At 39.7% G+C, this 144,179-nt stretch overlaps 4 protein-coding genes across 6 annotated transcripts; 1 reads left to right on the forward strand and 3 right to left on the reverse strand.

Moving 5' to 3' along the window:
• The first annotated feature begins 3,200 nt into the window (after window positions 1–3,200).
• Window positions 3,201–58,789, forward strand: CDC20B (cell division cycle 20B). Of its 2 annotated transcripts, none has more exons than XM_046670934.1 (12): window positions 3,201–3,333; window positions 3,612–3,674; window positions 26,510–26,738; window positions 29,493–29,623; window positions 32,579–32,672; window positions 38,713–38,829; window positions 42,935–43,131; window positions 44,242–44,336; window positions 46,397–46,622; window positions 51,708–51,833; window positions 52,341–52,458; window positions 57,285–58,789. In XM_046670934.1, the coding sequence occupies exons 1-12, from the start codon at window positions 3,271–3,273 to the stop codon at window positions 57,383–57,385; spliced, it is 1,560 nt and encodes a 519-aa protein (XP_046526890.1). In that variant the 5' UTR covers window positions 3,201–3,270; the 3' UTR covers window positions 57,386–58,789. The 2 variants fall into 2 exon arrangements, with proteins under 2 accessions (XP_046526890.1, XP_046526891.1); XM_046670935.1 differs by having other exon boundaries at window positions 51,732–51,833.
• On the reverse strand, window positions 10,182–14,939 carry GPX8 (glutathione peroxidase 8 (putative)). 2 transcript variants are annotated; one of them, XM_046670937.1, is made up of 4 exons: window positions 14,853–14,939; window positions 14,700–14,766; window positions 13,870–14,131; window positions 10,182–10,785 (listed from the first exon to the last, which is right to left on the reverse strand). In XM_046670937.1, exons 2-4 carry the CDS (start codon window positions 14,727–14,729, stop codon window positions 10,622–10,624), a joined length of 456 nt encoding a protein of 151 aa, XP_046526893.1. In that variant the 5' UTR covers window positions 14,730–14,766; window positions 14,853–14,939; the 3' UTR covers window positions 10,182–10,621. The 2 variants fall into 2 exon arrangements, with proteins under 2 accessions (XP_046526893.1, XP_046526892.1); XM_046670936.1 differs by having other exon boundaries at window positions 14,700–14,909.
• A 2,795-nt stretch (window positions 58,790–61,584) lies between the features above and the next one.
• On the reverse strand, window positions 61,585–69,000 carry GZMA (granzyme A). Its single transcript, XM_046672158.1, has 5 exons — window positions 68,919–69,000; window positions 66,143–66,281; window positions 64,545–64,686; window positions 64,063–64,332; window positions 61,585–61,817 (listed from the first exon to the last, which is right to left on the reverse strand). The coding sequence occupies exons 1-5, from the start codon at window positions 68,980–68,982 to the stop codon at window positions 61,656–61,658; spliced, it is 777 nt and encodes a 258-aa protein (XP_046528114.1). The 5' UTR covers window positions 68,983–69,000; the 3' UTR covers window positions 61,585–61,655.
• A 48,690-nt stretch (window positions 69,001–117,690) lies between these two features.
• On the reverse strand, window positions 117,691–118,682 carry LOC124244835 (60S ribosomal protein L6-like). The gene has a single exon (XM_046671759.1). It carries the CDS (start codon window positions 118,658–118,660, stop codon window positions 117,752–117,754), a length of 909 nt encoding a protein of 302 aa, XP_046527715.1. The 5' UTR covers window positions 118,661–118,682; the 3' UTR covers window positions 117,691–117,751.
• Window positions 118,683–144,179: the final 25,497 nt, after the last annotated feature.

A 144,179-nucleotide genomic window follows, 5' to 3' on the forward strand; every position in this document is an offset into this window, starting at 1 on the left:
AAAAAAAATCTGCATTTGGGAAGCTTGGATGTCCTCCTACCTCCCGTCGGTGGGGACCTGCTCAGACTCTGAGAGCACCGGCAAGAGCTGAGTCAAGAAAAGCTTTTTCACAAGAAACTCGCCCTTTTCCCTTCCTCGCTGCGCCCCCTCGTCTCCCCCTCACCTTACTGGGAATCCTTCGAAGTGGCCTTTGCGGGGGGCTTCTTCCTCACAGCCTTTCTCATTATTACAAATCTACCTGCAAAGCCCACTCTCGGAGGAAACACTTTGAAGATAGTAAATTGCTCACAGGCACCCGAACCTTTGAATTAGACATTGTTCTCAAACCGTCTCTGGTAAAAATTAAGATAAAATGTTTACAGGATGTTTCTATTTTCTATAGTACAGTTGTACTATAGTGTTCCTATTAGTATGACCACATGATGTTCAATTCAATTTTGTTTTCATTTTGAAATAATTTAACTTAGGAAAAAGTTACAAAGAATTCTATTATATCCTTGACTCGGCTTCCCCAAATGCTAACATTTAGCATAACCATAGTACAACATAACGTAGTTACAATGGTCACAACTAGGAAATTAGCAATAATTAACGAATCTACAGATATTATTCAATTTTCTACTATTATCCAAAAAAAGGTCCTTTTTTTTTTTTCTGGTCTGGGATTCAATCAAGGGTCTCACAATGCATTTAATTGTCATGTCTACTTGGTTTCTTCTGATCTGTGACAGTTTCTCAGTCTTTCTTTTTTCATAACTGGCACTTCTGAAGAGTACTCTTGGCCAATTATTTTGTGAATGTCGTTCAGTTTGAATTTGTTTCATATTTTCTTGTGATTATATTTAGATTATGCATTTTTGGCAAAAATACACAGAAGTGTGCCCTTCCCAGTGCATCATATCAGGAGGCACTTGATGTCAGTGCTTCATTGATGGTGACATTAGTCGATTACTTGGTTAAGGTGTTATATGCCAGGTTTGTCCAGTGAAAAGTTGTGATTTTTCTTTTTGTATTTAATCATAGGAGGCAAATATCTTCATCATATGTGTACCGATTTTAGCATTGATGAATCTTGACTGCAAGTTAACCCTGTGGTGTTTGCCAAATGGTGATTCTTCGGTTTCCATCATTCTGCTGTCATATTTCAATCTGAATATTTAAATGCACAATAACTTTTTAAAGGAAAATATTTGCCTAATACTTTTCTACTTTACTCTAGGGGAAAAAAGGCATTTGGAGGCTGTGATATGCTGTGGAATTAATGGCTGAAATGGAATTTATGAGTGAATTACTTAACAGATAACTGAATTCTATTTTATTTTTTGGTGAGGAAGATTGGCTCAGAGCTAACATCTGGGCCAGTCTTCCTCTATTTTGTAGGTGGGACGCTGCCTCAGCATGGCTTGATGGACGATGTGTAGGTCCACCAGGGATCTGAACCCACGAACCCTGGGTTAACAAACTTAACCACTCCAGCACCAGGCCGGCCCCAAACAACTTCTGAATTTCAAATGAATAATTCACTATTCTTAGTACTTGTAAGAACTTGGATTCTAAAATCTCAATTTACATGGATTTATAAGCTCATTAATTGTATTGGTTTGTAGCCATTCTCATAAATGGGTGTGTAAAATGGTATTTAAAAGTGGAACAAAGACAGAAGTCTTTAATATTATTTCCAATGTATTGCTAATTTTAGTTGGCATTTGCAAAACTGACCCTTTAACAATACATCTGACTCTCATCCAATGATATTTCACTTTATTTAGCCTCAATGTTTGCTGAAAGGATTTACTGGCAGTTGAAATGAGTACTCGTTTGAATGCATTGCAAGGAGAGTAGAATTCTTTTGGGTGAGATCTTTTAATCTGAGGGTTATTTGACTATCAAGCATTGTGATAAATCTCATTTGAAGATTAAGTTATCCTGAGCAGCATTTCCCCTAATCTTTATCATGGTAGATGGAAAACTGGTCTAAGATTGAGTCTTAGCTTTGATGCCAGTTTTTCTTGCTTTCAATATGAAAGAAAGCAGGAGAGTGAGTTTAGGTTTTTTTTTTTTTTTAAATCACTGATCTTTTTGTGTATCTGATATCTATGAACCTTTCCCCTGGAAAATACACAAGCCCACGTGTTGCATTCGAGCAAAAGCAATCCATCGTCAAGTGGGGGTGGGGGTGGGGTGGAGGAGGTAATGGGGAGGGAAAAGTGGACTGCCAGACTGTGAGAAGTTTCCCAGACAGTTTCCCCTCCTGCCATATGGCATGTGACACAGCTCGCCTCTCTTGGCAGCTTAGGTGGGCACCTAACGCTGCACAGACCATCTGGCTTCTTGTCATTTCCCTCCAAACCCCTCCCTCAACCCCCAATATCATCCTTTATCACTTAGCCCCCAGTCTGCTCAGCTGTCTTGCTGGCTCTTCACTCCTAATCAGGTCCTCCCTGGCGCTCTCACCTCTCTCACTAGCCTATTGTTTGGGAACATAGCTCAGAAGCTCAAGTGAGAGAAACTGATCACTTCCAAAGGGCTCGAGCAGAGAATTTATTGAATAAATATGTCAATGCTTCCCCTTCTCATCAGCACAGAAATCTTGCCAGGTTTTCCTGTCTGTTCGAAGATGAAGAGCTGATGAACACGTCTAAAATCAACAGCCTACACAAACGGTGATCATTACCAATGGAGAGAAGGCCGGAGAGTCACCGTAGCCCTCTGACCCCTCAAAGGCGGGATGGGGCTGGAGAAAGAGAAGTGGGAGCCGAGGAAAAGGGATCAGGATCCGTTATAACGAAACACTTTTTGTTTCTGAAAATGGAAAGAACGCAAGCTCCCAGAACCCGCTTCTTCGCCCGCCAACCCCCTCGCCTCTTGCCTCTGTGACAGCCCTCGGCTCCCGGCCGAGCTCAGGCCCGCCACCGCCCGCGGCAAAGCTTGGCGCTCCTGCGCGCGCCTCCGCCGACCAAGAGCAGGCGGCTGCGGGGCGGGGCCGCCGGCCGGGAGGGAGAAAAGGGGAATCCCTCCCGGGCTCTGACGTCACCGAAGCGCTGGCCAATGGGAAGCCGGAGAGGGGGATTCCCGCTCTGGCTGCCGCCCCGCCGGCTTTTTAAACAGTACCCTGGGGAAAGCTCTCTGGGAGCCGTGGGAGGAATGGGAGCATTGAGGTTGGGGGTGAAATAGGACGAGACTCTAGAGGTTTGACGATTAGGCATCAAGACGGGCTTAGACTGAGGGGAAAACAGGAGGCGGCCAAGGAGAGGCCAAAGTCCTCCTGAGATGGAGTGGAAACTGGAGCGCACCGCCCCGCGGCGGGTCCGGACCGAAGAAGAGATGCTGTGGGTGAGTAACGCCCGTTGGCTTCCTTGTCTCAACTCCCTAGAGGGGCTTCTTATCGAAGGCACCGTTCGTAACACCTGTTTAGGGCCAAAAGGTAGTATAAAACTCCAAACTCTGACCTTAATTTTGAGTTGTGTAATTTAGTTATATCCTGGAGCTACCTGGTTGCTTAAAAAAAGTGAATGTGATTTGACAAGCTAATGATCTGGAAACATTCCACCCCTAACATTATGGTTTTTAAAAATAGTTTCTCTTTCCGTATGTTATTTATATTTTCAAAGGAAAATGTCATGCGGGTGCTCGCCAAAGACATGAAGCAGAAGAGAAGCCAAGGTTCTTCCAAGGTGAGTGTCTAGTGCTTGCTCTACTTCTTCGTGTTAATTCTGATCTTGATCAAACTAATTCTTTCGAAAGAAGATATTTGTTGGAAGTATAGGCTGGTCTTAAAATATGAAAATTTAAAAATCAATCTCTTATTATATCACTGCAGAATCTAATTATACACCACCAAAAAAAAAATTCTGCAAGAAACTGAAGATCCCTGACAAATAATGGTAATCATCTGCACCTGAATGGTGCTTTCTAGTTTCAACAGCAACAGATGAAGCTTGGATGTGTCAGGTAGGCAGTGCATTGCTAGCTGGCTATTTCATTTTAACAGTTGCTAGTTGCGCTCCCCTCTGTTGCATTCGAAAGCTTGCCCCCAAAAGAAATGGAAATGCTGCCATCTTGTGGACAATGAAGAGAAGTGGCCTAATCCTCGGCCCTTAGGTTAGCAATTTAAAATTTGATCCAATGTAGTAGCACTTTTTCTCCTGAACCCCAAGACCTTTAGCTTCTCTTGAAATCAGTGTAAAAATAAAATCTAAATTTTTTCTTTTCTTTTTTTTTTTTTAAAGATTGGTACCTGAGCTGACATCTGTTGCCAGTCTTCTTCTTTTTTTTCTCTTCTTCTCCCCCAAATCCCCCAGTACATAGTTGTATATTCTAGTTGTATATTCTGGTTGTGCTATGTGGGACGCCGCCTTAGCATGGCCTGATGAGTGGGGCTATGTCCACGCCCAGGATCTGAACCAGCGAAACCCTGGGCTGCCGAAGGGAAGTGCGCAAACTTAATCACTCAGCCCTGGGGTGGCCCTGATTTTTTCTTATTTTTTCCTACGTTAAACAGCCCTTGTATACTGTGAGTCTCTAATTATCACCATTACCTTGCTTCTCGCTATGCTAATTTCCTTTAATTTTTACTCATAGATTCTAGTTTCAAACTTATTATCATTTTATTTTTATATCTTCTGATAAATCAAACACAGGACTGCACTTTCAGAATGCAATGACTAATGTTATTTATAGTGGGAGAAAAAGAATAACGTTTAAGTCTTTAAATTCCTAAGTATTTTAATATTGATTTTTTCCCCAAGCATAGCTACAGTTTTTTCTTACACCCGGCTTATGTATTACCATGAGTCCTAGATATTTTACTGCCTAATATAGACAACTGGTCTTTTGGTCAGTAAATAGAAGTAATTGGAAAAGCTATAGTTAAGTATAACTTTGTTAATTCACTTGAACTACAATATCATATTTTCATATCCAAGCTTTTAATTTGTAAAAGCTAACTGTAAGTATTCTCAAGGTTTTACTTTTTTAAGTTTTTGAATGGACTAAATATTAGTTTTATTTCTTATAATAGTTTTGGAGGAACAAGTTTTGTCTATAAGTTTTCTTTAATATGACTATTAAGATTAAAGTTCTGCCACTGTGTTTCATATATAAATGTAACCTCGGGCCGTGGAAAGCAGCAGTGACCTGAGTCAGGTAGGCAGTGTGTTGTTAGCTGGCTGCTTTAGGTCAATTCAGCAGCCACAACTACCCTGCCACTTGCTTCTGGATAAATTCTTCTCATTAACAAAGTGCATTGGTTACCTGTGTGTGATGGGTTGGCAGTGTATTGTTAGCTGGTTGAATATATGAATGTCATCAGCTAACAAGCAACTGCTATCTTATTGCATATACAATAAACATCAGAGTATAATTAAATCTGGAATGTGAGTGTGTGTATGTGTGTGTGTATATTTTTTGCTATGAACCAGGGCACTATTGCACTATTTACCATTACACTTGTTATTGCTGTTCAGTTACTCAATTATAATACAATAGACAGTTTTGTAATGTGAAGAAACTACTACAATTAATTATGAAAAAATTTCCAGGTAATATTTTTGAAGTCTTGTGTAGATAGTATTAAAGTATTTATGAAATTATATATTTATTTTTTAATATAAAATTTAGAATACAATGACAATTTAGAATGGAAAGCCTAAACTATTTCCCCAAATTTTCAACTAAGTCTTTAGTTTTCTTTCTGGATGATCGGTTTCTGAATACGACATTAGAGTGGGTCTGTGTGACCATATGTGGTAACCAGCTGAAGGGAGAATTGAGGTAACTTTCCAGATGAGTCAGTCAACCAAAACGTTTTCACTTGAATATCAAGAAAACTGGAGATTTTTGGGGAGTGGGGTTGAATTTGTTTGGAAGATTTGCCTCAATTCTTCGCTTCATTTTCCTTAAAATAACAGAATCATAAAATATTTGGAAGAAAGCATGAGATTTAGTTTGAGAAAGGAAGAACTGACTGTACAATATGATTTTAAATATTTTCTCCTTCCCTTGGAGGCCATGTTGAGCCGTGGAGCAGGGTCAGGTATGTGCCGGGTCCCAGACTTACAGTCCGCACTCCTGTAGACATTTGCAGCAAGTTCGTGGACATGGCTTTGGTGGTCTGGTCAGTTAGTTACACCCTAAATGAGATGTGAGAAGTATATCACACTCTTTACTGTGTTGGAGTCTAAGTTATTGGTAAAATAACTTTTATTCTTACCTTATTTCTAGAACCATGGGTTAAATAGATATCTATAATTAGGTTCTATGCATTTTACTACTTTAAATCTCATTCTCTTTTTACTGTTGCCCAATCTCATTCCATTTTCATCATCTTTACGTTTGAGTATCTGTTCCATGTAAATATTGTTTTCCTTTTGTTTTTTTTAAAGGTTAAATTTCAACATGTTATTTTCTATAGGAAGTCACTGACCTGTTGATAAAAATAAAACCTACTAAGTTTAGAAGGCTTGGCCTTTGTGTTTTAATTTTTTTGAACTAAAGAGCAAGACATAAAATGCCAACATTTATACTCAATAAATAGAATACATATTTAAAGCTGTTGTTCAGTTCCATAGTATTGAGATGATGAGAAAGGAGGGAAAGAATGGAATTCAATAAAGATAAATTAAGGAGATCAACGGGTAAGGAGGAGAATGAATATACACATTCAAAGAGAAAATGTTTCCATAGGAGTGAGAGGGAAAGCGAGGGATCCACTCCTGGGACCTCAAAGGAAAAGAAGAGGGAAAGGGTGTTGAAAAAAGAGGAGGAGAGAGGCTCTGCTGGCTGGGAAGCATTTTCTCTCCCCGGTGTTTTCTGTTGGGGCAGCTGCTGTGCTCTTCAAGGTGCTGGGGAGTAACTGCTTCCTGTCACTACCCTCTGGAGGGCTTCCTCATTCCTGGCTGCTTCACTCTGCAAGGCATGGCTTAGCACTGCAGTGGGAGAAGGGAAAAGCAAGAGTGGGAAGGCGTGTGATGTGTTAGTTTCTAGGTGTACCAGTTATTAGAATTGCATTATCCCATGGGAGGATGAAATCAAGCTGAAGGATAAATACAGACACAGCGTCTCCATATTAGCTCCACCCAAACGTGTCTTTTTTCTTTCAAAGGAACACCGTGAATGAATGTGATATTCTGTGCAGGGACTACTCGACACTTTTTAGCTTGTGTAAGGCAGTTTTTTGAAACAGATTTAAAGAAAATACAGTTTTTTTCTTCTCAGGCTTTTTTTTTTTTTCCTTTTTTTTTTTTTTTTTTTTTTACCGGAGTGTTTTCCTACTTGAGATTACCTGCAGACAATCCAGTTAGGCCATTCAGTTTTAGTGTGATTACACAGTATACTGCTAGCAGCTTTTCATAATTCAGTAATTGCATATACTTTCATGTTTTTATATAACCTGTCAAAATAGTATATTTATAATAAAGAGTATATATGATATATTTTTGCTCTAGGTTTTTCTCTTTGGAAATCCTTATGATACTCTGATCAAGTCTGATTTTTAAGAATTTTGGTGTGCTGGAGCCAGCTCGTACTGATTTGTGAGGACCGATGGTTAGATTTTCACAAATTTTGCAAGCCAGTTATGAAACCATTGGTAGGTTGAAATTGACCATGTGGGAGCATTTACACCATGGAAATTGGCAAATACTGCAAATCGGGACTCCTTCCCCAGAGAGTTGGTTGTTAAATATTTACCAGCCACCACTGTATATGTGCTATATATACTCTAACTCTTAAGAATTATATATATGCACGTATACAGATACTATTGATACACTATAGTTATTAAGCATTTTCAAGAATGAAGTTTAACTTTCAGGGTATATTTCAGGCAAATTCGTATTTATTTCACTCTCCAATGCTATTGCTACATCTGCCGTGAGATGATCAGGAGTTAGTATGAAGTACACCTCTTCATCCCCCAAATAAAGCAAAGCACCAATTAATGCATTTTGACCAGATTTAATAATGACCACAATTAAATGCATTTTATTTTGTGCCCTTCCTTTGTCATGAGGACAATAGCTGAATACCCTTTTATGTGATGCCTGCTATTTTTTGTTATACTCCTGAGTTCAGGCGGCCCATAGTAGTCTATGTCTCAGAGTTTTTGATGCTTAGATAGGGAAGGTATTACACTCAATTCGAGAAGGATGCAATTTTTCCTCAGTGTATATTTGCCTGGGAATATTCACACGAGACATTTGAGTTATGGGTGGCAGCACGTCAACAAATGGCTCCACTCCCTCTTCCAGCACACACAGCCTAGTCATTACAGAACACTGAGTGGACACCTACATGGCACACTTTCCAATCCCCACCTGCCTTCCCTGTAACCAAAGGGTCGAGGGGAGAGAATCAAGCACTGACGATAGTAGAGATTGCAGGTTGCATAAGGCAACCAGTGTTGGAGATCTATAAGTGAAAACCCCACTTTATGTGGCTTTGGAGAGAACTGGTGACTTGGGGCAGGACGGACAGCTGAATTTCAGTCACCGGGATGGGCCTGGTCGCTCCCCAGCGCAGCCTCATTACCCTCTGTCAGCAGTGGGGAGTCTATGTAACCTGTGTAGGGCTGGCATATACGCTGCTGCTCACACCCCTTGTGTGACCAGATAAAACACCGCAGCAGTCCTGCAGTACTGTTCAGAACTTGTGGGAGTCATAAGTGGGGGTATATGGCAAGAGTGCTCTGGAAGCAACACTTGGAGGGGTTGCCCCAACAAAATTTTCTTTAGAACCTTAGAATTCAAATTGCTAAGAGGCCTTTGGGGCAAAATTGCAAAGGACACAGACTTGTTAGGTGGCTCCTATTGCTTTGACAACAGTCCAGGTTGCTACTGGTTCCTTTCCTGATCCCTTGAAACACCTTGGTAAGTTGGAAGGGGATTCTGTTCAGTTTGACCCCTTCTACCCCCAATTTACAGGAGAGGAAACTGAAAAGTAGTCACATGACTTGCCCAAAGTCATGCTGCTCGTGAGCGCTGGAAGCAGCTTTGCTGACACACCAATCTGGCATTCTCGAGGCTGTCCCTGTAAATCCTCTTGGCCTCTGATGGAAACTACACCTCCAGCCCCACCAAATATCTTACTACAGACATTCGGAATGGGGTGGTTGGACATATACTGTGAAGCAGAAAGTATTCCAGGAAATATTTTTGGTTTCTCTAAGAACTTTAGTCTAAACACTTATGCAGAACTATATACTGAGGTTGCATTACTGATTGCACCATACAAACAGAATCTTCACTTTCATTAATCAGATCAGAATTTGGGAGCCAACTCAGCTATTTGGATTGGGTCTTCCTTCTTAGGTAAATTTTACATGACTGTATTTTAACCTTTTTTTTGCCCCAGTCTTCCTATTTAATTCTTTTATGAAATGAACATACATTTTATGGGGCAATAATTAACCTTCACCAACTTGGCAATTTGCTTTGTTAGCCAATAATTACAAGTCTGACAACATGGAAAGATCTTCTCTTTGGGAGAAAAAGTGTGTTGTGACTCCATCACAAGGTTCAGAGGTTGCTGAGGTTTAGGACGTGTCATTGCAGTCACTCCCTTTTTTACCCTGAGTTTTGGCTCTTGGAGTTGATTCTTTTTGTTTCAGCCATGAGAACGCTGTAGCCCTGGATTCTTTCCAAATGACTAATCTAGTCTGAATATATTAGCAACCAAAATTAACCTGTAAGGAACCAAGCTAAACGATCATATACTCATGGCATCTTTCTTACAGTGGGATTTTCACTCAGAAATAAAGACTGACTCAACTGTTAATATTCTATTTATGGAATTTGAGTTGCTTCTGGAAAATAATAAATACTGAAAATGATGAAGGATTTTTCAAATGTTATGATAATGTCATTTATAAATGACTATTTGGCCAGATGTGGTAAAACATACTATAAACTTGTACTTAAAAAAACAAACAAAAGCAAGCCCCAGTGACCTAGCTTAAGTTCAGCGTACTCTGCTTCAGCGGCCTGGGTTTGGTTCCCAGATGCGGACCTATACCACTCTGTTAGCGGCCATGCTGTGCTGGTTGGCCCACATACTAAAAAATAGAGGAAGATTGGCATGGATGTTAGCTCAGGGCGAATCTTCCTCAGCTAAAAACAAATGAAATCCTGTACGTGAAACAAGCAAAAATATATAAGGATTTGAGTCTATATGTGTATTTTATGTTTTCAATGTTTATTTTGTGTTTTATTACATAAAAATAGCCATTTACAGTCAGTTACTCCAGAAATTTCAGTCACACAGTGTCCTGAATTCAAAACAGTGGTCTAGTGTGCTGGCATTTCCATCAAGTACCATCCTAGAAAATGTCAAGTTGAACAATAGGTTATGGAAGCACATTGGCAACTGTGTGTTCTGAATCATTTGGTGTGTTCAGATGAAGTATTTAGTATATTTCATTTTGATTCTTTGGCTACTCTTTATTTTTGCCGTGGGTAACATCTCTATCATGGGGACGTTCATTACCATTCACTAGCAAGGTAACATTAAAAAAATCCTCCTTCACTGCCACATTTAATTGTCAGAGTATTTAAAATGAGACCAAACCCTCCGTGGAGGCATTTGCGTATTCTGACTATTGCACTAGAGTGGTTCAATGCCATTTTCATAGATCCTCTTTCTTTTTTAAGATCATTTGTCTAATCAGAGCTGCTATCTCAGGCCTGATGACATCAATGGGCTCCTCTGGCCTCCAGAACTTCACAACTTGACCCTCAGGGTTGACCAGATACTTCCAAAAATTCCACCTTGGTTCCTTCTTTGAAGAATCTAAAAGATAAGAATATGTTTTCGTGAGAATAATTTTATTCTTTGTCAAGATTGTCATTTCTATTACTATCTACATAAGTGATAACTTTAGAATTAAGTTCTAGGATTGTCATGTGAAAAACAAAACAAAACAAAAAGCAAAACAACCAAACAAGGCAAAACTCAAGGTTTGAGTAACCAGCTGTCTATATATATGGCGACTTCACTGATGATTCTGCTGATGTAGAATCACGAAATAAAGTGGGTTATTTTAGATTTGTTGATCTAAACAACAAAAAGTTTACCTTGTCACTAGCTCAACACTTTCAGTTTCTTAACATTATTGAAGATAAAATGATGTTCTAAAGGTCGCTGATAATGGAAATGTATGGATTACTTTTCATATCTATGTTTTTAATTTGCATATTACATAACTGGAAGCAGTAAAGAGTTCTAAATAATCATTGGAGAAATTATGACATCCTTTTCATACATTTTAATTTATGTAGGAAATATGGATTTTTTTCCATGTATATCATCCAGGATTTATCTGTATTATTATTGGCTAACATTAGAAAAAAATATAAATAACTGTAACTAAAATTTACTAAGTGCCTACTACGTGTCTAATCATGTATCCTGAGTGCTTCAAATGGATCCTCTCATTTAATCGTCACAGCAACCCTGTGAGGTGGGTATTTTATTATCCCCGCTGTGCAGATGAGAACAGTGGAGGCCCAGACTCACGGTCACGTGGCGAGCGCGCGGTGGAGCCTGACTGATATCTAGACCTTCCTACCCCACAGCTTGTGCTCTTCATCTCTGGGGCTATATTTCCTCCACAGGGGACATGGCAAAGCATGCAGATTTTAGGAGGAAGATGACAAATTCATTTTTGTGCACAAGGGAATTCAGGTGTATGTGGGACAGCAATCAGAGGAAGCAGCTGGCTCTCTGGCTCTGGATCTTAGGAGAGAGAGCTCCCTCAGGGAAAGGGGACAGAATAAGAGCCCAAGTGGATTGTTGGCAGAATCCGGAGGATCAGTAGAGTTAAGGGTGGATGGAAAAGAGGGACCTGCAAAAGAGAAAGGGAAGAGCCAGAGTGGAAGTCAGTGGTACCACAACCTGCCAGGTTCGGGAGGGTCACAGAGTGAGAGGGCAGATACAGTGATGGAAGAAGGAAACAGAGGCAGGGATGTGGAGAAGACACGTGTAAACTATTCTTTCAAAACAGTGATGAAGCAGGTAGAAGGAACACTGCAGAGAGTTTTTGAAGGTGGGGAATACTTGCTTTATGCTGGGAAAAGAACCAATGAGGAGGCATAGGTTAAAAATAATAAAAAGTAGCCTAATATTTACCTATCTGTGCTTTACCTTGCATACTGTGTCAAGCATTTAAATTGGTTATTTCATTATTAGTATTCCTGATCAAACGTCAGTGACTCAGTATGAGCATCATATTATTACCTTAAAGCCTTCTTAAAATCATTTTAAAAAATAGCCCTTTTCTATAATGGAAAATGTTTCTAAAGACAATGCCCATCGGGGCAGGGTTCTCTCTAACTGATGTAACACCTTGTGAATTAGAAAAAGAAACCCTTCCAGGTGGAGTCCCTCAGCATATGCCTTGCTACTGGTCTGGGTTTCAGCCTCCACTTGCCTCCTTACCCAGGTGCCCTGTTTAGTGATCAACGTACACACTTGTACGGAGCGGTCCTGTTTGTGACCACATGATCAATTACCGTCCATTTTGGCCACTTTAAAAGATCTAATTTTCATTTGGCCATCATTTCATAGCCTTTGTCTCTGAAGCTTCCTCTGACTTCAGTGAAACCTTACATCACTGTGACCTGTTGATTACACACCGTCAGCAGAGTTTCAGAAGCTTTCTTAGCAATAAAGGGGAAGAACCTAGGAGCTACTGCGCCCAAGTATTTGGCTGCTATAACTGAGGGATGATCACAAGGGCACGTGCTCCGGCTTTTCTTTCCTCAGTGTGCCCTGGGAGTAAAAGGGATGAAGACCTCGCTCTAGTGGCCATTCATGGGTTAGTAACTGTATTGACTCTCCCTAGAAACTAAATATAACGTTTTTGGAAGATTCTGATTTCACACTTAAATGAAATATGTAGAACATCATTAGCTGGTCTGTTGGAAGCTTGATTGCCTGACTGAGGTCATAGTTTTATCAAGACTCAAATGGTCTACAGTGAAAATGGGACTTAGGGTATCATCTGCATGAGTTAGATGAGAGGACATTAGCTCAATGTCCTTTACAATAGCATCTGGCACAGTGGATAAGTACTTTATTTTTCTTATTAATGTACTTAATCCTCCAAACAATCTTGGGAGGTAGATGCCATAGATAATCTCCAAATGAGGAAACAGACACAGAGAAGTTAAGGTAGTGCTTGAAGCCACACAGGAAAAGCAACAGAGCAGGGGTTTGAACCCAGAAAGACTGGGGCCAAAACTTCTCTCTTACTCACTATACCACACTACCTTTATGCTAACTGACCCTGGAAAATCTTTATATGGATTTCTGTAGCTAGTCTAATTGCAGAGATAGCTTAACACTAACCTCCTCCAAAAAAATCAAGATATATTCTGTTTTGAATTTTAGCAAAAACCTGATAAACTGAGATATTATTCATCCCTGAGGATAATATCTCCGATAAGTAAGACAACATAAAGTTAACCACAAAGATATGTTTAATAATGTTCAGCAACATTCATGAGGGATGTGCAGCTTTAATACTGGGGAGGGGCATTTCCCTAAGTGCTAGTTACATGAGAGGAGAACTGAGATATTTTGTGACAATAGCTATGCCGACAATTCAAGTAAATTGTTCAGGAAAATGATCACAAGGAATAAAATACATTGGAGTAAATTTATGTTTCCATCCGAGAAGTTAAAACATTGATTTCAGGGAGGCATAACTTCTAGAAAGTTACGAAGGATGAGATTCTGGCACTTTGATAGTTTTAGAAAACTTTCCCACTAAAACATTTCAAATGAAATAGGTAAGTGTGGTCCTCGTATATTTGTTTTAAAAATGAAAAGCCATTAAAAACATTATATTGCTGAGGCAAGGTAGATATTTACCAACGAGAAATCTAAATGCAGGGTCTGCTTCAGATCCTAGAATCTTAATCTTGTGGAAGATGGGGAACGTTGCTCCGTAGTTATTTCTTGCAAAAGATACTACTTCGTTGCTTGGGCGGGGCTCCGATTCTCCAAACTGATTGCATGGAAAAGCCAGGACGCTGAAGTGGAATGGTCCAAACTCTTTGTGCAGTTCCTGCAGTCCTAAGTAATTTCTGTCTGTGAGTTGGCAGTCACTAGCCACGTTTACAACTAGTGCAACCTCCCGGAAAAAGAAAAAAGTGCAACCGGAAAGTGAAGCAAATAGAAGATTAAAAGAAAATTCCGCAAGTAGTTAAAACCCTAAACTATTTTGGGGGAATACAATCTTTGATAGATGGTTATTTCACATTTTTAGACATACTCAACTTATTGAAAATCATGACCCGGATGCATGAGTTAAGACGGAAAGATCACTACTCTTAAAAAAGCATCTGGTACTCGCAACAGTTTATTTTGAAATAAAAGTTAATTATATGATCATCGATAGAGTTTATTTTAATGTTGTTAGATTAATTAATACTTTTATTAATAAATGTCTCTGTATTCATATTACTATAAGAATTTCCTAAACAACTTAAAGTATTAGTTCAGCACATAAAGCATTTTAAAACAGTTAAGACAATCAGAGTTGATCAATTAGAAGTATATAAACTATGAGAACTCTGAAACACCAATAATATTAAAGACTATAACTTAAGACAATTTAACAGTGAAAACCAGGTTCTATTAAGAGAATAAACAGAGAACGTGGACAAACAATAGACATAAAACCAGAAGATGCAACTTACTTTGCCTTTAAACTTTTCCAGAGAAACCATTCTTCCTCTTGCATCTTTCACTTCAAAGGCATAAAAGCTGTTGATTTTAGGTTTTAGAAATTTTAGTTGTAGAAGAAATAGCATTACTGTGCACAGAACCATAGACAGCAAAACTGCAAATACCTTTGCTTTGGGCCCTGAGCATCTTAACGGGTAAGCTGTGAGAGGCTCCATTTTGGATGATTCTAGAGGGAAGTCTCAGCAGGCTGGAATTCAAGGAGGAGCTGAAACTTGAAACCGGCTCAGTTTAACGGAAAAGCAGGAAGGACAGACTAGCTCCTTTCACTGCTAAGGAATAGAAAGACCCTTCTCAGCTGGCGAATGGAGTGAAACTCTTGAAGTCAAGAGGTCTAAAGAATTTCAATATATTTATGCTGTCAATTACATTTTTTGCTAGAAAAATTAGGACATTTTTGGTAGCTCTTTAACATCTTCCCAACAAAGAAAATATTTCACCAGAAGGTGGTGCCCTTGTGGCTTGAAAGATGTGAAGGGCTCCCAGCAATTGGTGCCATGCAGAGGATTTAGGTACATAATACCCAGGAATAGTTCAGAGTGTAGATTAAATTGATCTTTAATAGGATGTATGACCTGAAGGAATTTAATATTATATGTATGGATTAAATCTGCCATATGAGTTCCAGGAATTTAGAGTGGAAAGGCCAGTGAAGTATCTGAAAAGGCTACTTACTCTAACTTCATCTAGCTAAGGCAATGCTGGGTGAACATAGTGAAAATAAATACATTAACAACAATGATGGCTTTACAAAACCCTCCTTGATCATAAAGCAAACCGTAGTCCAGTGTTTTTCAAATTTTTGATTGTGATCCACAGTAAGAAATGCACTTTACACTATAACTCAGTACACACAGACATGGACACATGTAACTGAGAAATTTCATTAAACAATGAAACTTTCCCTTTGAACTGCAGTGTACCCTGGTCTGTTGCATTTACAAAACAGCTTGGTTCTGACCCATGAAAATGATTTCATGATTCACAAATGAGCTGTGGATGGAAAAATACTGAACTCTATAATAAAGTAGGAATTTAACAATTAAATATGATAATTCTATCAAAAAAAGCAAAAACAGACATAAAAAAACCCAAACCCACCTTACTTGAGTGCATCATCTCATTGCTTCATTTTTAATCTTTATTTTTCCTGTGGCTGTTGCCTTCCTCAAGAGCCTAACTTTCCTGTTGAAAATTTTAGGGGTAGGTGTGGAGAGGAAATTGAGGGTTGCATATCCTGAAACGTGTGGTTCCTTTAGTGACCCTAGAAAATGCCTTAAGATACACAGCAAGTTTTGAATTAAGGTGCTTTGTTCCACTTGGACCTTACTGTTGGTGTCACGGTGTGTTTCCAGACAGTTCTGGGAAAGTGCATGGAATGACCCGGGAAGCTTGTGGGAGTGCCCTTCCCATCACTATTAGATCTTTGGAGCTTTGGAGGATGTTTTAAGGAGGCTGCCTGCTCTGCTTCTGGTCCCCGCTGTTGTGGTTTGTGTGTTTGCGGGTAGTTGAGCCAGCTCACAGCTTAGGTGTGTAAAACCTATCAGAGACAGATAAACCACTTTACTCCCACTCTCATGGCCTGATCAGAATGGACACAATAGAAAAGTATTCTCTTGTAAACATAATTTCTAGTAAAGAACAAAAATGTGCACAAAAAGTGTTCTATCACTTCCTGTGATCGTTTTACTTTGGTGTTCTCTGGCCAACTTATTGAAAAAGTCAAAGTCCTTGTGTTTCTATTACACCCTGACACTACTATGTAACTTCAGTTCTCTGGCCTTGCTGCTCTAAGTGGGGTCCTTGGGCCAGGAGCGCTGCCATCAACTGGGTGCTTGTTAGAGATGCGGTGTCTCAGGCCCCACCCCAGACTTCCTGAATCAGAATCTGCATTTTTACAAGATCCCCTCGTGACTCAAGTGCACACTTATGTCTGAGAAACCTTAGACCTCAATCTTTTTGTGGTTTTCAGAGCAAGAAGTTCTTTGGTTTCCCTTTGTCTTCCACAGTATCTATGTTTCATGTCTCTGTGTCTACACTAGATATTTTAACTACCTCCTCAGGCTATTCAAGCAAAGGGCTTTAAAAGTTCATTCATAGAACACCTGCTGTAATTTGAACCATGTAAACCTACCCCAGCATAACTATTTTGAGGGAGGGGACAAGTCTGGGAGGGATGTTGACTGACCATCCCCCAGGCAGGGCCTTAAAGGGTGATATTATTTTGATAAAATCATTATGATAGTTTTTAGTCTGTTGTTTTATAAATACAGAAACTCCCGTCAAGTGATCCAGAGCTGAGTGGACTTGAGAAGGCCAAAATTATATAACTTTGCAAGACATCTATGTAAGCCAGCATGCCAGCTTTTACAACCAGAAATGGAACTGTTGTGCAGGCTGATGTTCCACATTAGTTTGATCAGAAAATTCAGTCTATATGAAAAAGTACTTTGAAAGCTTAAGTAAGTCTCTTTCCTAGGATGAGATCAGAACCTGTTTGTTAATTTTATGATTCTTAAGGCTTAAGGGCATGATATATAAATGTATATATTTATGATATATAAATATCCATACTGGCCCATTAACCAAACATTCAAGACAACAGTTTGGGGAACTCCTGCCCTGCACAGTGGTGAACACAGATAGATTTTGGCCCTTAGAAATCTCTTCTTTCTTCATTGGCAGAGTCTTTCTCTGTATATATTTTGATATCGTCATCTCTCAGTTTTCTGGGCGTCTGTCATCATTGCTCCGTGTTCTGTCTATCCTAAAACCATTCTCAGGTTATAAATATGTTACGGTTGCAGATTTGTCTGCATAGGGGATGGTATGCTAGAAAAACCACTGGAACTCCTTCAGAAGACCGAGGAAGTCTTTTTAAAAGAGGGGAAAAGATTGATGAGGTTGAAGGTCAAGGTTAAGGGAAACTGCTGGGTCAAGATGGGATAAAGCAGTTGACTCAGTTAATCAACTCGGGCACTCACTTTAGTAGAGGATACTAAAGTGTAAGTGGTGGAGCCAACCTCATACAAATTTGAGATCAATTTTGGAGATGAGACATGCATGAAACAATTAGGGAACAATTATGAGATAGCAAATAACCAAGTGCTAAGTAAATAACTTGTGTTTGTATAACATATATATAAATATATGTTAAATGTAAATATAATAAATGATTTGTTTGTAGAGTGCTTTATACTACACATGATTTATTTACATATTAAATAAATATACATATATATTAAAGAGGATCATGTGTAGTATGTATAAAGCTCTTTTCAGACATAATGCAATAATTCTTTGAAATAGAAAGTTAATAACTTGCCCAAGATCATGGAACTGTTAAGTGGAATAACCAAGACTAGAGTTTAGGACTTTCAACTTCATAAGCAAAATTATTTCAACTATATTAAACCATTTCTCTGAATAAATAAAATATGTTTACTTAGAAGAAAACGTGGTAGGTGAGATTGCTGTAATACTCTGATGAAGGAGTTTTATTTATCAGGAGACATTTAGTTCTGTAAGAAATCTCTGTAAGAGTCTAAAGAGGAGAGGAGTGGAGAACAACAGCAACAAAGCTTGTCTGTGTGTACTGAAGTTATCTGGGAGGGGTCACAGGAAGTCTGTGGAGCAACGAGTCAGGCTCAGAGATGACTTAAGGAAGACAGCGTTGGTCATGCCCTACAAGGGAAGGGATAGATGCTAAAGACACTCTGGAGCCCCCAGTGGCAAGTGCTGGCAATGGAGAATAAAGAATATCTGATCTTGATGGTTTTGACTTGGGTTGTATTGCCCACTAGGATGAGAAGGCATTGGAGGTTCAAAAATGAGAAGATGAACATTTCGGTCTAAATAATTAATTTGAAATAGTATTGAGACCCTGGCTTTGCAATGTCTTATGGACAGAATGCTGCTGCTTTAGGCAGGGGGTGGTGGGATAGGTGGGAGGGACAGATATTTGGAGGCTAAAGAAGGGGGTTTGGGGGATAATATGCCTGAGTGCTGATGGGCCATCTTTGTTACTTTCGTCCCTGCCGTGAGGTTCTAGAAAGACCCTGGCATCACCAGCATGTCTTTCCTCGGAATGTCCAGGTTTTTCCCACCCCCTGAATATTTGTGTGTCAGACTATTTATCACTCGATATGTATTTGTTTCTATTTTCCCAGTTGTTTCATTTTGTTACTTCCTGACCTTATTTTTAACCTCTCTAGGTTCCTTTCTATTTATTTTTTGGCCCCGCTGCTCTGAATTCCTCCCGATTTAGTGTCAATATGATGTGAACTCTAAAGGTAAACAAAACAAGCTGATGTGCTTGGAGTATCAAGTCGTTCATCCTTTTTCCCTTCTTTGTCTTATTTTTCTTATCTTCCTCTTCCTCTCCATTAATAAATACTTGAGTCATTTAAAGCTATGCGACAGGCATTTCCTCAGCAGGAGAGAGGTCCTGGGATGAAAATTTAAAAACACCGAAGATGAAATAGCACAATCTACGGTGTTTCCTAAGCTGCGGTCATTTGCGTAGCACCTCTGTGATTTCTGCCATATCTGCATAGCATTTGTCAGTTACTTAACATTTTTTGTTCAAATGGACTCATTTATTTCACTCTAATTTTTCTGAGGGAAAACTTTATATCAACATCGAAAACTTTAAAACATTTAAAAATGCACCTTAAAATACATACTATTAAAAAATGTTCATCTGTACTGCTATGATCCGTATGTCCCCAGTGGAGGGACTGACTGAGAACTGTGCTTTATATTCAAAATGTTATTGAAAATTGTGCTCGAACTCTTTGAAAGTTCTTTGTGTTGAATAAAAATTCACCTCCTCCCATTCACTGGCCCTAGTTTTGTTACAGGGAGCAATACAAGGTAAGTTTTTCTTTTTTGCAAAAACTGCCTTCAATATTTGAAGATGGTTCCTTTTGGGGCTTCTTTCTTCCAGACTAAAAGCCGCAGGAGCCCACACTCCATTCGCGTGTTGCTCCGTTACTGTATTTTCCCTGACCTCCTGTCACTGTGGTTCTTTCCCTCTAAATAAACTCAGGTTTTGAATCCTGGCTTGTCCATCTCCTTCTTACAGAATTGTTCTGAAACTGGACATGGTTCTCCAGATCAGTTCTGACCAGTGCAGAGACAATCAGGTTTTGCCTGTACTTGTTCTGGACACTTTTTCCCCCCTTAATGAGACCTAAAATTGTACTGCTCAAAAAAGAGTAATTGCATGATACTGTAAACTCATATTCTGGGTGGCTGCCTGATACTGCCAGTCCTTTGCACTTTGTATCAACTCTCCCCCATGTTATGTCTGTGCAGGGAAAAAATATCTCAATGGGGAGATTTTTCATGTATCCTTATTGAATTTAATTTTGCCAATTTTGGTCCTTGTCCCATATTTTTTATTCTGAACCCTACTTCTGTCCTTTAATATTTTAACTACCTTCCTCAACTTAGGATAAACAATTTTGATTAATAAATCTCCATTCAAGCCACTGAGATCAAGTTGGACAGCGTAACACCAGGGACAAAAGCCTTGGGGTACAACGCAGGGGGATTCACATAGGATAGATCCCTGAGACTTGTGCCATCCGGGGCACTGGCAGCAAGCTACTTATTTCTGGTTACTTGTTTCTCCTATTGGAAAACATTTGTCTATTTTGGGGGACACTTTTCTCATTTGTCATGTTTTTCGTAGATCACTAACTAACATCCTTTCTGGAAGTGTTGTCAGTTCTCTGAGGTTTCATTTATCTGGTCCCAGAGACTTCAGCTTATTTAAAGTGCCCAGATGAATACTTACTGCTTAACTTATCTCACTCTCCAGTTTCTGTAGAAATGTTTATTATACCCCGTCTAACTTGAAAATCATTCTTCTTAATGGAGAAGAAAGAAAGGAAATAGCTTAGTTCTTTGCCTCTGGATTCTTTCTTAAGTCCCTTGTACCTCTTTAGCATTAATTGCCTCTAGGGGAAGAGATTCATTCATTTATTCATGATGGATTCTCCTAGATGCCAATGAATGTCCTCTGCTCTGAGGAAAGTAAGATAAAAGACAACGTCCTTGGTCTTAAGGAATTTGTAATATAGTAGGAGAGAAATAAAAATAATCAGAAAAGTGGAAAATGAGCTATCTTAGTCCATTCGGGCTGCCATAACAAAACACCACGGACTGGGCAGCTTATAACAAACAGAAATTTATTTCTCACAGTTCTGGAGGATGGCAGTCTGAGATCAGGGTGCCAGCATGGTCGGATGAGGGCCCTCTTCCGGGTTGCAGACTTCTCGTATCCTTGTGGTGAGAGGGCTGGGGAACTCTGTGGGATCTCTTTTATTAGAGCACTAGTCCCATTCATGAGGACTCCACCTTCATATCCTAATCAACTCCCAAAGTCTCCACCTACTAATATCATCCCCTTTGGGCCTTAGGATTTCAACATGAATTCTGGGAGGACAAAAATATTCAGACCATAGCATGAGCAGAGGTGCTAAAAGCACAGGGACTGGATTGATTTGTGAGTTCAAACCTTGGCAGGGTTTCTCTGGTTGGTTGTGGGGTTGTGCACTGCATGCTCCAGGGGGTGCCCCTCATAAAGACAACGATGTGTACAACTGCATGCAGTGGCTCTGTATCCTTGCTCCAGTTATTCTTGCTCAAGCCTATTAACCTTCATTTTCCAACTCTGTAGAATGGGGGAAATAATAGTACCTACCTCGTGAGGAAGTTTAAATAAATAATCCGTCCAATGCATTTATCCCAATGCTTAGCACATATTGAGCACTTGATAAATGTTGTTGTTACCAATAAAATGGGATAGTGCTCTATTGGAAGCACACACCGTGAGCTATGGAAGCACACAGAGGGCTATTATTTTCCAACGACTGATGTAACAAATTACCACAAACTTGGTGGTTTAAAACAACACACATTTATTCTCTTACAGTTACGGACGCCAAAGTTCCGAAATCAGTCTCACTGGACAAAGCCAAGGAGTCAGCAGGGCCTTGCTTCCTGCACAGGCTGTAGGGGAGAATCCAGTCCTTGTCTCTTCTAGTTTCTGGTGACACCCAGCATTTCTTGGCTTGTGCATCACCCCGTTTCTGCCTCTGTGGTCACGTTACCTTCTCTTCTGTGTAGTCAGATCTCCCTCTGCCTCCCTCTAGAAAGACATGTGATTGCATTTACAGGCTGCTCAGATAATCCAGGATAATCTCCCCATCTCCAGGTCCTTAATTTAATCACATCTGCAAAGCCCCTTTGCCATATAAAGTAGCATTCACAGGTCCCAGGGATTAGGATCTGGATTTATTTTAGGGGACCATTATTGTATCACTTAGGATTCTCTAGAGAAACAGAACCAATGGGATATATATAGATGTATACAAGAGGCCTATGAGATTATGGAAGCTAAATCCCGTAATCTTCCATCTGCAAGCTGGAGAACGAGGAAAGCTGGTGGTGTAATTCAGTCGGAGTTCAAAGGCCTGAGAACTAGGGGGCTGCTGATGTAAAGTCAAGGAGTCTGAAGATCTGAGATCCAGGAGCTCCGATGTCTGAGGTAGGAAGAGAGGGACAGCCCAGTTCAAGAAGAGGGAGAATGCACCCTTCCTTTGTCTTTTTGTTCCATTTGGGCCCCCAATGGATTGGATGATGCCCACCCATGCTGGTGAGGGAGGATCTCTTTACTCAGTCTCTTGAATCAAATGCTAATCTCTTCCGGAAACACCTTCACAGACACATACAGAAACAATGTTTTACCAGCTATCTGGGCATCCCTTAGCCCAGTCAAGTTGACACATAACATTCACCGCCACAGTTATTTAGCCTACCACGGGTTGCCTAACCCAGTTTAGAATGGAGAAGAAGAGAATGTCAGAGACATCTTCTTGAAGGAATTGGTGGCTGATCCTAGCCATGGAGATAGGCTAGAAGTTACCCTGGCAGAGAATCGTGAAAGAACATCTCAGGTGGGGAAACAGTATGGAGAGAGTGACAATAGATGAGCCAGAGAAACACAGACCTGCCAAGGCAATGTGAGATTGTCAATGTGAAATTTTTCGATCATTTTTCTTAGCTGACATTTTGAATTCTTCTTTATTTTCCTTCTTTTAAACTTAGGATTATTATTTTTTATTATTGTATATTTAAATTTGAGACTCCAAGGAAAACTTTGAGCAAGTGTCTCTTTCATGTTTGTTGCAAATCAAATGTATATTCAGATATGGTGGCTCCTCCTTTTCTTGCTCCCTAGAAAGGTGAGGGCTACTTGTCTAGCGCTGCAGAGGATGCAGACGTAGCCTACAGCCTGAATGTGGCCCACAGACATGCTCTGCTACAGTGTTCTAAAAAAAATCTGAATTAGTTGAAAACTTTACAAAGTGGGGAAATTGATATGAGAAGTTTGAATTTCTAACTTCTCTTATTACATGGGACAACGTGCTCCTGTGACCCTCTTTCTTGCTGAGGCTGAAACATGAGCATTACAGTTTTAGAGAGATTCCCACCACCCTCTATCTGGGGCCCAGTCTCCCCAGCCATTGAGCTGGCATTGCAGGTTTCCTTGGAGGAGAGAAACCGAAAAGTGGGAGGATGGAAGTCAGAGTGGGCCATGTTTCTCCCTCCAGGCCTGCTTCTCTCATCACTGTCCCTTCTGCTCCCCTGTCTGGGCTTCTGAGTTCGAGACACCTGCTTTACATTTCCAGGGCTCTATCGTTCCCTCTTTCCAGCTTTCCCCTTCCTACTGAAAAACCAATAACAGCAGAACATCTAAAAGGCAAAAAAAAAAAAATAATAATAAATAAATAAATAAGAAGACCCCTAACAACACTGATTACAACAGCTGAGGTCTCGGGCTCCTGACTTCCCTTTTTCTGGGGAAGGTGTCCTCTTCGGTGCAGTTTCTGGAGGAAAACACAAAGCAGCAGTGAGGAGAGAGAGCTCGCTTCGTCAGATGCAGTGGCTGCAGGCGGGCTGGGTGATCACCTTCACACATGCTTATTAAAAAAACCCAACGTTGGGGCTGGCCCCGTGGCCGAGTGGTTAAGTTTGCGCGCCCCGCTGCAGGCGGCCCAGTGTTTCGTTGGTTCGAATCCTGGGTGCGGACATGGCACTGCTCATCAAACCACGCTGAGGCAGCGTCCCACATGCCACAACTAGAAGGACCCACAACGAAGAATATACAACTATGTACCGGGGGGCTTTGGGGAGAAAAAGGAAAAAAAAAAAACCCAACGAAATGAATATTTACTGCCCCAAATTCTGGCATGTTTCCTTCCTATCTTTCATTTATAGACAGGAAATGAGACCATATTGGAATACTCTTCCACAGAGTCTCCATTTTCCACTTGGCAATATATTGTGAGTATTTTAATGTTTGATTGAATGTTATCCTCTGTTATCATTTTCTTATTAGTTTTTTTATTGAGATGAAATTCACATAACGTAAAATTAACCATTTCAAAGTGAACAATTCAGTGGCATTAAGTACATTCATAATGTTGTGCAACCACCACCTCTATCTAGTTCCAAAACATTTTCACCAACCCCAAAGAAAGCTTTGTACCCATTAAGCAGTTTCTCGCCATTTCCTCCTTCCCCCAATCCCTGGCAACCAGCAACCTGTGTTCTATCTTTATGGATTTACCTATTCTGGGCATTTCATATAAATGTGTCTGGCTTCTTTCTCCTAGCATAATGTTTTTGAGGTATGTTCCACGTTGTAGCATGTTATCAGTACTTTATTCTTTGTTATGGCTGAGTAATATTTATATATTTATAATGTATAATGTATATACACACACATATACATGTATCCCCCACAATTTGTTTATGCATTTATCCACTGATGGACATTTGGGTTCTTTCCACCTTCTGCCTATTGTGAATAGTGCTACTATGAACATCCTGTACCTGTATTTGTTTGAGTTTGAGTACTTGCTTTAATTTCTCTTGGGTGTATACCTAGACGTGGAATTGCTGTGTCATGTTATAATTCTGGGTTGAACTTTTTGAGAAACTACCAAACTGCTTTCCATAGCAGTTACACCATCTTACATTCCCATTAGCAGTGAATGTACAAAGGTTCCAATTTCTCCCCATCCTCAGCAACACTTGTTATTAATTGATTGATTGATTATAGCCGTCCTTGTGCATATGAAGTGGTACTTCATCGTGGTTTTGATTTGCATTTCTCTAATGTATGTTATCATTTCTAATGGCTGCAGAGTATTCCGTTTTACGGATGTCGCATAGTTTGCGTAGTCAATTCTCCAGTGGTAAACATTGAGTCCCCCCATCTTTTTGCCCCTATAAACATATACTGCAGTGACACCCTCATGTTCTCAGTTGAGAGTGTGGACTGTGGAGTCAGACAGATGAAGTTAGGGTGTGGCATTTCCACTCTGTGGTCTTAGGCAATTCACTTTACCTCTAAATCGTAGTTTCTTCATTGGTAAAGTAGGATTAAGTAACAGACCTCCTTCACAGGGTGTTTCTGAGGATTAAACATGAATGTGTGTAAAACCTTTAACATATGGGCTCGTACGTGGTGAGCACTCAATAGATGCTGGTTGGTTTTGTCCATCTTTCCTCGCATCTGTAATTTCTTTCTTAAATTCATAGAGGTGACATTGCTGGGTCAGTAGAGGTCATGCACATATTTGAAGGCTTTCGACAGACATTGCCCAATTGTCATTTCCGGAGACTAATTTACACTCCACCAGCAGTGTATGCCAATGTTTGCTTCTAGCACCTTCAACACTGGAGATTATAATTAAAAAAAAGTCATTGCTTGTTCTCATTATTGTTTTAAATTTGCATTTCTTTGATTACTAGTAAGGTTGAATATTTTTGGGGCATTTATATGTCTCTTTTGTGAATTGTCTTTTTTTATGTTCTATGCCCATTTTTCTTTTGTGTTGGTAAACTTGTTTAAATTTCTCTAAAAGCTCTTTATATTAATATAACATGGCTTTAACTTATTAAAAAGTAATTCATTTCCAGTTTGTCACTTGTATTTTAATTTTGAATAGCTGCGTGTCATGGCTCACTGCTATAGGATCTGTAAATACCAAACTCCTGGTGTTTCTCAGAGGGATGGATGGATGGTGAGCAAGTTAGGCCTCAGTTTTCCTATCTGTGAAATGAAGGGGTGGGACTACAAAACTGCTCTCTATTTCCAGATTTGAAATTTTATAATTTTATTTATTTATTTTTTTAAGGATTGGCACCTGAGCTAACAACTGTTGCCAATCTATTTTTTTTTTCTTTCAGCTTTTTCTCTCCAAATTCCCCCGGTACATAGTTGTATATTTTAGTTGTGGGTCCTTATAGTTGTGGCATGTGGGATGCCGCCTCAATGTGGCCTGATGAGCGGTGCCATGTCCGTGCCCAGGATCTGAACCAGTGAAACCCTGGGCCGCCGCAGCAGAGCGCGCGAACTTAACCACTTAGCCATGGGGCCGGCCCCCGAAATTTTATAATTTTATATAAACATTTGTGTTTAGTATATAGTGTTATTTCAACTTCATACTTTATATTGATATGTAACAGTAATAACTATAAACATAATTACTCCCTAAACTGCTGCTCTAAGTGTGTATATATATATACATATAATATTCTCCCAGGTCACAAAAATTAAAAACCTCTTATATATTTTATTTGTGTTGTACTAGATGAGTCATTTATAATCCTCTTTTAAGGAATTTCTACTTCTGCATCATTGAGGCCACTATAAATTACAGCTCTTTTTGTTGTTAAATAGGTATTTGATGCTGTTAATACTACATATTCTAACTTTAAGAGCAACTTTGCGAAGAGGCTGTCAGCTGAGGTTCCCGTTGCCAGTAGCCCAGTTACCACAAGATGGCGGCAAAGCCAAACCAGGGATCTGGCAGCCTATTCCTTTGAGGAAGAGCATTCAACCACTGAGCTCCCAGAAGCTTCCGCATCTGTGCTGAAAATAACGCCCGAGAACGAGACCTTGATTCTAGGTGAGGTGATAGAAATGCCACAGGCCGGTTTTGAAATGTTAAAAAAGGATATATTCATTCCTGAGAGAATCTTTGTCTTACAGAAATATCTAGTGTCACATTTAGTCAACTGCTTTTGTCTTTTTTCCCTTTGAATAAGAAATTTCCACTGTGGGGGTGGGGAATGAAACAAAACCGAAAGAAAGTATTTGTATTTTAAATACATTTCTGAGAATTGCATTAGTAGATGACTACTTTTGTAAAAATTCTAAGTATGTATGAATATGTGTGTGTGTGTATATATACACACACACAAGTTTTGCAAAGTATAGAGTTTTAATGTCTTTGGTAAGATTCCTGGTCTACTACAGTCTGGAAAAAGATATGTTAGCAATGAAATAATCAGGTGTGAAATAGGAGAATAAAAAGATGAAAGCAGGAGAGGATGAGAGGAAGAGAAAATAAAACGAAAGAAGAGGAGAGGGGAGGAGAGAAAGACAGAGAGAGAGAGAAAAGAGAAAAAAAGAGGAGAGGAGAGAGAGAAGAAAAGGGAACGCGAGATGAGAGTGAGAGGCAGTCTGGCCCCTGCTCTGGGGTAGAGATGGGGAAGGGGCACCAAAGCCCTGATGTGGTGGGCAAGGATACAGGATCAACAAGCTCTCTTTCTAAAATATGTAACTCTCGTTGGGGCACAGCCTTTTCTATTCCCATCTTTCGGAAGCAAAACTTGCCACTATCATCTAGTGATTTAATTTCTGTTCTCCCCTTTCAAAATCCTAGGCCACGTAAATCATTATCTTATCAGCATATTTAAGACAAATGTTAACAGCGGTGCTCTTTTCTCAATGACATTAGACACAATGAGACAGTGAAGTCCAGTAGACTATAGGACTGAAATGAAAGGGAGCCCAAATCATTTTTAAACCAATGATATTCCCATGTAATGATGAGTATCTATACTGAAAGTCGCTGGTTGAATGAGTGGGAAATACAGGGTTGTAAGAAAGGTCACCGTTATGGCCATCTTCTGAAAGAAATCTTTTGTATCCCATTATAACTGAGGGGTGATTTTTATGCTGATTGTTTTAAAGGAATTTCTGGCTAAAATTAGGGGATCCTTTTTCCTTTCTAAACCTTAATTATTTTTTTTTTTAAAGATTGGCACCTGAGCTAACATCTATTGCCAATCTTCCTTTTTTTTCCTTCTTCTTCTCCCCAAAGCCCACCAGTACATAGTTGTATATTCTTGTTGTACATCCTTCTGGCTCTGCTATGTGGGATGCCGCCTCAGCATGGCCTGACGAGCGGTGCTAGGTCCGCGCCCAGGATCCCAACCGGCAAAACCCTGGGCTGCCTAAGTGAAGCGTGCGATCTTAACCACTTGGCCATGGGGCCGGCCTCTCTAAACCTTAATTAATTTATTGGATTTTTTTTTTTTTTGTAAGGCATTGCATGAGAAATTCAGAATTCTAAGAGACAGATTATTGGTCAAAAGGACTTTAAAAGAAAGTCTATTTTGTGCTTCAGCTAATACTGTGTATTAATAAGATACATTGGTTTCTCACTGCTTTGCTGGTGGGGTTTCTTTCATTTTTGCTTCAGAAGAGTGAATACTGAAGATCCTCCCATCCTAAAGGGGATGTATGCAGAGAGGTTCCCTTGCAGACATGCTCTGTAAGCAAAACCTAAGAGGTACCTGCTTCCTTAGGCTGCTGGACCCGACCTCTTTGTTGATAACTAGGATAATTGTCAGTACTAGCATCCAACTGCAACTTTTTCTTTCTCATTTGAGGTTCTGAGAGCTGGCTTCTTCTCTTCTATACTCATCTACAAATAGCACAGCAAACAAGCATGCATCATTTCTCAGGACAAAGAGCAAGTTCTAAAACTTTGCAGATATTTCCTGTTTTCATCCTCCCTTTCCCTTTGATGTAAGCTGTATTTCTTGGATTTTGGATAGCCCAGACTCGAGGTGCTGGGCTTTAGGAACATTAACGACAGTTTATCAAGCCCATGTTTGTCCAAGTGAAGAAGGGATTGCCATGTTGCAAAAGGCCAAGGTTTTCCAATAGTCCCTTGGGCCCTCTGATGATCAAGTAAGTGATATGGCAGATACTTAGTTTTAGAGGATGACTCAATCTTGAGAGCTTTCTTAATCTTGAGAAGAGAATAGATATGAATAATAATGATGCAAATAACATTGACTCTTCTATTAGTTTAACAGAAAGTATTTCAATGCTGTCATCTCAAATTAGCCTTACAACAGCTTTCTGCAATAGGAAGAGGGAGAGGCAAAATGACTTGCTCTTGATCATGTAGTTAATATAGATGATTGGCAAAGCAAGCATCCCATAGTGATGTCCTGGCAGGATGATCATAGCCTAGGCAAACCAGACACTCTTGGCTCTATCACTTTAAACTACTGAACTGTTTGTTTCTAGTCTTCAAATGTGCAATATGTTCTTTCCATGCAGAGATAAAGCATTTCTTCGGCTGCTCTTGCAGTTGGGGTCAGGCCTTTAATTTTGGCATTTCCATTTGATTCAGCTCTGGAACCCATTGATGTAGTTTTTCATCCAGTGTTCACTTATGAGCCCAGTACTCTGGATAGGGCCCTGTGCCCTTCCTCCTCCCTGCTGCCCCAGGATTTTGGAGAGACAAGGGCATGTGTCCCCACATTTTGTTCTACTGTGAAAGATGCCATGGGCTGACCTCCAGTCAAAGTGATTATCGTGTTTTAAAAACCAAGTTCAAAGCTAAATGTTTTTCTGACAGGATCCTACGAAGAACCACGGAATACCCCCATCAAAGGAAATTTCGAAACAAATTACTCTGCTCTCCGTTTTGGCAAGGCACCTCATGCCCTGGACAGAGGCTGGAAGGAAAACATTGCCTCAAAAGGCCAGGTAGGTAAAGAGAGAAAACTGAAGATCTCTTATCTTAAGAAGCTAGACAACAGAGTCCCAAATGCGAGGAAAGAGCTATCTTAGCTGCTCTTGCATTCAATGAGGAAATGATGAATTCCTGATAGAAAAAATGAATGAGTGAAGGACACGAATAGAAGTGCTTCATAAAAGAAATAAAATAGCCGACAAATAGACAAGAAAGTATTTAGTAAGTGTGGATCAAAAGAGTGAAAATGAGAATAACCATCAAAAAGGTAAAGATTGAAAATACGTAAAATTATACATACTGTGGTATGCTTTTTCTAGCCAAAAGATCTCTTGGGCCATCATTTCCAACCATTTGGTGACTTGATTTGTCCTTTGGAGTCTCTCAGGATAAGTTCAATTTTTCCTTTATAACATGGTTTTTTAAACATTTCCCCTAAGTCTTTGTTGTTGTTTGTTTGTTTCTTGACTCAGTTTATTTAGTTCTTTTAGGTATCTCTTATTTATTATGGATTTAAGATCCTAGGAGTTCACCCTAAATCCTTTGGGCATATTAAATATCAGCAGCATGTTTTCAAGTTTATCAAAGGCAATGAAGAGCCCCTGAAGAAATCAATTTTCATTTAAAAAGCTTTGAACTAGGAAAGTGTAAGTTCTCAGTTTAGGCCAAATTACTCATTTAGTGTGTGCCTCCAGTGTTTGGCATATATATCTTGCTAGAGGAACAATAAAATATTGTGAATGTAAAACTTTGATTATTTAAACTCATATGCAATTGGAAACACATGTATTAAAGCAGGTCTTTTGCTGGGTGATTTATTGTTGGGTAAAGTTTGGGGATGGGGATGGCCAGGGAATTCTACTGAGGTAATTGGGGCACTGTTGACCTCATGCCCAGGCTAGGGCATTAGCACCACTGTCCTTTCCACTCTCTTGGAGTTTTTACTGCCCCGTCCTGCAGGACTTCCCTTTTCCTTCCTCTTATGCTGTTTGGTAACTGGTGGCAGCAAAGTTGGTGACTCTGCGAGGTCATAATGGTGTCAGCAAGTTACCATTGTTACAGCAATTGTTATCCAGCCAGAACATCGTTACAGCGTCACTGAAGAACCAGGGTAGGAGATCATGGAAACTGTTTTACTACAGTTATGTGCCGCATAATGACGTTTTGGTGAATGATGGACTGCATATATGATGGTGGTCCCATAAGACTAGTACCATATAGTCTAGGTTTGTAGAAGATTATACCATCTATGTTTGTGTAAGTACACTCTATGATATTCACACAATGACAAAATCGCCTGACAGTGCATTTCTCAGAACATATCCCCATTGTTAAGAGACACATGACTGTACTGTATCTAGAGCATTTGTTGTCATGAATAATCTGAAGTCAAACAGCATCAAGAATGGTGAAGAAACAAAGTGAGGACTTTCACCTTGACAGTAAATGTGTGTCTTCATGTGGTTCTTAGAGATCATCTGGAGGGTGCTTTCCCAGTGAAAGCCTACATAGCTGTGGAGACGTGCAGAATTCTCATATCCAGTCAGCTCTATGCCACGTTGCTCATTTAAGTCATAGTAGATCTCGCCTAGGGAAGAGCACTCCTGGGTACGTTGAACAGAAGCACACTGTGCTGGACAATGCCTTGGTGAGCTTTGTGGTAACTATGGGATTCTGAAGAAGCGAGTCTGTGAAGAGAGACAGTGAGCTACTGGCCAGCAGGCCACTTTAGGAATGTTATTTTATACCAGTGATTCTCAACTTGGGGTATTTTGCTCCCCAGGGGACATTTGACAGGATCTGAAGACATTTTTGATTATCACAACCCAAGAGGAGGGCATCTAGTAGATAGAGGCTGGGGATGCCGCTCAACATCCTATAATTCACAGGAGAGCCCCCACAATAACAAATTATCTGCCACCAAGTGCCAACAGTGCTGGGACTGGGAAACTCTGCTTTATACTTAATGTTCTGCTTTGAATACCTCAAAACCCATGATTTACTTGACTGGCAATGCCTGTTATGTGACATAATATTTGGGAAGAATACCAAAATTTCAAAATGATGCCTGTCAGAGAGACTTCTGTCTGAATTACGGTAATCCAGTGATTGTTGTACATTTAAGATGAAATATATTGTTGTGAAGAAGAAAAAAGAATCTTCTCTTCTTTAACTATTCACTATTACATTTTTAGAAAATTCTGACAAATACTTTTCTTTACCCTTATTACTAATTTTCTTATCTGTTTTTGATTGAAGTTGGATATGAGAATGTCAGAAGTGTTCTTTATGTACTGGTCCAAAGAAACAGCAACCAGATTTTTTTGCTCATGGAAACTTAGGCAAACTATTTAAGATCTCTGGGACTTGATGTTCCCATTTTTAATGGTGTTAATGGACAAGAACATTTAAGATGATTTAGTTCAATCCCAATGTATTACAGATGAGGAAAATTGAAGCCCAGAGAAAAATCTCAGTAACAGACTGAGGGAACATCTCTGAGTTGAGTGCTGAGAGGCACCCCTTGAAAGAAACCTTTCTTGAGAAAAGTAGCCTTACTAATGATCAACTTTATTATGTTGGGAAAGTCTTTTAATTTCAGAAAGTATTCGAGATATCATGACATTTCAGCTCTTGTAGACTTTGATGATATCACTGGTCTATGGTTGATTTGTGGGCTAAAAGGATTTTTAGGCTAGAAGGATAAATGAGGATTTTATTCTAGCTGAGTAATACCTGCCCTATGGAGTTGTTGGAAAGGTTAGAAATAATATATGTAAAATGCTCAGCACTGTGTTTATTACATGGTGGTTAGATAATGAATAATAATTATTATGGTGTTGGTTTTGATAATGTGGAATCTTTGAACTTCCTAGTGAATTATCAGTTTTAGCTCTGTATCATACATCACATCTGAGATGTACAAATATGTTTCTAAAGAATTATTCTCTTTATGTGTTTGTTTTCAGAAATGCCTAAATCAGCTATTTTCAACCCAGAAGGTGGCTCACCAGGTGAATGGGAAAATGCAGCTCTGTGAGCAATCCCAATGTGTTTGGAAAGGTATGGGCCAAAGATTTTCAGTTTGTCTTTTCCTACCCTCCTCTCTCCCTGCATCTTTCATTTCTTCTTCATCTTAAAATATATTATTTTTATATTTACTAGACTAAATCAATATAATTGTAAAATTTAGATAATTCTCATAATTGTCTGCTTTAACCATCCCCACCCCCAAGTCCCATTTCCCAGAGGCAACCGCCCTTAGCTCTTCGAGCTAGTCCCCCTGGTATTTACACCTATTTTCTAAATAATATTTGTAAACTACTATTTCTTCAATTTTAGACTTTATCATGACTTTCTAGCATAGTAGGGAAGAACTTATTTCTCCTCCTGCCTCATTCACTTCTTTCAGTCTACTTATATCACACTTTTAAGAGGCAAAATTAGTAGTCAATGTTTACATCACATTACACTACAACTGTTATTCACTGCCAAGCCCAGTAGTGTACTATAACTATGCCGCTTTTCTAGGGTAAGTCTTTGTTTTTCTTGAAGTTAAAAAGTTACTTTATTTTTTCACTTACTTGATGCCTATGAAACCAAGACTATTTCCCCAAATGCGCCCATGTTTTGTTCCAAAGCTATCAATGACCTTTTGCATGTATCCGCCCATATCAGTTTGTGTTTTCCATGGTGACCTCCCACCCAAGCCTGTTGAACAGGCTGCTCCCTTGGGAGTTGCACAGTTGTAATGCTGGGTCTTTTCTCTCATGTTAAACCCGCTGTTTCCTAGCGGCTGTGCTGTGCTCTTTCTGGGTTTGCTGGTCTGAAACGTCCTTTTTCCACCCTTATACTTGATTCATAGTTTGTCTGGCTGTAAATTCTAATTTCACTTATAATTTTGAAGTTATTGCTTTATTGTTTTCTAGCGTCCACTATTGCTGTTGAGAAGTCATCTGCGATTGTGAATTCCTGTGCTCTGTATGCCACCTGCTTTTTCTCTCTGGAAGCTCTTAGGAAAATCTCTTATCATTAGTGTTCTAAAATTTCATAATAATAAGCTTGGTGTGCTTTTTTTTTTTTGAACTCGTAAGTGAAAAGCCTATTGGTGGATCTTTTCAATCTTAGAGACCAGCTTAGTTCTTGGAAAGTTTCTTGAATTATTCTTTAAAAATTTCTTTACCTTTGTTTCTTGTTTCTTTCTTTCTGAAATTATTATGTTGGTCCTTCTGGATTGACTCTCTAATTTTCTTGTTTTTTTCTATTCTATTTTTCATGTCACTGTTTTTTTTTCCCTTACCTTCTAGGTGGTTACGTCAACCCTGTCCACTAGCCTTGCTATTAAATTTTTTATTATGGCTATCCTAGTTTTAATTTATAAATTTCTTGTACATTTAAAAAATTTTTTTTAACAGCATCCTCTTCATGCTTTATGGATATACTATCTTCTCTTATTTCTCTGATAGTATTATTTGATAGATTTTGGAAATATTCCTCTTCTCCATGAGTTGTCTTTCTTTGCCTTAGTTTTTTTCCCTCCCTATTTGTTTAGATTTCTCCCTTTCAACATAAAAGCTTTCTGAAATGTGTGGTGTTCTGGAAATAGTACCGGGATAAAGAGCTATGGGCTACTCAAATCAGTATAAAGATTTTTACTCAATCTCTAATTTTACAGGCACCATATATCCATCTCCATGGTGCCTGGTGTTCTTGAGTTAAGAGATTGTTATTTTTTATTTGTCCAGGGAATAAACATCTGGTTTCTTCTGGCATGTGCACGTGTGTGTGTGTGTGTGTGTGTGTGTGTGTGTTTTGGTGGCAGCATTAAGATTTCAAGGGGAGGATGTTGGAGGCAGAGACTCATTGAGAGGTCCTTGGAATATTCTATATAGGGCTCTTAATTCCTTTAAGGGGATTTAAAGTATGAAATGGATCCCATATAAGCCAACTAACTGATCTTAGACAAGTAGATCACTGGTACAAATTTTATCCAGGTGCTGTGTATATAAAGTTCTTCTTCGTGTCTTATTCATATCTGATAAGACTGAAACTTCAGAGTAAGTGTACCAATTAGGCCTAAAGCTGGTGGGGATCTTTGGATGGTGATGCCATGAGTGTATCAGGGCAGCTCTGCAGCCATGTACTGGGGAGAGAATGGTTACTGTTGCAACTTCCAGAAGATCCTCCTTCTGTGCTGCATTTAAAGCTCCCAAAGTCAATTTTACCTTGAGCCCCACATATTCTCCTTCCAACTTTCTCTCTCCATCTTGGAAGTCTTTGTGTTATTTATGAAATTGTTATCCTGGTTGGAAAGTAATTGATTAGGTGCCTGAGTTTTGTGAGAGAAGCTTGTTGAGAGAGCTCATTTCATTAATGTCAAGGAAACTTGCCTGTTACATTTCCCTCTGTGATAAGTTCTGGTGAGCAAATCCATTGAGTGCTTTGTGAGGGTCTCAAATATAAATGTGAACAACAAAGAGAAATCTTTAATGCTAAAGTATACCTCTATTTTTACATTCTATCCTAATTTGTCATTTAAAATTGTTTTTGGAAATTTTCTTTTAAAAAATTATATAGATAATACCAAGATACACACTTTTTCCATCTAGAACTTTGTGCAGGTTTACTCCTCAAGCCTCTGTTTCCCAGCTGTGTAAAGGGGACAAAAACAGAGTTAGATGCATTGAAATGAGCACAAAAAGTTTCAAGCCTGCTGAGTATTCTTTTGGAGGTTTGGGAATGTACAATTGGGGTGAATGAGTGACACTTATCCTTTTCTTCTTTCTTCTTTTCTTTTGGATGATATTTAAAAAAAAATCAAAATAAAATATTTGGGGACATGTCTTCCTTTAGCTCTCTAATCTTCTTTTGATCTGACCAGCAACAAGTTTGTGTTTTTGTAAGATGCTAAATATTTCATGTAGAACAAAAATTACATATTCTATCAAGGCAGAGAGAATGTACTTATATTTATATTATTCTGGTATCTTAGAATATATATTTGTATATACATACATGCACCACATAATGATGTCTCGGTCAACTATAGACCGCATGTATGATGGTGGTTCCATAAGATTAGTACCATAGAGCCTAGATGTGTAGTAGGCTGTGCCATCCAGATTTGTGTAAGTACACTCTACGATGTTTGCATAGTGATAAAATAATCTAACAACACATTTCTCAAAATGTATCCCAGTCATTAAACGATGCATGACTGTATATAATTTTTTTGCAAAAATTTTGGGTTCACAGAAAAATTGAGCAGAAATTACGGAGAGGGGGGCCATATATCCCCTACCCCCAGCACAGCCTCCCCCACTGTCAACATCCCACACTAGGATGGTACATTTATTATAGTTGATGAACCTACATTGACACATCGTTATCAGCCAAAGTCCATAGTTTACATTAGGGCTCACTCTTGGTGTTGTATATTCTATGGAATTTGACAAAGGTGTAATGACATGTATCCACCAGTAGAATAAAGAGTAGTTTCACTGCTCTAAAAATCCTTTGTGTTCCATCTATTTATCCCTCCCTCCTCCTCTAACCCCTGACAAGCTTCTCACTGTCTCCATAGTTTTGCCTTTTCCAGAATGTTACATAGTTGGAATCATACAGCATGTAACCTTTTCAGATGGGCTTCTTTCACTTAGTAATATGCATTTAAGTTTCCTCCATGTCTTTTCATGGCTTGATACCTATTTCTTTTTAGCACTGAATAATATTCCATTGTCTGAATGTACCACAGTTTATTTATCCATTCACCTATTAAAGGACATCGCTTGCTTCCAAGTTTTGGCAATTATGCATAAAGCTACTAGAAACATCTGTGTGCAGGTTTTTTTGTGTGGACATAACTTTTCAACTCATTTGAGTAAATACCAAGGAGTGTGATTGCTGGATCGTGTGATAAGAGCATGTTTAGTTTTGTATGAAACCACCAAACTGTCTTCCAAAAGTGGCTGTACCATTTTGCATTTCCATAAGCACGTGTTGTTCCACGTCCTTATCAGCATTTGGTGTTGGTGTTGTCAGTGTTGGATTTTGACCATTCTGATACGTGTGAAGTGGTGTCTCGTTGTTTTAACTTGCAGTTCTTTAGTGACATATGATGCTGAGCATCTTTTCTATGCTTCTTTGCCATCTGTATATCTTCTTTGGTGAGGTGCCCAGATCTTTTGCCCATTTTTAAATCAAATTGTTTGTTTTCTTATTGTTTGCTTTTAAGAGTTTCTTTGTATATTTTGGGTAATAGTCCTTTATCACATAAATTTTTTGCAAATATTTTCTCCCAGTCTGTGGCTTGTCTTCTCATTCTCTTGACGTTGTCTTTCACGGAGCAGTGGTTTCCAATTTTGATGAAGTTCAGCTTAGCAATGATTTCTTTCGTGGATCATGCCTAGTGTTGTATCTAAAAAGTCAACGCCAAGCCTAAAGTCATCTAGATTTTCTCCTATGTTATTTTCTAGGAGTTTTATAATTCCGTGTTTTACTTTTAGGTCCATGATCCATTTTTATTTAATTTTTGAGAAGAGTGTAAGGTCTGTGTCTAGATTCATTCTTTTTTTTTTTACATGTGGATGTCCAGTTGTTCTGGCACCATTTGTTGAAAAGACTGACTTTTCTCCATTGTGTTGCCTTTGCTCCTTTGTCAAAGATCAGTTGACTATATTTGTATGTGTCTATTTCTGGGCTCTCCATAGAGCCGTTGATGTATTTGTCTATTCTTTCACCAATACCACACTGTTTTGTACTGTAGCTTTTTAGTAAGTCTTAAAGTCAGAGAGTGCCAATCCTTCAACTTGGTTCTTCTCCTTCAATATTGTGTTGACTATTCTGGGATTTTTACCTCTCCATATAAATTTTAGAATCAATTTGTCAATATCCACAAAATAACTTGCTGGGATTTTGACTGGGATTGCACTGAATCTATAAAGTTGGGAAGACATGACATTTTAATGATATTGAGTCTTCTTATTCATGTACATGGAATAACTCTCCATTTATTTCGATTTTCTTTGATTAGAATTTGGAGTTTTCCTCATATAGCTCTTGTACATATTTCATTAGATTTATACCTAAGTATTTCATTTTTTGGCGTACTAATGTAAATAACATTGTGTTTTTAATGTGAAAGTCCAACTGCTCATTGCTGAATTATAAGAAAGCAATTGACTTTTGTATGTTAACCTTGTGGCCTGCAACCTTGCTATAATCACTCGTTAGTTCCAGGAGTTTTTTGTTGATTCTCTAGGTATTATTATTTTGTAAAATCTTTAGTGTTTCTTTTCTGGTAGTGCTTGAGTATTTCTAGTAAGCTTGCAGTTCTTTCCACAGCTGCACATTTCAAAGCTAACAATGAGGCTATGAGTAACAATTTGGCTTCTTGGTATAGCACTGTGGAACTCTCATGCTTTTATCAGAAGTTATCTGGTCATAGAGACCACAAGTCACCTAGGTGGGGTCACTTCCTGTTGATCATGTCATTTTCAGTTTGATCATAGGTCAAGTGGTTGGAGAGATGAAAAGACAGTGGTCTGTGGTTTAGACTTAGTGGGGTCTTTTGATGAGAATTAAAACTGAACATAAGATATAATCGTGAACCCAGATAATCATGGGTAATACAAGCCAAAAGTAATTTTGTGTGCTCTGGTACAGAAACAGAGAGAGAAAGAGCCAAGATCAATGAATCAACAAATATTTATTGACAAAGACTCAGAGTGGGATTTAGGTCTAGCGGGTAGTTGTGGATGTGATAGACATATGGATATGCAAAAATTACTTTTATTTTAAAATCTTTGAGTAAATATTCAAAGCAAGATGTAGTGTCTCTGTGTGCTCCCCACAAGATCTGTCATTACATTTTGGTTTGGCACTCAGTGATTTTTGTTAGAAAATGCTATTGAATATTTAAAAAATGTATTTGTTTAAATTAATACTGAAGTTTTCTTTTTTCCCTTTCTTCCCCCTGCAACTTGTAATTCAGTTTTATTACAATACCACTTTCTTTTTCACTTTGTTATCTCTTAATATCTGAAAGGATAAATATTATGTTTCCAGGATCATAGAGATGTGTGGAACTGTTTGTTTCTTATAGGCTGCAGAGATGGAGTCAGAGATGAATCCTTCTATCTTAAAAGGTTCAGTGATACAAACTCTTCCATACTCCAACCAGAGGTGAAGATTCATCTTACTGGTTTTCGAAATGACTACTGTAAGTTACTGTTTAGATCATGAAATGAAAAGTTGGTCCTGTGCTCTGCCATAAACTTGAAACTTGATTCTGGAAGAACCAGATGGGCCTTTGCTTCATGTCCAAATAGTGTACCATCCAAATATGATTAAATAGTTGATTTTTCCTTGTGCAATTTTTATGTTGAGGAATGGGTATTGTTGGTATTGGAGGGGCATGAGAATATACATTTTGTTTTACTATATTAGAATGAACTGTACAAATGGTAGCCTTTTCTTATGCATATATTTTGAAGCTGGGTAAATCTAATCAGTCAAACAACCACAGTGGGTTTTCTTGTTATGTGCCTAGCTTGTAAGTAAGTTGGAAAGACAAGACTAACCCACATGTAACTGCTACCAACATGCCAATGTAAAATATAAATAATAAACTGTGCATTATAAGGAGATATAAGGATTAGGGAGCTCAATGATCTTTGGAGTTGTCTAGAAAGACTTTGTGGAGATACTCAGAGTTGAGCTGGGTCTTGAAAGATGGGTAGGATTTGGAGGGGGTGTAGGAGAGAATGTAGAGCATTTTCAGTGATGTTAACAGCATGAGCAAAGGCAGGATGTTGGTAATTAATGATAATTAATGGCAATGAAGAGGATATATTGGGAACTGTTGAATATGTAGGTGAATGCAGATTATGGAGAATCAAAAGTTGGGTGTAGATTTTTATTTGCTGTGGGAGTTGTTGACTATGAAGAAAATCAAAGGAAAATTCATGGCAGAGGATGCAGAATGCATTCAGTAGGAGAGAGCTACCAAAAGGTAAGGGACTTTTTTCTCTCCATGAGGAAAAATACCTGGAAAGAGGGATGAATTTAAGATTATTTCAAGTTTTTGAAGCAGGACAAAGGTGATGTCACTGGGAAGACAGGTTAGCAGTGAAGTGCTTTGGGGAGGAAAGACCATTCTTGCAATATTACATTTGAGGGGACAGTGAGACATAGAAGAGGTTCCAGCAGATCATTAGAAGTGAGGTTGGTAGTTGAAAAGAGAGGATAAACTAGAGGTCAGATAGTTATGGCTGAGGCCAAGAGCCAGTGTGTGATCTCCTGGTGAGGGAGAAAGGAGCAGAGGGAAGGGGTCTGGGTTCTGTGAACATTCACAGAGAACAATGAGCTGGAAGAAGCGGAATCATTCAAGGGAACAGTTCTCCTACTTTTCTTCTCCTATAGCTCCTTCTCTAAGAGACTTTATTGTCGTGACCAATGACAGTTGGAGGAGACATTTCAAGAGATGTTTAAAAAATACCACACTCATATTTTAAAAAAAAAACCTTTTGCGGGGCCAGCTCCGTGGCCGAGTGGTTACGTTCCCGGCTCCGCTGTGGCGGCCCAGGGTTTGCATCCTGGGCCCGGACATGGCACTGCTCGTCGGGCCACGTTGAGGCGGCGTCCCATGAGCCACAACTAGAAGGACCTGCAACTAGGATATACAACTATGTACGGGGGGTGGGGGAGCTGGGGAGATAAAGCAGGAAAAAAAAAAAAAAAGATTGGCAACAGTTGTTAGCTCAGGTGCCAATCTTTAAAAAAAACCAGAAAACCTTTTGCTCCCACTTCGCCTTCAAACCATAGCCCCTTTTCTCTCTTCCTTTTGACAGCAAAACTTGTCAAAAGGTGTCTATATTCACAATTTCCTATTTCTCTCCCCACATTGTCTTTGAATCCCCTCTAGTCAGGTCCTTAAAATTTTTTTTTTAAAACGAAATATAGTTGATATACAGTATTGTATTAATTTCAGGTGTACAACATAGTGATTCAATATTTATATATATTATGCAATGATCATCCTGATAAGACTAGTAACCATCTGTCATCATATAAAGTTATTACAATATTGTTGACTGTATTCCCTATGCTGTAAATTACATCCCCATGACTTATTTATTTTATGACTTAAAGTTGTACCTCTTAATCCCCTTCACCTATTTTGCCCTTCCCACACCCTCCTCTCATCTGGTAACCACCAATTTGTTCTCTATATCTATGAGTCTCTTCCTATTTTTTTTTTTGTTCATTTGTTTTGTTTTCAGATTCCACATATAAGTGAAATTATACAGTATTCTTCTTTCTCTGCCTGACTTATTTCACTTAGCATAATACCCTCTAGATCCATCTAGGTTGTTGCAAGTAGCAGGATTTTTCTCTTTTTTTATGGCTGAGTATTATTCCAATATGTGCGTGTATATGTATCTACATGTATATACCACATACCACATCTTATTTATCCATTAATTTACCAATGGACACAAGTTGCTTCTGTATCTTGGCTATTGTGAATAATGCTGCAATGAACATGGAGTGCATATATCTTTTTGAATTAGTGTTTTATTCAGAATTTTAATAAGGATTATTTTAATAGGGATTGCATTGAATCTGTAGATTACTTTGGGTAGTATGGACATTTTAAGAATATTAATTCTTCCAATCCACGAGCATGGTGTATCTTCCATTTATTTTTGGTGTCTTCAATTTCTTTCATCAATGTCTTATAGTTTTCAGTGTACGGGTCTTTCACTTCCTTGGTTAAATTTATCCCTAAGTATTTAGTTCTTTTTGGTGTCACTGAAAATGGGATTTAAAAAAAAATTCTCTTTCTGCTAGTTTGTTGTTAGTGTATAGAAATGCAACTTACTTCTGTATATTTATTTTGTATCCTGCAACTTTGCTGAATTCATTTATTAGTTCTAATAGTTTTTTGGTGGAGTCCTTAAGGTTTTCTATATATAGTATCATGTCATCTGAAAATTGTGATAGTTTTAATTCTTCTTTTCCAATTTGGATGCCTTTTGTTTCCTTTTCTCGTCTGATTGCTGTAGCTAGGACTTCCAACACTGTTGGTATATTTGTCTTAGTTAGGTTCACAGCTTAAGTTTTCTCTTGCCTTCCGTGGATGGTGTTCCAAATCTCAGATCAGTTTCTTAAGCCTTGACTATGCTGGTTTGGGTCTCTCTCCCATGTATGTGGATCAGAGTCTAAGCTGAGACTTGTCTGGATGTTTCAAAACTTAGTTCAGTTCTCAAAGCCTTTACTAAGTTGATTTGAGTTTTCCTTGCTGTTCTTATGTGACTTCAGGGTAAAGCTGAGTTGTGTGTGGGTTCATACACTGACAATAAGAGGATGCCTTTCTGTGGCTCTCTCCCTGCAAGGACTTTCCTCTCGCACTTTGGCCATCTTAGGCTCCTTTCCATGGTTCCTTTCTACTAGAGCTTGAGCTGCCGGTGCTAATCCATGACTGGGGCCCAACCTCAGGGCAAAGCCATGTGAGAAAAAAAGTGGGAAACTCACCCCTGGGCAGCTTGCTTCTCCAGGTTTTGACTCCTTCACTTAGTTTACCTGCTTTTACTTATTTTCCAGAGTTCTCAGATGTTTGTTTTTTATATTTTGTTCAGAGTTTACAGTTGTCATTAGTGGGAGGGATGAGTTGTAGGGGGCTTAGACCGCTGTATTAGAACTGGTGTGCTTCATAGTTTCGTACTGATATGTGTCAATCAGGATAGGAGTTTCTGTCTTATAAGAAATAAGATAGGGTAGATTTTAATACGTGGTCATATAAATATGGTTTCTTTTAGCAGTCAAAGCTTTCTTATAGTGTAAGCTAGAGAATACTACTAAGAACTCTTAGGTATCATAAATAAGCCAGTGACCACCTGTTCTAGATATACTGTAGTTGGGTGGTATTTTAGGTTAGAAATGATGGTGACATCTCCCATGGATGTCCTAGGTCCAAGGATGTCTCCATAAGAACTACGTGCTTTTAATTTCAGTAATCTGTTAGATGAAATCCATATATACTAAAAATGGCAGATGAAACTGCCAAGTTTTCTAAATGCCTTTAAATAAGTATAACTGAGCATAAATGGTAAGCGTTATTGCTTGTTAGACTGTGACACAAGTTTCTATTCCAGTTTTCATTTTTGAACTTCTAATGATCTGGTTGGATTCGTGATTCTGTTTTCCAAGTGACCATGGGGAAAGTAGTAATCTTTGTCTTCTTCCTATAAATAAAGTTGTTTACTTGAAAATATTTTTATTTGGCTGCATAATTACCCTAATTTGAAATGCTTTTCTTGTAGATCTGAATATCCTAGACTGGAATTTTCAAAATCTTGTTGCTATAGCCCTTGGATCTTCTGTATGCATCTGGAATGGGGAAAACCACAATGGGATTGAAAATATGGACTTAAATCTCACTTGTAACTATGTATCTTCTGTGTCCTGGATAAAAGAGGGAAGCTGCCTGGCAGTTGGCACCAGCGAGGGAGAAGTGCAAGTACTGGACAGTTTTTTCTTTCTCATAATGTGCTCTGTGTAATTGCTAGATAACTAAAATCGACTTTTACTAACAGGTTAATACAAAAGAGAGAAACTATATTGGGTGTGTACTTGAAGCTACGCGGGATGAGAGGATATACCATTCTGGTTCTTTTCTGAATGGCATTTCATGAGCACTTTGGGGTACTCTGCTTAGTTTTTCCACACAATCTTTCTTTTTGTCACATATCCTTTTTTTTTAGTCTTTTCTCTGAAACTAAAGTTGAGCTTGTAGAATCTCCAGTTTTAGGACTTTGGAGAGAAGAAGACAACCTTTCACTTCTCCTTTCTCACCTCAAGCCATGATCAGGAATAGAATTACTTAAAATGAGTGAATTAAAAAAATATGAATTTTTAAATTCATTTAGAAAAGGATTTTTTTCTGATAGGCTTTGTGAAATGGAGATTTACCAAGTTTCCATCAATCTATCTAATTTCTTATTGTCATTATTATTGTTTTTTAGCAATAGTGTGAACAATATTCCTCATGTATTTGATGACTTTGTGGGGGGCCACAGATGGCTCTCACTGCTTTCTCTTCTCTGCAGTGATGTTGGATACTGTGAAGGTTATGTCCTGATTTCTTCTTACACCAAAGTTCTCATTCCTCATATGGGTCAGAATATCATTTATAGTTGGCAGGAAAGGAGTCCCTTAGCAGTAAATGGAAATCCTGACTCTACACAGTGTCTAGGTACCCAAATTTTGTTGTAACTGTAGGTAGATTTCCAGGTTTGAAATTTCAACTATTTAGAAGGAACCAGAAGTGTGATAGTGATTCTCCACTCATGGCTGCCCACTGAATTCACGTGGAGAACTTTAAAGTAAATGCCATATCCCCAGGTTCTACCCCCATCATTAAATAGAATCGCTAGCATCCATAGCACACTCCCTAGGTGATCCTAATATGCAGACAGGGTTGAGAACTGCTGACTAGGGTTAAAGGTGCTGAACTTTCACTTGGTTCAAGGACTGGCTATATTAGCATTAATTGGCTATCGGGCTTTTCAGAAGACAGCGGACTGTGAACATATCAGTGCTGCATAACTCTGCTTGTTCACTTTTTCAGTTATGGGATGTGGTAACTAAAAAGCGGCTGAGAAATATGCTTGGTCATTTGTCTGTAGTTGGGGCTCTGAGCTGGAATCACTGTATCCTCAGCAGGTAAGAAGCATTTTCTTGGAACGAATTATATTTGTACCACCAATTGATTAGGGGGGGCTGAGTGAACAGAACCATAATATTTAAAACCAAAACTGAAACAAAAATGAAACAAGACGAGACATTAGTTAGTATCAGTTATGATCCTACCCTCTCAGGCATTCAGATCTTCTGGTGATGGAGGTGGTGCAGCGGCCACGTGTACCGTGGTGGCTGTGTGCCCACATCATGTGCTAGTACTGCAATGTGAGGTGCAGGATTCACTAAATTGTTCAGACAAAATGTAAAACTTTGTCTAAGCGAAAAGTTTCTCTGTTCCAAATAATACTTACTAGAAAGATATTTGGTTGCAATTAAGTATTTATTGCTACCAGTATCAATAATTTGAATATATTAAGCTTTCTGGGGCACATTTCCAATTCACAGACCCACAGAGGTTAGAACTGAAAGTAGCCTCAGAGATAACCACTTCATTGGTTCTCAAACTTGACCATGCATCAGAGTTACCTGGAGGGCTCCTTAAGATACAAATTGCCGGCCTCACTCCAGGAATTTTTGATTCTGTAGGTCTTACGGTATGCCGAGAATTTGCATTTCTAATTTTCTAAGTCATGCTGATGCTTCATCACTTTTGAGAACTACTGATTTAGTCTAACTGCTTCTTTTTAACCGGAAAAGTTGCGACTGTCCCTATGATCCTACATAACTGATTTAAATATATTTTGCTTTTAATAATAGCCATTCATTTTTGTACTGTATTTCTTAAGGTAGATTTAAGTTAAATTAATTCCAAAGCCTTTTGCAGTTTTTTAAAGTAGCTCAGATGTAGATTTGAGATTTTAATACTTTGTGATTGTAGGCCAAACTTAAAACCACTTACGCAAAACATCCTATAAAGGCCTAAATATTTACCCTGAGAAGTTGTTGCTGTCAGGTCAATTCTAGACTCAGGTTCCTTTTGGAGTCTCAATTGTTTAAGTTTAGTTTCAGTACCCAGGAGGAATATGAACAGATCCTTTCTTACAATAACAGCAGCTAACATTTTTGAAGTACTCTGTGCCAGGCATGGTGTTGTGCTCTTTATGTACGGAATCGTGTTTTAATTCCTGCAATAAGACTGTACAGTGGTTTCTTATCTCCCCCACTTTTGATGAGTAGCCTGAGACACTAGCCTGAGGTCACCTGGTTAGTATAAGGGAAGAGTCAGCCTTTGAACCCAGGTGGGCTGGCTGCGGAGACCATATTGTTCATCAGAATGCTATTCAGTGTTGTGCCTGAATAGTTTTTAAAAATATGACACTGAACTTTGAGAAATTTCAGAAAGAATTATAGGCAGTCATTTACTTGCTCCTTGGAGAAAATTAAATTAGTTCGGAAAGAGTTCATTATCTTTGACAGAGTGACAGGATCTTTATTGTTTGGATCCAAATCATTGAGAGTGAGCAGAGATGTTATCCACTGACTTTGAATCATTGCGGTTTGCTGTGACATTCAGATAGCTTCGTACTCTTTTCAGATATTAGCAGCATTAGCAAAACTAATAGTGGATCTATGGATCAATAGAAAAAGGAAATAATAAATTTCTATGTCTAACATTTTACTATAAGTGTGTGTGTGTGTGTATATATATATATATATATATATATACACACACACACTAAAACCATTCATTGAGATAATATGAAATATTCTGAATTCCAGAAAAGTAATATTTCCTAGGTCCAGCACATACACTAATACCTGAGAAAATCTGGTAATCTTCTAAATTTATCTTTTCCGTGGCTGCCTGCATCATGTTAAAGTCATTATAGACATCTATCAAAGGATATCTTCTCGATATCCAGATTTGAAACTCTGCCAGACAAATCTATTTGACTTGTGAAAAGAATCACCGAGCCAGAATACTCTATCCTCATTAACCCAAGGAATGCCTACTGTCTTTTGAATCTTTCCTAAGGGGTCTTTCAGTAGTTTGAACTATGTTTTCCTTCACATTTTCAAATGTCTATGTAGTATTGGGGCTCAAGTTTTCTGTCATAAAGCTGCCCCTTTCCTCTGTGCAGTGGGTCGAGACTGGGCCGTGTTTATCACCACGATGTTCGGGTAGCCCAGCATCATGTTGGAACACTTCACCACAAGCAAGCCGTGTGTGCTCTGAAGTGGTCACTTGATGGCAGGCTGCTTTCCAGTGGCTGTAGCGATGGACTGCTGACCATATGGCCCCATGATCCAGGTGTGAGTGCACAGGGTCAACCACTCAAAGTCATACCCCAACCTACGGCAGTCAAGGTAAGAAATCCCACAGTTTCTCGGTTTCCCTTTACTCTGAGGCCAGTAGATCTCCTTCACACATAAAAACAAATCATTAAGCCAATATTTGGAGATTTGCTTCCCCCAGAATTTGTTTTGGATTTTGCCATCACTCTCCTGGAAGACAACCCTATTTATACTCCCCATGTGTCAGATTTTTTTGGTTGTAAGTGACTGACACTAAAGTCAAGCTTGAGCTTAAGCAAAATAGTAAATATATTTTCTCGTGTAACTGAGGAATCCTGGGTACATACAGCTCTTTCAAATATTGGCTGGATCCACGGTCTTAAATAATGTCATTAGAATCCTGTTTCTTTAGCTCTTGGCTCTGCTTGTCTCCGTTTAGTTTCATTCTTCATTCAGACTCCATTTTGTGGGCAAGATGGTTCTTGACAGCTTCACATTCAGACTCTCCCAGATAGGAGCTGATAAGAAAACATTGTTCCTTATAACTCTGGTAGAAAAGTCCTAGGCAGGACTCTGGTCTGGCTTTGGTTGCATTCGCATCTTTCATTTGATAATTGTGACCAGAGAGATGGGCACACTGACTGCCAGGCCTGGGTCATGAGCTCACACCCAAGAAAGGAGACCCATTTCCGGAAGAGAGAGGGAAGGTGCGATAGAGTTAAACCAATACTCTACCACACTCTGCATAATAATTTCTTATTTCTCTGTGTTTTAAATTCTTATTTCTAGTAAAAAAAAAAAAAGTCCATACTTTCCTTCCTTTGGTGTCATAGATGTATGTCTTGGCCTTAACATAGTCTTAGAATATTTTTCACTCGTAAAGCAAGGAAATCATTCTACTTTATTAACTACAAACAGATTTATTAGAATAAGACCTTAAAAGTTATCATAAAATTTCCTGATATAGGGTAGAATATACAGTGCCTACTGCTACTGTGTAGTACTGGCCCAATAGCTTTAGCTTGTGGTTTTTAATGTCCACAGACCTTGAGAATGATTTTAGGTCCAAATTACCATTACTAATGACTTGAAAAAAATCTAGGAGAAATGTATGTAAAATATTCTGTCTGCAAACAAAATAAAAAAGCAAAAATAAAGCAAAACAAAAAGCCAAACAAAACAAGTTACCTTCTTAAATGGCTTGTTGTCAGAAATACAATGAATTGAGCTAAGAGAGAGTTTCTGGAAACCTGAGCAAGCCAAGCCTCACGGCAGCTAATCCCTAGGGAATCACAGTAATGGTCACCAGTATGTGTCTCTTCACACTCACCACTGTCTAGCCAATTGGTACAGCAGGAGTGGACTTCAGAGGTTGACGTCTGTGTGATTCCTCTCAAGATGGAGCTTCTAGTTTTTCCAAAACAACTTGTTTATAGTAAAAGCTAATTGGAAGTAGGGTATTTAAAAAAATTATTACTAATAAATATAAAAAATACTGATATTCATCACATGGTAAAACGGGGCCATGGGCTCAGGGGGACTTCTGAGCCTCTTGAAATTCTATGCGAAATTTTGCGTTTACTGAAGTAGCCGTCTTATCCAGCCCAGTCAGTGGTATGTAGCTAAATGATAATTTGAAAAAGACAATTAAGGCGGGTAGGAAATGATACATACATATTGTAAATATTTTATTTTGACTGAAAACTTTAAATTGTATGTTTATTCACAATACAAGGCCAAGGTCTTTACTTTGAATGTAGGTTGGCTGATCAGAGTTCTTCATTGTCTTTCTTGTGTGAATTATAGCCGTATTTCATTGTCTAAGATTTCTACTCATGATATCTATGTTGATTACCTATTGCCATGTAACAAATTACCCCAAAACTTAGTGGCTTAAAATAGCAATCATTTTATTATCTTTTATGGTTTCTTTGGGAAAGGCTGGTCTGAGCAGTTCTGGCTCAGGGTTTCTCATGTGGTTGTAGTTAGGCAGTGGCTGAAGCTAAAAGTGCTGGGCACTGGAGCAGTGTTGGCTGGCCAGGCATCCTTCCCTCTTCGTGTAGTCTCAGAGCTTCTCCACATTGTTTGGACTAGTTTGGGCTTCCTCACAACATGGCAGCCTTAAGACGGTTGAACTTTGTGGTTCAGGGCAATAGAGCCAGTGCTTCAGAGAGCAAGGTGAAAGTGGCATAACCTTTTATAACCTAGTTTTCAGAAGTCTTGCAGTGTTATTTTTGCTGCTGTTGGTTGCAAGTCACAAGTTCCTCAGATTCAAAGGAAGGGGAATGAGATTCTATCTATTGATGGAGGAAATGGGCAAAGTTCTAGAAGGACATGTGGGATAGGCGATTTAATTTTTATCTCCAAGTAGCCTTTAAGTCAGGATGAAATTAGTGTACTCATTTGATGCTGTTGTTGTAAAAAGTTACAATTATTTGGAAAACTTTATGTCAATAGTTCTGAAGCTTGGAATTACCTAAAAAATCAGTTGTCAGAAACAAAAGACATATGCCAGAATATATTAATTATAGTGTTCTTTACAAAAGCAAACACTTAGAACACATGAAAAACAACGAAAATCCCTGTCAAAGTCCCAATAACATTTTTTACGGGAATAGAACAAAGAATCCTAAAATTTGTATGGAATGACAAAAGGCCCTGAGTAGTCAAAGGAATCCTGTGAAAAAAGAACAAAGCTGGAGGTATCACACTCCTTGATTTCAAAATATACTACAAAGCTATAGTAATCAAAACAGCATGGTACTGGCACAAAAACAGACACACAGATCCATGGAACAGAATCAAGAGCCCAGAAATAAAACCCACATCTATGCACAAGTAATTTTTGACAAGGGAGAACATACAAGAACATACAAGGGAGAAGGAAAATCTCTTCAATAAATGGTGTTGGGAAAACTGGACAGCCACATGCAAAAGAATGAAAGTAGACCATTATCTTATAAAATTGACTAAAAATGGATTAAAGAATTGAATTTAAGACCTGAAACCATAAAACTTCTAGAAGAAAACATAGTCAGTACACTCTTTGACATTGGTCTTAGCAGTATCTTTCTGAATACCATGTCTCACCAGGGAAGGGAAACAAAAGAAAAAATGAACAAATGGGACTACATCAGACTAAAAACCTTCTGCACAGGAAAGGAAACCATCAACAAAATGAAAAGACAACCTAAAAATTGGGAGAAGTTATTTATAAACCATCTATCTGATAAGGGGTTAATATCCAAAATATATAAAGAACTCATACAGTTCAACAACAAAAAAACAAACAACCCAATTAAAAAATGGGCAAAGGATCTGAACATTTTTCCAAAGAAGATATACAGATGACCAAAAGGCACATGAAAAGATGTTCAACATCACTAATTATTAGGTAAACGCAAATCAAAACTACAATGAGATATCACCTCACGCCCATCAGAATGGCTATAATTAACAAGATAAGAAATAAGAAGTGTTGGAGAGGATGTGGAGAAAAGAGAATCCTCATACACTGCTGGTGGGAATGCCAACTGGTGCAGCCTCTATGGAAAACAGTATGGAGATTCCTTAAAAAATTAAGAATAGAACTACCGTATGATCCAGCTATTCCACTTCTGGGTATTTATCCAAAGAACATGAAAACACAAATACGAAAAGATATTTGCACCCCTTTGTTCATTGCAGCATTATTCACAATAGCCAAGACTTGGAAACAACCTAAGTGCCCATCAGTGGATGAATAGTTAAAGTAGATGTGATATATATATATACACATTGGAATGCTATTTAGCCATAAAAAGATGAAATCTTGCCATTTGTGACAACATGGATGGACAACATGACATTTCTAAGTGAAATAAGGCAGATGGAGAAAGTCAAATACCATATGATTTCACTCATAAGTAGAAGATAAAAACAACAAACACATAGATACAGAGACTAGATTGGTAGTTACCAGAAGGGAAAAGGGGATGGGGGAGGATGAAAGGAGTGATAGGGCGAATGTGTGCAGTGATGGATGGTAATTGGTCTTTGGGTGGTGAACATGATGAAGTCTACACAGAAATAAAAATATGATGATTTACACCTGAAATTTATGTAATGTTACAAACCAATGTTACCTAAAAAAAAAAGATGAAAAAAAAAGAAGTGCAGAACAAACCCCCTCAAACAGTTAAAACAAAACACGTAAAAAACAACAACAAACAAATCCTCTCCTCTCCAAAAACTTCAACTCAACCCAATGCAAACCAAACCAAAATAAGTAAGAAATCAACCTGAGTCCAGCATTAGAACAAAAATTAGAGTACAATACCGTAATGGAATATTATGGGATTATTAAAAATCTTAATCATGAAAAATATGTTAAACATGAAAAACTGTTTATATAATAAGTGAAAAACAACAGGAAAATAAAAATGTGTACACTATGTTTAGTACTTTATAAAATATTTTTACATATAGATAATATGAAATAGTGAGAATTGTTACCGAGATGATTGATAAGGATATACAGATAAATATAACTGAAACAGTTGTTAAAATTTTCTTTAAAACTATTGTTTCTGGTCATTGTAGTTATCAATATAAATGTGCAATACTAAGTCCTATTTTTCAGAATTAACTATAATAATTTACAAATAGATAAGTAAATAAAAAGCAGTTTCATTTTCTGAATTGTATTAGGAGTTGAAATGCATGAGACTTTTTGAGTTGTGAGCAATCATGTATAGCTCTGTTTTGTCTTCTAGTCTCTTCTCTGACCTGGAACCTAAAGACACAGGTAGACAAACCAGAGAAAGGTTTCATTTCATAACCAGATTCTAAGGACACATGTCAACTACTCCGGCAGCAGATTTTGCCCCATAGGATGTGTTGAATGTAGTTTTTCAAACATATAATTGTGTGATTTTTCTATGTTTAAAATGTTTCCAATTGTTACCAAAATTTGAGGAAGGCATCTAGTAGGTAATTTCTAGTCCCCCAGGAGTAATCTCTTGAGAGTGCAGCTGCTCCTGCCTTTGGGTCAGAGACGTCCAGGAGAGCTGCGATGGGTGCAGACCTCTGGAACTTCTGCCTGCCTGAATTCATCACGTTCACAAGTTCACCTCCTCCAAGGCTGACCTGTCTGTGTGACTATTTGGAACTTTAAAGGCCATGAATTGGTGTCCCTGGCAGTCTGCAGTTCTTGCTGTTGGAGGAGGAATGAAGGATGGACACTTACACATCTTGGACATAAATACTTGGCGGAGCATCCAGACCCCAAGCACAAACTCCCAGGTAAATGTCTCCTCTGGAGTTTGCCTTCATTCTGGTCTTCTAGAATCTTGTGAAAATAATTTATGATAGAGCATAGGACCTAAACACGCCTCTTTATACCTGCTGAGTCCATGAGGATTTCAGTTCTTGGAAGTTTCTTTTGGTAAAACTTTCATATGTGAGTCTAAAGTTAATTTAACTTGTGTATCCTCTTTTTTTCCCCTCATTTCCCTTCTTTCTCAGCACTACTTTGACTGTGAAACTTGACAGTGGTCCGACTATGCCTGGACAATGATCATCATCCACTTAAATTCGTAGATTTATTGCACCTAAGACTATTTGTATATAGCCCTTTGTTACGTTGGGATAAACCTTCCTAGAACTGATGTAATTCCCTTAACACCCTAGCCCCAGCTGTGGACTGGAGGATGGATATGGACAGAGCATACTGCCTAGAATCAGTTTGAAATATATTTGTAATGAATCAGGAATTGCCGTAATTCTTTATTTTTTGGGTTATTATTACAGATTTGTTCCCTAATTTGGCTACCTAAGACAAAGGAGATTGCAACTGGCCAAGGTACTCCTAGGAATGATGTGACTGTGTGGGCCTGTCCTGCTCTGGCCAAGTCAGGTGGATTTTTTGGTAAGTAAATAGGTGAGTTAAATGTAGCTATAGCAATGGGAACTGTCATTTATGAGAAAAGCCCTGAATGAAAGATTTTCTTCTTTTGGTTCTTTTAAGTATATATTTCATCATAGGAAAAAGGCCTACACCCACCACACCTCAGGGGGTGTATAGATGAGTGTTTCTGAATTTCACTAAGATTATTCATCACTGTCATTCATCATTGATGTGTCTTCTTCTCCTTGCACACATGTATGGATGATGCAGTGACAATCATGAAAAGTTTTTGAACTGTGTTTTTGAACTGTGAAGTTACCATCATAACTCATCTTTCCTTGTTTTGGAGAAGAACCAGCAGTGCTAGAATGCTTGGGAGATAAGGAAATATGAAGAGGGTGAGACATTGTTCTGTGTGGGGAGGCCACTAAAGGTCATGAGGTCTGGTGAGCCTCTGCACTTTCAAGGCTAACAACTGTTCTTTCTCAGTGTAGTTCTGTAAACATTTACTGAGTATTTCTTGAGAGCAATCCCCCATTATGGGGAACAAGATGAGACCTTGTCCCCAAGGGTCTTAAATCCTCTTGGGTGCAATCTGGACTGTTAAAGAGGTTCAGGGGTTAGTAGGTATCTCCTTCCACCCAGCCCTGGGAAATAGGAAGACAGGTGTTATGGTTAATGAAGGAACAGAGCACTGGCATCCAATCTCTTGATCTCTAAGAACATATCCTATCTTCTTTCCACTGAACTTGTCTCCTGGTCAATCTGTGGAGTTTATTTATCTAACATTTATTTATCAAGTATCTACTATGTGCCAGGCACTTTTTGGGGTGTTACACAGGTGAACAAGACAGACAATATCCTTGCCTTCATGGAGCCTATACTTTTGTGGGAAGAAACAGACAAAAACCCAAATATATACAATATTAGATAGTGATAATGCTCTGACTCTCTTTGGAGATTCTGAGAATGTTATTTGGCAACAGAAAGGCTTCTTGCTTCTGTTGGTCAGTCTGGTTGGACCTCTGGTTAGCTTCAGAACGCCCTTTATATCCTTAAGCTTTTATACTATGTGACTTGGTAAGTAAAAATACAGGCAGCTCTTGACAGAGCCACTTTGATGGCCAGGCATGAGTGTTGGAGGAGCATGAGTTGATCCTTTGTGTATTTTTAATCATAAGACATGCAATTCACTGGACTTTTTCTGACTAGAAAAATATTTTAAATCAAGCCTTCAACCCAATTCTTTACAAAATTGCAATTCCAGCAGCTAGGTAGACCCTTCAGCTAGGTGAGGGAGTCTGATAGATACTCAAATCAATTTGCTGTTGCTTGGAATAAAGATTGAACTTATCAGGTACGTTTCCTTGTTTCTCTGGCCTTAACAGAGATCTTTAGTTCTTTAGTTTTAATGCCTTGTGAATTTTTTTCATTGATACCAGACAGAATTCCAAATAGTACATTTGACCTTTTCTCCTTCTCTTGAAATATTTATGGTTGGAGGAGATGCAGTTACTTTTGAGCACTTAGACACTAATTTTCATCTCTAACCCCGTGGTTTCTTCTATATGCAATATTTCCCAAAGTTGTTTAGTAGGATGTTTGTTATACAAATATATGTTATGTGGTCTGAGAAGTTTGAAAATTCCTGGTTAAATAGCAAGTTTTTCTTTCCTAAGGATGTCTCAAAGCCTTTGATAAATTATGAGTATTGTAAATCTCCAAGAGGGGGTTATAGCATTCAGTGTTTCTCAAACACATTTGGGAAATCTTTTGTTTGGGAGCATCTTGAGGTACTTTTTCCATGAATACACTTCAGGGAGCATGCCATATGGCAGGGGACTGCTAGGGTATTGAGTTCCATGTGTTTTCACTGTGAGTCAATGTTTCCATTGTGGCTCAAGGACAGCTGTCTTGACGTATACCTTAGTGACAGATCTTGATGAGGGTCTTCAAATTGGGGGTTGCGGCCCATTGGATCATGGATGTAATGAGTCAACATCTGCATTAAAAAAAATGAAATAGAATAGTATAGAATGGAAAAAATAGAGAAGTAGGTATTATTTTGTGAAACTTTTGTCATAGTTATGCAGTACGTATATGTGCCTATATATGGGGTCTCTGTGTAAAATATAGTTTTGATTGTGGGTTGTGGTCAAAAGTTTGGAAAAAAGGTATTCTAGATCATGGTCATGTCTTTACTAAGTCTCACCCTGTTAGCCACAGTCATGATTCTCTGGGGGAAAATTTCAGTTAAAGAGGCCTCGCCCACCTGACTACAGAAGAAAAACAACACATCATTGTTTCCTCACCCCCAAAGAGTTGTAATTTCTGAGCTTTGAAACAGGAATAGGTATCTTTCTAGTCTATAGGCAAGATCTGGCCTTTGACTTGGTTTCATCAGTCCATAGCACTTGCATCAATACATGGTCTCATTTATGATTGATTGTACCTGCATAAAGAAAACAAAACTTTCAATGTTTCCAGTGACAATATTGTTGGAGTCTCAGACCATAAGTCCTAAAAGATGACCTTTGAGATAAAGATGGCATTTCCCACTACCTAGTAAGTTAAGATTGTCACTGATGTGAGGAAAGTATTCCAAGAACACCTTTGCTTCCAATCCAAACACCATTTTCCTAACAAGTTCCAGAAGTAGCTGTCCATTTTTTAAGTTGAGGTATTTTTCAAAGCCTGCATTGGAAAAGATTTGGGATTTTTTTCCTCTGCTATTCCTTTCTCCATTTTGTCTTCTTCCTTCTTTTTCATCTTAACACATCATAATAAAGAATGACAGCATGTTTATCACCTGTTATATTTATTGAATAGATTTTCCTTCAGTTTAATTTAAAAGCATTAGTGTAATGTTTTATATTTATCCTAACTAAATTAAGTTGCTTTTCATTTATATTGCCTTAATTTTTAAAAAAAATAATGGACAGTGGCCTCTTATAGAAAAAGAGATTCTTCTTTGCTGTGGGATTAGAGTGTGGTCTAAATGGTTAGAGCATTGAATTTGATTCTACTTCTGGCTCTGCCACTTATTAGCGATGTGATCTTGGGCAAGGCATTTGATATTCTTAAATTTTCTCTTCACCTTTAAAATAAGGGGGCTGCAATGTATCAATGTATGCAACGTAAACTTTTTAAGGTGCTGACACACCCAGGGTCCCTTGGGGATGCTTCTCTATATGTGTGTGTGTGTGCGTGTGCGCATGAGTGAGAGCATTGGGAGTGATGTGTGTAGATGGAAAAAGCCCCAAGTGTTGAAGATACTTCTCCTTTGGGAGTGGAATAGGGTATATGCAGTACTTGCTTCTGAGAATCCTGTGTCAGAGCACAAGATTATTTCTGCAATTCTAGCTCTCAGTTGAGTTGTAAGCAGTACTGGTCCTAGGAGGAGGTGACCACCCACGTAGTTTGATTTTAGTTGTGCCCTCCAATACCTACCCATTCAAAAACTTATCCAATCTCCCTCCTTCCCTCCATTCTCCCAGCCCAAGTCTCTTTTCATGGAGTCCACTTCCCCTACTCTGGCCTGAAGTTTTGATTGTTAAAGTCACTGTTGGGTTAGGATAGGTTTTGCAAAGTATTTTCCAAGGAACACTAGTCGCTGAGAGGCTCAAGTCAAAAGGACTCTGGCCACATAAGTTTCAGAAATGCTGCCTGTTATAGCCCCTTCTCCCAAATATTTGTAATGCATATAGCAGTGTTGAAATAAGGAATCCTGTTTAATTTTCTTAGCCTGGAGCTCCCAAATTAATATGAATATTACGCACTCTTTTCATTTTTAATACCTATTAACCTCATATAGAACTGTTTTCCACAGAATGTTCTTTGAGAAATGACCAAACATTTTTCGGTTTGATCATTATTCAGTTAGATAACAGAAAGAGGGTATTGTCTCTAGAATTCCATAAGTAAGACTCATGTGTGCTGTGTGGGAGAGCTTTTTGGGTCCTTTTCCAATAAGTTGCATCAGTTTATCGATTAGTTTCTTGAAACCTAGGTCCCAAGGGGTTGACTTTGGGGGAGGATAGGAAGAAGGATGGGGTGGGTGGCAGGAGCACAGCAATGGCAATTCCTGGGTGTTGGTGAATTCGAGAACATAGAACTAATGATGATGTGGGGTATGAGGGGTGTGGTGGGCTAAAAAATGGTCCCCCGAAAGATATCCACGTCAAATTCCTGGAACTTGTGAATATGACCTTATTTGGAAAAAGGGTCTTTGCAGATGTAATTATGTTAAAGATCTTGAGATAAAATCATCCTGGATTATCTAGCTGGGCCCAAAATCCAATGACAAGTGTCCTTATAAGAGACACACAGAGGAGAGCAGACGCACAGAAGAGGAGGTAATGTGACCGTGGAAGCAGAGACTGGAGTAATGTGGCCACAAATCTAGGACTTCCAACAGCTGCCAGAAGCTGGAAGAGGCAAGGAACAGAATCTCCCCTAGAGCTTCCGGAGGGAGCTAGCCCTGCCAAATCCTTGATTTTGGACTTCTGGTCTCTGGAACTGTGAGAAAATAAATTTCAGTTGTTTCAAGCCGGGTAGTTTGTGGTAATTTGTTATGGCCATCTTAGAGACTAATACAAAGGGGAAGAGCCCTGAAGAGGAAACCCTGAAGCAAAACCTCAGCCACATTAGGATGTTGCCCAGAGTCAGCCCTGACTGGTGTTTACCACAGCAAAGGCGCAGTAGGAGTGCCAGCTCTGAAGGTGGCAGGTTTCGAAGAAGCCCTTTATCCTGGGATGGGATTTGTGGCCCCACCTTAGGTTGCTCCCTAGTCCTCATCAATAGCACCTGTATTGTGGAACATGAGCTGTGTTTCCTTCTTCCCACAGGCCACAGAGGCAGAGTACTGCACTTGGCGTTGAGTCCGGACCAGACCCGAGTGTTTTCTGCTGCAGCTGATGGCACAGCCTGTGTGTGGAATTGCTGCTAGCCACTCTGCCCCTCTGAGCTTCAGTTTCCTCGTTTCTAAGTGAGAATGATATTGGCCTTGCCTTCTCCTTGGAGTTGTTGTCAGGACCAAACAAGATGAAACGTTTTTCCTGATGTGAATTTCTGTCCTCCTGACCTTCTTTCTCTGGTTACTTTATTTGCTCTGCTTCCTCCCATTGTGTTTCCCAGACATTGTCTTTGACCTTCCATTCTTCTCTCTCTACTTTCCTCCTTCTCCTCCTTTTTATTATTCTTCTCTCTCTATCCCTTCCTTGTTAGAGATGCATTTTCACTGCTATAGTCAGAATAGTATGTATAGCATAGATTTCTAAATACCTCTTTCCCACTTGACTTTTCTCCCAAGCTCCTGCCATCTATTTTGGTCTGCCTCTGGATATTTCCTGTTTGAGATCCTTTCCCTCTCTTTAGCTCAAACTCAATGCCTTAAAGACACAACTTGTTCACTTGAAAAATGTTGATTAAAATCCTATAATTTGCTAGGCAGTGTGTTAAGCATCCATATTGTTTCCTTTCAAAATGAGCTCCTCTTTAGGACTCTCTTTTCCCTCTTCATGGTCTCATCCTTATCCTGGTCAAGGATATCCTCCCCTGTCAGGGAATCTCCTGATTATTCTGTTCCATGCTTTCTCAGTTTATCCCTGTTCTCTTTTCTTTTGTTCACACCAGTCATGTCTTGAGTACCTGATGCCTAGTCTGTTATAATTGTCTTCTACCTGGTTTTCCTGCCTTCAGTCTTCATGGATCTCACACTACTGCTGGGTCAAATTTCTAAAAGCACTGTGCTGATCCTGTCAGTCCCCTGCTCATAAACTCTCAATGACTCTCTATTTCCTAAACCCCTTGGCCTCAACCCTGGAGTCCTGAGCCCAGAACCTGAAGTTGGGGGACTGTTCTTGCCTTGGCTTTGCCATAAACTGACTAAGTGACCTTGAATGTGTCACAACATTTGCAAGAATAGGAATTAGGATTTGATAACTGCTAAGCTTTCTTCAAGCTTTTCAGTCCACTGTTCTGTCTTTTTAAGATTAATTCCCACTCATGTCCTACATTTGCCCTGGGCTAAGCCTTGTGATTTCCTGCCTTGGTGCCTTTGTTGAAGTTTTTCTTCTCGTCTGGAATTCATGCTCCTCTCTGCCTTTCCTTTGCTTAGCTGCATAGGTCCTAATGTCTCCAGGAAGTGTTTTGAAATGCTGTTACCTGGGTTTGAACTCTTGGCATCAGTTGATATCACCTATTTGGTATTAATATACTATTCTAGTTGTTTTTTAAATGTTTTATTACTGTGTGAATCTTTGGTTATTTTAGTTTTCATGTGTTTATTTCTCCCCTGGACAATTAAATTGAGGAGTTGAGGGAGCTTATAATAGACTTTTTTTTTTTGAGGAAGATTAGCCCTGAGCTAACTACTGCCAATCTTCCTCTTTTTGCTGAGGAAGACTGGCCCTGAGCTAACATCTGTGCCCATCTTCCTCTACTTTCTATGTGGGACGCCTACCACAGCATGGCATGCCAAGCAGTGCCATGTCCACACCCAGGACCTGAACTGGTGAACCCCGGGCCACGGAGAAGTGGAACGTGCGAACTTAACCACTGCGCCACCGGACCGGCCCCCTATAATAGACTTTTTAGTGCCCCTTGGAATGTTTTGCATATGTCAGATAACAATATTGATTGATTTGTTTTCTTTGTCATAAAATGTTTTTTACCAATACATACATACTCCCCTAACCCCCATTGCCCCACCAAAAACCACCCCTCATAAAATAAAACAAAAGCTTTAATAATCGAAAAGTGGAATGGTATATACAAGGGGAGTTAGGACTCTCCTGTCAAATTAGTGTTAACTTGCCAATATATTCTTTTATTTTTTCTGTTTTTTAACTCAGAAAATCTGCTTGGTAGTGCTAGTAATTCTTGCCTTAGAAAATTTTTAGGTCACCGAAAGCTGCAAATATTATACTTTTCTGCAGTACACATTCTTTGTCTTTAAGCTAATGGTTTAATTTCATCTTCTTCTTAATTAGCTATAAACTATAAGAAAATAGTTAGCAGGGAAATGAACAAAATGATCAGACCATTTCCAGTGTTCCCCATCATTCTGTTCTGGGTACTTCTGTCTTAACAGTCTTATGACACTATGTCATTACTAAAGATCACTTCTCTCAGTTAATACTGGTGTGTGACAACAGGCTCACATTTAAGAAAGATAGCAATGTATCTTTTACCTGCTGTTCATTTTGGTGGGAAGTCTGGGATATGGTTTTAGTAAAGAAAAAAAGTGAACTTATAGATAACACATAAAACAGAAGCCTTTGTACAACTGATTTTTTAGTTTTGTAATTTAAAATTTTTATTGAGTGATAATTCACATACAGGAAAGTACATAAGTCTTAAGTGTATAGCTTGATGAGTTTTAATTTATGAATAGATAACTGTGTGTAACCACTATCCAGATCAAAATATGAACTTTTCTGGTACCCTAAAAGACTCCCAGTCAACACCCCTCTATTATTCTGACCTCTATCACCATGGAGTAGTTTCACCTTATGTCAACATTCAGATAAATGGAATCATACAGTATATGCTCTTGTTTGTCTGGCTTTTTTCACTAAGCATTAAGTGCGTAAGATTAGATTATGTTGTTGCATGTAACTGTAGTTTGTTCTTTTTCATTGTTTGTCCATTTTATTGTGGATAGATATTTGAGTTATTTTCAATTTTGACTTTAAAGAATAAAGCTCCTATGCACATTCTCAACCACATCTTTGGTGGAAACAAGCACTCATTTCTGTTTGGTATATAGCCAGGAGTGGAACTGTTAGGCCGTAGGGTGTGTGTACATTCAGTTTTAATAGACACTGCCAGTTTTCCTAAGAAGTTGTACTAGTTGTACCACTTCCACCAGCAGTGAACAAGGTTTCCATACCACTACTTCATAAGTGGACTTCAAAACTTGTAACAAATGTTGCCAGTAGGGAATATTACATCCTCTTATTGCTGTTAAAATCCTAACTAGGAATTAGGGATTATAGTGGGTATGTAGAATATCATCCTAATGACTTTTTTAGAGCTTCTCTTTTAGATATTAGCACCAGGCCTTACTTTCTAGTATAGAGGTTCTCATCTCTAGCTGCATGTTAGAATCATTGCACTGCTTATGTAAAGAATGCTATGTCCTGGGTCCCACTGAATACCAATTAAATAAAAATTTCTAGAGGTGGGGCCAGGGCCTGGTAATTTTAAAGAGTCTGGTGAGCCGTAGTCGAAATCCAGTATGCTAGTCTTTTGGTCAGTCTTTAAGCTCTGCTTCTTCCTTTGTTTTAAGATACTGTCTCAGTGTTGTACGTTCTTGGTTTGGATATACATTGTGTGTGTGGTAGACACACACACACACTCACACACACAATTTATACTCCTAAAGGAACTGATGGGAATCAGAGGAATCTGTTCGCATAATCACATCTTGAAGTGGCTACTGGGCTGATGACTATCCATTAAGTTCAATATGCTGAATAAACATCAGGGGGCTTTTTCCAAAGGAAACTTTCTGGCCACAATTCAACACTCACTCCCTACTATGGCAGCGACCATGTTGATTGGACCTACACAGGGTCAGAGACAAGGAGAACCAAGAAATCACCTAGATAATCCAAGGCTTAAATGCAAACTACTGAGAAAGGAGGCTGACTTTCTGTTACATAATTTTCTGAGCTGGCCAAATGCTCCATTTATATCCCCTAGAATTTTAATTTCTATTTCTCATCTGCCTTTGGAAAATACTCTAAGGCATTTCCTGTTTCTATTTCTCCCATAGACTCAGGTTCTTGCATGTGAATCTGAATAGCAGATGTTGATGTGGAACAATGGCCTTTGAAGGGTGAACTTGTTTCCTTTTAACCCAAATGCTCCAGACTGGCTGTTTTTGTTTCCTGCAGAATTGCTGAGGTCTTCACTGTATTTGTTACTAGACGGACTGACCTTAGTGTCACTCCTGCTGGGTCCCAATGAGAGAGTGAAGTGAATAATTCAAGCAAAATTAGCATGTCACTTGACACGTGGATGACATTGGTGACAATGGTCCCCTAATCTCCCCCTTGCATCATCCATGAGGTCACTATTTTACTCTGCGTCACTTTGCTGGTGGAGATCTACCCACTAAAGTTATAGGAGAGAAACGAGAACAGTCACACAAACTGATTTTATTTATGATAAGATTAAGAAGTGACAGCAGTAAAGTGAAATACAGTTATCTAAACTGCCCCCTGCATAGTCTTAATTATCCAGTTGAGGTGTTTTTTTGAGAGAAGACTATAGATGCCAGGTCCTCGAGGGTCTCCACATTTCCCTGGAAGGCCAAAGGCAGTGACACCTCTGAAAGTACCCTCACATATCAGCGGGCTTCCAGAATCTCCCTGGAGGAAAACAAGAGGGGTGATGGGGATGAGCATCAAACACAGCGGCTAGTGGAACAAAGAAATTTCATTTAATGTGGAGTTGAGATAAACCTTGACTTAATTGAAAATTAGTGCTTAAAAAAATAAAATATTTGAGAATATTTTAATGTTTTTACATTGGCTTACTCAATTTATTTATAAACCTGTGAAAATTGAAATGAAACTTGTATTACTGATTATGTTACCCACTATTTTGAGACTGTTTCTCTGCTTTAAAAACTAAACCCTCCTGTTTGTCATTTTTTCAAAATGCTTAATAACTCAAGGGATAAAATAATCGATGGAGATGAGACACTGAGGCTAAGAGTAAAAACCATGTTTTCTAGTTTTTCCAGTGGATAATTGTCTTCCCAATGAAACAAAACCAGAGCAACCTTTCCCTTCATCCTCTCAAATAGACAGAAACTGCTCCCCCAAGTCTTCTTTGAGCATCCGATGCTAGATGGAAGCTCCCGGAAATCAGTGATTACACTTCGGAGCTAACTGATTCCATAGCAGAGAGCTTCAGTTACCTGTAAGTTGTTGCTTTAGTCTTTCTGACTGTGTCACCCAGTGTGTGATCTTGTAATCTCTCATGGAACTCTAGAATCAGCATATGTTAAGGTGTTGGAGGTCTAGAGTCTGGATTGGCCATTTCACTGCTACGGCTTTAGGGAAGACTGGCAATGCCAGATGGAGGGCCACTGAGGCATGTACACAGAGCTCTGCAAATGCAAGGCTCTGAGGGTCCAACTCCATCCCAGCAATGGGAAGGCACCAATGATTTTCCCTTTCCAGGCAAAAATTAGCCTTATGAGTATATGAAGTAAAGACCCATGTGAGAAGCTGGGGTCCTCCTGGATGAGTATATTTCTCCTGCCTAATAGAGTGCCTGAAAATTTCAGAATTAGTCCTTTAGATTTAACTCATCAAGGGCCAATTCCAGGCAGTCTTGGGCATTGAGAGAACGGAAACGAATTGGTAAGCTTTGATGATAGAGGGGGCTGGTGGGAGGGGGACAGCCATCTTGGGATGCTGTCGTGGCCTCAGGATGTTGCATGTGGGTTTCAAAAGCATACAGGTTCTGGGTTCCTGAATGCCAGGACTCGGGGATGAGAGGAGAGGAGGGGTGAGGGAGAGCAAAGAAGAGAAAGTGGAAGGGTGCTGAAGACAAACGCCATCTTTTCCTGGGATTTGCCTAGCCTTAGTCCTGAAGGCATTCCATTGTGCTGGTCCATTCAGATTACGCTGATGTTAGACAAGCACCTGGAAAGGGCAGAGACCTCTGGATCTCTCAGTGTCTGATTACTCCCAAACCATGTACACTGCGCACTCCTTCTCTTCAGATAAGGCTCTATAGAGTCTTTTGGAAAGGTGAGAAATGACAAGCCAGTACGCAGAGCTTAAACATTTATAACATGTTCCTTCTATTTCTATTGTTAAGCAGGGTCCTGTCACATCCCTTCTCCAGGAACTCTGGTATGGAGGCTTACACATTCTCTGGTATGAGTTATGCTTGGAAGTTATTCTTGGGGATTGAGTTTGGCTCTAGGAAGCCATGGGGGTCTAGCCTAAGATCCTCAGTCAGGCTTGGGAATTATAGGAGTTTCAGACTTGCCCAGTTAACTGGTGGGGGAATTTTTGGGAGGTGCTGTGATGGGCAAAAGGGTACTGACGGCTCTGGAGGAAACTTGACTTTGGCTCTCCTGAGTGTTACGCATTTTAAAATTTAGATCTACATGTGTCAATATGAAACATGAGAAAAAAACCATTGATTCTTAGTGGTTTTTGATATAAAACAAGAAGATGTGGTAGGTCATCTCATGCAGTAGCAATGAACTTGTTTTTTTTTTTTTTGAAGATTGACCCTGGGCTAACATCTGTGCTCATCTTCCTCTACTTTACATGTGGGATGCCAGCCACAGCATGGCTTGATAAGTGGTGGAAAGGTCCACGCCTGGGATCTGAACTGGCGAGCCCAGGCAGCTCAAGCGAAGCCGGTGAACTTAACTGCTACACCATGAGGCTGTCCCCTGAACTTATTTTTGATGAACAACTCACTTGAGATGAGAACATTAATTTATTTGACTGGGATTTATCAAGCTTTTTCCAAAAAGCACTAGGACTCTGTAGAAGCCAATGCCATGATAAGACTAAGCGTGATGTTTTCTATATCTGCCTGACTTAATCCAATAGCTAAACTGTGGGATCTCATTTTACTTACATTGCACGAGTCTTTTCCACCTCGGAGGTTTCCGGCACAAATCATATTCAGTCCAATCACAGGTTTAAAATTGTAGTGCTTTGGATCATTGCAGACTTTTCTATCTATGACGGTGACATTGACTTCTCTCAAGATATCAGATGCAGGTGACCTATTGGAATACTTCCCCCACCCTGCAACTCGACACACTGTTCCTGGTTTCACGTCATCCCCCTTTCTAGGGAGATGAAGGATAGCCACATTTTTATTAATTGTTGCTTTTTTGTTCAGCTGTTGGAAAACAAGCATAAAGAGTTTACGGAATGAAATAATTAAAATATTCACGTTTTTACTTAAATTCTAGCCCAACTCCCAAGAACCCCCTTATGTAACTATAGTCTGTAGCTACAGGGGCATTAAGGAAAGGTTTCCATGTAGGTGGCCAGGTTGTAGGAGGTTCTATGACTTTTAAGTCAGTCAAAAGTACAGTCAAAGGGACATACCTGTAGAAGTTTAAGATCACTCTCATGTGTTTCTGGGTCATAGCATGGAGAGATAAACTCTTTCTTAACGAACATGATCTGTTTTTCTGGCTCTTTCTTGGTTTTTGAGTGAGCCCCAAGAATGACTTCGGACTTTCTGTTCCTGAAAACAGACACAACGCTATTAACTGGGTTTACTCTTTAAATCAGGAGCTGAGCATACGAGGCACTGATCAGCTTCATTGTCCCATTTGTCAATATGGTTGCGATGGAAATACCTGTTTGTGGCTCAGAAGGGAGAAAAAGGTATACTTTAAAGAATAAAAAGCAATATGTTTATGAATTTATTATCATCATTATCATTACCAGCTTATTTATAACAAATTGAACTAGGTTCGTTGGAAACAAGTAATAGGAGAATTCCATGGCAGCTAGGCCAAGTCTTGAGATCTCTCTTGGGGTTTTAGTGCAGCACCCACCTGACCCTCCTTAAGCATTGATAGAGAATCAGGCTTACTAGAAAAAAAGGTCTCAGTAGTCTAGAAACAGAAGCAAAAGTCACTGGATAGTTGTAGAGTAATGCACTGAGGGGATCTTGGTAAGAAAAAACAAACATCTTAAATGGGAAACCTTTCAGAAATAGATTACCTAGTGGAGGACCCTATTTGAATGACATTGAGTGTGTGTATCTTGGGGAGAAGGTGGTCTAAAGGTGGGGCCCAGGATGTTTTTCTTTTCTTACTCTATGATAAGGTTCATTGTGGTTAATAAAACCAAAATACTCTCTGATGTAATAATTATTAAGGCTATTATCATTCACAACCTAGCATAAACCACCACCCAGATATTCGCACTGCTGTTTTTCCATTACACCAGCCGATATTAATCTCACTTAATACCTTAGAACAGTGCTTTCAGTGTGCGTACTTTGATGATGAAATGTTCTATAAATCTGTGCTGTCCAATATGGTAGCCATTAGCCACGGTGGCTACTGAGGACTTGAAATGTGGCTTGTGCGACCAAAGAACTAAATTTGTAATTTAATTTAATTTAAATTTATATAGGCTCGTATAAATTTACATAGCCAATATGATAGTGGCCATGATATTGGACAGCTGAAGTTCAGAGGCTTGATTTAGGGAGTGGAGAAAAAACCAGGCCTGGAAGAAGTTTGAAGGTGGTGATTGACAGGGGTTGAGATGGCTGAAGGTGTCAGAGAAATTCACTAAGGGAAACAGGAAAACATTTCTCTACTGGACAGTTGCGCTCAGGGCCCTGAGGGGACACAAAGTTTTACCCTCCCACACTGTGGCTAATTCTACCCACTCATGAAATTAAGACCAGAAGCCAAGCCTTGCAGCACCCTGACCCATCGGCTCCAGAGGAGACCTACAGAAAGAACTTGGGGATGCTGCTTCCCCATTGGTCTGATTCTTTGGGGTCAAATCTGGACTTAACTCTCTGTTGGGGTAAAGAAAATAAGTTTCTAGAAACTTAGGTACGTAATGTGAAGCAGTACGTGAGCCTCCATGGCTTTAGTGGGATTTACTCTTTTTATTAATATTCACCTAAATTGGATTATCTCCACAAACATTCTTTTTAAAACCCAAGCACTTACATGACACAGTGAGCTGCAGTCAATACCCAGTTGTCTGCAATCAAAGCCCCAGCACAGATTTTGTCTCCGTTAAGTAGCACCATGTAGGGTCTTGAATGAGGAGTCACTTCATTTCCTCCAATAATTTTTTCACAGAAATCTGTTAAAAAGAAAAAGGCAAATCACATCAGTGTCCACCCCACAGAGCTCTCTCTAGAACCATATTTCGAAGACCAGACATGCTTTTCCTGCTTGGAGAGGAAGTGTGGATGAGAGCATCTTCCCTGCCACCCCTACTCTCCATATAGATGTTCAGATATCTGAATATAAATCCCATTTCTAGTGGACTCTCTGAGAGGGTCCTGTTCGTTCACCCACAGAAGCCATGCCATTGGCAGTTCTGGGGATTAACAGGCTGGTGATCTGTCGCAACCACTGACCTTGAGCCTTGGGCTTACAAAGGGCAGACAACTGTGCGTTGGTCTATACCAGTAACAGTTGCTATAGGAGATGCTAGTGATGATGACAACCTTGAGTGCCCTCCCACTCCTCCCCCTTTCAGGCTGAGTATTAATCTGGGGAAGCAGAGTGGCTTTTAGAACCCTGAGAACTGCTCTTTCCACCTCAAGCCCTTGCAAAAACCAAGTAGCTTACAAATTGATATGAACACCTTTTAGCTGTGACCCTACCAATGAGTTCTTTGGTCATTGTGAGACTTCTGTTTGTTGAAATTTGTACTCTCCTCATTTGTAAGTTGAGAGAATAATATCTATTGCCCCTGAGGCTTCTCTTTAATCTCCAGACTGAACCACATGGTTTAATCTAAGCCCTTTTCCGATGAGGTAGGGGGAGGGAGGAGAAAAGATGCTATAAGGAGAGAACTCTGCCTTACTCAAATTTCCTTGATGCTAGACCAGGAGTTTGGATTCCTTATTAGGAACGAGACCCAAACACCAGGCAAACCATCCACATTGGTTGAGAGGATCTTTTGCCTTTGTGATGTACTCTCAGCTCTCCCCCTTCCTACACTGGATGTTCTTGGATTCTCCTAAAGTGTTTCTCCTGACCATCGGTTGAGACTTGCGGTTCCTTAAATAGGGCACAGGGCCTGTTACTCCATTATTAAAACTAACTCATTGCCAAATTCACTGTAAAGTGTAAATGATGAGAGTGAGGGAAGGGGAAGAGAGTGACCATGAGGGCTCTAATCTCCAGAAGGGAGTTGGGAAGGGGAAATTCTAGGCTCTAGAAGTAAAAGGAGAAGGAACTAGAGAAACCAAAAGAACTTCACACACTTCTCAACTTTTCCTGGAGTGTATATGTATAGATGGATTCCAAAGGTGCATTTTTGGACTTTCTGGGCTGTAGAAATGGTAAACTCCATAGAATACTCCCTTTTGCAGAGTCCTGTGTTTGGTGAGCACTTTTACCACCTTGGAAAAAAGCCCACATCTCCTGCAACCAACCGCTCCTAGAAGGGTCAGGGGTAGGGTTTAGAGCAGGTGAGAAGCTTTTAGAAACTAGCAATTCTTAGTCCCCACCGAGAATCAAAATAAATTAGCATCTCTGGGGCAGGGGCAGGGATGTCAGTATGGTTTAAAAGCCCTCCAGAGTATTCTAATGAGTAGGAGAGGTTGAGACCACTGGTCCAGAGCATCAAGACTTGCTTTCAGTGTCTGTTCCATTTATGGGCCCACATAGCTCTCTCTCACCACAGGAAACAAAGAAGAGCAGAGCAAGTTGCTTTTGTTGTTTCCTTTGAAGGAAAAATATAATTGGATTTTTAATCTGCCCTGTTTTCACTGTCGTGGAGGATTTAACATGCCTGAACATAGTCATATACTTATAGTATACTATGCTTATACTATGCCCATCTTTTAGTCCTAAATGTCCTATAACCTTGTTATTTTTAAAATTTCTCTCATTTTTTGTGCAAGATAAACCAGAGAACTTCCTCGGGAATTTCTGGTAAGACAGGTTGTTGCATCAGCCCATGCCCACCACTCCCACCTCCAAAATCTGACAGGCCCTGGGGACAATGCTTTGCTTTGCTGCTCCACACTTGTCAGCGCAGTTCAGCCTAGCCCCAGAGTAGTCCTCACTTCCTAAGAGGTTTTTAATGAAAATCTGGAGCTATCCAGGGGCTATTACCCTTCTTGTGATAATGCCATGGGTTTTATAGCATTTCAAACTGACGCATGTGCAGCTCGCACAAAATTAGGCTTGTTGGTTACTACTTAGTACACCAGAGAATTAGCTCAATACAGAATACTACAGCACTTCCAGAGAGTCGATGTGGGGACATTCCCAATGTCCTAATCTATTAAGACTAGCCTAGAGAAATAACGTTAAAGATTCAAATCATTCCTGATTTGTTTTGCGCGTCTAGGTCAGGTTTGTTTTAATTGCCTTTAAAACAATCTGTGCATCTTCTGCAGCAAGAAAGGCTGAGGCAACACTATTCCTTTCCTGAAAAGTCGTATTTATTTTCCTAACTCAAGAGCTGTTTGTTTATTTGCTTGTTTTTACCTTCTCCTTTTTGGCAATTTTCAAGCTACAAATTGACAGCAATAAGTACTGGTGGTTCTATATCTTTTGTGAAGAAGTTGTAAAGAAGAAAGAAGGATGTTTTTCCTCCTAAAATAAAGACATATTTAGAATCCAAGAAAGAATGTTAAGGCTTGGGGGAAAAAAAAATCTCCTCTTAGTACTCTTAGCTAATATTATCAAAAGTTCAATGAAAGTCTGCTCGGTTTTGATTCATGATTATAAGGGAAATGACAAGAATCAGTCTTACCTTCTGGAATTAGCAGGAGAAAAATGACAGTTGAGAGAGAGGATGCCAGAAACGAGTTCCTCATTGTGGCTGGTGTCCCCACATCAATCAGCACGAAATCTGTGTTCAGTTCGTGACTGACTCTGTCTATATACTGAGAGGACAAAGGATGTGGTTTCCTGTCTTCTTTTTCTTTCTTTCCCATTTCAAATTCGAGCATTCGGAAATGAAACGTAAGTGAGATCACTTGTAAATCACTCTTACCTGTGGGGATGCTGTTCTTGGCTAGGACTGCAGAGGGAGAGGACAATAATTCTACACGGTGGGTGGGGGCATGGGGGTGTTTTTACCCTCAGGACTTAGTACACCAGAAGAGACTCTAAAATGTCTCAGTGGAGATTTCTAGGATTCTAGTTTTCGTCATCAGCAATACTGTTTTCCATATCCATGAATGGAAGCTCTGTTAAGACTTAAATTAGGACTTCAAAAAATGTCAAAAATTGGTCACGAACCAAATTTCTTTCTAGTTATCTCTTTGGGTTGTATAAGGATCAAAAGGCCAAGGGCAAGTGGAGATGCAGTTGGGAGCCTTGTTTATTTGTCATCTCCTGCCTGGATTTTCCTTCCCTATTTTTTTGGAGGATAATTTATTATGCTCCTTTCTGGAGTCTGTGGCAGGTGTGGGGACAAAGGCTGGTGGGGGTGAGGGGTGTTGGCTCTTTCTAGCCTCTGATTGTGCTGCCTCTGATTGTTGGATTTTACAACTTTAGATAACAGGAAAGTATCTCTGAGTTTTGCTTTCTTTGTCCCTCCCTCCTCCCTTCCTCCCTCTCTCCTTCCTTCCTCCTTTCCCTCCTTCTTTCCTTCTCATCTTCCTTTCTCCCTCCTTCCGTCCTTCCTCCCTTCCCTCCTTCTTTCCTTCCTTTCTCCCTTCCCTCCTTCTTTCCTTCTTTCTCATCTTCCTTCCCTCTTTTCTTCTTTCCTTCCTTCCTTTCTTCCTCCTCTCCTTGCTTCTCATCTTCCTTCCCTCCTTCCATCCTCCCTTCCCTCTTTCTTTACCCCCTTCCCTCCTTCCTTCCTTCCCTCCTCCCTTCCTTCCTTCTCATCTTCCTTCCCTCCTTCCTTCCCTCTTTGCTTCCTTCTTTCCCCCTTTCCTTCCTTCCCTCCTTTCTTCCTTCTTCCCTACCTTTCTCCCTCCCTCCTTTTTTTCTTCATCTCTCCCTCCCTTCCTTTCTTCCTTCTTTCTGGATTTAGCTAAAGAAGAAAAATGGGAGTCAGACACAGCTATTTTGTTCCAATATTGGGGAACATCTCTCTCTAAGATAGATCAACCTCAGTCCCTGATGGAACAGTATTCAGTATTCTATTAGAAATGTCTTTGGCCCTTGTTCTGAGCTGAGGATATGGTCTTTATCATAATACATCTGGTCAAATGTTCTGTCAGGATGTTTGGTGTTAAACCAACCATCCCCAGAGTTGACACTCTGATGACTTCAGACCCAGTGGTTACTTTTTCAGAAATCACATGATCTTAGAGAAGGGAGCCCCACTGAGACCCCTGTGTTTCCATTTCTTAGATATTACTAGTGCATCAAAGGTTAGTCATTTTCAGTAATTGAATAAATTACTGAAATAAATAATAAAACTGAAATAAAAAATAAATAAAACTGGCTTCTGGTTTTAGTGAGTAATTTTAGTGCAGACTTAAAAAAATCAAATATTGATTGACTACACCTACTGAAAATTCCTTAAAGGAAATATTGACAATTCTGTTTCTCTTTATGTGAATGTGGTTGCTATACTCTATTCATGTTGACTTTTAACAGCTTAATGAGATAGAATTATACACCATAAAGTTCACTCATTTAGAATGTAGAATCCAATGGTTTTTAGTGTATTTACTGAGTTGCGCCACCATTACCATAACTAATTCTAGAACATTTTCATCATCCCCCAAAGAAGTCTCGCACCAATTAGCAGTCACTCCCCATTACCCTCCTTCCCCCACTCCCCCGCCCTACTCAGCCACTAATCTGCTTTTTGTTTCCATAGATTTGCCTCTTCTGGACATTTCATATAAATGGAATTATGTAATATGTGGTCTTTTGTGACTGACTTCTTTCACCTAGCATGGTGCTTTTGAGGTTCTTCAATCTTGTAGCATCTATCAGTATTTTATTCCTTTTTATCGCCAAATTATATTCCATCATATCAGTATACCACGTTTTATGTATCCATTCATCGGTTGATGGACATTTGTGTTGTTTCTACCTTTTGCCTATTATGAATAATGCTGCTATGAACATTTATGTACAAATTTTTGTATGGACATATGTTTTCGTTTATCTTGGGAATATACCTAGGAGTGGGACCACTGGGTCATATGTAATTCTATGTCTAACATTTTAAAGAACTTCTAAACTGTCTTCCAAAGTGGCGACACTGTTTTACATTCCCATCAGCAATGCATGAATGTTCTAATGTTTCTACATAATTACCAATACTTCTTAATTGTTTTTGGATAATTGCTACTCTAGTGGATGTGAAATAGCATCTTGTGGTTTTGATTTGCATTTCTTTAATTACGAATGATGTTGAGCTTCTTTTTGTGTGCTTACTAGTCATTTGTATACTTTCTTTGGAGAAATATCTATTCAAATATTTTGCCTATTTTTAAAAAATTATTTTATTGAGGTCATATTGGTTTATAACTGTGTAATTTCAGGTGTACATTGTATATATCAGTTTCTGTATAGACTGCATTGTGCTCACCACCAATAGTCTAGTTTTCATCCGTCACCATACATATGTGCCCTTTTACCCCTTTCGGCTACCCCCCACTTCCCTTCTGGTAACCACTAATCTGTTCTCCTTATCCATATGTTTATCTTCCACATGTGAATGAAATCATACTGTGTTTGTCTTTCTCTGTCTGGCTTATTTCACTTAACATAATACCCTCAAGGTCCATCCATGTTGTTGCAAATGGGATGATTTTACCTTCTTTTTATGGCTGAGTAGTATTCCATTGTATATATATACCACATCTTCTTTATCCATTCATCCACTGATGGGCACTTTGGTTGCTTCCAAGTCTTGGAATAACGCTGCAATGAAAATAGGGGCACATAAATCTCTTTGTATTGTTGACTTCATGTTCTTTAGCTAAGTACAAGTAGTGGGATAGCTGGATCATATGGTATTTCTATTTTTCATGTTTTGAGAGATCTCCATACTGTTTTCCATACTGGCTACACCAGGTTGCATTCCCATAAGCAGTGTATGAGGGCTCCCTTTTCTCCACATCCTCAACATTTGTTATTTTTTGTCTTGTTAGTTATAGCCAATCTAACGGTGTAAGGTGATATCTCATTGTAGTTTTGCTTTGCATTTCCCTAATAATTAGTGATGATGAACATCTTTTCATGTGCTTGTTGGGCACATGTATATCTTCTGTATATCTTTTTTGGAAGAATATCAATTCATATCCTCTGCCCAATTTTGGACTGGGTTGTTTGTTCTTTTGTTGTTGAGTTGTATGTGTTCTTTATACATTTTGGAAATTAGCCCCTTGTCAGATATATGATTTGCAAATATTTCCTCCTAGTTGGTGGGTTGTCTTTTCATTTTGTTGTTGGTTTCCTTTGCCTTGCAGAAGCTTTTTAGTCTGATGTAGTCCCATTTGTTTATTTTTTCTTTTGTTTCCCTTGCTTGGGTAGATACGATATTTGAAAGGATGCTGCTAAGACCAATGTCAAAGACTGTACTGCCTATATTTTCTTCTAGGAGTTGTACAGTTTCAGGTCTTACTTTCAAGTCTTTAATCCATTTTGAGTTAATTTTTGTGTATGGTGTAAGATAATGGTCTACTTTCATTCTTCAACATGTGGCTGTCCTGTTTTCCCAACACCATTTATTGAAGACACTTTCCTTTCTCCATTGTATGTTCTTGGCTCCTTTGTCTAAAATTAGCTGTCCACAGATGTGTGGTTTTATTTCTAGGCTTTCAATTCTTTTCCATCGATCTATGCATCTGTTTTTGTGCCAATATTATGCTGCTTTGATTACTATAGCTTTGTAGCATATTTTGAAGTCAAGGATTGTGATGTCTCCAGCTTTGTTCTTTTTTCTCGGGACTGCTTTGACTATTAGGAGTCTTTTGTCATTCCATATAAATTTTAGGATTCTTTGTTCTATTTCTGTGATGAATGTCATTGGGATTCTGACTGGGATTGCATTGAATCTGTAGAGTCAATGTACATTACCTAAATGTCCATATTACCTAAATTAGAGAAATATCTATTCAAATATTTTACCTATTTAAAAATATTTTTAATATATTTTATTTTTAATATTTATATTATTTAATAAATATTTAATATTTGTACTATTTTTGTATTTTTATATTTTTATGTATATATATTTTTTAATGTAGTTTTTATATTTATAATATTAAATAATGGCATCAGGTAACATGGACATTTTAACTATGTTTATTCTTCCAATCCATGGGCAAGGAATATCTTTCCATTTCTTTAAGTCTTCTTTGATTTCTTTCAATAATGTCTTCTAGTTTTCAGTGTATAGAACTTTCACCTCTTTGGTTAAATTTATTCCTAGATATTTCATCCTTTTTGTTGTGGTTGTAAAGGGGATTGTATTCTTGACTTCTCTTTCTGCTAGTTTGTTATTAGTATATAGAAATGCAACTCATTTTTTAAGTTGATTTTGTACCCTGCAACTTTGCTGTAGTTGTTGATTATTTCTAATAGTTTCCTGGTGGATTCTTTAGGGTATTCTGTGTATAGAATCATATTGTCTGCAAACAGTGAGAGTTTTACTTCTTCCTTTCCAATTTGGATACATTTTATTTCTTTTTCTTGCCTAATTGCTCTGAGCAAAGCCTTCAGTACTATGTGGAATAGGAGTGGCAAGAGTGGGCACCCTTGTCTTATTCCTGTTCTCAGAGGGATGGCTTTCAGTTTTTCACCATTAAGTATGATGGTAGCTGTGGGTTTGTCATATATGGCCTTTATTATGTTGAGATACTTTCCTTCTATACCCATTTTATTGAGAGTTTTTTTTTTTATCACAAATGGAAGTTGGATCTTGTCAAATGCTTTCTCTGCGTCTGTTGAGATGATCACATGATTTTTAATCATTCATTTTGTTAATGTGGTATGTCACATTGATTGATTTGTGGATGTTGAACCTTCCCTGCATCCCTGGTATAAATCCCACTTGGTCATTGTATAAGATCCTTTTAATATATTGCTGTATTCAATTTGCAAATATTTTGTTGAGAATTTTTGCATCTATGTTCATCAGTGATATTGACCTGTAATTTTCCTTCTTTGTGTTGTCTTTATTTGGCTTTGGTATCAGGGTAATGTTGGCATCATAGAATGAATTTGGAAGCATTCCATCTTCTTCAATTTTTTGGAATAGTTTGAAAAGGATAGGTATTAAATCTTCTTTGAATGTTTGGTAATAGTCTCTAGAGAAGCTGTCTGGTCCTGGACTTCTGTTTTTTGGGACGTTTTTGATTACTGTTTCAATGTCTTTACTTGTGATTGGTCTATTCAGATTCTCTATCTCTTCTTCTTCTTCTTTTTTTTAAGATTGGCACATGAGCTAACGTCTGTTGCCAATCTTTATTTTTATTTATTTATTTATTTGTTCTTCTTCTCCCCAAACTCCCCCAGTACCTAGTTGTATATTTTAATTGTAGGTCCTTCTGGTTGTGCTCTGTGGGACACTTCCTCAGCATGGCCTGACGAACAGTGCCATCTCTGTGCCTAGGATCTGAACCCACAAAACCCCGGGCCACCAAAGCAGAGTGCGTGAACTTGACCACTCAGCTACAGGGTTGATACCTCTCTATTTCTTCTTCGTTTAGTTTTGGGAGGTTGCATGAGTCTAAAAATTTATCCATTTCTTCTAGGTTGTCTAATTTGTTGGCATATAGTTTTTTATAGTATTCTCTTATAATCCTTTGTATTTCTGTGCTATCAGTTGTAATTTCTCCTCTTTCATTTTTAAGTTTATTTATTTGAGCCTTCTCTTATTTTCTTAGTGAGTCTGGCTAAGGGTTTGTAAATTTTTTTATCTTCTCAAAGAACCAGCTCTTAGTTTCATCAATCCTTTCTATTGTTTTTTTAGTCTCTATTTCATTTATTTTTGCTCTAATTTTTATTATTTCCCCGCATCTGCTTACTTTGGGCTTTGTTTGTTCTTCTTTTTCTAGTTCCGCTAGGTGTAGTTTAAGATTACTTATTTGAGATTTTCCTTGTTTGTTGAGGTGGGCCTGTATTGCTATAAATTTTCCTCTTAGAACTGCTTTTGCAGCATCCCGTCACAGTTGGTATGTTGTGTTTTCATTTTTATTTGTCTTCAGATATTTTCTGATTCCTCCTTTGATTTCTTCATTGATCCAATGGTTGTTCAGTAGCATGTTGTTTAATCTCCAACTATTTGTGCCTTTCCCAGCTTTTTTCTTGTAGTTGATTTCTAGTTTCTTTGCATTGTGGTCAGAAAAGATGCTTAATATGATTTCAATCTTCTTAGATTTATTGAGGCTTGCCTTGTTTCCCAACATATGGTCTATCTTTGAGAATGTTCCATGTGCACTTGAGAAGAATGTGTATTCTGCTGTTTTTGGATGGAATGTTCCCTTCTATATCTATTAAGTCCATCTGGTCTAGTATTTAATTTAAGGCCACTGTTTCCTTGTTGACTTTCTGTCTGGATGATCTATCCATTGATGTAATGGGTTGTTGATGTCCCCTATTATTGTTGTGTTGCTGTCAATTTCTCCCTTTATGTCTGTTAATAGTTGCTTATATACTTTGATGCTCTTGTGTTAGGTGCATACATATTCATCAGTGTTATGTCCTCTTGGTTGAGTCCCTTTTATCATTGTATACTACCCTTCTTTGTCTCTCATTGTCTTTTTTATCTTGAAGTCTGCTTTGTCTGCTTTAAGTCTGGCAATACCTGCCTTCTTTTGTTGGCCATTTGCTTGGAGTATAGTCTTCCATCCCTTTACTCTGAGCCTGTGTTTGTCTTTAGAGCTGAGAAGTGTTTCCTGGAGGTAGCATGTTGTTGGGTCTTGTTTTTTAATCCTTCCAGCCACTCTGTGTCTTTTGTTTGGAGAATTCAATCCATTTACATTTAGAGTGATTATTGATACATGAAGGCTTAATGTTGCCATTTTATCTCTTGTTTTCTGGTTGTTCTATATTTCCATTGTTTCTTTTCTCTTGTATTTCTGACTGTCATTTCAGTTTGGCAGTTTTCTGTGATGTTTTCCTCTGTTTTCTCTTTATTTATGATTTGTGGCTCTGCTCTGATTTTTTGTTTAGTGGTTACCATGACGTTTCTATAAAAGATCTCATAGATGAGATAGTCCATTTTCTGATAGCCTCTTGTCTCCATTAGCCTAAACAGGTTCCATTCCCTTCCTCTTCCCTTGTGAGTTGTCACAAATTATTCTTTTTTGTATTGTGAGTTTTTGACTAAGTTGAAGTGCTTATAGTTATTTTTGCTTTCTTTCCCTTCATCTTTTATGTTATAATTTAGTGTTTGCTAATCTGTTCTGATAGAGAGCTGAAATTTTCTGATTTTATCTCTCTATTTATCTTCTTGCTTGCAGCTTTGTAAATCCTTGCTTTATTGTTTCAGGTGGGAGGTTTTCCTTCATCATTTCTTGTAAGGGAGGTCTAGTGGCTATGAACTCTCTTAACTTTTGTTTTTCTAGGAAAGCTTTTATTTCTGCATCATATCTGAGGGATATTTTTGCTGGATAGAGTATTCTTGGCTGAAAGGTTTTGTCTGTCAGTATTTTGAATATATCATTCCATTCTCTCCCTAGCCTGTGAGGTTTCTGCTGAGAAATCTGCTGAAAGCCTGATAGGGGTTCCTCTGTAGCTTGTTTTCTTCTGCCTTGTGTCCTTAATATTTTTTTTTTGTCATTGAATTGTGCTGGTTTTAATATTATATGACTTGGAGAAAGTCTTTTTGCATTGATGTAATTAGGAGTTCTATTGACATCATGTATTTGTAAGTCCAGTTCTTTCCCTAGGTTTGAGAAGTTCTCAGCTGTTATTTCTTTGAAGAAGCTCTCTTCTCCTTTTTCTCTCCCTTCTCCCTCTTGAATACCTATAATCCTTATATTGCTTTTCCTAATTGAGTTGGATGCTTCTCAAAGAATTTATTTTTTGTTCTTTTAATTCTTATTTCTCTCTTCTCCTCCACCTGAAGCATTTCTATATTTCTATCCTCTAATTCACTAATTCTGTCCTCCATAACGTCAGCTCTATTTTTAATGGTTTCTAGATTATTTTTTATCTCATTAATTGTGTTATTCATATCCAGAATTTCTGTATAGTTTTTTTTTTAAGGGTTTTAATCTCTTTGGTGAAGTATTCCTTCTGCTCATTAATTTTATTCCTGAGCTCATTGAACTGTCTTTCTGAGTTTTCCTGTAACTTGTTGAGTTTCTTTATGACAACTATTTTGAATTCTCTGTCATTTAGATTGTAAACATCTGTGATTTCAGGATAGGTTTCTGGATACTTGTCATTTTGCTTCTCCTCTGAAGTGTTACTGTAGTTATTCATGGTGGTTGATGAATTGATCCTTTGCCAGTGCATTTTTGGTAGTGTCAGGTTACAGATTCTACCTGCCACCACTCGGGGGGAGGCAGGAGCTGTGTTTTCTGATCCAACCCTGTCTCCAGGTAATTGTACCAGTAGGGCTGCTCTGCATTTCATGGGCTGGCTGCGTGCAACTGCTGGGCAGGTTGCATTCATGTAGGCAGGGCCTCTTCCCTCAGTGGGTTGGTTGTGAGCTGTAGGTGGAGCATTTGTACCCAGAGGGTGCGTCACTCTCATGTGGGAGGGGCTATTGCACTTTGCAGGGGACTGGCTGAGCTCCTGTGCTAGGCAGAAAGGGTTCTTTCTTTCATGAGGGCTGGCACTGTGCTTGTGGGCAGTTTGACTGAGCTGCTGTGCTTGGTGGGTGGGCACCTTCATGGGGTCTGAGCCACTGCCACTTGGTGGGGAGTGTTCCCACAGGTGGGGCCACTATGGCAGGGTGGGTGCTCCCATGGGCCAGGCTACCACTCTGAAAGCATTTGCATGCAGGTCAGCCTACCCCTGCCTCCACTTACAGTGATGCCAGCTGCTGTGTTAGGATCCGCCACTTGGATGGCTTCTGCCAGGGAAGGGGAGAGGTGTGCTCACCTAGTTCCACTGCTTCCTGGGGATCCAGTCCATGCATCTTCAGGGGTATGGCTGCACTGATCTCTCAGGCATCCTGTTGGGCTGTGTAGGGAATCTTCTGTTGGTTAATGAATATCTATTTAGTTGTAACATAGAGGGAAGAGAAAAAGGGAACAACTCACTCCACCATGAGGCTGATGTCACTCTCTCTCATCTATTTTTTAATTGTATTATTTTTCTCTTTATTATTGAGTTGTAAGTGTTTTTTGGATGCTCTGGATGTGAGTCTCTTAAAAGATATATGATTTCCAAATGTTTTTTCCTAGTGTTTGGGTTGTCTTTTATTTTTCTTCACAGTGTCTTTTGAAGCACAGAAGTTTTAAATTATGATGAAGTCCAACTTATCAACCTCTTTTATTACTTGTTCCTTTGGTGTCAGATCTAAGAAATCATTGACTAACCCAAGATCACAAAGATTTACTCTTACTTTTTTTTTCTAAGATCATTATAGTTTTACTTCTTACATTTAGGTCTATTTTTTTAATTAAATTTTTTGTATGGTGTGAGTTAATTTTTGTGTATGGTTTGAGGTAGGGGTCCAAGATCATTCTCTCACATGTGGATATTCAGTTGCATTATTTGTTGAAAAGACTATTCTTTTCCCATGCAATGAGCTCAATCCCTTTGTCAAAAATCAATATGCCATAAATGTTAAAGTTTATTTTCGGATTCTCAGTTCTATAATATTGTCTATCATTAGGCCAGCACCATAGTGTACCTCATTATGCCAACACCACACTATCTTGATTACTGTGGCTTTGTAGAAAGTTTTGAAATTAAAAAATGTGCATCTACTAACTTTTCCACTAACTTTGTTCTGTTCCAACAATCTTTTTCAGGATTCTTTTGACTGTGAAATATAAATTTAAAAAACTGTGTATGCAGGCTATTTCCTTATATTCTTGGGGAAAAAATTTACTTATTCCAACTGTGAATGAGCCGTTGCAATATTGTAAGTGAGTAGTTCTCAAAGTGTGGTTTGTGGACTCCTGGGTGTTCCTGAGACCCTTTCAGGGATCTGTGAGGTCAAAACCATTTTCATCATAATACTGAGGTGTTCCTTGCCTCTTCACCTGTGTGTTGAAATTTTCACTGATGGCACAAAAGCAGTGATGGGTAAAACTGCTGGTGCCTTAGCTCAAATCAATGCAGTAGCACCAAACTGTGCTGGTAATCACTGTTTTCTTCATTGTCAGGAATTCTCAAAAAAAAAAAAAAAAAGGAAAGAAAAAATAGCCAATTTCACTTAAGAATGTCTTTGATGAAACGGTAGAAGCAGGAAAAAAAAGTTTCAATTTTAACTCTTCTTTGTCCTGTAATAAATGGCTTTTCAATATTCTATGTGATGTGGGAAGTATGCAATGTATGCATAAAGCTGCACTTAGGCTGCACACTGAAGTACGATGGTTACCTTGAGGAAAAGCACTAGTGCAGTTGTTTGAGTTGGGAACTGATATATCTCTTCCATGGAATACTATTTTTACTTGCAAGAATGCTGACAGACAAAATACGATTATTCAGACTTGGATGTTTGGCAGACACTTTCTCAAGTATGAATGAAATGAGCCCATCACTTTAAAGAAAACAACTGACAATGTTTGTTGCTAATAATAAAATTAGAACTTTCAAGTGAAAGTTAGAATGTTTGGAACACTTGTGTCTGCTATCATGAGCTTGACATCTTCCCAGCACTTAAGGACTTTCCTGAGATGGTAGTGATGCTAACAAATGTGATTGAAAAAATATTGTGTAATAAAATGTGTCAACATTTGGAACATCTACAGAAATCAGTGAATTGATGTTTTTCAAAAGAGCAATGCATGCTGTTACATGCATTTGTTTTTGAATTTGATGTATTCCCTCCACAGGAGTAGAAGAGTGAATCCACTACTGGGGAAAATGCATGGAATCATATTAGTTAATGAATTACACAAATTCTTATTGAATGTGTGTTAGGTCCAGAGACAATGCTAAAGGCTGGGGATAAGAAGCAGAGGTGAATAAAACAGATTTAATCCTTGTCATTATGGAGCATGGAGTCTACTAAGGAAGAAATTTATAAATATATGAAATGATTTAAAGTTGTTGTTAAGTATCATAAAGGAAAAAAATTGGGTGCTAATTTTTTTTACGGAGAATGCTAGAAGAGGGTCTATTTAGAGCGGGTGATAGAAAAGGCTTTGCTGAGCAGCTGACGTTTAAGCAGAAACCTGCTGAAGGAAAAGGAGACAACCCAACAAAACCTAGTTTGCTGGTGAATGAGCGTGAGTGCAGACGTGAATGCATGTTAATGTGTGCATGTGAGCATGTATGTACCAGTGTGAGTGCCTGTATGGATGGGAAGGTGTGTGTGAATATGTGTGTGAGGGCAAGTGGTTGGGCACAAAGCCCCAGGTGGGAATGGAGCCAGGTGTGTGTGTGTGTGTGAGGAAACTGAGGCAAGATCCAATGCCAATCTTCCTCTTTTTGCTTGAGGAAGATTGTCACTGAGCTAACACCTGTGCCAGTCTTCCTCTATTTTGTATGTGGCATGCTGCCACAGCACGGCTTGATGAGTGGTGAGTAGGTCCAAGCCCGGGATCCAAACCCACAAACCCCGTGCAGCCAAAGCGGAGTGGGTGAACTTAACCACTACACCACCAGGCTGCCCTTATTTCAACATATTTTAAAGAAGAGGGAATTTGGACTTAAAGAGGGAAGGAGAAAGAAAACTGATATTTATTAGATCCCTTCTAAGGACCTCTCACCAGCATGGCCTCAGAATCCTGGGGAGAAGCCATTATCACCATCTCATTTTTCAACTTTCCAGGAAGAAGGAAAAGCCAGTGCAAAAGCCCTATGTGTGTTCTGTGCCTGCTGGGTTTGAGGAAGAGCAGGAAGGCCAGTGTGGTTGGAGAGAAGTGAGTGAGGAAATGAAGTGAGAGAAGGAAATGAAGTCGGCTAAACACTGGAAGGCAAAATTGTGAGCACCTTGTGGGACACTGTATGGACTTTGCCCCTCACCCTGAGTGAAATTAGGAGCCATGGCAGGGCTTTTAGCAGAGGAGTGACATGATCTGACCTGTTTGAGCAGGATCACTTTGGCTGCTATGTGGAGAACACACTGAACCAGATCAAGCGTGGAAGTAGGAAGGTTAGGAGGCGATTGTAGTGATTCAGGCCAGAGAGGATGGTGGGCTGCACCTAGGTGGCAGCAGCAGAGGTCATGAGGGGTGGTTGAATTCTGGATATATTTGGAAGGTAGGGCAGATAGAATTCCCCTGCAGGTTGATGTGCAGTGTGAGAGAAAGAGAGGAGTCAAAAAAGACTCCAGAATTTTTGGTGAGCTACTGAAAGGATGAAGTTGCCATGAAATAAAACGGGGAGGTCTAGAGTTGAAGCAGGTTTGAAGGGGAAGATGAGTCTGCTGTGGACAGGCTGGGTTTGAGATGTGTCCTAGACATCCACGTGGAGTTGTAGATTAAGGTGGCAGACTAAGCAGTCTGGAGTTAGGGAGACGTCTGAGCTAAACAGATTTGGGAATTATTAGCACATAGATGGCATGTTGTCTATAGAGTCATGGAGCCTAGATGCTGTTGGAAAGGGAGTGAGTGAGGATGGAGAAGAGAAGAGGTCCCAGAGTTTAGCTGTGGGTGGGCCGGCAAGAAGAGGTGGAAAAGAGGAGCAGCTAGCAATGGGGAGCCACCTGTGAAGTAGAAGTGTGCCAGGAGAGTGTGGTGTGTTGGAAACCACGTGAAGCAAATGCTTCAAAGAGGAGGGAGAGCTCAACCTTGTCAAGTACTGCTGGGAAGGCAAGTGAAAGGGACTGAAAGCTGACCACTGGGTTTGACAAGGTGAAGCTTAACTACAGCCATTTCAGTAGAGCGTGGGGCAAGAGCCATGTTGGAGTTTAAGAGAGAATGAAAGGAGAGAAACTGAAGACATCTCGTCTGAAGTATTTTGATGTAAAGCAAAGCAGAGAAATGGGAAAATGCCTGGAGAAGGAGTCTTGTTTTCTTTTTAAGATGGAAAGGATAAAAGCAAGTTTATATGCTTATGGGAATGGAGAAAATCGAGGACGTGAAGAGGGGCGGAGAGGGGTGTAAAATTACTGAAGCTGATGTCCTTAAGCAGGTGACAGGGACTCCTGAAACACGATGTTGCGGTGTGCTCTTTGCTGAAGCTCTGGAGGCCTAACTCATGCACCCAAACTTGGAGGAGACTGACATCTAAAACAGAAAGCAGATTTAGCACAAGAGAAGCTGACTTATGACACTATTATCTGACAGAATAAATGGCGTGTTTTATTTGCTCAGGGTGCAACCTCTCTCCTCGAGGCACATCAACTTAAATGCAGAAGATTGCTTGGTTAGACAGGAATATATAACTCCCTTCCGTTCTACTCTGAATCTGAAGTTGTATTTCCTTCCAGTAAGACTTTCTGCTTTCTGATCTATTGATGTCTCTATCAAAGGAACTGACATCAGCTCTCCAGAAGCAGCACAATCTTTGCAATAATAAACACTGACAAATGATTCATCATTATCCATCCTTTTCCAGAAACTGGTCTGTCCCTCCTGTATAAAGTCCCTTTTCTTTAGTCTTATTGGTGATAACAGAGAGGATTAGATTAAAGAATAGCTTTCTTCAGTTATTAGCCAGTCTCCCAGGATGCCCTTGGGAGACGCTGTATGATCTGCTCTTTCTCAAGTCTCTTCAGTGGCACCTTCACAACTCCTCCCCTTGGGTGAGGTGCTTTGGTCAGGGCTGTGCACCCATTTAAAATTGATGCTTCTAGTTTCAGTCTCAGAAAACAGACAATTCTTTTTTAAAAATTGAGATATAATTCATATACCATAAAGTGCACCATTTTAAAGTGTACAAATCAGTGGTTTTTAATCTATTCACAAGGTTGTGCACCCCCAATCACTATCTAATTCCTGAAGATTTTCATCACTCCAAGAAAGAAACCCCATATCCAATTGCAGCCACGCCCATTTCCCCCATCCCTCTACCCCTTGGCAATCACTCACTTGCTTTCTGTCTATGAATTTGCCTATTCTGGACATTTCCTATAAGTGGAATCATACAATATATGGCCTTTTCTCTCTGACTTCTTTTCACTTAGCATAGTGTTTTCAAGGTTCATCTGTGTTCAGCCGTGTTCATATAGGCCATCCATGATAGCCTGTATCAGTACATCATTTCTTTTTATGGCTGAATAATATTCCATTGTATGGACATACCACATTTTGTTTATCTACTCATCAATTGATAGACATTTGGTTTGTTTCCAGTTTTTGGCTATCATGAATAATGCTGCTATAAATATTCATGTACAAGTTTTTGCAAGGACACATGTTATCATTTCTCTTGAATATGTACCTAGGAGGGGAATTTCTGGGTCACATGGTAACACTATGTCTGAATTTTTGAGGAACTGCTGAACTGTTTTCCACAGTGTCTGTGCCATCTGATGTTCCCATAACCACTGAGTGAGGGTTCCAGTTTCTCCACATCCCTGTCAACACTTGTTACTGTCTATTTTTTGATGATAACCATTTTAGGGGATATGAACTAGGAGGATGGATAATTCTTCAAATTGTGGGGGCATATCCTTTTAGATTCTTTTATGTTACAAATGTGAAACTCAGTTTACAGATGTGAAAATGGAGGCACAGACGAATTCCCTGCTCAAGGTCTTATACTTTCTAATGATGGAGCTGGTGTCTGTTTTGTATACAAGTGATCTTTCCACGAGGATGTTGTGATGTCTGTGGCATTCTAGTCAGGAATCCAGAATGTGTATAGGTCTGTCTCAGTAAAGGGTGGATCTCAGGAGCAAGACTCTTAGGGCTAATTGTGATGGCTGCTGGGAGAGTGAAATATTATTTATCTTTCCTCTCGTCACCTACTTAACACAGTAGACAGCATTGTTATAGATTCTTCAGAACCTGAAGTAGATATCTTCTTGTTTACAGATTTCTCCTTGTTTTTCTACTAGACTTCAAGCACTTAGAAGGCAGTGAAAATGTTTTAGTATTTACAGAGCTGAGTAAAATGCCTGGCACCTGGTGGGCCCTCAGGAAATGTGTGAGGAATTGAATTGAGTAAGTCACTGGCGATTATTAGAGAATGAGTTTATTATAAATCAACTCTTTGGAAAAACAGCACAACAAAAAGATGAGATATAAATGGTAGGTGGTAAAAAAACCCACTTTGTTTATTATGTATCACAAGTTATTGAGAATAACATAGAATTAAGTTTAGTGCTTACAGGTGTAAATTGACTAGTTAAGGCAAAATACACATCAAGATATTGGCTCGACTATGGCCTATTGATACATGAAACTTTAGTCTACTTGTAATTAGTAAATGATGCAATACCCTGAACAATCCCTAACTTCAAGTTCTGAATTTCCAAATATCTGAAACACTGAATCTTTCTCATTATCTTGATAATTAAAAATTTTGTAAAATATGAAAATATACAGAAGTCTATAGTAAGAAGTGAAAATACCCTTTCATCTCTCGCCTCACTCCCACACTGAATGGAGTGTCAGGTTGTAAATTCCAAGGGCAACTGATATTTTGGAGCTTTATTTGGAAGAATGAAGAATATTGTAACTTTTCCTGGGATTGACTTCCTTTTAAAGGCAAACACAACAGTGACAGTCCTCAAATTCTGAATAAAGCAGAGTCACTGAACTGGGAAACTTTTTCTCAAAGGTCCTCTCTTGCTGTGGATGGAGAATGTGTGATGAAACAGTCTTAGCTATTCGTGAAGAGTGACAGCAAGGAGCTGTTTTTTTCCACTGCTGATTTTGTTTCAGACAAGCTGTCATTTGTACACAAGGTTGGGAGGGTTGCTGAGGTGCTGTTTAGGATTGCTTGGCATCTCCAGGTGGTTACCACCATTCTCTACTTTGAAGAAGGAATGGCATATGGCTCCTGCAATGGTTTTCTTTATCCAGCTGAGATACTTTTTTGTAAGGAGAATGTAGATGCAAGGCTTCTGGGGGTTCCCACACTTCCCAAGGAAGTGACACCTCTGAAAGTGTTATCACATATCAGAGGACTTCCAGAATCCCCCTGGAACAGAAAGGCAAATGTTTGAAATGAGTGCTTTCCAAAGATGCTGTTCATCTTTTTCTTCATTCATTTATTCCTTCATGCATTCTTTCTCTCTTTCCGTACTTAAAGGCTAATTTAATATCTCTTTTATTAATAGTCTGCCCTCAGCATCAATTAATACTGATTTTGTTCGTCTTTTCCAATCATTCATCTTTTGAAAAATGAAATTCTGGAGAAGATGTGCAAACTCATTTTCATCAGGAAAAGAAAAAAGAATAACGAAGGAAACCTTTCACAATGAAAATAATTGTCTCCTTCAGTCGGCCTGTGTCCTCTTTTGTTGGTCAATAGATGTTAGGGGAAGAAACTGAATGGGATTCTAGAAGACTTGAGATGAGATCTCAACTCCTCCTTGCTCTGAGGAGGACACTAGCTAAGCCATCTCAGACCAAGGGCTACTTCTGGAATTTCAAACAATTTTTAGAGATTTTTTTTCCAGGATTCATCATCCTATTTCATATTCTCTCTGACCTTGCAAACCACTCATGGATCATGAGTTCCAAATAGGTCAAACCCTGGTCAAACCTGTTCTTGGCACATTGAGAGGCAGAACAATGCAGGAGTTGAGAGTCAAATGGCCTCGGTCCAAATCCACCCTACTGATAGCCAACTTGAGGAAGTTAAGTAACTTTCTACACCTTAATTTTCTTGTCTGTAAAATAGAGTTGATGATAATAGTGCCTATCTCATGGGTTTACTTGAGGATTAAGTGGCATGAAGTGTAGAATTTGGTATAGTTTCTGGCACTTGATAAATGCCAGCTGGCACGATCATTTTTGAGAGGGATGGAGAGCATCCATAAATGGTGGTTAAATGGTATCCTGAGAACGACCATTATGAAGGAGGGAACACTCCCAGAGCAGAAGGTTTCACCTGGGACAAAGCCGGACACACAACATCAGTGTCAAACAGTAGTCCTTGCAGGCCTTATACATAACAAGTAATAACAGTTGTCCACCCTGTGCTTCCTAAGCACTCTATTTTACCTTATTTCCTATAGCCAAAAAATGGCTTAAATTTGTAATTTACTTACTTCTCATGAATCATCTTCACCTTTTCGAGGACCAGCACAGATCATGCTGTTGTCAATAACTGGCGTAAAATTATAGTGCTCTACGTCATTGCAGAGTTTTCGGTCTATCACAGTGACATTGACTTCTCTCAAGGTATTTGAAATTTTGCAAGAGTCTCTTTTGGTGCTTCCCCTTCCTGCCACATGAAACTTGGTGTGGGGTTTGACATCTCCTGTTTTGGTGGCTTTGGTTATAGTTGCTTTACCTTCTAGCTAGAAAAGAGACAGGAAATGCAGTTTTAGGCAAGGACAACAGTAACAAAACCCAGAAAATAGCTCTGATTGGAATATATATCTTGCTTATTTAGCATATTCTTATGAAGGACATGGCTGGAGACATATTCCAAACTAACTGACTATCAGTAATTGACTTTTAAAAAGTTGTGGCACACCTTTTCAGGAGTGTTTTGCTAATCTGATCTAGGTAAACTTCAGTTGACTTGTCAATGATAAAATTATACTGGTGGTGGCTGACAGTTCTCTGGTTGAAAGCTGTAGTAGAGAACTCAAGCACTGTCTTATTCACGTGGTCTTAGGCTTGTGAACTGACTCGTATTGAGACCAGTGGAAGGAAACCAAGGCTCTTGATGCAGTGGGCAGGGTGGGAAAGTGACCAGTGTCCTCATTTTCCACTTCAGTGGACATGCGGCTTCCCCACTTCTGAGCATGTACAAAACACCCTTGGGATCTCATCTGCCTTCAAATGCTCGCCCACACTCTGCCCTTTTGTTTCATTCACAAAACCCTCTTCTTGGGTTACCACCCTGCTCTGTCTTTTTCCAAAAAGTCAGAGCAAGGAGAATATGGAGTGTGACCAAGATTGAGTAGACAGTAAAGGGAGACAATTCTAGTTCTTTCTTTTCTTCTTGTCTCAAGCCTGGTTTGAAACTGAAGGCTCTAGTATTGTGAAACTTCTAAAAACACAGGAGCACAACAGCAAGGGCCACTGTCACATTCCTATCATTGCATTGCTTTCAGCCCCTACTTCCTGACATTTGACTGTCCCCATTTCCTCTGTGCCCTCTCTGAGTTGCTGGTGCTTCAAAATCCCATCTTGCTAACACTTAGAAGGTGAAATGGCCAAAATGAAAGTCTTTCTATAGAACATGACTTCAAATGCCTGTGTGTAACTTCTCTCCTTCTCCCCCACTCATGCTTTCTCATAGCCTTCATGCTGTTATCTGGTAGGACAGACAAGGAGGTAGGAGAACCCCCAAAGGAAATTCGGGTCTACAAGAATGGATCAAAATTGGAGTCTTGGAAGCATACATTTGTAAGGAGCAGTCCTCTCAAGCTCTCTTGATGACAAGCACACAGAACAGCAATGAGCACATCATTAGGTTTTAACCCTGGAAGGTTAACCTTGGTGAAGTCCTGACACCCTCTTTATGATTTCTCTAGCAACATCACTCTCTTGGCTACAGTGTCAGAAGTGAGAGTGAGTTTCTTGACTCTACACCAAGAACACAGACCCCTCATATCTGCTACTCATCCCACCCCCTTGTAGAGGTAAGATTTTAGGCCCTGAAGGAGACCTGACCACTTCTACCACGTGCTTGAAACCTGAGTCCAGAATCTCTTCCCTTCTCTTGATTACCTTTGCCACTGTCTAGCTTAATTCCATCCCTTATCCAAAATTATTCAGGAAATATTTATTGAGGGCCTACTATGTATCAGGCACTATTCGAGGTGTTGGAGGACATAGAATTAAAGAGACAAAAATACCTCGTCTGTAGAGCTTACATTCCAGTGAGGGAGGCAGACAAACAAGTAGACACAATCTAAAGTATATCAGAGATGCGTGCTAAGGAGAAAAACACAAGAGGGAAGTAGGTCAGGGAGCAGCCTCTGGGGCAGGGGAGGGAGTTGCCTTTCACTGCCCAGGACACTGGATGGGAATTAGAGTATGGGGAGGAGGAGGGACCAGAGACAGAGGTCCAGCCTGCTGGTCCTCAGGAAGATAGTGTGAGGTCATGTGTAGGAATTGGGAGGCAGGGTAAGGAGTGTAGGGAGTTTGCCAGAAGCATGCAGAGCTCTCGGGCCCTCTCTTTACTCCTGATATTGGGGGTGTGTGGATCCCCTGAGCTTTCTCTTAACTCCTGCTGGGCAAATTCCTCATCAGCCCCCTTTGGACTAGTGTGAACCTTCTGTTCACATCTGCCTTGCAGTCTTGCCTTCTCTGTTCTACTTTATGCACAGCAGCCAGATAATCATTCTAAAAACAAGTCTGATTGTCTGATTGTCACTGCTCTGCTTAAAACGCTTTCCCACTTCCTTCCCCATAAAGTTCAAACTTCTTACCATAATTTGCAATGCCTGGCTCCATGGACTTCTGTCCCTTCCTTCTCAAATCTCCCGATAACTTCCTTTTCTCAACCCTCTTCCTCCAAAATGCATTTTCCAGAAAGACCTCTCTTATATGTGCTGTTCTTCCTGCTCAGAAGACCCTTCCCTCCCTTTTTTCTGCTGATTCCTGTATCTTCTCTAGGAAAGCTTCCCTGAGAGCTTCTGTCACTGATGAGTAAAACATTGTCAGATCAGAGCCGTTCATCTATTTTTCTCTCCTGGTAGACTATGAGTGCCGGACCCGATTACTATTTATCTTCAGAGGAAGAGAAAAGCAGACCAAAACTCACAGTTAACCACTTACAGCTGGGCCATGATTTTTCCTGATGATCAAACACACTCTGATCACCAATATCAGACAAAGTGACCCTAACGAAGCATGCAAACCAAGGCCGCTCTGCAGTCATGTAAGAGTATGGGCGAAAACAAGGTCACTGTGCACACCACAAAAATGACCACACATCCTCTATTAGTGAAAATGAGTGACTGCTGCTTCTTTATCAACCATAGCTTTAGCCTTTCTCCATTCTTTCTGCCTCCTAGATAAGTAAGATTCATTGAGATGCCCAATCACAGAATTACCCCACTTCCTGACAACATTCAGTTCAGAGCAAAGTTCTACTTCCTTGAACTCTCCCCTAAATTGCCTGACACAAGCCCAAATCCGATGACAACCCCCATCTAACACCCTCCTACAGAATCATCCTGTGGTTCCTCATGGCGTACAGTCTCCCTTGTAGAGCAAACTGTAATAGACCCAACTTGGTTTGACTGTAGGTGAGTTCCTGGTGGCATCACCACATTGGATCGCCAGGTCCTTCCTCAGTAGGACTTTTGTCAATATCTGTTGAGTTGAACTGAATTCCAAGAAGAGGTGTGCCTGTGGCAATTGTGCTGGGTCTCAGCTGCACTTCTTACCCTGATATCCTGTGTTAGCCAAGCTTGGCTGTGGGGCAGAGTGTGCAAAAACCAGTTTCAGGTTAAACTGACCAAATTTCAAAATTATGCTATTTCAGACTAGTTGTTGAAAAAAAACCACCTTTACCTGGAGTTGAAGAGCCCCTTCAAATGACTGTGGGTCGTAGCATGGATAGGAAATCACCTTTTTAATGGCAAATATTTGGTCATGTTTCTCTTTGTGGGATGTAGAGTGGGCTCCAAGAGTAGCTTGAGGTTTGCCCTTCCTGGAAAAAACAAGGAAAACATATCATCTATGTGAAAGAATAGATGAAATTAAGTCATAACCTTAATTTATTCAAATCTGATCAGTTCTTTCATATGGCTTCCTATTTATAAACAAGCACAGCAAGACAGAGGGAATTTACAGGGCTTTTTTCTTTTGGTATTTTAGTGACTTTTACCTTAAACTCCCAGGATGTGTATTATCACAAATTGCTTCAACTTCATCACATCTTTTCAAGGAAGAAGCATCAGAAAGGAAATCTCAGGTCTTTTGGCAGATGCAAGAGCATTGGGTTTGTAAAGGCCTGGACAGGGATGCTGGGATGATGACCAAGGAGGGCTGCTACCGAAAGAGGAGCTCCTGGTTCCTCCACCTCCTTTGGATTTGTGGAATCCACACCTAAGGGAAGAGACTAAACCCAAGAATTGGAGCAGAAGTAGCAGGTTCGCTTTTCTGTGCTTCAGGGAAATAATGCACCTTGCGTAAGTCTTTGGAGATAACACAGGTCGACAAAAGTCAAGCTTTTAATAGGTAGGACTAAATAAATGAATCTTGATTTTGTAGTGAAATTTTAAAGCTGAATCTAAGCAAACACATGCATGCACATACACATAGACAGAAGCAAGCACACACAATAGGGTTAGCCCTCAGTCTAGTTTGTGAACCTAAGGATAGCTAACCTGGGAGAGGTGGGCACAAGCATTTCTTGATTTGCTGGACAGACTTTGCACCAAGTGGGCCTATTAATGAAGCGTGCCAGTGGCTAACTTTATTTATAGCATGTGTTGTGCTGAAGTTCCTGCTTGATGAATTCTCATTTTACACAACAATATAATGTGAATAATGTGAATGTGTTTGGATTCTCTTTGTGAGAAGTTAGTTTTTAAGCCTCTTCTTTTATTCGTGCAATTTATACTAAAGTGCCTGGGCAATAACAGACACTGTTATTTAGGAAATATATTAGTTTGAACTACAGGAAATGGCTATGTTTTAAAGTCAAACAGATACCTGGCTACATACAAATGATCACAATGCAAGATGGTGAGCTAAGTGCCTTGAGACAGTATAAAGGAAGAACTGAAGGAATTCAGAGACACAAGAAAATGCTGTTGGCAGGGAGGTTGAGAAGTTTTCACAAAGAAGGCTGGTTATTTATTTACTTATATATTTATATATTTCTGAAAGTGATTGGAAAAATACAGGATGCTAGTAGGCGCGGGCTGGAGGAGATTTCAGGTTCAGGTGTGATGGTCGGGGATTATGAGAATGAAGCAGATGGCCCTCAGAGAAATGTTAAATGAGCCTAATCATCCAGCATGTTTAAATGCCTCTGGAGTCCAGACTTGACACTTACCCCGGAGCCAGTCCTCAAAATGATGACTGTTAGCAAAGTGATTTTTTTAAAGCCCCAACTTGACTTGGTATTATTTTTTAATTGCTCAGGTTAAGTTTTTTCCAATTTCTACAATTTTCCATGCTATCTGGCTCGAATGTTTACTACAATGCAAGGGGGGTGTTATTCTTCCCATGTAGAGATAAGGAACAGGAAGTTTAGACAGGGCAATTAACTCTCCCAAGTTCACACAACTAAAATGGCAAAGCGGTGTTCTGACGTGGTTCTACATCATGTAAAAACCATATTGTTTCCATTGTGAAGCGCTGTTTTCCTAAAGTAGTGGCTCTTTATCATTTCTATTTTTGATTTCTGAAATATAGAGCCATTCGAGAACCCACTAAAGTACAGACACACGTATGCATGTAAATATTTGCATACAGTTCTGGGAGATTCACAGATTTCTTGATGCCCATCAATGACCTTGAAGGAGCTCATTAAGATTTGTTAAGGGGCCGGCCCTGTGGTGCAACGGTTAAGTTCACACATTCTGCTTGGCGGCCCGGGGTTCACTGGTTTGGATCCCAGGTGTGGACATATGCACCGCTTGTCAAGCCATGCTGTGGTAGGCGTCCCACATATAAAGTAGAGGAAGATGGACATGGATGTTAGCTCAGGGCCAGTCTTCCTCAACAGAAAGAGGAGGAGTGGTGGGAGATGTTAGCTTAGGGCTAATCTTCCTCAAAAAAAAAAATTTTTAAGAATCCCAGCTCTGAAGGCATCATTGAGCTATAAGATGTCATAGTGTGTGGTTAAGACCATGAACTCTCGGTTCCAATCACAGACTTATAACTCACTAGCTGATAACTTCAGTAAATCTACTTAACCTCTCTCTGCCTGAGTCTCCTCATATATAAAATGGGGCTGATAATGATGATACTTAAGAAGCTTAAATGAGCTAATATATGTAAAACACTTAAAATACTGCTATGCTTAATTGCACGTTTTTAAAAATGTTGGCATATATATATGTGTGTTTCATTGGATTATTTTACACTGATATTATTGTTTTCTTTACCACTCCCACCACTAGAAACAGACACTCAAAAACACATCTGAAACCAGAAGTTTAAACAACTGAGAGCTGGGGTTATTCAGTTGTAAATGGATGACTGGGAGATCTAGTTAATAAGTAGCCTATACATCCTGATTTAATGGCTGTGTCAGTTTTTCATTCAAATGTTTCGTTCTGTAGATCTGGCCTGAGTTGATGAGAACCAGCAGATGTAGTGAATGCTTTCATATTTTTGCTGTAGACCCATTGGGTACATTTTCATCTTATAAGGCCAACATGCCTTTTAGACAGGAAAGACACATAATAGCATTAAAAACTGTTGGAAATTAAGTTATGATTTCTTTTCCCTTTTTACATAATGTTAAGCATAAATTAAACCAACATAGAATTCCATTTTCTCATGAGCAGAACTGAAGAGCATATGGAAACAAGTCTTACCGCCAGGAATTAGAAGGAGACACGTGGCAGCAGGGAATGAGAACGGAACAGGAGTTTTCATGGCTGTGTTCCCCACATATGGAGGCCATTCAGTTTCAGATATTAACGTTAGTAACATACAATAAAACGCAAAGGATGTGGCTTTCTCTCTTTTTTCTTTCTCTGCTGTACTGCTGAAGATTTTGGTGTTTTATTACTGAAAAACATAACCTTATTTTAGCGATGGTGTGGTTATTTATTCGTTTTGCAGGGGAGGTCATTTCCTTTGGGGTTAGACCTCCCCTGTGTAAATGAAGTCATGGAGACTGATAAATCAAGAACATTAAAGAGAAAATTGCTCTTCTTTTGACGGCTTTTTCACTTTCAAATACAAATTATTTAAAAAGCTAAGAATTCAAGTCTATATCAGAAATTGTTTTGAAATTTCATCCTTAAACCAATTCTAATGGAGAAAGGGTAGATATTTGATGCATTCATTGTTGAGGCTGCTAGGAATCACTGAGGAAAAACTGAAGTTAGATTCTTAACTCACTCAGTCAACTATAGAAGCACTAGGTGAAGCTCAGATGAATATTTATACACATGTGGAAATGAGAAAGGTACTTTGAAATATGACACTAAAGGCAGAAATCGTAAAGAAAAAGACTGATAAATTCAATTATGAAAAATTAAAGCTTCTGTTCCTTAAAATATAACAAAGTCAAATTGCAAACTCTTTCAATACATGTGACACAAATGGGTGTTTTTACAAAGCAGTAAGAAAAGATGAACACTTGAAAAGAAAAATAATCAGAGAATTTGAATAAGTAAGTTACAAAAGAAGAAATTAAAATGGCTGCTGTATTCCTAGTCTATATAGGAGGAATGCATAAGCACATAGCACAAGTTATCAATAATAAAAATGCCATTTAGGGGCTGGCCCAGTGGAGTAGTGGTTAAATTCACACATTCTACTTCAGTGGCCCGGGGTTCATGGGTTCAGATCCCAGGTGTGGACCTACACACTGCTCATCAAGCCATGCTGTGGTGTGCCACATACAAAATAGAGGAAGATTGGCACAGATGTTAGCTCAGGGACAATCTTCCTCAAGCAAAAAGAGGAAGATTGGCAATGGATATTAGTTCAAGGCCAATCTTCTTCCTGTCCCCCTCCACAAAAAGCGATTTAAAACATTTAAGTATTATTTTTGCTTGTCAAATAGCCAAAAATTAAAAAACAAAAAGAATACCCTCTGTTGTTGGAAATTCTCAAGTGTTGATGGTATTTCAAAGTGCTACTATCTTTCTGAAAGGTAATACATTTAAAGGGTTGTTACATTTTTCATTATTGTTGACCCAACAAGTCATGTCTATGAATTTAAAAAAAGTAGTGGAGATGCATAAAAATTTAGCTATAAGGAGTTCCATGGCATTGTTGCTCATAATGAGAAAATGTGGAAAATAATTTAAATGCCCCAAAATGAGGAATTAGGTAAGCATTTTAGTCTCCTACTGCTGCTGTCACAAATTACCACAAACTTAGTGGCATAAAACAATGCAAACTTATTATCTTACACTTGTGTAAGTCAGAAGCCTAATGTGGGTCTGTCTCACGGGGCTGAAACCAAGGTGTCTGCAGGGTTGCATTCTCTTCTGGAAGCTCTGGGGGAGCATCCATTACTTTGCCTGTTTCTAGAGGCAGAGGCTTGCGTTCCTTGGCTTATGGCCCCCTTCCAGCTTCAATGCTAGCAATGGCTGGTGGAATCTTTCTCACACTGTATCACACTGACACTGACTCTTCTTCTGCTTGCTGCTTCCACTTTTAAGGGCCCCTGTGATTACATTGGGCCCACCCAGGTATTCTCCCTATTTTTTTTTTTTTTTTTTGGTGAGGAAGATTGGCCCTGAGCTGTTGCTAATCTTTCTCTCTCTCTTTTTTTAAAGATTTAATTCTTCCCTTTTCTCCCAAAGCACCCCCAGTACATAGTTGTATATTTTAGTTGTGGGTCCTTCTAGTTGTGGCATGTGGGATGCCGCCTCAGTGTGGCCCAATGAGCGGTGCCATGTTCGCACCTAGGATCTGAACTGGCGAAACCCTGGGCCACCGAAGTGGAGTGCACAAACTTAACCACTCGGCCATGGGGCCGGCCCTGCCAATCTTTTTCTTTTAGTTTGAGGAACACTGTTGATGAGCTAACATCTGTGCCAATCTTCCTCTATTTTATGTGGGATGCCACCACAGTGTGGTTTGACAAGCGGTGCTATGCCCGTGCCCGGGATGCGAACACTTGGCCACCAAAGTGAAGCATGAACTTAACCACTATGCCACTGGGCTGGCCCTGTAATCTTCCTATTTTAAGATGAGTTGATTAGCAACCTTAGTTCCATCCACAACTTCAATTCCTCTTTGCCATGTAAACTAACATATTCACAGACGCCAGGTATCTTTGGGCATCTTTGGGTGGATGGGAGGCATTATTCTGCATCCTATAGTAAGTAAATTATAATTAATCCATATAACCATTCTATGAAATCATTAAATAACATGGAAAGTGACCACAAAATGTTGCTGTAGTGGACAACTCTTATGTGTCACCACAGATCCTCTTGACCCCATGAAAGTCCATGGACTTTGGCCACTGGTTCTCCTGCTCCTTGGTGGAGACCATTCTGCATGGCCTTGGACAGTCTTCATTGGGCACCACCTGATGATATTTGCCTCATGCCTGCACGATGCACCTTTTGTTTCCCATCCCTGGACTCCACTGCTGCTGCTGAGGTCTAGGATGCAGCAGGATGCAGAAAAGCAGGGGAGTTCATGCCTTTTTGGGAAGTCTGTTGATTAGCAGGAGACAGAATCTAGGGGATAAGTTCTTTTCTCCTCCCTCTTCTCCCCCTATAGTATTCTTTGAAGCAGTCATTCTTATGGCTTTTGGAAGATAAGGCTGAATAACCAGTTGTGTTTGATACCAAGAGGTTTCCTGCCCAGCTGTGCACACTTGTGTTGGTGCTTCTCCTCAACGCTCCTCTTTTCTCCGTCCACTGCCCCCACCTCCCACTATTGTAATCCCTAAGAAAGTGGTAGCACGTAATCTCTGCTCTCTGGGAGCTCGGGCTAAAACAATTGGGAATAGCACCAGGAGTTCTGAGTGGCCTTGTAAATTAAACTCATGAAATGATATTGGAGTTGAATGACTCACTGATCTGACACAGTAGGGATCCCATTGCTGGTGATAAGTGGGGTGGTGATAGCCCTAGCATGCAGTAGCATTCAGTGGCGTCACATTACTAAGGATTTTCTCTACAGTTAATTGAGATGGGGCATAGGTGGGAGAAAAAAAGGGGATATATGTCAGTTGTTGCAGTGAAGAGTGTGGCAGTGTGGTGACAATGATAATTATAGAGCACGGGCTTCTGTTAATGGTATTAGGAGCCTTGAGAAAACACAGCAGACCAGGGCAGCTGACTGCCAACTTAAGGCCCTTGTGCAAGCCAGGGGCTTTTGTGGCAGCTTTTAAGGAGACTCTAATCATCTGAGCTGTGGTTCAGGCTGATCTGAAAATTAGACCCAGAATCTGGGTGTAATGATGGAAAAACTGCAAAGGTCACTGACTGTACAGCCTCAATATGTCTCCTAGGTCAAAGTCAGGGCCCTGACAGGAAAAGTCAGGCCTTGAGACCCGCATAGGGGATGTTTGCGAGGCAAGCCTGAGAATCTTGAATGCCCAAATTCCCCTACACCTTGTGGGCTGGCAGAAGACCCTGAACCTGTGCCCAAGGAAGAATGCTTCCCTTGCCTGGACACCATGCAGTGAACTCATCTGAGACAGGTGCCTCACGATGAGATTTCTCTTTTTGAAGGATCTGCCCTTGCCGCTCCTCATGGCTTCTAGACTGACAACCTGAGTCAATTCTCAGCACAGCCCCAGTGGAGAACTGTGCTTGCTCTGGGAGAAGTTAGCTTACATTGCAAAGGAAAAGCAGGACCTGACAAGTTTGCATCAGCCCAAAGTGAGAGAACACACGTGGGATTGTATCTTAAGGGTGTTAGCCTTGGAGGACAGGGGGCCCCAAACTCCCTCAGCCTCTCACCATGACCATACATGGTCATACCTTAGGCCTTGATACCTCACCCTTGCATCCTTACCCTAACTTCAATTTCATGCATCCTTTTCCATATCACCTCTCATCTTTCTAGCTCACTCTCTTTAGTACCCTTGATTACTAATCCTTTGATCCCACCAGGACTTCCAGGCCTTGATACTATCTCCTTTTTATTCCCTCTCACCCTCTTCATGTCTTCTCTTCCTTATTTACACAACTTAAACCCCACTGTCCAACAGATGGACTGGGAAGCTCATAATGTGGATATCGTTCAAGCGTCTCATCTATTCTGGTACTGACACACTGGGCCATGAACAAATAGCCATGGTAGAAGGGATGGAGGCTAAGTGTGGGCACCTCCTCACTAAGGCAATCCAGCTACTGTTGCTGCTGAGTGCTCGACTTGCCGGCAGCAAAGACTGATGATAAACTCTAAATATGGCACCATATCAATTACATCAGGCCCCTTTCACCCTAGCAGGGACAGCAATTCATTCTCAGAAATTGATTTCTACTCCAGATTCTACTCCAGAGAAGGGTTCACTTTTCTGGCTAGCAGTGTGTCCAGCAACACCTTCCTTGATTTATTGACTTAATATTTACACAACATAGCTTCAGACCAAGGGACACCTTTTACCATAAAGGACGTGAAGCATTAGGTGCATGACCATTGGATCCTATATAAGCTATCATCCAAAAATAGCTAGTCTAATGGAATGGCAGAATGGTCTAATGAAGATTCAGAAAAGGTGACAGCTGAGAAAAAACTCCCTGTGGGGTTGAAGTGCTGAACCAATGGCCAATACATGGTGCTATGTCCCCCCAAACTGGAATGCATGAATCTAGAGAGATGAAGAAGCAGGAATGGTATCCCTCTTATCAAGACTCCCGGTGACTCTTTTGTAGAATTTTGTGCTTTACATCTCTAACATTAGGTTCTGATGGGGTATAGGTCCTGGTTCAAGATCGAGGAGGATGGAGAGCCACTTCTCCCTGAGACAAAGTAAGATAGTAAATGGAAGCTTTAGCTTCCGTTAAACTGGAAGCTGGGACTAATATGGCCAGTTTGGGTTGCTCATGTCAGTGGACCGGTAGTGGAGTTATGGCAGTGGAGGTAGTGGAGGCACTGATGTGGAGGGATTGTAGATGACCCTGCTTACTATGAGGCAAGCTAGAGTTGTTGCTCCATAATGTGGGCAGATAAGAGAATGTGTGGAACCTGGTGGGTTCACTGGGTATCGCTTGGTGCTTTTGCGCCCACGAATAATGGTGAATGAGCAGTTACAATAATCATGGCCTGACAAAGGCAAGGCAATAAAAGGTTTAGGCGCCTTGGAGATGAAGATCTGAGTCACCATGCTAGGAGAGAAACCCAGAGAAGACAAATTGCTGGCCAAAGTTGAGAAAATTCTGGAATGAATGATAGAGAAGGGAGATGATACATTTCAATGTGAGACCAGCTGCAAGAAAAGAGACTGTAGCTTTTTTCACTAACTCTCTTGCCTTGAGCCTTTTCAGAGATTGTGGCTGCCCACCAACCTGAAGGGGACTCTGATGGAATGTGTACCATATCCCCTGCACCTCTTAAGGAAGAAGTGAGGGAATCACTCTCACAAAAATGGAGGCACCATATTGCATTATAGAGGCCAGTTATAACAGATTTGTATCACATGTCTTTTAAGGATACCTCAGATGCTTTCTGCCCTGTCTCCAGGCCACTTATTCCTTCCTAGCTTTTACTATTGCAAGTAAATATGCATGGGCTACAACCAACTTTAAATGGATACCACTCGATGTCGCCTTACCTTATGCCCTCTCAGTGTATCTCTCATCTCTTCCCTCCTGGGCTTCCCCACTGAGTGAAGATGCTGAAGGTTTACAATAAAAATACTATTTGTGTAATTCACATAATTGCACATTCATTTTTTCTTCACATATTTGTCAAAAACTTTCTGAGTTAGACTGTGTTCTGAACTCCAAAAATGCAAAGATGAATTAAGACGTGTTCTCTGCACTCAAGGACCTCACCATCCAGAGAAGTACTTCTCCTAATGTCTCTTATCTTCTCTCATAGTCCTTCAGTTCCTTCCATTTGTCCATCCATCCATCCATCCACTCAGTATTCAATGAGGGGCTGCTGTGTTCCAGAAACTGTAATAGGTATGAAAAGTGGATATTGTCTTATCAACACAGTAGGGTAAATACGCTACTTCTGAGATACTTGAAGCTGATGTGGAAAAATTATCCTAACATACTGAATTGATATCAGTATATACAGTTTAATCCATATGTAATTAAGTGCTTTCTACATGCTGGGCACTGGGCTAGATGAATGATAAATCCTGACCCTCAAGACCTGGGTAAGGGAACTATAAGTAGCTCAGTGTTACAGGAACCTGAGTGTGGGAAGGAGTAGGAGATGAGGGTAGAGAGATAGGAACATTATGAAGAACTTTTAGCACCAAGATAAATGAGGTATGTGGACTATCACAGAGACAATGGGGAGCCACTGAAGGGTTTTAAGTAGGAGAGGCCCAGGATTCTGTCCTTGTTAAAAAGGGACCACTCTGGCACCAATGTGGAGGCAGTGGCAGCTCTGGAACGTCTGTAAATAAGAGGATTTAGGGGCAGCAATCTGTTGGAAGGCAGGGATCTGGAAATTGTCTTAGAGTGATCTTTGCATAGCAAGACCCAGTTTTTACCTAGAATGAATGCTTATTGTGGAGGGATACTTAATGGGAGGAGATTGGCAGAAATTCATGTTTGGGGGTTGAGGCCAAATGCTTCTTGTGATGGAGGAAGACGTGGGGCTGGAGACAGGGAGACTAATTAGGAAATTATTGCCCAGGTCAGAATTAACTGAAGCTGTAGGGATAGAAGGGATGGGACAGAAAAAGGGAATGAAATTAGTTTGTTTAGTGATAATGAGTTTCCCACAAAGAGACAGGGTCAGGGAAGAGTGGGCTGGATTGGAGAGTGGAGAAAGCAGTGGGATCCTGTGCTTCTCCTGCCCTGTGGTATAGGATCTGGGCAGCCCCGTCCCTGCCTCTGGTGAAGGACATGTGTGGGAACAGAATTTCCCCAAAGTGAGGCAGGTGGGAGAGGGGTAATCGTAACTTCTTTGGTTTTCTGAACTATGGACTTAGAATGAACTTTATCATGACAGCAGACTTTCATGAGGTTCCCACCAAACCTTTCTGGTTGCAATTTGGTCAGTTAGAAGTGGTCTAGGGTTAGAAGTTGCTATGTGGTGCGTTTTCTAGGTAATGAAGCTACTAGATCATTTTCCTTCTGTTCCCCAACCCCCAGCTTTGCATCTCATATCACCCCATTAGATCATGCCCCACATCACTCTTGCTGCATCTACTGTGATCACTGGAACAATCCCCCTCATTTCATTTCTTTTTTTTAACCACTTTGTTGAGATATAATTCACATACTGTACAATTCACCCATTTAAAATGTACAGTTCAATGGTCTTGTATATAAAACTATTAATTTTTAAAAGTTGTAGTAAGACGTGTATAAAATTTGCCGTTTTAACCACTTTAAGTGTACAGTTCAGTAGCATTAATTTGCAATGCTGTGCAACCATTACCACTACCTCTTTCCAAAACATTTTAATCACCTTAAACAGAAACTGTAATCATTAAGCAATAATTCCCCATTCCCCATTCCCCTCTCCTTCCTGTCCCTAGTAACCTCTAGTCCACTTTCTGTCCCTCTGAATTTGCCTATCCTAGATATTTCATATAAGTGGAATTATGCAATATTTGTCCTTTTGTCTGGCTTATTTCACTTAGTATAATGTCTTCAAGGTTTGTTCAGTTGTAGCATGTATCAAAGCTTCATTCCTTCTTATGGTTGAATAATAGTTCATTGTACACATACAACACATTTTGCTTATCCATTCATCTGTTGATGGACATTTGCGTTGTCTCCACATTTTGGCTATGTGAAAAACACTGTAGTGAACATTGGTATACAACCATCTGTTTGCATCTCTGTTTTTTGGTTACATACCTAGGAGTGAAATTTCTGGGTCATGTGGAAATTCTATATTTAGCTTTCTGAGGAACCCCCTCACTTGACAATTTTAGGTCCTAGCTTATTGTCACTTTCTCTCCCTCTACTTCTGTCTTAATTCTTGGGGATTTCAATATACAAGTAGTGATCCTTGCAGCACCCTGGCTACAGCCTTCTGGTTTCTGATTAGGATGTAGAAAGTTGGGAAAAGTGTTAATATCACCTTTACAACAAAGAAAAATCTAGATAATCTACAAAATCATAACTTTTCAGGCTGCAGGTCGACCAAGCAGACTAAAATATAAGGCATGACAAGTACCTCCATGGAGGGATGGGACTTGCTTATCTGGAGCAAAGTATGATGGGAAGAGATGCGGGACATCATAGAAACTGAACAGAAGAATTCAGACAAATTTTTAAATAAATTGTTAAGGGCTGAGTGTGGGTTAGTTTGAGAATAAAGTGCCCCTGGGATCTACAGAAACAAGGAGAGTTCACACTAGCTAGCGGGCTTTTCTCCATGGATCTCACCATGAGAAAGTTGGGGCCAAGGCAGGAGACTGCAGACAGCCTCAACTTGGGTGAAGGGGAGAAGAGAAGCTACCTCTGCAGGAAGAGGAAAAAGCCTTGCCAGGATTCTTTACCCCTATTTTCTTCACAAAGCCAAAGCCCCAAACTGCTGAGGAAAGGGCAGCAAATTCTTACACCCTCAGGGCATAGCTGAAGATCCATTTTAGCTGCTGGAAAGGAGGAGAGAAAATCAACTATTTCTGGGGGAGAGGCAGGAAAAAGTCCTCTTTTACTTGGGGAAGAATAGGATCACTGAGATGGCCCCAAACCAAGGACCAAGGTACACAGTGCCTGCCTAAGAGTGGGGCTGAATATGGACAGCAGACCATGTCTCCCCACTTCCCACCCCTAAGATAGCAAGAACTGGGTAACAAATAGCAGCAATCTACTACTAGAAGATGGGCAAAAGTGAAGAAAGAGAATCTCTTTGAGGTTCAGGCTTATAGGCTGAAGTGGAACATAACATTGAGAAACACTTTTTGGTAACTCAACCCCAGCCATAGGTACAAGGCAACACCAGAGGAATTTAAAATCTAGGGTATACTGAGGGTAACTGTAGCAACAACGAATGCAAACCCAGTCCTGGGTTTAAGTTCTGACTAGATTGACTCAATTCCTCACAGTAGAGTCCTAGAAAAACAAGAGTTGTTTATATATCCAGACACGAAACTATTTACCTCAGTGTCTGCTGTCCTGCAAATTATGAGACCCAGAATGAAGCACAGAAAAACAGCACACAGTCAAGAGACAAAACAATCAACAGAATCAGACTCAGATATGACTCGGATGTTAGAATTATCAGAAAGAGAATTTAAATAATACGATTATTATTTTAAAGCCTCTAGTGGAAAAGAAGGACAATGTGCTTGACTATATGAAGGATATCACCAGAAAAATGGAAACTATACAAAGGGACTAAATAGAAACACTAGAAGTGAAAACCATGGTGAAAGACTAATAACGTTGGTAGGCTCATTAGGAGAATTTACTCAACTGAGGAAAAAGTGAACTTAAAGATAGGTCAATAGAAATTGGCCAAACTAAAGCACAAAGAGAAAAAAGAAAGAAAAAAAGAAACAAACAACCCAGGGTGGACCATCCAAGAGCTGTGGGACAATATCAAACTAACAGTCATATAATTGGAATCCCAATAAGAAAAGAGAGACAAGGTGGCAGAAGAAATGTTTGAAAAGATAGTTAATAGGGTGAGGTTTTTATCCCTAGTGAAGGAATAAAAGACTTTGTAATTTTCTTCGTTAGCTTGAGCCTACCCTTAGAGTCTCATTCTTTGTTTTGATAATCAGGACTACATGGACAAACTTACCTCTCTAAATCAATTTCTAGAACATGATATTTTCATTCACTTATTCATTCAATTTAAGATACTTATAAAGTACCTACTACGGGCTAGATCTAGGAGTTTCTGCCCGAATGGATTTTATAGGCTAAATAGAGACTAGAGACACTAGTGTCTAGTGGTGTGGTCAGTGAGAAGAGTAGGACTTTGGAAAGAAGATAACACTGCCACTAAATCCTGACTCTGCCATTTAGCATCCACATTATATCTGAGCACAGTGGTACATAGCTTATTGGGCTGTTGAAAAGATTGCTGTAAAGCAATGGTTCTGATTCTAAAATACTTGGTCTGGAAAGACTCCAGGCATCTCTCCCAGGTGGTTCTAAAGCAGTAGTCAGGGCAGAGAAGTGCTGATGTAGAGTTGCCTGGCACATAGCGGGCACTCAGCAAATGTTCCTGCATCTCCTGTACTGACCTGGAATCACCTCCAGATCACAGTCTTTTGCCAGATGCAGCCCAGATGGTAAAGCTGATTTCTTCTTTATCATGACTGGGGTGGGGAATGGATGGAGTGAGTCAGATACTGGATGGGCTGTAGCCGCCTGAGACTTGTTTTCCAGGAACACAGGAGGTTAAAGTTTCTCTCAGGACCTGGATATCAGGTATGTTAGCCCAAGGCAACCCATTTCTGCAATGTACTCAGCTAGAGCGTGGATAGTGCCCTCCTCTCATTTCCCTGAGACTGAATTCAGTCTTTCCTCTTCCTCGAAACAACCATGTACCTGTTTTATTTTTTGTGAAAACACGTACTTTAGATGATGGGGTAAGACATAAATTGGCCTTTCAAGAGTCCTTGAATTGGCAAAATTTGATAATTAACTGGTGATGGGGGCTGGGTGATAGATATGTAAGGATTCATGTATTATTCTCTATACTTTGGATGTTAAAAAATAGAGTCCTTGGGCTGGCCCTGTGCCAAGCGGTTAAGTTTGCGTGCTCCACTTTGGCACCCCACGGTTTCGCCAGTTTGGATCCTGGGCATGGACCTAGCACTGCTCATCAGGCTATGCTGAGGTGGCATCCCACGTAACAGAACCGGAAGGACCTACAACTAGAATATACAACTAGGTACTGGGGGGCTTTGGGGAGAAGAAGTAAAAACAAGAGAGAAGATTGGCAACAGATGTTAGCTCAGGTGCCAATCTTAAAAAAAAAAAAAAAAAAGAAAAGAAAAGAGAGTCCTTGATGGCTTTCCTGTGTTGTCTATGTTAATTTTACCTTTGGCAGAAAGGTTACATACTCTCGCCATTCATAGGGAGAGGTATTGGTGAATTGGCTGGTTCACCAAATATCTCATATCAACACTGCAAAAGAACTCGGCTAATTACAATGGGTAAAAAAGATTTAAACTTCATTTTAGTGTATTTTAAATGTTTATTCTGTTTTTATTTGGACTTTTCTGAGTTGTTTTATTGATAGTCTGTGAGACAGCTGATTTTTTTGGGTCTGGGTGAATTTGCAGAAATGTATGAGTGTGTTTGGCTTTGTATGGCGTTCTTAGAGAGCAACACACACACAGCTTTGTGGCCGGGTGCTGAACCACTTGAAAGCACAGCTGTTGGGCCCGGGAGTGGTGACGTCCTAGCTGTTCGAGTTAGATACACCCCATCTTACTAGACTAAATGTTCAGAGGCTGAAAACCGCATCTTCTGTTGTGGGAGAATAGAGCTAAGGACTGGCGGACTCCTGTGGGCAATTTGTGTTATAGCGTTTGCTTTGTCCACCAGAGCGCTTTATTAGATTAGATGTACTTACCTCTCAAGAAGGTATTTAGGGGTAAATGGAGAATGAGATCTCTTTAGCTTCTTAACTGACACCTGGAAAGGGATGTAGTGGGGTCCCAGGGTGCCCTGGGCAGCGGGATGTGGGGTGATGTGTAGGGGGATGGTGTGTGGTGAAAGAGTGTGTGTGCATGTGCTGTAAGCTGACCAATTATAAAAGCAAAGGCCTGATTAAGATGTCTTTAGTTAAAATGAAAAACTTCAACTAAGCTGAGAAAATAATGAATGAGATAGTTCTACGAAGAGGCTAAATAGGAACATCTTGAGAATGGCACCAGTTTTTAAGAGTAAGGTGGAAAAGCAGTTATCATGTAGCTGAGCTGCAGAAAAGAACTTGCCTTCTTTGAGTGGAATATGTGTAGAAGCCTGCCGCTGTGATGGTCTCTTGCGGTTTTCTCAACTATCCACTTTACACTTGGGGAAATAGATGATTAGGGAGGTTAAGTAACTTGACACAGGTAGTTAATAAGGCACCTGGATTGCAAATCCAGGCTGACTCCAGAGCTCATGCTCTTAACCATTGTGCAACAGTGAGGTCTGTGCAAGAGTGTCTGTGCAACACTGAGGTCTGTGTAAGAGTGTCTGTGCAACACTGAGGTCTGTGTAAGAGTGTCTGTGCAATAGTCTGGTCTGTGCAGTGGGGATGTCTGTGCAAGAATGTCTGTGAAATAGTGAGGTCTGTGCAATGGGAATGTATTGGGGACAGTGATGTCTGTGCAATGGTGATATCTATGCAGGTGTCTGTGCAACAGTGATGTCTGAAGCTATCCCTCAAATGAGGGAGCTGGTCAACCTGAGTTAGCCTGTTTACAGTGGGTGGAGAGCTGCAGAAAATCTGGATTCTAGCCCTGACTCACTCAGTGCCCTGTGGATTGCCGCTACTCTAATCCATCTATTTTACTTTGCAGCTACAGTTTCTCTCTCTTAGGTAGGAGAATAGCTGGAAGTAAAGTGGCTGAACTTCCTCAGAGGCTAAGGGAATCCCTTGCAAAATTAATTTGCAAAATGTAGTCTTGGGCAAATGTATACTGATCTACATTTCCTTTGTGACTTTGTCTGGGCAAAGTGTGAGAATGTCTGAGAAAGTATGAAGGGGACCCTGGGGCCCAGAGGACAGGGGAGAACAACTCAGGGTGACTGGCTGGGCAGCTGTCCAGGGACCTGTGAGTAGCCTGACTTTCTGCCCTTTGGGGAAACTGCCCAGTAGTCCAGCATTCAGAGAGTTTCCTGTAGAGTGACTTGATTCCTGGGCCTAGTTACAGCTGAGTGACAGCACACTGGCTAGGACAATGTCTGCTTTAGTCGCTGGAGCTTCTGAGGCAATTGCAGCAGTGGTTGTCCAGGGTAATGGAGACACCTGCTGTTTATTTTCAGGAAGACAGCTAACTTTAGTCCTTCGAATTCAAGTGTCTCTGTCTTGTTTGTGTGCATGTCGGGGGAGGGAGGGGAAGTGGGAGGGATGCTGTAATAGCAATGGCCTGGTGGTGGGAGGAGTGAGGACGAGGCAGGATTATTTAGAGAGTTCTAGAATGTCAGAGCTGGAAGTGTTCTTAGAGATCATGTTATAGAGCTATGTTGCCCAACATAGTAGACAATAAATTAAATTAATTAAAATTTAAAATCTAGTTTCTTGGTTGTAATAACCACATTTTAGATGCTAACTAGCCACATATAGTTGGTGGCTACCATGTTAGCACAGATATAGATCATTTTCATCCTCTCAGAAAGTTCTATTGAATAATGCTGTTCTAGAGTCTTCTAGACCAATCCTTTTGTTTTGAAAATGAGGAAACTAAAGCTCAGGGAAAGGACTTGCCCAACTGGTTCATACTAGAGCTGGGACTAGGACCCAGGTAATGGGCATTTCTTGCCTCGTGCCATGAAGAAGCTTCCTAATTAAGTTTACAGCATTGTGCCAGGTATCGGGGGTGGTGGTACAATTCTGACCTCTTGCCTCCCTGGAGATCATAGTCCAATTATACATACAACATGTGGCTAGACCAGTGTTTTTCAAATATCTTATTTTTTAGAAGGGAAGCTTTTTTTCTCCATGAAATCTTCTCTGGGAAACTAAAATATATAAAATAGATGAAAACCAGGGCTGCTCTTGCTGAAGCACAATGTGAATGTGTGTATATGTGTATGGGGGTCCCAAGGCTTTGCCGTCTCTGGCTCCTCCTCATGGCCCCTTCATCTTCTTGGAACTATAGGGCTCCAGGGAACAGTTGGAAAAGCTGTGGTCCATACTCAGGCTCCTTAACTGGTGGAATCCGGTGCTCATGTTCGAAGTGACTGTAAGGCATGGGGATGGGAGTGTGCAGAGAGAGGCACCATGGGGATTATTTCTTGTCTAGTGTCTTAGAGGCTCAAGTGATGGAGATAGGAGTTTGAAGATGATGACGTGTCTCCCATTACAGCATCTATTTCCTGCCGAGGTGGGGAGGGGCAGCATATGGCCAGAAGCAGGGGCATTCGAAAAACTAATGGTTGGTCACACAGCTTTTTCCAGGCTTACTGGGCTTTTCTTGTAGGATTTTATATATTCATTCATTGGTTCATTCATTCATTTGTGAGATATTTACTGACTTCCTATTATGAGAAAGATGATGAACTAACATTCTGTGGTGGGGAGTGAGTGGGATGGGGATTAAGGTAAATCAGAGATCTTGTCTTAAAGGAGGCTAGAGTCTAGTAAGGGAAAAAAGATAAAAATATCAATACCTAAAACACAGGGTAGAAATTGCTAAATTTCTTGGGTCTTGCTAAAGTGCTACGGGATTCTGGAAGAGGAAGAACTTCTCTCCAACTGTAGGGATTAGGTACGGAATTGTGGAGGAGGGGGTTGGATTTGGATGTGCAGAGATTGGCGAGGGAGGGCAGAAGGGTCCTCTGGATGATGGGAGGCTCATACGCGAATGGTGGGAGGAGGGAAAGTGTTTGGGGCACAGCCAGCAATTCAGTTTGGCAGAAACATGAGGTTACTGAAGGCGATTAGGAGGATTTCCTCTCACTCACCTCCTGCACCTTCAAGAATAAGATATCATATGCAAGACACATCAGGCCCAACTCTTGCCTCAATTAGTATTGATGAGAAAGGAGTTAGGGATCAAATCACCTCTCTCATGGAGTCTTTAGGATCCTGCCAAGGAAAGAAGAATGCCAAAAGACCAACTTGAAAACTGCCTTCCTTTATGGCTTCCTGAACAGATTCTGACAACCATTCTGAAGGGGGCAGTTAAACCAACATGGATGCCACTGGCAAACCTATGCTGTCAGCTCTTTCTGGACACTGAAAGCTCTTGGTTTCTTAGGCTGACTCTTCTTCACAAACACCAGAAACACAACTGTAAGTGAACTGTATCTTGGAGAAAGAGCAGAAGCAAAAGCATTCCATTTTTGGATCCAACACTACCTTTATTCTGGCATGAGGAAGACCTCACGTGTGTACAAGTTTAGAGTAAGGATGGAAAGAACGTCAGAGAGCCCCAGGAAACCACAGGGATTTTTTCCCAGCTGTGACCTTTTCTGAATCTTTATTAGGCCATTTTGCCATTCCATTAAGCTGGCTATTTTTGGATAATAGGTTATATAGGATCCAATGGTCATGCACCCATTGCTTCATGTCCTTTGTGATAAAAGGTGTCCCTTGGTCTGAGGCTATGTTGTGTGAATACTATGTTAATAGATCAAAGAAGGTGTTGCTGGATACACTGCTAGCAGGAGAAGTCAACCCATAAGACTTACTGTTATAATCATTTTTAAGTTCAGTTATAGTAAGTACACTTACATTGTTGTGCAACCAACATCCATCTTTAGAACTTTTCCCATCTTCCCAAACTGAACTCCATACACATGAAACAATAACTCCCCATTTCTCCACCCCCAGCCCCTGGAAACCACCATTCTACTTTCTGTGTCTATGAATTTGACTACTTCAGATACCTCATATAAATGGAATCACACACTTGTTCTTTTGTGACTCACTTATTTCACTTAGCATAACGTTTTCAAAGTTTATCCACGTTGTACCTTGTGTCAGGATTTCCTTCTTCTTCAAGGCTGAATAATATTCCTTTATATGTTTATACCACGTTTTGTTTCCCTATTTATCCACTGATAGACACTTGGGTTGCTTCCACCTTTTGGCTATTGTGAATAACGATGCTATGAACATGGGTGTTCAAATCCCTGTTTGAGTTCTTTCTTTCAATTCTTTTGGCTATATATGCAGAAGTGGGATTGCTGGATTATATGGTAATTCTATTTGTAATTTTTTGGGGAATTGCAATACTGTTTTCCATAACAGCTGCATTTTACATTCCCACCAACAATGTACAAGGGCTCCAATTCTCCACATCCTTGCCAATACTTGTTATTTTCTGGTTTTTCTTTTCTTACTTTCTTTAGGAAAGCTTTTTGGTGAGGAAAATTGGCCCTGAGGTAACACCTGTTGCCAATCTTCCTCTTTTTCTTTTCTCCCCAAAGTCCCAGTACATAGTTGTATATCCTAGTTGTAAGTCCTTCTAGTTCTCCAATGTGGGACGCCACCACAGCATGGCTTGGTGAGCAGTGTGTAGTCCATGCCCAGGATCTGAACCAGCGAGCCCCAGGCTGCCAAAGTAGAGCACGCAAACTTAACCATTATGCCATGGGGCCAGCCCCTGGTTTTTCTTATAATAGCTATTTTAATGGATGTGAAGTGAATGAACACTTTTGGAACAATAACTTACTTAGCTTTCCACAAAATTGATTACAAAACAATTTAATACATCTCTTTCCTGAGGTATCTATCCTAAGTTTCACATGGATGTTATGCTAACTGACTTCTTTCCAAAACTTGGACAATTAAATCTGTACTTCTCAAAGAAAATAGGAAAACAGTGGCATAGTAATGTGATGAGACATATAATTATTGTACCCTGACCATACACCCTCAGGACTTACCATTCATGTGCTCTAACCAACAGCTTCCAACTGCAAGCATCTGCAAAGTTTTGCCTGAAAACTTTTTCTAGCCGCTGGCACCTTCTCAGCCCATGAGCAGGGCAGCTTTGAAGCGCTGGGGAGTTAACACCCTTGGGAACATCCCTCAACCAATGACTGATGGCAGTTAGTGGAGAAATACCCCAGCTGCTTCACTCCTTGGCTGGGCTAATTCTGAAGTGTGTTCTACAGTGTCTCCCAGAGGTCCCCATTGGAGATTGAGCCCTGGTCAGTAATATACCCTTCATTGGCATCCTTCCCTTCCCCATCTCACTTCTCCGGTTTTCTATGAGTGCATCTCCTAAAGAAGCTATTTGCATTCACATCCATGTCTCAGCATCTGCTTCTGGAGGGACCCAACCTACGATAGTCCTTGCAACGATGACTATGTGGACTTTTTTGTGACGTGGTAAAGAGTTTATAAAATAATGTTATGTTAGAAAAGGACGATAACTAGATCAAAATTATGTTTGTGTGAAAATAAGCTTCAGAACCTATTATACATTTCTGTAACCAGAGCTTTTTCTTCCTGGTGAAAGCAATCTATGTGTGTTTTCCCTGTGAAGTTATTTAAATATGTAATAAAAACGAATTTCCTTGACCATTTCAAAGTTTTGATCATTCTTCTATACACAATGTTTGAAAATGTTGTGTCTCTGTTATCCTTAGCCTGCAGCCTGTGTCTTTCACAGATGTCTCAGGTTATGTAGTGTATTTCTGATTCATACAGTGTCCCAACTTGGAAAGATGGCTTCTTGCTTGCTCCTGGGTATATTATTGTTTCCAGCTACGTTTAGTCTTAGAAGGTAAATAGGCCTTGAAGTTCTGTTCTCCTTGCTTTCCATACGTAGAGAAATATTTATTGCCTTTTCTTTTGTGCTGAGAGTTTCATTTGTGAAATTTCAGGAAAATCTCACTCGCTCAAATTTATGCCCTTCTAATGGACAATATTTTTAGTTTTCTTTCGATAGACCATTCTTTGAATTTCCTATTCCCAAGTGTTACTTTCATGAATGTCAAGAGGGAATACAGTTTAAAGATCCCTGGACAAGCAACTTCTACTTATGTGAGAACATGATTTGCCATAAGTATACTTTGTGTGTCTTAAGTGAAGATTTATGTGGGACCTGAAAAGTATGTGGCCAAGGAGTTATTTTTAATTTTTTTGGTGCTATTGGCAGTCTAAATGTCTCACAGCAGATTCGCTAAAAGTTTTAAAGTCAGATGAAATTTATAGCCAGGAGCTCAAGGAAGGGGATCCTTTCCAGGGAATAAAGGCAGACTCTGAGGAAGAAACTTCTGGTGGGAAAATATAATTTCTCTTAAAGCTTTGAGGCCAGCTGGGGGTTAGATTTAGTTGGTGGCCAACAATCCCATAAATCAACCTGAAGATTTTCTCAGAGAAACTAAACCCATTATCAAGTTAAGGAGAAATTGACCTTGATGTGGTTGTCTGTTCAGTTGTTACAAGATAGGTGGTAGCAAATTAATTTTCCTTAATAACTCATGGAGGTTTGGAGGTGAGTGGTACAATTTACAAACTCCCCGTAAGCCCTCCGATAATATAAATATTCCTCAGAAGCTCTTCCTCAGGTCTCTGGACAGGTGTGGCAGGGAGCTGAATTTTCCTACAGGATAAATTCCTTTTACTTAGCAAGTCCTTCTTTCGATAGGCCTTTCTGCGTTCAAGGGCGCTGAGCTTGCTTCTGAAGGACCGGAGAACCAATGGTCAACGAGTGAGCACCAGACACCATTGTGCACCTGCCGAGTACTGTTTTGGGCACTGGGGACACAGTGATGAACAAAAATCCGCAAGAGCAGATTTTTGCTCTTTAACTGCTCCAGTGCCTCCTGCTGATTTCCACATGTGTCCATCTGCCTCTTTGTTCTTTGGGAGCAGCCTTACATTTAATATGGAGTTTGTGTGAGTGAAGTGGTGCAAAACCACCAGTTTATCTTCTTCATCTTTAATCTTCCTCAATCCACCCTCTGCCCCCATTAACATTATTTATGAGACAGATAAAGCTGTAAAGATAGTACCTATTATATTTTATTATAATGGAAACATGTGGAAGACTGAGTTAGGCCTTTAGTTTATTCTGTAGGGGTCACAAAAGACCAGAGAAGTCTCAACTCAACAAATCATTAACATTAATTAAAACAATACAGCAAATTTTGATGAAAATTTGCAAACCTACTCTGACATAGTATGAATTAAAAAAACCCTGAGATTGCTTTAGAGTTTAGAGTCAAGTGTGTGTGTGTTACCTCCTTGGATGATTTGCCCCTTTGTAAAAAGCCTATCCTTTTACTAGTTCACCTTTCAGTCAACACATATCCATGAAAGAAAAGACTGGCTCAGTGGTGTGCTGGTTCTGGCTTGTACCAGCTCACAAAAGCCAATCGTTAAATTTTCAGGAATTTTGTAAGCCAGTTGTTAAACTATCAATATTAAAAATTAAATTAGATAAGCTTACAATTAAATAAATCACATAAGAAAAGGTAATTAATACACAAAACTCACCACTTCTTAATTATTTTGCTATTTTCTATTAATATCTATGCTCTCAAGGTTATTTATTTCAATCATGTCTGTACTGTATAATGGTGTGCTATCATGCATCTCTTCCCAACTCCATCTTCAATGATGTCACATTGGTTGCTCGAAATTGATTATGGAGGAATATTTACATCAGGGAAATTGGCAAACACTATAAATTAGGACTTTTCCCCTGAGGACCAGCCAGTTGCTAACCATTTACCAGTACACCACTGACTGCTGTGCTTTCAAGGGCATTGCACTTACATCTCACTATCCATGAGATCTGGGGGTCATCTCGAAGATTGAGGCAGCATTCGGGGGATCCTCTCTTCCTCTGCAGGTAGACCACCACACTGAGACATATAGGAAGTTATGTGTTTGGGCCACTGATACAGTCCGACTGGGTCAAAGAAGTTCTCTTTCTACACTGAAGTTGTGGCCCGGGATGAAAACAGGTTGTGGCCCACGGCCAGTTTTAGGTTAGGCTGAGAGACCTGGTCATCAAAACTTCTGTAGGTCCACTTGCCAAGCAGCAATCTTTTTGGGCAGTGTGCTTTTTTATTTTCTCTGTTTTTCCTTGAGAATTGTGAACTTCAAGTGCATTCAATGGATGCTGCCTATTGGACTATCATCATTTTTGAAGCAGCGTATGTGACCACATTCAGTGATCACGTGACTTAACTCTATCTTGGTCAGTTGGCCAGTCATTCCCTGGCAAAAAATACTTCTGCCTCCTCCTTACCCTCTAGGTCTCCAGTTGTAGGCTTCCAGTTAGAGGTCAGTCCAACTTGGTGCAAATGCCAGCTCTGTTATTTGCTGGTTATTATTACTGTTATCACTTCTGAGCCTAAGTTTACCTATCTATATAATGAATGTGGACCAAATAACCTTTAGGTCTCACTCATTTGACTACATAAAGGAGATTACATTAAATCTGCTCTTGTGTGAATGCTCCCACTCTGTGAGAGCAGGACCTCTACTCGCTCCTTTTGATGTTCTCCCCATCAACTGATCTGGAGGATTGTCTAGCAGGTGTCACCTCATCAGTCCCCACTGCATCTGTGCCTTTGCAGTCACCTAGATGGACTCTCTGCTTAGCCACAGGCCACTGTGCCTGTGCTTCTGGATACCCCCTTCCTGCTCCCCCATCGCTGACTCTTCCTACTCCCTCCCTTTTTGTTTATCTGGCCCAAGTGTGGACATGTTTTTTCCCTTAGTTCCCCAGAGAACTGCTAAGCCAGGCTGTATCTTTTAGTTGGATTTTATTGATAACTCAAGGGTAAGAAAAGGGAATTATAACATGAAGAGTGACTATCAATTGGCTACTGAGTGTGGCTGCCCTTGGGGCACAGGCCCAGGATCTTCTGCCTCCCCGATTCAGATCCCATCCTGCTGCCCTGGAGAAGGAGCCAAGGTCCCCCTCCCAACACCTGAAAGCTCCACCAAACTGATTTCTCTTCCTGAGAATCAGGTTCTCAGCAACCTTTGTTGTCCACTGAACCTTGACAGAAAGGTGTTCTCTATTGTTATATTGCCTTTCATTAACTTAAAAATTAATCACCAAAAATATAAACATTAATAATAACAACAGATTATGTTTCTATAGATCTTACTATATATCAGGTTCTGTTGTAAGCATATTGTATGTTAACTCATTTAATCATTATAACAATCCTGTAAGGTAGGTCCTATTATCATCTCAATTTAACAGAAGATAAAACTGAGACACAGAGAGGGTAAGTAACTGACCTAAGGTCAAACACTGACTAGGGGGAGTCTAGGCAGGCTCTAGAGGCTGTATGACACATGACACATGTTTGTGTGTGTGCAATTATATTTGTATGTTTGTGTGTGTGCATGTGCATGTGTATGCATGTATTAACATTAATCCACACCCTGGGTGGGAGGACCCACACTTGAGGGGAGGCTAGCATTTGAAGGACTCTAATCAGGAGTCCTTACTCAGAGGTGGCTTCAATAAACTCTTCAAATATCATTATCTAAATTTGTACTGAAGTGCTGGTCTGGTGGCATAAGGGATGATAAGAATATATTTTAATTGGTGAAATGCATCATGTTAAGATATATGGTTGCTTAGAAAGATTTTATAGGCACGTCAACCCTTGCACAAATGAAATATAAAAGTCGAGGGAGGCTAATTCCTTTAGGACAGAATTCTAGGACCAAAACTTTTTGGTCCTATGTTATACCACTTAACAGCAGGAGTTTGTCCTAATACTTCTGTCAAAAATTGTATTTCCCTAACGGGGAACCTTTCATGCCATGTGCTTGCTTGAGTTTCTAAAGGACAGGTAGGAATTTCCTGAGCCTCCAGGATACATTTCTTGAGTATTTTTGTTCCTGCTTGCTGAAAAAAGATTTGTACTAGAGAAGACTTGTGTCTCAGTTTTGTTTTCAGTGTAAAACACTGTCTGGAAGAGGTTTTGGGGAAGAAGGCACGCAGCTCTCACCCACCTCGAAGCCGGAGGCTGCAGATCTTTACCAATTAGAACCTCATGTGTGTGGAGTGGACAGATTGGCTTAGGTCAGTTTGCAACATTTTCCCATCCCCAGTCCAGGCCTCGTCCTTTAAATTTTTATTTCTTTTCTGAGATCTTCCCCTCCCAGAATGGTTGACATTGGGAATGTTCATTCCTTTCAGGGAAAACTTCATTCCTATTCATTGTGGGTGGTATTTACCTTTGGGTCTCAAAAGAACACTTCTATTAGTTTAGGAGAGTCCTTCATCAGTTCACATTTCCAAGGCTGGATTATTTATTCTTTTTTTTTAAAGATTTTATTTTTTCCTTTTTTTCCCCAAAGCCCCCTGGTACATAGTTGTATATTCTTCATTGTGGGTTCTTCTAGTTGTGGCATGTGGGACGCTGCCCCAGCGTGGCTCAATGAGCAGTGCCATGTCCGCGCCCAGGACTCGAACCAATGAAACACTGGGCAGCCTGCAGCGGAGTGCGCGAACTTAACCGCTCGGCCATGGGGCCAGCCCAGGATTATTTATTCTTAAGTAACACTACAATTAAGACAACAGTGCTGTCCACGTTGAGCTTCCCCCAGACTGGTCTAGTTCCAGTTCCAGCTATGATGAGGACTCACGTCTTGACTCCTGGTTTCCTGTGAGCAACTCACATGAGAACATATATCTCTCTCCAAAACAAAAACTGAATTTCAGTCACTAAATTCTTGCTTAGAAAAAATTTTGTTTTTATAAAGCTGAAGTTGTCAACTGGCTACACATAAACTATATTCTGATCACAGTTATATTTAGTCTTCCTGGTATGGACCAACACATTGTTTTAAATAATTCAAATCGGGTTTAACCATTTTAAATTAGAAAAATTACATATACAAATCTGGATGTCTGACTTTTCCTGAAAAATCAGAATATCTGGCAACATTAAGCCTGCAATCCCATTCATCAACAATCAGTAAGAGCTAATTAGCAGCTGCCACCTTTAGATGAAGCAATCACTTTCCAGTTTGCCACAGTTTCCACCACTCACAGTTGTCCGTCAACAGTAAGATCAAGTGCTAATTACTGTTTATTATTGTGCTTTTGCTGTTACTTTTCTTAGAATTAAGAAGATCATGAAATGTATCCTGTATTGATGTCCTTATTATAAGTTGGAACCAAATAAAATCTAGAGAAGTCCACTTATACCCAAAATGTTCAGGTTTCAATAAAAAAGCCCTTGTCATACCCAAAACTAGGAAGATCTCAAACTGAATAAAAAAAGACAAAAATGCCAACACTGAGATGATGGAGGTGTTAGAATTACCTGACAAAAATATTAGTGCAGCCCTCATAAAATGCTACAATGAGCAATTACAACACACTTGAAACAAATTAATAAATAAAAAGTCTCCAGAAAGAAATAGAAGATATAAAGAAGAACCAAATGGAAAGTTTAGAACTGAAAAATGCAAAAAGCAAAGAGAAAAAAAACAACTCAAAGGATGGGCTTAACACCAGAATAGGGGGACAAAGGAAGAATCAGTAAACTGAAATATAGAGCAATAGAAATTTCCCAATCTCAAAAACAGAGAGAAAATAGACTGGAAAAAAAGAAAGAAAGAAAGAAAGAAAAAGAACAGAGTCTGAGGATCTTGTGGAACTATTAAAAAAGATCTAACATTCATGTCATAGGAGGTCTGGAAAGAGGAGAAAGGAAGTGGGCCTTAAAAAGTACTCTAAGAAATAATGGCAGAATACTTCCCAAATTTGGAAAAAGACATAAATCTACAGATTCAGGAAGCTGAACAGATCCCAAACAGGATAAATCCAAAGAATTCTTCACTAGGGCACATCATGGTCCAAGTTCGAAAACTGTAGACAAAGCAAAAATTTTGAAAGCAGCAAGAGAGAAGTGACACCTTACCTTTAGGAGAAGAACATCTCAAATGATACATGATTTCCCATCAGAAACTGTGGAAGCCAGAAAGAAATGGCACAACATTTTTCAAGTGCTGAAAGAAAAATACCTGTCAACCCAGAATCCTATATTCAGTGAAAATATCAGGAGGAAAGAGGAAATCAAGACATTTTCAGATGAAGGATAACTAAGAGAGTTTGCTGTCAGCTGATCTACCCTAAAAAAAATGGCTAAAGGAAGGTCTCCAAACAGGAAATGATAAAAGAAGGAATCTTGGAACATCAGGAGGGAAGAAAGAAATAGTAAGCAAAAATATGGTTAAATACAATATACTTTCCTTCTCTTGAGTCTTCTAAATTATGAGCTTGGACACTCACCTGCAAATATTCTATGCCTATCATCATAAGTTAGAGGTATAGCCTGAAGCTTAGGAAAACATTATGTAGGTTCTGTTTTGTTGTTGTTGTTGTTGTTTTTCCCCTCAAAGCATGAGCAGTAAACTTGTTCTAACAGGAGTGGAGCTTGTGGTCCTGCCTTAGGGTCAAGGGGTCATCAAACAGCCCACAGTGGGGGACAGCCAGTCCAGGAGAATCCCCAGCAGCAATGTTGATTGGCATTGAAGGGCCAAATTTCTCCCCTCGATTATAGCTGCCGCTTCTGTGGCCTGTCAAATGAGCATGCTGTTCCAGCCAAAGCCCATCAATTTCAGGCCCACTTCCTTTCTATGTGGGCCTCCCACTTGGGATAAGATTAAGTTTGGAGCCTTAGTTTAAGGTCTTCCTCTCAGGCTTAATATCATTAGTTTCTTACTTTCTTGCTCTTTTGTTCTATCATTTTCATTTTTAGGGCAGCAATGACATAAATAAACTTCATGGGAAATTGTTTCTGGGGCTTTAAATTGCTGGCAGACACAAATGAACCACTAATTGGTTGAGACAAATGCACCAGTCTTTTCTCTTTGGGATATGATTGTGGCAATGCCTGGGGAACTGGGATTTGACAAACTGTTGACTGAAACGTGCTTTGGCTGGATAAAGAGAGTAATTCGTAACAACCAAGTATGGGAGGAGACTCGATTCTGCCACATCTGAAGGGGAAGTGTGTGGTGTTTTGCCATCCATGTAGTGTAGCCTGCATGAGTTTTGCTTAAGGAAAACTGTGGCTCTGACCTTTTCTGACAAAGGCCCTTCATGATCTGTCTCACATCTATTTTCCAGTTTTGTCTTTTTTTTTTTTTTTTTTAACGGATCAGTTATTTAATCAGGTTCTTTGCAAGAAATTTAGAACACCAATTTGTGAGGATAAACTCCATTTGTGAGAGCAAACACGGACCGGAGGTAGCCCTGGAGCTGAGGAACGGCTTTGATCTTTGGCAGAATTTGTGAGTCCACAGCTTTCTGATCAACTTTGCGCTGCTCTGTAACCTCGTATTTCTCCTTCTCTGTGTCGAAGATCTCGCCTTCCTGGTGTCTGGGCTTACGCAGCTGCTTTTTCTTGAAGTAAGCGTCAGTGAGGTGTTTTGGAATTTTCACACCACTGATGTCAATTTTGGTGGAGGTGGCGATGACAAATTTCTGGTGTGTTCTACGCAGAGGAACTCTATTGAGGACCAGGGGTCCAGTGACAAGCAGCAAGCCACTGCCCAGCTGCTTCAGGAAAACCACCCTCTTGCCTCTGTGGCGCCCAGTGAGGATGATCAGAATGGTCCCAGGCATGATGCTGGCTCGCAGTTTCCTCACATGCTGACTGAAGGGTTTTTTGCCGTGACTCAAAAGCTTTCGAGGCACATCTTCAGTAGGATAATATCTAGGCATTTTGCGAAGTTTAACCACTCGGGTACCACCGTTCTTGTCACCACCAACTGGTTTTGTGACAGTAGCAAGGACCTTCTCCTTCTTTTTCCTTTCGATCCTGGATTTAGCCGCTGAGTACTTCCTCTTGTACATGGCCTTCCTGGAATACATGGCGGATCGGGAATATCTGCCAATTCCTCTGACTAGGACAGGGTTTCGGCTGCAGTGGGGCTTTCCCTTCTTAGGCGTCTTGGCCTTGACGTTAGCCTTCTTGGCCTTGACATTAGCCTTCTTGGCCTTGACGTTAACCTTCTTAACCTTGCCACCAGCATCAGCCTTCTTGGCTGCAGGTTTCTTCTCCTTGGTACCCGGCTTCTCGGCTTTTTCACCCGCCATCTTGCAAGATGGGAAAGAGAACTAAGGCCTTTCCAGTTTTGTCTTTTATCACTTTTTTCTCCTATCCCATGTTCCTACCTGGTGAAGCTACTTGCTGTTGTCTCTTCTTTCATGCCACTGTGCCTTTGCTCATGCCGAACATTTTGCCTATGGTGACATTTCTCTCATCCATCTGGAAAACTCCTGCTCACTCTTTAGTCCGGTTCAACAGTCTCTTCCTCTGTGGAGCCTTCTCTAAATCTACTCCACCCTCACCTCCAACCCATTCTAGCGAATTGCTTTCTCCTGTGTGTCCTATAGTGCCTTGTACAGATCTCTATTACACTTCACATCACTTTGTATTGTCTCCTCTACCGGACTCTGGAAGTGAGATCTTGTTCATCCTTGTACCTTCAGGGACTGATTCAGTGTTGGGCACGTGGTAAGAGCTCTACAAATTCTCATTGAATTAACAAATAAGTGGATGAGGATATACTCAATGTCACTGTGATAAAACATTGCCTAACACATCAATGTTTAAAAATAGAGAATAAAAGAATGTAATGTCAGACTTCTACTTCTGGGAAGACATAGGATATTTACTTTCCTTTATTCCTTCTCTGGGTATTATAAAAACAAAACAAACGTAAGAAGACTGTGGAAGTTGGAGAGAAGAAGGCAGATTCGTTAGGACCTGGGGACCTGAGGAACTCAGTGGTGAGTTCCTTGGGTTTTCTTTCTGCCTTTCATTTCCCAGACTTACAGCTGAGGGAGTTGGCAACCTGGAAACACCAATTTGCACAGATGAAAAAAGCCCAACAAAAGCCTTCTCTCTCTTGTCAAAGGACCAGGAAAGGAGCAGCCTAGAAAGACAGAAAACTGTTAGACAATAACCATTCTACTACAGCCAAACACCACAAAAAAACTGTGCTGCCTCCACCCCCCATCTGCCATGCCTGCAAAAGCCAGATGGGGATCTTAGACTTCTACCCAGTCTGTAATGAGTTTTCCTAAGCTCCTCACTGGGGTGGTGCCAGAGAAAGCTGAGTAGGGAGCTGGGACTTCAACCGCACAGGATGGTAGTGAGCTGCCTGTGCCCACGTGGTGTCAGTGGGGGGCAGGTGGAGAGTAACAATGAGGCATTCTGAACCCTGACAGCCAGACACGTATCAGTGGAGACCTAGTGGAAAGCCAGAATTTCCCCCCTCTGCCCTGCAATAATGAAGGGCCCCTTCCCCTCAGGCCTCAATGAAGGCTAAGTGGGAAACCTGGACTTCTACCTCCACCTTGCAGTAATGAGGTGGTGTCTCACCTTCTCTTGTTGGAGCAGTGTCAGAGGAAACCAGTTAAAACCGAAGGTTAAAATCAGGTTTGCTATACAGTAACCTTTTGGTTTGCACTGGAGAGAGGTGTTTACTATTAAAACTCTGGATTCATTCTTTTATTCAGCAGATGTTAATTGAGTATCTACCCTGTGCCAGGTTCAATGTGGGGCACTGAAGAGAGAACTAAGAACAAGACAGACATAGATATGATCTCTGCCCATGAAGAATTACATTCTAGTAGGGAACAGAGACTTCACAGGAACGAATAAATTATAGCTAGATAAAATAATTAAAGTGCTATTAATTAGTACAGAGCATGATGTGAGAACCATATCTTTATTAGCCTTTTGGTGGTACCTGCCATGTGCATATGGATAAACACATACCTAGGAGCCAGACTCTATTCTCTCTTCCCCACTGGTTACTACCACCTGTAATCCCTTGGTCAATAATTGGCCCAGAAAAGAAACCCAAGATTCTATAATTCACTGAAAGTGTCTTTTAAAAAATACATCCTCATAATGTCTTAGCTAGGAGAAGCTTTTAGATTCATAGTACATTAAGCTACCCTCCTCATAGATAAATGAGTCTTTGAGTATACAAAATATTCACTAGACTGTAGGATTTGCACTAGCCTCACCAATATTTCCCAATTTTCATTCACGTAATTAATGGGTATACCTGTAGATTGTGCATATGAATGATTGAGTTCTTTACTCAGCAAGCATTTATTGAGCTTCTACTATGTGTCAGACTCTATACCAGGCCTTAGAGACACAAAGTCAAGGAAGGTACAGAGGATTGAGAATTGAAGCAGAGAGAATCTCTCTTTTAACTCTCTCTGTGTGACCCTTATAAAAAAACAGTGGAAAGAAAAGAGACATCCTATTTATTGCAGCATTATTTGGAATTGACAAGACTAGAAATGATCTAGATGTCCATCTGTAGAGGACTGGCTGAATAAATTACTGGAATAGCCACACAATAGCGTACCATGTAGGTGTAAAAAGGAATGAGAAACATCTCTGTCTATTGCTAGGGAGTTATCTTTAGAATACGGTGTTAACTTAAAAAAAATAAGGTGGGTAAAAGTATGTAAGGTATGCTATCATATAAGAGAAATAGAAGGATAAATTAAAACAAATGTTAATAACATTAAAAAAATGAAAGGACAAATTAAAGACAAATTTTAGTAAAAACAGTTACCTATTGGAAAGGGAAGGAATAAGACTGTAATCAAAGCTGTACTTCTCTTAATATTTCTTTTGTTGTAGATTTGACTTTGAAACCACATAAATGTTTCACATAACTGTAAAACAAAATTCGATTTAAAAAACTAATCCCTAAAAATTGAAAGCAGTAGGAAACAAACAGAACTATGTGTCAGGTTGGTTGCATAACGATACAAATAAGAACCATTTTAAGTGACTGTAAAACATAGGAGTTTGTCTCTAAATACTTAGTGGGATATACCCGAAGGAAAAAAATCCCTGCAAAATAAACAAACCTCCCCCCAACAACAAAAAACTCAAATTCTTTTCAGTAATCATATTTTTGGTGGTAATGTTGATATTGTCATTATGAGGCCGTTATGCGTGTATTTTGTGAAAAAGAAAATAAGTAATTATGCTTTTTGTCATTGAAAACTGGGACTTCAACATGAGGAAAAGGAGATACGAATTGCAAGAATGAGATTAGGTAAATACCCCGCAGACCTGACTTCAAATCTTCAAATAGGAAGCGTCAGTAAGTACTTGTTATGTGTTTTCTTAAAGCCAAGAAACAAACTCCTTTCTTAGCTGTGTCCATGGAAAGGCCTAGAAACAGTGATTAATCTAATAGTCAGGAGCACTCTAAGGAATTAATGGATCTAGGTGCTGGTCAATAGCAGCTAGCATCACAACAAGAGAGACAGACAAATATTGTGTGTTCCAAACATAAATACAAACCACATACGGCCCGAAAATTGAACCTCAATCTCATCAAACCTCTGGATCTCACTAACAATTCACAGAAAGTAGAATGGAGAGAGGAACGTGTTAAACGACACTATAAAGATGCAATAATCAAAAGACACTTGGGGAAACTTCAGGAAAAATGACCCAGCTTCTTCAACAACTAAATTATAAGGGAAAAAAAGTGATAGCAAGCAAAACTGTATATTTAAAGAGATTGAAGACACATATTAATCAATTAATTGATTTCAATATGTGGACCATATTTGGACACATAAGTTAGTTGTTTAAAAAACTGGACAACTGGATAGTTTTTGATATTAAAGAATTAACATTAATTTTAAAAATATGCTAATTAAAAAGTTTTAAAAACAACAGTAATGATTACGCTTTTAAAAAGAGTCCTTGCCTTTTAGAGATACATGTTGAAATATTTATAGATGGCATGATACCGATGGGGGTTTACTTCAAAATAATCCAGAGTTGGGGAGACTGGGTGGGGTAGACATGAAACAAGATTAGCTGTGAATTGAAAGTTGTTGAGGCTGGGTGATGGGTTCATGAGGACTCATTATAGCATTCTCTCTACTTTTGCATATGTTTAAAAATTTTCACAATAAAAGGTTAATTACAAAAAGAGATAGCCCACCTAATGTAAGGTTTACTCTCTGAGTTCATTTAGGCTTGGTCTGACCATGTTTAGGACCTGTCATCTGGTTCTCGTTTCCTTAGATACCAACAAATATTATTACAAAAAGAAAAACGACTTTGCTGAGATACTTTTTCCGTATGCTCCCCTAATGTAAGAAATATCGGGGGCTGCCAAACCTGTGAAAGTGAGACTGGAGTGAGGAACCTCATGTGGTTGCTGACTTGCTCTTTCGGCTTCTGCTTCTTCCATTTGGTCTCTGATACTGATACCCAACAGCCATGTGTGGCTGTGGCTTGGAAATAATGTGGCATCTGAAAAGGAGGGACCTCCAACAGCAAGGCTGTGTCAATTGCTTAAAAATGAGGAACATAAAATATTGCCTCCACTCCATGTAGCAGCATAATAATTGACAAAGTTTTGAATCCAAGGTCATGGGTTTTTAGGGCTGTTAGAAACCTTATAGCTTGTCTAGTCCAAATCATTTGTGGCAGATGAAATGGAAGCCCAAAGAGATGAAGTGACTTAGTCAATATTTCACAGCTCATGGAAGACGTGGGATCAGAGCTCGTATTTCACCAATTTCCGTAGTTCACTGCTCTTTCCTTCACCCTGTACCTGGAGTAGGTGGGACTTTGATTTGTTTCTTTGGTCTCAGTCTGAATTCCCTATAATTGATATTACTAATTCTCTGGAGCAACATGCTACTGCACTGTGGAATTTTCAGTCCTTCCAGTGCAAGGAGAAAGAGGCTAGTGAAATGTGTGTTGGTGGGAAGTGGGTAGTGTGACTTCAAAATAGCATAATTGGCTGAAGGAAACTCCTTAGAGGGAATTGTGACTCACAGTTGGTAGTGAAGAAAGCTGCATATCAGAGCATGAGTTTGTGTTTACCAGATCCCAGGAAGGAGTTTAGAGGACAAGGGGGCTCTGGAGTCAGATTATCTGAGTTTGAAACCATGCTCTACCACTTACTAGCTGTTGATCGTGGAAAGTTATCAACCTCTGTACCTTATCTATAAAATAAGGATAATTATAGCACTTACATCATGTGTCATTGTGAAGACTGAATGAGTTAGTACAAAACTCTTAGGCCAATGCCTGGCACCATTCAGTCAATCAATGTAAGAGGAGAAATTGGATGTAAGTAGCAGTCATTGGGTATGACCAATGGGACTTACTTGTAGGTATCTTGGTAATTTCAAAAAGGGCCTGCTTGTTGAACCTACTTGTGGGGTGTGATTTTAGGGTACTAAAATTCTCCTTCAAACCACAGCTGATACAGTGCCTGAAAGTCTCAGCCTTGGATAATGACATTAAAGATTGTTTCAGTCAATTGTGTTATCCAGAAGTAGTAAATGTCATCTTATAAGTCATTAACACCTCACTGGTAATTCACTAATCATCTGAGAGAACTAGTCATTTAGCTAAGTCTTTATGGCAGGAAGCACAGCCAAGAACAAGACTGAGGGGATCTGTTGAGTACCTCCAAAGCAGTTATAGCAGACATTGTGCATGCCCATATCCCCTTGGCATTCACCTCTTCACACAGAAGGCTGCTTACTGAAAAACAAATAACTCTGTCTGAGGGTGATTTTCTTTTTTAGCTGTGGGAGTACCTTCAGCCCATGAACAGGAAAAGCTGGAAGTGCAGGAAAGTTAATGACCCTGGAGTGACTCTCCAACAATGATGGTGGGGGAGTTGGTGGTTAATATCTCAGCTTCCTAGTCCCTTACTTGGAATAACTCTGAGATGTGTTGACACTGTTGCCCTGAGTTCCCTATGGGATTGAGCTTCCATTGCCCATAGTGGTAACCAGCATGGAAATGTGCCCTTTATTGGCTTTTTATTCCCTTCCTTCTCACTCCTCTGCTCTTCTATTGATTTCCTTCACACCACCAAGCATGGCTTCAACACCACTGGGTGTTATACAATTTGACTCAATTCTGACACTATCTACCTGGACATAGCTTCAGGTTCCACATGTTAAACACTAAGTCCCACAAAACTGCCCCAACTTCAGATGCCAATTGAAATTCCAGGGTGTTGCCTGTGGTTCTGACTGACTGGCTGTAAATCAGAGGTTCCCATGACCCCCTCAATTAATTTGCTAGAATGGCTCACAGAACTCAGGAAACCTGTTTACTCACTAGATTATCAATTTATTACAAAGGATATTAAGAGATATGAATGAACAGTCATATGAAGAGATACATAGGGCAAAGTCCCAAACAAAGGAGCTTTTGTCCCCATGGGTTTTGGGCCTGGCATGGTGGCACCTGACAGTGTTCTGGTTCACCAACCTGGAAGCTCTCCGAACCTCCTCCTTTGGGGAGTTTATGGAGGCTTCATTACGTAGGCGTGAGTGATTAAATCGCTGGCCATTGGTGACTGGTTCAACCTCAGCCCCTCTCACATCCCCAGAAATCAGGGGGTGGACTGAAAGTTCCCACCCTCTATTCATGGTTGGTTCCCCAGCAACCGGCCCCCATCCTTAGGTGCTTTCCAAAAGTCATCTCATTAACATAAATTCAGTTGTAGTGGAAAAGGGCTTGTTATGAATAACAAGACACCCATTTCACCTTTATGGCTCTGAAGAAATTTCAGAAGCTGAGGACAAGAGGCCAAATATTGTAATCAAAGATGCTCCCACTGCTCTTATTGCTCAGGAAATGGTTTTGGAAGCTGTGAGCCAGGAACCATGGACAAAGACCAATTATATATGACAAATATATTTTGGTCATCTGAGTGGCCAAATATGTATTTCTTATAAGTCACAATATCACACACTCAAATCTGTGAATCAGGATCTGCTATTGGGGGAGCCCAACGAAGATATCCGCCTTCAAGTATTTGATTGGTCTCCCTCTCACCTCTTGCTCTCTCTGCCTCTCTCTGTTTCCCAAGTATCCAACCCCCCACATTTAGGGGCTTTTTTTCTGACTTAGCTATTACTGCAGTGTAGGATAGACACCCTCTTGGTCTCAAATATTTCTATGGCAGTCTCCCTGGGGTAAGTAAGGAATAGGTATTCAGAATTAATAGTTTCACAAACCCTCCTGAGACAAGTAAGCCACATAGAATGACATTTGGGAAGGGGAAAAATGTCAAAAAACCATTTCTCTGTAAAGCTCAAGACTGTGACCTCTTTTGACAAACCGATTCCTAAATGAAATCAGGAAACTCAAGCTTGGGCTAGAGACAAGTTATCTGATATCCCTTGCATCAATACCACCATCCACAAGATTTGCAGGTTATATACATCCTCAGCCTTACTGACTCAGATGGTATTATAATGACCACATCAGGCTCATCAGGATCCTTTGAAAGTATAGTTTTATACAGAATTGGAAAATATTAACATTTCTAAATCTAAGTATACAATGAACTGAAGAAAACAAGTATCTTATGAAAGTTAATGAAATAATTTACCACTTAAAATTCAATATTGCTAAAAGCTGACTAAACTATTGCAGCATTTAGACAATAATGACAAGGCCAAAACAAGTAACTTTGAAAGTAATATCTTTCAGACCAGACATACTAATTATTTTCATAACCTTTTTTTCCGTTCTTACAAAGCAATGATAATGCTTACCAAGTCTTATATAAAGGATGGCTCAATGAAACTTTCAAATAAATAATACTACTCAATGTTTATATAATATTTTTTTTCATCATGAAGCTCCAAAAATTATCAAATAATCATGGGACTTTCTAGGTCACCTACTTTACCCCCAATACCATCATACCCCTTGCCATTATGAGGAATTTTTAAAGGTGATTTCAAGTATATAACCATTGTATTCTTAAATGGTTCCAGAAGTAAAGATTTTGGAATTCATTATTCACTCTTTCAATGATTCATCAATAAAATAAATTCTTCCATTCATGCATCCGTTCCTCCACCTACTCATCCATCTATTACAAATCCATCCGCCTACTCATCCATCCATCATCAGTACAATAGATTCTTCCATTCATCCATCTATTCACCCACCTGCTCACTCATCTATGTACAAATGCTAATTATTAAGCAGCCGCCACATGTGGAGTCCTATGCTAAATTCTGGCTATACGGTAGTGATCAAACACATGGATCTCAGCTCTTGTGGAGCTAATGGTATAGTGAATTCTAAAGCATAAATTCTAATAAGATTTTTGTGATTATACTATTTCTCTCTAAAATATTTTTTGAAATATGTTTTTCCTAATTAAGACTCAATTAATTTGAGGTTTTAGTACTTTTAACTACACAGATGTAAAGATAAGAACATTTGGAACGAGAACAGAGGCCTCGTGTAAATATAGCTGAGTTTCAACAAACCCAAACCTGTAGTCTGTGCAGGTTAATATGGTTAGATCACTATGAGGGGTGCCAGTCCCTTGCTTGGGAAAGTAGGGTGGTGGCCCATGGAATCCAATATATCAGTCCACTTCTGTCTTAATGTTCTTTTGTCGAGTTATTATTATTTTTTTTTATGATTAAGAGAACAGAGGCTGCAGGCAAGCAAAGGTTGGGATGGGTATATCCTAGAATTGCCTTGTCAAGTTGAGGTTCACAAGTTCTTCTTCAGTTCCCTGATCCCTGAAGCTTCTAAAAGGGCAGATGAATAACCATTCCTGATTCACAGAACAAGCTGAATCATTTCTTGCTGAGAGAATTGGAACATTTCGTCCTGAGAAATGTCTGCTCACATTGCTTCGTTTTGGATGTCGCTATGGTGGGGTTAGGTTGTGGAGAGAGCTGAGTTCTTAAAGAGTAAATGTATTCACCTTTATTGACATAGTTTTACAGCAATTGCTGCAGCTCTTGTTCTCTTTTATCTGGTCAGAGGTGGTAGTACAAATCTGGTTGTCTAGCTCTTTCCCTTCATCTACTTTGGGAAATTGTTGACAAACTACAAGTGAATCAGCTCTCATCTGTAGACCCAGAGTGGTAGAGCAAATTGTTAGTCCTGCAGGAATTCTGAATGACTCACCCTCCACTGAGCTTTCTCTTCCCACACTCATGTCACCATTGTAACAATTTTTGGATCATAGTATAGTTGTTTTGCACGTCTCCATTATGACTATTCTATACATGTCACCTTTATAGCAATTTTTGGAGCATAGTATGTTTGTTTTTTTGCATGTCCTTGTGTGCTCACTGGGCTATGAGTTCCTGCAGGGCAGGATGTGTGTCTTTTCTTCTTGGTATCTCTAGTGACCAGCATAGTGCTTGGTAAATAGAGGCGTTTTATAAGTGTTTGTTGAGTGAATGAAGGAATGAAGGAATGACGGAATCTCTCTGCATGCTCAATTGTGAGGATTCAGGAGTTTATCTGGATTGGTTGTTAACATAGTCACTCTTTGCCCTGTTGGTTGGTCTGACCACATGTGGGCCCGCTCAGCTTTTCTACAACATTGCTAGTATTCAGGGTATTACTATATATGACTGCCTTCCAATGGAGTTCCTTTTGTAGTTTGAAAGGAAAAACTGCCATGTTATTTCAAATGATTGTGAAATAATAAAACAAATAATAAGCTCAAATGCCAGAAAACATTATTTTCATGGAACTTTACAAAAAATGGTTCTACAAGATCCACTTACAAAATACACATAACAGAGGAAAATAGTGTTACAGATGACTGAGCCTCATGTATTATTTTTACAATAGGAACAAGAATGTTTGCCATGCAGCAGAATGTGGTTAAGATAAAAATATCTTCTCAAGGAAGCCAGGGCATTTTCTCATGTTAAGCCACACGATGGAATGGTGAGAGGAAAATTATTTATTGATTACAACATTTAAAAGTGACTTTCCTGAATCAATTCTTGTTTAAATAGGACAAGGTTGAAAGCTAAAGTCGTTTGGGATTTTGGAGGATCTGCCCTAAGTGCATAAAGAAATATGCTTGTCATTGTTTGGAGCATACATCATGGACAGAAATTTTAGGTTTCTGACTTTAACTATTAGGATTGAGTGGGGATGTATATAACAGAAAGCTCCAAATATTAGTGGATTAAACATATAAGTGTTTATTTTCTTTCATGTAAAAGAAATTCTCAGGTAAAGACTACAGGATTGGTATAGAGGCTCCTTCTTTCTGCTTCACTGTCACAAATACTTGGCTTCTATTTATTTCTTATTTATTTTTATTTTCTATTTATTTATTTCTAGTTATTTTCTATTTATTTTTTATTTATTTTTTATTCTATTTATTTTCTGCCTCATGGTTCCAGCATTGTTGCTGGAGTTCTAACCATCACATCTGCAATCCAGGCAGTAGGAAGGAGGCAAGGGGAAAGCGTACTCCTTCCTGCTGAATCAGCTTTCTTTAAAGGAACTTCTTGAAAATCTCAGCTGATGACTTTTACTTACCTCTCCTTGACCACTAGTAGCAGTGAGAGAAGCTGGAAAATACCATAACTGAGCAAAAAGTGGCACCTTCTGCTCACCTCAATCCAGTGCCAATCAGTTGCAAATAAGCCAATGGTTGAGAAAGGAAAGTTTATATAATTAGCTAGCAGAATCAGAAGATGGTGACTAGTGTCCTGAAGAACCATATTAAATCATCCAGAATCTTGAGGCAGTTATATAGGGGAAATGGGCAGGGAAGGAGGGAGTTTGGGGATGTTGACCATCTGCTGTGACGAACTTCAAGGCACCACATTATCACTTTCTTCTGTCATTCTTGATGGATATCAATGCAGAATTTTTCTTTCTAGAGGTTGTCATGTTCCTGGGGAACTCAGAGAACAAAGTTATTGTCTTATTACAGCTGGGAGATATATGTAAGCAAGAGTCACAGAACTAGCAGATCGTGTATTTTGCAAAAGCAAGCGGTGCTTAATCATCCGAGCTACGTGAAGACTAGAATGTGTTCACAGAGACTAGTGAGTAGGGTCATAGTTACAATATTGCTTCCTTTCTCTAAGACGGCTTCCCTCATGCTAACTTAAGATATAGCTGTTACAATACCATCTTTTAGCTGTGTACATTTGTGGCTCCAAATAAAATTTGAGTTTTGTTACTAGGGAAGAGAGGAGACAGATGTTGAGTAGCAAACCAGTAGTCTTTGCTACTGAATGAACTAGACAGAATGAAGCTGAAAAACCATACTTCTTGGAGTTATTGGATAGTCAGAGTACTAATGGGAATATGGATGTATAGATGCTTCAAATGTGAGCGCATTTCATGCCTGTGGCCAGAGCAGGATGCCAGGGGTACTCTCTAGGGGAAAGGCAGGCTGTCCATCTGTTGAAAAGTCTCAGGGGGTGGTTAACATTCATTACGTTGGTGAATTTACCAAGGTTCAGGGTTTGACCTTTATTACTGCAGGGGTTGAAACTTGATTTTTTTCAGCACATGGAGAGTGGATTTAACTTTCAAAGAGAAATTCAAATTACCCCAACTGTTAAAAAAAGAAGTAACAGGCCTGAAGTGGAGTCATTTTGCTCCATGACAGCAAAACCAAGACTTAATTAGTTTCAGACCCTCCCAGGAATGTGACAATTAAACAGTTAAGCTGAAATTTCCTGACGGCACTGGTGAGTAATCTGCATGATAAGACCCTGGTTGGTTGGCGTCAAGATGGTGGTGTAGGTGGGCTCTGAAGTCACCTCCTCCCAAGGACACAACCAATTTACAACTACTCTGGGAAAAATTACCCCTGAGAGAGAACTGAAAACTGGATACAAGGGACCCCTATAACAAGGGACAGTCCTGACTGAGGTAGAAGAGGCAGAAATTCCTTTCTGGAGAGAAAAAAGCCACCTTCACAAGCTGCGGCACTTCATGGCTGGCTGGGAGCAATCCTAATGTATGCAGCCTTCCCTGGAGGAGTAGGGGAGCATTACCACTATAAGCATCTTTTGGACTCAGAACAACTGAGATGAGTGTCATAATATCTGGCTTTGCTGGCTGCTAATAACAATGGGGAATACCCCCAGAAAAGCTATCAGACATAGGGAAATAAAGCCAGCTCTTAAAGGGCCCATGCACAAATCCACCCATTTTGGAAGACAACCTAAAATCCCCAGAAAGGAAGGTACACAGTCCTTTGGTGAAAATAGGCTCACTTGATAGGTTCTGGGTGACTCTTAGTAAGAAATGAGACCTCTTTAGGGACTGAGACACGTGGCAGCCATTATCATGATGTAGCACAGGCATGCTGACACAAACACTGGTAGACACTACTGGAGTTCTTCCATGGACCTGTTAGCCCCGGGTTGGACCCAATCATTACAGTGCTGATTTAATCCATCTCAGCCAGGGCATGCAGCCTGCCTTAGGGACTGGCCCCACCCAACAGCAAGCCCTTGGGCAACTTGTGGGCCTGCATAGGTTGGGTGACTGGATCCTCTGCAGTCCAGCCAGTGGGTCTGCCTCAGTGGGGCACAGCATGTGCAAGGAGCGGGTGGAGTGTGTGGTACGTTGGTGGAGTTTGTGGGGATTCTACAGTGGGACGACAGGGTCTGCTCTGGGGATCTGGGGAGTACACATGGGGCAGGACTATGTTGACAGTGTGTGTGGACCTCTGGGCAGTGGGGCTTGTCAGCTGCAGAAGACTTGTGCTTCTCAAACAGCCACATATGGGATCAGCCCCATCATCCAAAGCCTGAAACAATTGGGTGCTTTTGTGCCTGGGGCCAGCCCCACTCAGCTGCAATCCTGAGATAGCTGACAAGATCCTTGAAGACTGTTTACCTACAGAAATTTTAAGCCCCTGAGCCTATCAAGCAGACACCCTGGGTCCTACTCACTTAACAGAAAAACTGCAACAGGCATGTGCTATTATACTTTGCAGCCAACTGTGCTAGGGCTCCCCACACCCAATAAAGTGACTGAAGGGTCCATAGCAGCCACACACAGCTGAACATTATAACCAACTGGCCAGGGGGACAGCCTAGCCTCCCTGGGCACCTGCAGCAAGAGCAACCCTGCCACAACAGGAGGACGCATGTTGCCCACACAGGGGACACTCCTGGAACATTTGGACTGGTGATGAACGGGAAGAACACTGTTGGACCTCATAAGGCATCTCTCCAGGATTAGGAGATGTAGCTGGCCTACCTAACACATAGATATAAACATAGAGAAAGAGGAAAAATGAGGAGGTAAAGGAATACATTCCAAGCAAAGGAACAAAACAAAACTCCAGGAAAAGAACTAAACAAAGCAGAAATAAACAATCTACCTGACAAAGAGTTCAAACAAAAAGTCATAAGGATGCTCACTGATCTTGGGAGAAGAATTGATGAACTCAGTGACAGTTTAAATGAAGAATTGGAAAATAAAAAAAGAACCAATCAGAAATGAAGAACACAATACTGGAAATGAAAAATTCACTAGAGGGACTCAATAGCAGAGTAGATGATATGGAAGAAGGGATCAATGAGCTGGATGAAAGACTAGAGGAAATCACCCAAGCTGAACAGATACAAGAAAAAAAGAATTAAAAAGTACAGAAACAGTCTAAGGGACCTCTGGGGCAAAATCAAGAGCACTAACATTTGTATTATAGGTGTCCCGGAAGGAAAAGAGAGAGACAAAGGGACAGAAAATCTATTTGAATAAATAATAGCTGAAAACTTTCCTAACCTAAGGAAGGAAACAGATATCCAGGTATAGGAAGCACAGAGAGCACCAAACAAGATAAACTCAAAAAGGCCCACGCCAAGACACATTACCATTAAAATGTCAAGAGTTAAAGATAAAGAGAGAATCTCAAAAGCCACAAGAAAAAGGCAACAAGTTACATACAAAGGAAACCCCATAAGGTTATCAGCTGCCTTCTCAACAGAAACCTTACAGGCTAGAACAGAGTGGCATGATATATTTAAAGTGCTGAAAGGAAAAAACCTACAGCCAAGAATATTCTACCTGGCAAGGTTATCATTCAGAATGGAAAGAAAGATAAAAAATTTCCCAGACAAGCAAAAATTAAAGGAGTTTATCACTAAGAAACCAGTCTTACAAGAAATGCTAAAGGGACTTATTTAAGTGAAAAAGAGAAGACCACAAATAAGAATAAGAAAATTACTTTAAAAACGCAATAAAATAATTGGTAAAGGCAAAAATACAGTAAAGGGAGCAGATCAACCACCTATGAAGATAATATGAAGGTCAAAAAACAAAATTACTAAAATTACCTATTTCCAAGATAAGAGGGTAATGGATACACACATACACACAAAAGAAGTTAGATATGATATCAAAAACATAAAATGTAGGGAGAGGGGAGTAAAGGAGTAGAGCTTTTAGAAAGAGGTCAAACTAAAGAGACCATCAAATTAGTATACATTGCTATATATGTAGGTTATTATATATGAACCCTATGGTAACTTCCCAACCAGAAACCTATAATAAATACACAAAAAATTAAGAGAAAGGAATCCAAACATAATATTAAAGAAAACCATCAAACCACAAGAGAAGAGAGCAAGAGAAGAAAGGAACAGAGAAGGACTGCTAAAACACCCAGAAAATAAATAACAAACTGGCAATAAGTAGATACTTATCAATAACTACTTTAATTGTCAATGGACTAATGGTACAATCAAAAGGCATAGGCTTGCTGATTGGATAAAAGAAATCAAGACTCATATATATGCTGCATACAAGAGACAGACTTCAGACCTAAAGACATTCACAAACTGAAAGTGAAGAGATGGAAAAAGATACTCCATGCAAATGGCAAAGTAAAGAAAGCTGGGGTAACAATACTTACATGAGACAAAATAGACTTTAAAACAAAAACTGTAAAAAGAGACAAAGAAAGGCACTACATAATGATAAAGGGAAAAATCCAACAAGAGGATATAATACTTGTAAATATCTATGCACCAACATAGGAGCACCTAAATATGTAAAGCAATTATTAACAGACATGAAAGGAGAAATAGACAGCAACACAATAAGAGTAGGGGACTTTAACACTCCACTTACACTAATGGATAGATCATCCAAACAGATGATCAATAAGGAAACAGTGGCCTTAAACGACACATTAGACCAGATGGACTTAGTAGACATATATAGAACACTCCATCCAAAAACCACAGACTACACATTCTTTTCAAATGCACATGGAACATTCTCCAGGATTGATCACCTAGTAGGCCACAAAACAAGTCTCAATAAATTTAGAAGACTGAAATAAACCAAGTATTTTTTCTGACCACAACAGTATCAAACTAGAAATCAACCACAGGGAGAAAATCAGGAAAGCCATAAATATGTGGAGATTAAACAAAATGCTACTGAAAAATGATTTGATCAATGAAGAAATCAAAGGAGAAATTAAAAAAAAATACCTGGAGACAAATGAAAATGAAAATACGCCATGCCAAAATTTATGGGATACAGCAAAAGTGGTTCTAAGAGCAAAGTTTATAGCAATGCAGGCCTACCTCAAAAGCAAGAAAAATCTCAAATAAACAATCTAACAGTGTACCTAAAGGAACTGGAAAAAGAAGAACAAACAAAGCCCGGGGCTGGCCCGGTTTCATAGTGGTTAAGTTCACACACTCTGCTTTGGTGACCCAGGGTTCACAGGTTGGGATCCCAGGCACAGACCTATGCACCACTCATCAAACCATGCTGTGGCAGCATCCCACATATAAAATAGAGTAAGATCGGCACAGATTTTAGCTGAAGGCTAATCTTCTCACCAACCACCCCCCAACTAAAAAACACAAAAAAATCCCAAAGCCCAAAATCAGTAGAAGGAAGGAAATGATAAAAATCAGATCAGAAAACAATTAAATAGAGACTAAAAAAACAATAGAAAAAATCAATGGAACTAAGAACTGGTTCTTTGAAAAAATAAACAAAATTGACAAACCTTTAGCTACACTTGCCAAGAAAAAAAGAGAGAATGCTCAAATAAATGAAATCAGAAATGAAAGAGGAGAAATTACAATGGACACCTCAGAAATATGAACAGTTATAAGAGAATACTATGAAGAGCTATACACCAACAAATTCCAATCCAAGAGCATGGAATATCTTTCCATTTCTTATGGATAATCTGGAAGTTATGGATAATCTAGAAGAAATGGATAAGTTCTTAGAATCATACAACCTTCCAAAAATGAATCCAGAAGAAACAATTTGAATAGACCAATTGCCAGTAAGGAGATCAAAACAGTAATCAAAAACCTCCCCAAAAATTAAAAGTCCAGGACCAGATGGCTTCCCTGGTGAATTCTATAAAACATTCAAAGAAGACTTAATACCTATCCTTCTCAAACTCTTCTAAAAATTGAAGAGGAAGAGAAGCTTCTTAACTCATTCTACAAAGCCAACATTACCCTGATACCAAAACCAGACAAAGACAACACAAAAAAAGAAAATTACAGGCCAATATCACTGATGAACATCAGCACAAAAATTCTCAACAAAATACTAGCAAATCGAATACAACAATACATTAAAAAGATCATACACCATGATCAAGTGGGATTTATTCCAGGGGTGCAGGGATGGTTCAACATCCACAAATCAACCTTGTACAGCATATTAACAAAATGAAGAATAAAAATCACATGATCATCTCAATAAATGCAGAGAAAGCACTTGACAAGATACAACATCCATTTATGATAAAAACTCTGAATAAAATGGGCATAGAAGGAAAATACTTCAACATAATAAAGACCATATATGACAAACTCACAGCTAATATTCTCAGTGGAGAAAAACTGAAAACTATCCCTCTGAGAACAGGAACCAAAGAAGGATGTCCACTTTCACCACTCTTATTTAACATAGTACTGCAAGTCTTAGCCAGAGCAATCAGGCAAGAAAAAGAAATAAAAGGGATCCAAATTGGAAAGGAAGAAGTGAAACTGTTACTATTTGCAGATGACATGATTTTATATATAGAAAACCCTAAAGAATCCACTAAAAAACTTTTAGAAGTAATAAATGAATGCAGTCAAGTTGCAGGACACAAAATCAACATACAAAAGCATTTGTGTTTCTATACACTAACAACGAAGTAGCAGAAAGAGAGATTAAGAATACAACCTCATTTACCATTGCAACAAGAGAATAAAATACCTAGGAATAAACTTAACCAAAGAAGCAAAAGATCTGTACACTGAAAACTATAAAACATTGTGGAAAGAAATTGAGGAAGACACAAAGAAATGGAAAGATAGCCCATGCTCTTGGATTGGAAGAATTAACACAGTTAAAGTGTCCACACCTGCTAAAGCAATCTACAGGTTCAATGCAATCCCTATCAAACTTCCAACAACACTTTTCACAATATAGAACAAAGAATCATAAACTTATATGGAACAACGAAAGATCCTAAGTAGATAAAGCAATCCTGAGAAAAAAGAACAAAGCTGGAGGCATCACCCTCCCTGACTTCAAAATATACTACAAAGCTATAGTAATCAAAACAGCATTGTACTGGCACAAAAACAGACATGTAGATCAATGGAACAGAACTGAGAACGAAAAAATAAACCCACACATCTATGGGCAGTTAATTTTTGACAAGGGAGCCAAGAACATACAATGGAGCAAGGAAAGTCTCTTCAATAAATGGTCTTGGGAAAGCTGGACAGCCATATGCAAAAGAATGAAAGTAGACCATTATCTTACACCATACACAAAAATTAACTCAAAATGGGTTAAAGACTTAAATGTAAGACCTGAAACCACGAAACTCCTATAAGAAAACATAGGCAGTATGCTCTTTGACATTGGTCTTAGCAGCATATTTTCAAGTACCAGGCAAGGAAAGCAATAGAAAAAATTAAAAAACGGGACTACATCAAACTAAAAAGCTTCTGCACAGCAAAGGAAACCATCAACAAAATTAAAAGACAACGTAACAATTGGGAGAAGATATTTGCAAATTGGATATCTGATAAGGGGTTAGTATCCAAAATACACAACTCATTCATCTCAACGATGAAAAACTAACAACCCAATTAAAAAATGGGCAAAAGATCTGAATAAACATTTCTCCAAAGAAGATACATAGTTAGCCAACAGGCACATGAAAAGATGTACAAGGAGTTCAGCCCAATGGCACAGTGGTTAAGTTCGCACTTTCCCCTTGGGTGGCCCGGGGTTCGCTGGTTCAGATCCCAGATGAGGTCCTATGCACCACTTGTCAAGTCATACTGTGGTGGGCATCCCACATAGAAAGTAGAGGAAGATGGGCACTGATGTTAGCTCAGGGCCAGGCTTCCTCAGCAAAAAGAGGAGGATTGGTGGCAGATGTTAGTTCAGGGCTAATCTTCCTCAAAAAAAAAAAAAAAGATGTTTAACATCGTTAACTATCAGGGAGATGAAAATCAAAACTACAATGAGATATCACCTCACTCCCATCAGAATGGCTATAATTAGCAAGATAGGAAACAACAAGTGTTGGAGAGGATGTGAAGAGAAGGGAACTCTCATACAATGCTGGTGGGAGTGCAAACTGGTGCAGCCACTATGGAAAACAGTATGGAGATTCCTAAAAAAATTAAGAATAGAACTACCATACGATCCAGCTGTTCCACCCCTGGGTATTTATCTAGAGAACATGAAAACACGAGCGTGTAAACATACATGCACCTCTGTGTTTATTGCAGCATTATTCACAATAGCCAAGACTTGGAAACAATGTAGGTGCCCATCAAGGAATGAATGGATAAAGAAGATGTGACATATATACACAATGGAGTACTACTCAGTCATAAGAAATGATGAAGTCTGGCCATTTGTGACAACATGGATGGACTTTGAGGGTATTATGCTAAGTGAAATAAGTCAGGGAGAAAGTTAAATACTGTACGATCTCACTCATAATTAGAAGATAAAAACAGCAACAAACAAGCACATAGAGACAGAGATTGGGTTGGTGGTTACCAGAGGGGAAGGGGGGAGGGAGGAGGGTGAAATGGGTGATTTGGCACACATGTGTGTGGTGATGGATTGTAATTAGTCTTTGAGTGGTGACCATGATGTAACCTTCACAGTAACCAAAATATGATGATGTACTCCTGAAAAAAAAAAGGACCCCTGTCATTCTCTTCCTCCCTAAAGGAGATGTCCTGGCCTGAAACAATCCTTCTTTTCTTTTGCTAATACCTTCTTGCACCACCCTCCTTCTGCCTGTAAAAGCCTTCCATTTTGTACAACTCGTTGGAGCACCCTTCTAGTTGCTAGATGAGATGCTGCCTGATTCATGAATTGTTTAATAAAACCAATTAGATCTTCAAATTTACTCAGCTGAATTTTGTTTTTTAACAGATTTGGTGCTAGTGTTAGATCTGAAGTGAACTTCTGACAGCATTCAGGGACAACAAGAAACACAGGCATGGCGCCTGCGAACACTTTTGAGTTCACCGTCTTTCTCGCCATTTCCAAGGGCCATTGGTAAGTTCCTCTTGAAACTGGGGCCAACTTGCTTTGACTACACTCAGTTGTCTCTTTGCAAAAGTAGTTATATAATGCATTATTAAAACCCACTCTACAGTGAACATCTCTGATGTTTGGGTCACCCTGGTAATGGGTACTTGAATTTTTCACAAACTGTGCTTACTCCTTGTCCTGTTCAGGCCAGTTAAGACCACCAACTCATCAACTGGGGCTGTGTGGATGTCTGATAGGAGACCCTTTGATGCCAAAGAACCAAAACCTCCACCCTTAGATCATGATAATGCTGCCATTTTGTGAACATGTGTCCTATGAAGAACCATGAAGCTTGACTAGTCTTGCACATATTATCAATTACTTCACTTCTCCTTACTCCCAATCATCTATTTCCACGCTTCAGACCACCCCATACTTTTATCCCATAAATAACCCTAATCCTCATTTTTCGGGGAGGCAGATTTGAGATTGGTTCTCTCGTCTCCTTTTCTTGGTTGCCTTGTGAATTAAACCCTTTCTCTGCTCCAAAATCGTCATCTCAGTGATCAGCATGATCATGCAGTGGGCAAAATGAACCTGGTTCAGTAACACTCTTGGTTTGAGCTCTGCTCTTTTTTCAATTTCAAGCTTCCAATCTAATTGGCTTTCCTTTATAGGGCAAGTCAACTTGAGCTGATAAAGGATTCTAAGCATGGAATTAGAAAAAGATCAGGTAAGTCTGCTGAGTGCTTAGTGAAATCAGGCTAACGTAAGGATGGGCTTGCCATGGAACCACAAGGCAGGTCTAGGGCCTCACCTCCCTCCCTTCCCCATCAGTTCTTGTCTGTCTGTTGCCTCCTTTTCCCTGTATCCATGGCTGACATTCTGCCATTCTGATTGAGACACTCATCTTGAGAGTTGTTAACCTTCAAGCAGATTACAGCCAGTCTTGTAGGCTTGGGAACCTCACCATCTCGTCAGAGTGATTGTCTGTATCTCTGCTCTGACCAAATATGTATGAGTTTAAGTTTTAACTTTCAGTGGGCAATTTTGTTCTACTTCCTTTTAAGTTCCCAGGAGAAGCTTCAGTGTGAACCCCATATGCTTCCTCCAGTAGGCTGTTACATAGACATTTGTGGTTAAAACCAGAAAATGAACATGATGCTTTCATAGTAGAGGATAAAGGTTATGAGCAGACAATGTCAATCTAGAGTCGACTGATATGACTCAACAAAAAGACTAAAGAAGTTAACATTTGTAGACAGGAAGTCAATGTGTGAAAGCTTAAAAGCAGGACTGAATCATTCAAGATGCAAGGAACCCAACTGTTCAGCCAGCATGCACTTGGTACTCAAATAACTCATAAAGTAACATATGAGTAGCTTTTAGGTGTGTCTCAATAATATCATGAAATTGTAAGCTTTTTGAGAGATTTGGGTACGTTGCCCACTGACAAGTTGAGCAGTCTCCTTTCTCTCTCATTACGTGTGTGCCCTGTCCTAAACTGAGAGCTCAGTCAAAGAGGAAGAATGTCCAAGATTGACTAAGAACAGATCTCCTTTAATGAGATATGTCTCTGAAGTACTGCTCTTCCTATCATTCCAGGGTGAGCTGGGATTCATTATGTGCAAAAACTGTGAGTGTCAGAAGGTAGGACTCATCCTGCTCCTTTGTTCTAGACTGGTTTAGTTGCTCACTTGAATTAATGTTGATTTATTTCATGCGTTATATTTGGACCTATGTTTTTAATGCTGTCACTTTCTATTAAAACTGGCTGGACACAAAATAAAGCATGAAGCCTTTTTCTGTGTCTACGGGGAAGGCAAATCTATTCTGTCCACAGTCATGAGGAAGGGAGAAAGTGGGATAATTCAGAACCATAACAGCCAACCATGTTCCCCTAAAACCTTTGAGAAGTTTTCAAATTTGGACCTTTGCCACATTTTGACTCTCAACTTGTCTTCGAGGCCATAGATGGAATCAAATAATCTCTCAAAGACAGAACTCCCAAAACTAAAATGTGATATTATTTTAGGCTATCTTGAGGTTTTCACATGTTTAATAAAATACTAGTTCCCTGGAAGGATGAGGGATGCTTTTCAATTGTGGATTCCATCATCAACTGCTTGTCAAAATAAACTGTTTATCTTCCAATTTCAAAGTAACCAGTCTGTCATAGCTGTTGACAGAAGCTTCCTCTGCTGCAATGTGATCTGGTTTGACTATTGGATGTGAATGGCATAGAGTCTAAAATCAAAACATAACTCTTGGGTTTTAGTGACAACTTTTCAGGGTACTCACCAACTGCAATCAGAAGAATTCTCAAGAGTCCTTTTGTTAGACTAAAGAGACTTACAATGATATGCTCTATTGATGTGAAATTTAGGTGAAATAGATAACTTTTTTAATGGTGAGTCCAGAGTCTCTACAATCTCCTCCCTTTCTTTTCTTATGAAATATAGTCTGAGATGTCCTGGTCATAATTAGTATATTTTTAATGAATCAAAATGACACAAAATGGAATACCTAAAGAACTTTTTTTTTAAAACTTTTTTTTTGAGGAAGATTAGCCCTGAGCTAACATTTGCCACCAATCATCCTCTTTTTGCTGAGGAAGACTGGCCCTGAGCTAACATCAGTGCCCATCTTCCTCTACTTTATATGTGGGACGCCTGCCACAGCATGGCTTGATAAGCAGTGAGTAGGTCTGTACCCAGGATCCGAACTGGTGAACCCCGGGCCACTGAAGTGGAACCTGGGAACTTAACTGCTGCACCGCTAGGCTGGTCCTCAAGAACTCTTTTTACTACTTTAGTCTCAAAGCAGTTCTATAATTTTCATTAGGTTGCTTTTTAACCTAGTGCCTCCGTTTGTCTAAGTATTCATAGTAGAGTAGTACTTCTTAATGGTTTCTAAGAACCATGACAACAAACAAACAAATAAAAGCCTCCATTTCTATATGAATGGAAGAAAACTTGATGGTGCCACCTGGATCGGCACTATTTATCTTCTGAAACACAAGTTAAATATAGAACTGAGATTAACCATTTGGTTTCTGACTGTTGAAGGAGAAGCCTGAATGACTCTCCCATCCTCCACCACCTCCCACCCAAATTAGAAATTGTTAATACTCTAATGACTGGACTAGCACAGTCTAGGACAGCTGAGACCCTCAAGTGCACTTACTGAATTGCACTTTGGTCTTCACTCATCAGTTTACACTGAGAGATTTATAAAAAAACAATCCAATGACACTTGTTCTTCTTTTCAAAATTTATTTTATTGAGGTCACATTGATTTATAACATTATATGAACTTTAGGTGTACATTATTATAGTTTGACTTCTGAATAGACTGCACTGTGTTCACCACCAAGAGTCTAGCTTCCATCTAAACTCACCATATATATGTACCCATTTACCGCTTTTGCTCTTCCCCCACCCTCTTCCCCTCTGGTAGGCACCAATCTGTTCTTCGTATCTGTGTGTGTGTTTGTTTATCTTCCACATAGGAGTGAGGTCACATGGTAATTTTTTTCTCCTTAGATTTATTTTGCTTAGCATAACACCCTCAAGGCCCATCGTGTTGTTGCAAATAGCACAATTTTGTCTTTTTTAATGGCTGAGTAGTATTCCATTGTATATACATACCACATCTTCCTTATCCATTCATCTGTTCATGGGCACTTGAGTTGCTTCCAAGTCTTGGCTATTGTGAATAATGCTGTAGTGAACATAGGGGCACATATATCTTTTTGAATTAGTGTTTTCATGTGCTTTGGATAAATACCCAGAAGTGGAATAGCTGAATCACGTGGAGTTTCTGTTCTTAATTTTTTGAGAAATCTCCATACTGTTTTCCATAGTGGCTGCACCAGTTTGCTTACCCACCAGCAGTGTATGAGGGTTTGCTTTTTTCCACATCCTCTACAAACCTGTTATTTCTTGTCTTGTTAGTTACAGCTATTCTGATGAATGTGAGATGATATCTCATTATAGTTTTGATTTACATTTCCCTAATAATTAGTGATGTCAAATATCTTTTCATGTGCCCATTCTTTGAAAGAATATCTATTCATATCCTATGCCCATATTTTGATCAGGTTCTTCATTTTGTTGTTGTTGAATTGTATGAGTTCTTTATATATTTTGGATATTAACCCTTTATTAGATATATGATTTGTAAATATTTCTCCCAGTTGGTGAGTTGTTTTTCATTTCGTTGATGGTCTCCTTTGCTGTGAAGAAGCTTTTTAGTTTGATATAGTCCCATTTATTTATTTATTTTTTTTTTTGTTTCCCTTGCCTGAGTACATATGGTATTCAAAAAGATGCTACTAGGGTCAATGTCAAAGAGCTTTCTGCCTATATTTTCTTCTAGGAATTTTATGGCTTCAGGTCTTATATTCAAGTCTTTTATCCATTTTGAGTTAATTTTTGTATAAGGTATAAGATAAGGGTTTGCCTTCATTCTTTTACATGTGGCTGTCTAGCTTTCCCAAGACCATTTATTGAAGAGACTTTCCTTGCTCCATTGTATGTTCTTGGCTCCCTTGTCAAAAATTAGCTGCCCATGGATGTGTGGGTTCATTTCTTGGTTCTCGATTCTGTTCCATTGATCTGTGTGTCTGTTTTTGTGCCAGTACCATGCTGTTTTGATTACTATAGCTTTGTAGTATATTTTGAAGTCAGGGAGGGTGATGCCTCCAGCTTTGTTCTTTTTTCTCAGGATTAGTTTGGCTATTCTGGGTCTTTTGTTGTTCCATATAAATTTTAGGATTATTTGTTCTATTTCTGTGGAAAATGTCATTGGGATTCTGATTGGGATTGCACTGAATATGTAGATTGCTTTAGGCAATATGGACATTTTAACTATGTCTATTCTTCCAACCCATGAGTATGGAATATCTTTCCATTCTTTCTATTTTATTTTTTGCTGAGGAAGATTCACCCTGAGCTAACATCCATGTCAGTCTTCCTCTGTTTTTCACTATGTGGGTCACCAGCACAGCATAGCTGCCAGCAGAGAGGTGTAGGTCTGCATCCAGGAACCAAACTCTGGCTGCCGAAGCAAAGAGCACTGAACTTAACCATTAGGCCACCAGGGTTGGCCGTCTTTCCATTTTTTTATATCTCCTTCAGTTTCTTTCAATAATATCTTATATTTTTAAGTGTATGGTCTTTCACCTTTTTGGCTAAATTTATTCCTAGGAATTTTATTCTTTTTGTTGCAATTGTAAATGGGATTGCATTCTTGATTTCTCTTTCTGCCAGTTCATTGTTAGTGTATAGAATTGTGACTGATTTTTGTATGTTGACTTTGTACCCTGCAACTTTACTGTATTCATTAATCATTTCTAATAGATTTTTGGAGGATTCTTTAGGGTTTTCTATATATATAGAATCATGTCATCTGCAAATAGTGAAAATTTAACTTCTTCCTTTCCAATCTGGATCCTTTTTATTTCTTTTTCTTGCCTAATCGCTCAGCTAGGACTTCCAATACTTTGTTGAATGTGAGTGGCAAGAGTGGACATTCTTGTCTTGTTCCTGTTCTTAGAGGAAAACTTTCAATTTTTCACTGTTGAAGACTATGTTGGCTGTGGGTTTGTCATATATGGGCTTCATTATGTTGAAGTACTTTCCTTCCATACCCATTTTATTGAGAATTTTTATTATAAATGGGTGTTGAATCTTGTAAAATGCTTTCTCTGCATCTATTGAGGTGATCTTGTGATTTTTATTCTTCATTTTGTTAATGTGGTGTATTACATCAATAGGTTTGTGGATGTTGAACCATCCCTGAGTCCCTGGAATAAATCCCACTTGATTGTGGTGTATGATCCTTTTAATGTATTGATTGTTGTATTCAATTTACTGATAGCGTGTTGAGGATTTTTACATCTATGTTCATCAGCAATATTGGCCTATTGTTTTCCTTTTTTGTTCTGTCCTTGTCTGGTTTTGGTATCAGGGTAATGTTGGCCTTGTAAAATGAATTAGGAAGCATCCTGTCATCTTCAATTCTTTGGAAGAGTTTGAGAAGGATAGGTATTAAATTTTTTTTGAATGTTTGGTTGAATTCACCAGAGAAGCCATCTGGTCCTTGACTTTTGTTTTCTTGGAGGTTTTTGAGTACTGTTTCAAGCTCTTGTGATTAGTCTATTCAGATTTTCTATTTCTCCTTGGCTCAGTTTTGGGTAGTTGTATGATTATCTGATTTGTTGCCGTATAGCTTTTCATGGTATTCTCTTATAAT

This window comes from Equus quagga, chromosome 9, assembly GCF_021613505.1.
Source record: "Equus quagga isolate Etosha38 chromosome 9, UCLA_HA_Equagga_1.0, whole genome shotgun sequence".
NCBI lineage: Eukaryota > Metazoa > Chordata > Mammalia > Perissodactyla > Equidae > Equus > Equus quagga.

Bases quoted from the DNA above. Each gene is read 5' to 3' on its own strand.
- CDC20B (XM_046670934.1), top strand. From the start codon at position 3,271: ATGGAGTGGAAACTGGAGCGCACCGCCCCGCGGCGGGTCCGGACCGAA. The intron at 3,675-26,509 runs GTGAGTGTCTAG...GTTGTTAAATAG, and splicing joins GAAGCCAAGGTTCTTCCAAG to GTATTTGATGCTGTTAATAC. The intron at 52,459-57,284 runs GTAAGTAAATAG...TTCTTCCCACAG, and splicing joins CAAGTCAGGTGGATTTTTTG to GCCACAGAGGCAGAGTACTG.
- GPX8 (XM_046670936.1), bottom strand. From the start codon at position 14,903: ATGGAGCCTCTCACAGCTTACCCGTTAAGATGCTCAGGGCCCAAAGCA. The intron at 14,132-14,699 runs GTAAGTTGCATC...TTTTTCCGGGAG, and splicing joins TGGAAAAGTTTAAAGGCAAA to GTTGCACTAGTTGTAAACGT. The intron at 10,786-13,869 runs GTAAATATCTAC...CTTATCTTTTAG, and splicing joins TGCATTTAGATTTCTCGTTG to ATTCTTCAAAGAAGGAACCA.
- GZMA (XM_046672158.1), bottom strand. From the start codon at position 68,982: ATGAGGAACTCGTTTCTGGCATCCTCTCTCTCAACTGTCATTTTTCTC. The intron at 66,282-68,918 runs GTAAGACTGATT...TCTTTTTAACAG, and splicing joins TCTCCTGCTAATTCCAGAAG to ATTTCTGTGAAAAAATTATT. The intron at 61,818-64,062 runs GTAAGTAAAATG...GTTTTCCTCCAG, and splicing joins GTGGAAAAGACTCGTGCAAT to GGAGATTCTGGAAGCCCGCT.
- LOC124244835 (XM_046671759.1), bottom strand. From the start codon at position 118,660: ATGGCGGGTGAAAAAGCCGAGAAGCCGGGTACCAAGGAGAAGAAACCT.